Source organism: Cupressus sempervirens, chromosome 10 (assembly GCF_028749045.1).
Source record: "Cupressus sempervirens isolate cs-2001-9-10 chromosome 10, ASM2874904v1, whole genome shotgun sequence".
Classification (NCBI taxonomy): domain Eukaryota; kingdom Viridiplantae; phylum Streptophyta; class Pinopsida; order Cupressales; family Cupressaceae; genus Cupressus; species Cupressus sempervirens.
The window spans coordinates 369,715,605-369,859,783 of NC_143127.1; the positions used below are offsets into that span (position 1 = coordinate 369,715,605).

Below are 144,179 nucleotides of genomic sequence, written 5' to 3' on the forward strand. Positions count from 1 at the left end.
AAGATGGCTACTTCTTTTGCAGGAATTTGATATCACAATCATTGAAAAACCTGGAAAAGAAAATGTGGTAGCTGATTATCTATCTAGAATCCACCATGATGAAGATGATGCTACTTTGATAGATGATACATTTCCAGATGAGCATCTATTTCATATTGCTATCCAAACCCCACAGTATGTAGACATTGTTAAGTACATTGCAACTAATAAAATGCCAAGACATTTCTCTTACAAGGAAAAGAGGTTGCTTGTAGAGAAAAGCTTCCATTTCTCTTGGATTGATAACATTCTATTTTACACTGGACCTAATCAAGTTATGAGGATATGTGTGAGAGAAGATGAGCTTCCATTTCTCTTGGATTGATAGCATGCTATTTTACACTGGACCTAATCAAGTTATGAGGAGATGTGTGGGAGAAGATGAGACATATGACATTCTACATGCATGTCATAATGAACCATGTGGAGGGCACTTTGTAGCAAAAAGAATAGTGTTGAAGATTTTAACAATTAGTTATTATTGGCCTACTTTTCATAAGGATGCAACCAATTATACACGAAAGTGTGATAAATGTCAAATGATGGGCCGACCAACAAAAATAGATAAAATGCCTCTCAATCCACAAATAGTGTTAACACCATTTGACAAATGGGGCATGGACTTCATTGGTCCAATAGATACTCCATCTAATGGGAAATCATATATCCTTGTATGCACTGACTACCTGACAAAATGGGTCAAAGTCAAAGCCATCAAGCATGGTCATGACCATAAAGTTGTCAAATTTTTGTATGAAGAAATCTTTACTTGATGTGCCATACCCAGAGAACTTGTTGCTGACCAAGGTGCTCAATTCACTTTCAATATGACCATAGAGCTAATGAAGGAATATAATAACAGACATCGAAAATAAGCCCCTATCACCCTCAAACAAATGGACAAGTAGAAGTTACAAATTGGGAGATAGAAGCCATCTTGACAAAGACAGTTCATTTGCACTGCAAAGACTAGAGCAACAGACTACTAGAATCTATTTGGGCATACCGAACAACATGGAAGACTACCACAAGGTTCACACCATTTGAATTGTTAAATGAAAAAACAACAATGTTACCCATTGAGTTTGAACATAAAACTTTAAGAACAACACTAGAGTTAAACATTGATCTTCCTACAACATAGAGAGAGCGCTCATTTCATCTTAATTCTTTGGATGAAATGCGCAAGTCTTCCTTGGAATGCACAAAAATCACACAGAAGCAAATAAAACAATGACACAACTCTCATGTTAAGAGTAAGAAATTTTAAATTGGCAACTAGGAATTTCTTTATGATTCTAGATTTAAAGACATACTAGGCAAGCCGTAGACACGATGGCTAGGTCCCTATAAAATAAGCCATATATTTGAAAATGGAGCCGTCTAGTTAACCACGATTGATCCAATACACTTCAATTTATTAGTCAATGGAAATCGGCTAAAGTTGTATAAACAACTCCAAACAAAAGAAGACTTCTTGCAACAATTTCAACTGTTAGTTTCAAATCCACAATAGGTAAAACTCCGTATAGCAGAAGGTGCTGACCTTCTGCCTACAAATCTTCAATAAGAATTCCTTTGAGCATGCCCATAATAAAAACTTTAATTCCACATAAATTTCAAATTCTCCATTCACTTTCCAATTTCTTCTTTTTCAACTCGTCTCATTTCTTTCTCTACCACCCACCCATCTTCCACGTCATCATTTTACAATGTTTCCAATAAAATGATGAGTTCACTGACATATGTTATCGCTATTGACCTTCAACTCTCACCACCTTTATTTGGCACATGCAATGATCAATTGGTAGGTATAAGCTTTTCAAATTTTATTCATTTTTAGCACATAGATTTCATTGGTTATATCTATTACTGCATAAAATATATCATTGCAGTGTTATGCCAGTTTTGTACCTTTGGCCAAGTATGACAAGTGAGGACACTTGTCCATGTTTAGTAGTGGGAAGGGAAGGTTACTAATTCTCAATGACATTTCTATTTATTCATTAAAGATCCTCAAATATGTACTCTCTCTTTGTTTGATTAAAATCCAGCTGCCATAGTACACAAGTGTCAAGTGTCACACCCTTATTCCTAAATAATTCCTCATTGTCAAACTAAGATGTGACCCAAATTCAATTTTGAAGTGATTCTCACATATATATGATTTATTTCCATTAAAAACACATTATTATTACTCATGACGTATTGTTCATGATGAACATTAATAGAAAAGAATGTGAAAAGGGTCAGTGGTTTTCAGAAAAGAAGAAGAGAGTTTGAAATTCAAAAGGGAAGAAAGTAATTGTTACAAATAGAGCAGAGGTTGAAATTAGTAAGCACAAATGGGAGGACAGTTGCAGTGACATGAACTAGTGGAACATAGTGTTTTACTTTATGATGTAGAAGCAGTAAGAAGATTTAATGCATGTGGTTGGCTAGGATATTTCTTGAAACTAATAGAGTTTGATGAAGAAGAAGCTATTGAATTTATACATACATTTGAGGAAGCTGAAGCAATAGTATGGGGATTGACAGTTGCTACAATAGAGGAGCAGATAGTGGAAGTAATTGGGTTACCAACAGTAGGAGAACATTACCCTAATGCACATGATGCTAGATCAACTAGGGCCCAATTTTTCATACCAAGTGACCCTCCATTGGATATTACTAAGCAAGGATGAAAAATAATGTCTCTTCCGCCACCGTATGATGAGTTGTCAACAAAGGTTAACATGACAACTCTTATTCTTTCCCAGACTTCCCTTCTATGTTGTCATGCTTCTTTCTCAGTTATATGATAAACATGTGTTAACAACATTCGTATGGAAAGGAGAAAAAGGAAATGAAGAAGGTAATAATAGACCAAGGTAAGAAAATTGTAGACTTAAAAGAGCAATTGGAAAAACAGAAGCAAAAGATGGATCATGCCTTTAAATTAGTTGATCAAGTAATTACTTGTAGGCCACCACCTAGGATATATACCATTTGTTTAAAAGAACAATTCCTTTTATTCCAGCTCATGATGGCCCTCAGAGATATAAATACAAAATTCACGTTAGTTCACGAATTCTGTGGTTTGTACCAAACTCTTCCATCATGGTACCAAAATTTACTCTGTGAATTGTATGTGCACAATTTCATTATCCCTACAGAAACTCAATGGAATCCTTTAATTTACATAGGTTATATACACCTTAGGGCTATAATGTCCTAGATGCACAATGAGGCCAATTATGATAGACAACTAAATAATTACAAAGATGAGGGGAGAATGAAAACCCTGCCATTAAGAGTAGAGAGCAATAAACCAGAAGAAATTCTTAGGGATTGGTTCAAGCTGACCCATGCAAATGTTCACAAGGAGTTAAGAAAGCAAGTCTTTGAGGCCAGATAAAGGTATATTCAGAATATGATAACATGCCTTACTTTTTCTTTCGAAGAGCCATGGCTGGTGTTAAAAGCAAATGGGGTAGATTACCTGAGGGAGTCAGAAGATCAGACCCACATAGTCCTATCAACCTAGAGGTAGCCCTTCATCAAGCTCCTAAATACATATAGCTGGGAAGGCAAACTAGACTAGAACTTTGGTGTCCATTAACAATGTAGCTACTTATGCTCCTTTGGCCCCTATATGACATCAACTCTGGATGACTTGACAAGTTGCAAGAGGATCATAGAAGGGAAGTCTAGGAAAGAACAAGAGGATTCTACTACACCTTCAAAAGTAACAGGTGAGGGAGGACTAAAGTTGGAGACTTTCAATCAATGGCCAGAAGATGTAATGCTTGAGGACAAGCATTAAACTTACCAGGCCAATTATTGTCTCTATTTTATGTTAATTTTAATACTCTATTTTAATACTGCGAATACATTTGTGAAGTTATTCTTAGTTGAACTTATGATAAAGTCCAGATAGAACCATCAATCCATGGGTAGGTAGTTATGTCATATTTTGCCAATATTATAAATATAATGTAGTATTTCATATAATCACTGGAATGTGTGTTCTAATATTTGGATTTAATTTGATTATGCTTATTTGAAAATATTTTTGTATCATAACTAACTTATTAGGGAAAAAGTTGGAGGATGGTCAACAACATTCAAGGAGGAGCGTTAAAGCCCAGTCGTGGTGGAAGAATCATAATGGTACTAGGAGACACGACTACTACAAAGGAGGAGCTATTCTAGGAATGCAGGGATGAAGTGTTGCTATATTCCCTCTGCATTTACTATTTTGTTGCATTGGTTATCCAAACTTTATTGCTTGTACAATGAGTTGTTATATTTCTTTCTTCTTCTTTGGTGGATTTGTAGTTAGTTAGTTTTCTTTCCCATTTTAGAATAAGTGTCAATCCTCTATTTATAAGGATTGGATCAATAGTTTTGGTTCTAGAGAAAAGTTTATGGAAAAACATTGTTGACTCCTGTAGTGAGTTGTTTTACAATTTTATGTATTGTTCTTATGTAAGGAGTTTTGGAGTATAATGAAGTAATTCTTGGTTTACATTTTGTGTTAGTAGATTAGCAGAAGCCAACCAAGGGGGGCCACTTGGGAGGTGGATTAAATTAGAGTAGTGTAGATATACTTCTAGCATTTTTAGTATTTTAGGTAGAGGTTATAAGTTACTTCCTGTAGCATCATACTTTGTGAGTGTTCCTGTAACATTTGCAAGAGCAGTTATAGTGGATGGTCTGAGTTGAAATATAAGTTAGCATTTAGTTGTATTTCCAGCATTTATTTCAGTAAAGAGTTGAGTGTGTTACTTTCCTACGACAAGCATAATGACTCCTTAAGAAACCTAGTGCACATACCATACTGACCATTTCAAGTATACATCCCTAGGTTGACAAATTAAATGCACCTCATGGTGGGAGAAGTAATCCTTAGATTGAATAAACTATTCCTAAGTAAGGATTTGGGCATGATTATCATATACCTATTTTGAGGTGGACTAGGATGTCTGTTGCACTATACAAGTCTCCTGAAGATGAAGCACTAGATGATGATCTGGAATGCCGACAAGACATCAAATATTGGCCAACCTTGTCACTCAAAATAGATCTGACAACTCCAGTAATGTCTCCAACTGTCTAAATCACCCCTCACAACTAGGTACTATGCATGGACTCATCAGCTAACGAACCTAATATAAGGGAAATAGCAGGCACCCTCTCTTTGACAATCGACCTATGTGTTCATGGTAGATGACTTGGTTGCCTATCAACTAGTCTACCATGCCTCTGTCCTAAATGCGATGGTAAATTAGTGTAGTTCACCACTTTTCCTAAGCGAACCTCAGCATAAAGTTGCTGTGCAAAATGGAGTGGAATTTGATCGTTATTTGGATAACAACAATGAGCAACAAGGAAGCATGGGTATATAAGTACAGCCACCTATGGATATGTACACTTAAGGGGAGAATACCCATTCACATACTTTAGTGGAACATAATGTGGGAAAAAATCCCTCTTTAGTGTCTCTTTGGGTACTAAGTGTTGTACCTATTGTAGCAAAAGACCTAAAGAGACTTATTGTCTCTTACTATCAAGGACAATCTGCATAGTACGTGTAGAATATGCAGCAACACCATGAATCTCATCTCTAATATATGTGAGGCTTTGTAAGATGCTCTGACATGTACTAATGTACACACTAGAACATGTGCCACTAACCAAGGATTCATGAAGTCTCTGAATCTCTTGGTTAGTGCGATCATAGAGCATGTCAGGTTGGATAGGTCGCTGATCTATGGGAATAGGTTGCTATTGTTGGGGGGGGGGGGAGGGGGGGGGGGGGGACAAGCTGTTGCTTAGGGGGGATAGGAGGCTGTTGCTACTTGGGGGATAAGAGGTTGTTGATCTGCTATGTGGAGGTCAATGTATGTAGTATGCATGTGTATATAATGTGTAAACTTGAAATTTAAATTTAAATATGAAAATTTTAATAAAATTTAAATTTATTGTATAATGACATTTTAGAAACTCAAATTTAGTACACATGAAATTAAACATATATAATATGTGTAAACATTAAACAAACATAACATACATACTACATGTGCGTTTTACATCCTAAATTAAAATATGACATTTAATAAACTTGAAATTTATTGTACTTGATGACATTCAAGAAACTAGAATTTCATAAACATAAAATTAAATAATATGTGTAAACATGAAACAAACATATTTTATGTACATGTACATAGAATTTCATAAACATGAAACAAACATAACATACATGTGTACATTGTGTGTTTTACTTCCTTTAAGTTTCAAATTTGAATGTTGTACGTGTGCATATATATGTTCACCCTAATATTTAAGCTTAATAATTACTCAATAAAACACTGATAAAAGCCTAATCTGAACTCCATGAAAAGTGTAATCATAACCCTAACCTTAGAAGTCCAAATGTAATTCTAATCAGGTAACGTAAACACTCACTCTAGAAGCCTAACCATTATTTTGATTATTTGTCAATTTTTATATCATGTGTGTGTGCGAAAACTTCATAAAATTGTTTCAATTAAGTCTAGATAGAGTCTAGATCAAATGGGTGGACTACTTGACACATAACTAGGTTAAATATAGAACTAGATTCACTATATAATTTAATAGGTATATTGTCATGATCATGACTAAGGTTAGGGAAATAAGTAGGACTATAGTTAGAGTTTTATTTTTAGGTTTAGAGCTAATTTTAGGGTTAGGCTTAAAGTTAAAATATTAGGGTTAGGATAAGACTTATTATTAGGGTTATACAACTAGGTTTAGAGTTATAAAATTAGTAGTGCATATTATTCTTGTTACACATGCCTCATAGCATAAATTAATTTGGTTAGGGTTGGCATTCAAGGTTAATGTTACTATATCATGATTATGGTTTATATTATGGTTTTAGGGTTAGGGTTTAGTATTAAGATTGACTTTAGGGTCATTATTAGGATTTAATCATGGTAATTTCATTAAGTTAGGGTTAGGAAAATATTAAGGGCTAGGGTTAGGCTTGTGTGTATTCATATATAATGTTCTATGTTGAGTAAGCTATTATGGGTAGAGTTAGGGTTAGTATTATAATTGTGTTTATGTAGTCATATCATTAATGTTTAATATCAAGTTGAGACTTATGTTAGCATTACAAATAGAATTATGATTAGGTTTAGGATTTAGTGTTAAATGTTGAGTAAGTTAACATAATTAGGGTTAGGGTTTAGTTTTAGGATTAAGCTTTATGTTATGATTATAGTTATGGTTAGGCTTAGAGTTAGGATTGTGGTTAGGATTTAGAGCTATATCATTAGAATCATGATCAATGTTAGGATCAATATAATGTTTAGGGATATTTAGGATTAAATGTTTAGGGTTAGTGTAAATAGATTAAATATTTTAGTTAGGATTCATATTAGGGTTAAGAAGTGAGGATCACTGTAAAAATTTATATTTAGTCTTCACACCATGGTTAGGTTTAGCGATAACTTTTGGGTTAAAATGATATAACTTTAGGTTTGAAGGTTTATGTTTAGGATCATACTAAAGTTAGAGAAATAGTTATAACTATGGTTATGGTATAGCCTTCATGACTAAGATTAAACAAGTAGAATTATGGTTATGTTTTAGATTTTATGGTTATGGTTAGAATCAAGGTCAAGTCTAGGGTAAATATATAATGTTTAGAGTTAAGATTAGAATTCTATTTACATGAGGGTTAGCATTTTGTTACATGACATTTAGGGTTAGGATTGTGGTTATATTTATTTTTTAGATTACGTTTTAGTTAATATTTAACTAGACTTAATATTAGGGTGAGGACCAAGGTGAAGTTGATATTAGGGTTCTTATCATGACCTAGCTCGTTGGAACTAATGTTAGGGTTAGTTCATTGAAATTCTTATTAGGAATAAGGTGAATATTTAAACACACAAACACATGCACACACACACACACAAACTTAAATGTTAATATATTACAAGTTCATGTATGTACATTAAAAATTTAAATGTATGTGTATATTCACAATATGTATGTATACATACATGTATATATACACACACACATATACATGTACATATGTACGTGCATGCACACACACACACACACACAAACACACATATATGCATATATACATATACATGTACATGATATGTATATAACATATATATACGTATACACATGGTATATATATGTATATATACATACATGTACATAATATATACACACACACAGATACATGATATATACATGTATACATATACATGATACATATAAATACATACAAAAAAACATATATAAAATGAAACTAAAATCATTTAAAATGGGTTTAAAAAAATGGAAAACCATACCATTTTTCGAAGTCTGATAGTTTTAGATGCCTCTCTATGCGCTTCCGATTGAAACTGTAGTCCCACTGTCAAAAATGACATGTGGGGTTGCAATGATAGTATTTGAGTGAGTTCCATTTTTTACTAGTTTCGATCTAAACTTTAATAACTAGTTTCAAACAAAACTAGCAAGCTTGAGACCGAGGTTATCAAACCCTGATTGGGCTTGGTAGTTTTGATCAAAATTACGTGGCACAAAAGGTTTCAATAGAAACTTGTAGATTTGTTTGTTTCGATAGAAACTAAATTATTTCTATCAAAACTTTAAAAATACTTTCTATTGAAACTAAGAAAAGGAAAATTCGTTGTTGCACGAATTTGGAGGAATTTCTTCCTTCGAAAATGTGTAACTCACTATTGTGGGTTCACCCTGCATAAATAGTATGACATGGATTAGACAATTATGACTTCAGTTTTAAACATGTCTTTTAAAGTGAAAACAATTTAATAAAAGAAAATATTTAATTGTTATAATGTGAGAACATTAGATGTTGAAGCATCTTTTACTACAATAAGTAAAAATTATATTCAATAAATATTCTTATTGTGAAAGATATCACACATGGTTATAATTTTGCATTAATCTTAGTGAAATAAGAGTTCCATTTATATTAAGGATTTTTTATAGAACACACAAGGTTTATAACTAAAAATAAGTTGTAACCTTATATATGCAAACATTTTTAAAACTAATTATCCACATTTAATAGCCACATCCATTGAAGAGATCCTTTGTAGAAACAAAACATATTTCTATTTTTCATTAAAGTTACATAGAACAATGGAGTAATATAACTAGACTACTATAACTAATTAGACAAAGTAAAAGTTTGAAATAGAAGAGAGGGATGAACTCTATACAAAACATTATCCATAATGGTGTAAATGCATGGCATAATTTTCAACAATTATGATTGTATTGTGATCTTTATTTAAATAATGATTGCACTAGACTCCTTTCATCATTGATAGAAAAACACCCACCTTTGCAGACCCTATATATCATATAAAGATTTTATGACTTCTTCCATCTACATTATTTCCACTTCTTCAACATAGTCAATTGTCAATGTTGTATTCTCCACAACTTTAACTATTGATGTGCACAACTCTTTGATTATTTGTAGGAACTTGTCAAATTCAGTTTCAAAGTAATCATGTAATATCACCAAAGGAGCTGAGATAGTATCAATAATGTTTTACTCTTTGTTAGAAGTATCCATGATCAAATAAAAGTTACAAACCTATAAAAAATTTAGAATATATAAATAATTATGAAAAAATTATCGAATAATCAAGACAAGGAATGTTAATATATTACCAAGACAAGGAATGGTAATATATATATATTTAAACCACAAAGAATCTTTAATGGAGGACCCACAAATTAAATGATAATGTAGAGTGTTCTATTTAGATTTAAAAAAACTACATTAAATTTGCAACATTAAAAAAACATATTTAAAAAAAACCTATTTTAGACCAAAAACATGAATATACCTACATTAATCAAATTATTTAATACAAAACTGTAAATCTAAATTGAAAAGCTATCATACAAACACAAATCTAAGCACAAATCTAAAATCAAAATTAAAATAGAATATAATATATTAAATGTGAATACAAATAAAATTTTAAATTTTTTATATGATGACATTGCTCCCCATATTGTGCATGGGAAAAATATTTAAATCTAAAAAACTACATTAAAATACATATATTAAAAGAGACTATTTTAATGTTGAAAGATGAAAACACATACATTGAATCAATCCATTTAAATCAATAACTCTTAATCTAAATTAAAAAAATGAATGTACAAATCTAAATTTAAATCCAAAATCTAAATCTAAATCTAAATTTAAACCTAAACCTAAATCTAATCTAAAATGTAAATGTAAATGTAAATCAACTAAAAAATGTAACATACATCTAGATCTACATGTACTATAACTAGTGTGCAAATAAAAATAAAAATAGTATACCTAACATGCAAATCTGAATCCAAATATAAAAATATAATAAAATATCTTACTTTATTTTTTTGTTTGCCTGTTTTCTCACTTTCAAAAACTCCCTTCTTCTTCTTAAAAAAACTCCCTTCTTCCTCTCAAAATCTCTATTCTCTTTCTCTCCAATTTCACATTCCTATTTGCAAAACAAAAATAAAATGGGAGAAGAGTGCTTTAAATATTAAAAACAACTCTTTATCTCCTGAAAATGTCTATTGATTTTCCATTTTCTTCAACTATTCATATTTCTTAAATGTATCTTTCAATTCTTTTCATTAAAATTAAACAAAATAAATAGGAAACACCATCACACAAAGTAGTGAACATTTTTTACAATAAGTTTCTATAAAAAATGCAAAAGTTTAAAAATGAGTGATGAGGCCACTATCCCTCGTCACCTCCTTGGCCACTGATGTCGTGGGGGTTACATCCCATGTGGTTGCCAGTGTCATGAGAACTATCGTAGGGTGTAACCCCCACAACATAGATGTCAATGTCGCCACCAACAACTACATGTAGTGTAATCCCTACAAAAACAATTTTCGGTACTGCCACCAACAATTGCTGTGGTGTAACCCCCACAACAACAACTATTAGTACCATTGCCAACGATCGCATGGGGTGTAACCCTCACATATTCCAACGAGACATGAGAATCCCACCCAGTGCATAGGATTTCACACCATTCTTAATTTATTTTAAAAAATATTTCTTTTAATTTTCTTTAGTTTTATTTTTAAATTTTAAAAAAATGCCAAATGACTTAGTATTTTAATTTTAATTTTTAATGCCAAATAACATGTAATCTATCAAAATGCCAAATGATATGTAACATTTTTATTTTTTAAAATTTATCCCAAATGCCATTTAACATTTAGAATTTTAATTTTAATTTTTTATTCTTTCCCAAATGTCATTTGACATTTTCTCTTTTAATTTTAAATATAACTCATTTATTCTTGAACACCAAATGATCTTTGGTATTTTTTTTAGAATAGTAACTAATGGTAAATAACATTTTTAATTTTAAATTGATTAAAAAAATATCAATTGATAACTCCCACCAAATTTTTTTTCTTTATACACCATATGCATATACTAGAACTCGGATTTCTTGCATCCATTGTACATGCCTCTCAACATAACAAATTTGGTCACTTCATAGAATCCAGAGCTACAAAGAGGAGGATTTGAGGGAAGCCTTGAGCATCTCAATGGTTTTGACATCTATCTTGAATGACTTGACCAGAACATCAGTAGCTATAGCACTCATAAAAAGAGGCACTGAAACAGATTTATGGCTTTAGAAACAATGCATTTGAGAGCTAAGAATTTGATTCTATTGTAAAACTTCTTAATTTAAAAGATTAAGAGAGATTGACATATGAGTAAAAAAATATAAAAAAATCAAAAAACTTTGATTTGGCCGCAAGCAGAATTTATCATATTTTCTGATTTCCTTGGCTTTTCCTCCCCTAACATCTCTATCGTTTTGAATTCAAACACCATATACTAGATTTATTTGAAAAGCAATAAATGTTTTTTTATTAATTAATTTTAAATTATATTATTTCTATTTAAAATTATTGTTGTTTGAATATTAAGTATTATTTTGAAAACTAATATATTAAATTTTTATTGAAATAATTTTAGTTTATTGTATTTTTTTTGATAGGTGAAAGACTAAGTTATTTATTATTATTATTAAAATTAATTATTATAATGTGTTAATCGCGAGTAGATTCGAACACAAGATCCCGATAGAGGCTCGCAATTTACCGATGCGTTGTAGGCTCTTGCCTAAGTTTATTGTACTTAATTTTTATAAAGTATATAATTTTATAATTATTTCATCTTAAATAATAATAAAAAAGATATTTATAATAAAAATAAGTCTAGGCAAGAGCTTGAGCTTCGCTTGGGAGGTTGTGGGTTTCAATTTGTTTTAACACATAAAAATAAATTTTTTTTTTTTTATGAAGGGGTAAACGCTTTGACCTGGAGCTATGAACCAGTGAGGCCACAAACAGGGGACCTCATCCCCATAAGATTTGAACCTTGATGGCAAGGATAACAACTCAACAACTTAACGATCACAACATGCCACAATAAATAAAAATAATTAATCTAGGCTTCAACATGCCTAAAATTTAATAGAATAATATTTTGAATAAAAAATAAATATACAAAATATTTATGTAAGTAAAACAATTTTTTTTTGAAACGGCTGAAGTCTTGCCCGGACTGAAGTCCTATATTATATAGATATAAAAAGCCACTATGCTACATTTCAAGGAAAATAGAGTGATAGTGACTTAATTTAAAATAGGTAAACAAATTTAAATTATTTTTTCAAAAATAAATGAAACAAGTCAAATATTTTTGACTAAATAAAGACCCATTTCAAATTGTATAAGTTTTATTTTTTAGTAATTAAGAAATTGTGACATTATTTTTTTCTATTTTCATAGATTTTATTATGATTTTTAATTTTGTTCTATTTGTATATGGTATTTGAAAATCTTAAGTTTTTATAGAAGTGAATTTTCTTATAATTCTATTTTATATTTTTGACATTAATAAAAAAGTTAAAGGCATAATTTAAGTTTGTGTTTATAGAATCTATGAATTGAGAAGATTTATTAAAACATCTTGATTATTTGTTACAAAATAGACCAATCTTCATACCACTATGACTGAATGTCTGGCCATGTCCAAGATGACTTACTATAAATAGTAAGTATGCCCAAAGTTCCCCAGAACCCCTCAGAAAGACCCGCAACTGAAACTGTCTAGGCCAAATGGCCTCTAAGCCCCTTTAATGTCCTAGTTAGCCTACGGGACTGTGGGGAAATAGGCTAAAGACAACATCATGCTATGAATGCTAGAAAGGGGACATTACAGTCCGCCCTTCCCAAAATTGCTTGTCCTCAAGCAATTTCAGCTCTGGATGCTGCAATATCTGCTCATTTTCCCAAGTAGCATCCTCGACAAGTAGGTTCCTCCACTTCACTAGATACTCCCTGATAGTCCTCCTGCGAAGCACCCTCTCCCTGGAGTCAAGTATGGCCTCGAGAACCAAGATAAGCTTTCCCTCATCATCAAGAGGTGGCAATACTATTGAAGGCACCACATTGTGACCCAATGCCTTCTTAAGGCGTGACACATGGAACACATTATGCACTTTACTGTCTGCAGGCAACTCCAACTCATAAGCTACTTCGCCTACTCTCCTGATTACTTTGAACGGTCCATAGTAGCATGGTTTCAATTTCTCTGCTCCACTCTTCTTGAGAGAGGACAGTCTATACGGCTGTAACATGAGGTACACCATATCTCCCACCTCAAAAGACCTCTCAACCCTGTGCTGATCAGCATATTGTTTTTGCTGATTTTGTGCTTTTTGCAAATTTTTCTTCAAGGATCGCATAATGTCCTAGCACTCCTGCAAAGTATCCTTGGCCTTAGGCACCCTGCTGTCCCCAAATAACAAATCCAAAAAATTAGGAGCATCATACCCGTATAGTGCCATAAAAGGGGACATTTGAATAGACATATGGAAAGAGGTATTATAGCAGTACTCCCCTAGATGTAGCCACTTCACCCAAGCCTTCTGCTCTCCTGCAATGTAGTTTCGAAGGTACCCCTAAACCCATTTGTTCACTATCTCTGTCTGCCCATCAGTTTGGGGGTGGTAGCTGGTACTCGGAGTGAGCTCTATTCCACATAACCTGAACAACTCCTGCCAAAAGTGGCTCATAAATCTGTTGTCTCTATCACTGACTATGCTCCGTGGTATCCCATGTAGTCTGAATACCTCTCGAAAAAATAGTTCTACTATTTGTGCTGCTGAATATGTAGATGAAATTGCAAAGAAATGTGCAAATTTCGTCAATCTGTCTACCACAACAAAGATACAATCCCGACCCTGTGCCTTGGGGAGGCCTGTGATAAAATCCATGGAAATGTTATCCCACTTCTTCTCTGGTATGGGTAGGGGTTGTAGTAAACCACCCGGAAAAGAATGTTCCTGTTTGTTCTGCTGACACATAGGGCATTCCCTCACAAACTGAAGCACCTCTGATTTGAGTCCTTTCCAAGTGAAGCGCTCTCTCACCTGCCGATATGTCTTAAAGAATCCGGGATGTCCTGCCATTGGTGAATCATGAAATGCCCTCAAAATCTTTTGCTTCATAGCAAACCCGGGTACTAAATAAATCCTTTCCTTGTAGATGATCAGATCATTTACGACAGTGTATCGACTATCTTGAATAGCTCCCTCAATAATGCTAGATGCCCAACTATCCTTAGCATATTCTGCCAAGATCATCTCACTCCAATCATCCATGACTATCCCAACAACAAGCAAATGAGGCCTTCTAGATAAAGCATCTACAATAATATTATTCTTCCATTTGACATAGGCTATGTCGAAATCATAGGCCTGTAATTTACTCACCCATTTCTGTTGCCTATCATTAAGGTCCTTCTGTCCAAGGAAATGTTTCAAGCTATTATGATCTTTTTTTACTGTGAACCGGCTTCCCACTAAGTACTGCCTGAACTTAGCTAGCGCGTGCATGATTGCTAGCATCTCTTTGTCGTAGATGTTGTAGGTTCTCTCCACACCTCGTAATTTTCTACTCTCATATGCGATGGGATGTTTGTCTTGCATGAGAACAACTCCTATGCCCTCTTCTGAGGCATCACACTGCAGCTCAAAGGGCCTGGTGAAATCTGGAATGGCTAAAACGGGACATGTACTCATCAGCTCCTTAAACCTGTCAAAACAATCCTGAGCCCTCTCTGACCACTTGAAACTATCTTTCCATGTCAAATCTGTAAGTGGTGCTGCTATCTGTGAAAATCCCTTCACAAATATGCAATAGAACCCACAAAGCCTGAGAAATCCCTTGAGTTGTGAAGTGTTCCTCGGTGGTGGCCAATCCAGAATGGCCCTAATCTTGTATGGGTTAACCCGAACACTTCCTGCACTAATAATATGCCCTAGATAGAGCAACTTTGTCATCCCAAACTCACATTTACTCATCTTGGCATATAATGACTCCCTCTCTAGAATACTAAGCACTGTATCAATATGCTTCAAATGTTCCTCCCAGGAAATATAGGAATCATGGGCCTTGAACTCACTGTCCTAGCTCGCTGGGGTGCATGACCGAAATTGTTCCCAACTTGTTCATCTCCATTATGTGTCCCATCCTGATCATTTCCATTCTGATTGTTACCATTCTGATTATTTCCTGCACCCATGTTAGCATTCAACCCCATTTTACGAGCCATCATCTGCATCATAAGATCCAATCTCTGATTCTGTTCTTGTGCCCTTTGTTCTGCTACTCGCTGACCTTGTACCAAGGTCTCTAATAACTGTAAGAATCTTTCCTCTCCAGGCTCTGGACCGGCATTCCTGCCTCCACCTAATCTTGTATTCTTGTCATCTCGGTCACCCATATTGCTATCTTGATCAAAGAATACCTCTGCTGTGTCTGTATGACTGGATTCTATACCCCCCTGTACGGATGAACTAGACTGTTTTCTTTGCAAGTCTGAACTCCTACTTTGTCAATGCATAACAAATCTTATCAATGATAAATAAGTTTTTCTGTCAATTTTAAACAATTACCATCGACATACCATTGTCACTGAATGTCCGGCCATGTCTAAGATGACTTACTATAAATAGTAAGTATGCCCAAAGTTGCCCCAGAACCCCTTAGAAAGACCTGCAACTGAAACTATCTAGGCCAAATGGCCTCTAAGCCCCTTTAATGTCCTAGTTAGCCTATGGGACTGTGAGGAAATAGGCTAATGACAACATTATGCTATGAATAATAGAAAGGGAACATTACAGTCCGCCCTTCCCAAAATTGCTTGTCCTCAAGAAATTTCAGCTTTGGATGCTGCAATATCTGCTCATTTTCCCAAGTAGCATCCTCGACAGGTAGGTTCCTCCACTTCACTAGATACTCCCTGATAGTCCTCCTGCGAAGCACCCTCTCCCTGGAGTCAAGTATGGCCTCGGGAACCAAGATAAGCTTTCCCTCATCATCAAGAGGTGGCAATACTATTGAAGGCACCACATTGTGACCCAATGCCTTCTTAAGGTGTGACACATGGAACACATTATGCACTTTACTGTCTGCAGGCAACTCCAACTCATAAGCTACTTCGCCCACTCTCCTGATTACTTTGAACGGTCCATAGTAGCGTGGTTTCAATTTCTCTGCTCCACTCTTCTTGAGAGAGGACTGTCTATACGGCTGTAACATGAGGTACACCATATCTCCCACCTCAAAAGACCTCTCAACCCTGTGCTGATCAGCATATTGCTTCTGTTGATTTTGTGCTTTTTGCAAATTTTTCTTCAAGGATCGCATAATGTCCCGGTACTCCTGCAAAGTATCCTTGGCCTTAGGCACCCTTCTATCCCTAAATAACAAATCCAAAAAATTAGGAGCATCATACCTATACAGTGCCATAAAAGGGGACATTTGAATAGACATATGGAAAGAGGTATTATAGCAGTACTCCCCTCGATGTAGCCACTTCACCCAAGCCTTCTGCTCTCCTGCAATGTAGTTTCGAAGGTACCCCTCAACCCATTTGTTCACTATCTCTGTCTTCCCATCAGTTTGGCGGTGGTAGCTGGTACTCGGAGTGAGCTCTATTCCACATAACCTGAACAACTCTTGCCAAAAGTGGCTCATAAATCTGCTGTCTCTGTCACTGACTATGCTCCGTGGTATCCCATGTAGTCTGAATACCTCTCAAAAAAATAGCTTTGTTGTTTGTACTGCTGAATATGTAGACGAAATTGAAAAGAAATGTGCAAATTTCGTCAATCTGTCTACCACAACAAAGATACAATCCCGACCCCGTGCCTTGGGGAGGCCTGTGATAAAATCCATGGAAATGCTATCCCACTTCTTCTCTGGTATGGGTAGGGGCTGTAGTAAACCACCCGGAAAAGAATGTTCCTGTTTGTTCTGCTGACACATAGGGCATTCCCTCACAAACTAAAGCACCTCTAATTTGAGTCCTTTCCAAGTGAAGCGCTCTCTCACCTGCCGATATGTCTTAAATAATTCAGGATGTCCTGCCATTGGTGAATCATGAAATGCCCTCAAAATCTTCTGCTTCATAGCAGACCTTGGTACTAAATAAATCCTTTCCTTGTAGATGATCATATCATTTACGACAGTGTATCGACTATCTTGAATAGCTCCCTCAATAATGCTAGATGCCCAACTATCCTTAGCATATTCTGCCAAGATCATCTCTCTCCAATCGTCCATGACTATCCCAACAGCAAGCAAATGAGGCCTTCTAGATAAAGCATCTGCAACAATATTTTTCTTCCCTTTGACATAGGCTATGTCGAAATCATAGGCCTGTAATTTACTCACCCATTTCTGTTGCCTGTCATTAAGGTCCTTCTGTCCAAGGAAATGTTTCAAGCTATTATGATCTATTTTTATTGTGAACCGGCTTCCCACTAAGTACTGCCTGAACTTAGCTAGCGCGAGCATGATTTCTAGCATCTCTTTGTCGTAGATGTTGTAGGTTCTCTCCACACCTCGTAATTTTCTACTCTCATATGCGATGGGATGTTTGTCTTATATGAGAACAGCTCCTATGCCCTCTCTCGAGGCATCACACTATAGCTCAAAGGGCCTGGTGAAATCTGGAATTGCTAAAACAGTACATGTACTCATCAGCTCCTTAAACCTGTCAAAACAATCCTGAGCCCTCTCTGACCACTTGAAACTATCTTTCCGTGTCAAATCTATAAGTGGTGCTGCTATCTGTGAAAATCCCTTCACAAATCTGCGGTAGAACCCACAAAGCCCGAGAAATCCCTTGAGTTGTGAAGTGTTCCTCGGTGGTGGCCAATCCAAAATGGCCCTGATCTTGTCTGGGTCAACCCGAACACTTCCTGCACTAATAATATGCCCTAGATAGAGCAACTCTGTCATCCCAAACTCACATTTACTCATCTTGGCATATAATGACTCTCTCTCTAGAATACTGAGCACTTTATCAATATGCTTCAAATGTTCCTCCCAAGTACGGCTGTATATCAGTATATCATCAAAAAATATCAACACAAACTTCCTCAACTGATCTCTGAACACTCTATTCATACAGGACTGGAAAGTGGTAGGGGCATTTGTCAACCCAAAGGGCATGACTAAGAACTCAAAATGTCCATAGTGGCATCTAAAAGTTGTCTTCTCCACATCCACCTCTTTAACCCATATCTAATGGTAGCCGGATCTCAAATCAATCTTGGAGAAGTAGCATGCACCATGCAATTCATCAATAAGCTCATCGATGCGCGGGATAGGGTATCGGTTCTTGATTGTCTTCTTGTTTAGCTCCCTATAATCAATGCACATCCTCATTGTACCATCCTTGTTCTTCACCAATACTACTGAAGAAGCGAAAGGACTTTTTCTTGGCCGTATGTGCCCCATGTCAATCAACTCCTTAATTGCCTTTTCTATTTCATCCTTACATCTCTTCGGATGGCGGTAAGGTGTGATGATAACTGGCTTAGCCCCTTCCTCTAATTCAATAACATGTTCAATTCCCCTATCCGGGGGTCTCCCTGGAGGTATCTCACCAAACACCTTAGTATGTTTGGTTATTATTTTTTGTACATCAGGTGGATACTCTTGTTTATGATGCTCTTTCATCTCAGGCATTACTCTAAACTCTGCTGCCCACTGCACCTGATCATGTCTAAAGAAACTCTGCATCCGCTTGAGTGACACCACTCGAAGTCTCCCATCTAAAAAACCTTTGAGCACTATCTTCTTACCATTTTCCTCAAACCTCATTTCCATTTTCTCAAGGTTAAATGTAAACTCTACCAGAGACTTCATCCAGTTCATCCCAAGCACCATATCTTGATCACCAATGTTGACCACAAAGAAATCTCTTGTCATGTCATAATCTCCCAAATGAAGCTGCAAGTTGGAGATTTCTTTGGTACATTCAATTTTGAAGCCATCGACAACCATCACCTTAAATCCCCTATGCTCCTCTGTATGTAGCCCTCTGCGTGTCACAAACTTCTCATCAATGAAGTTATGTGTCGCCCCTGTATCAATGAGTGCCACAACTCTCTGTCCATCCAAGGTTCCCCTAACTCTGAAAGTGATGGCCTCCTGTATACTTGACAACTGAGCTATCGTGCTATCACCCCGTGCTTCCTCCTGTGAAGAACTATCATCATCTCCATCTAATTCGGATGACTTCTCTGAATCTCCATCTACTGACTCTTCGACTGAAAAGTACTCCATTTGCTTAGCTTTTGCTTTCAATGGACACTTATGTGACAAATCCCAAGGCTCCCTGCAATGAAAACAAAGCTTCTTCTTCCTGAGATCATTAAGTGTCTCATTGTCCAACCTCTTACTTTCCTCCTTAGCTAGCTTAACCTCTTTTTGAAAAGGTTTCCTGTCCTTATCTTTCCTTGAAGGGAAACTCTTTGCCTGGAATTTATTTTTTGAAGATGAAGAGGAATCCATGTCATGAGCTTTCTTAATGGCTTCCTGCAAAGTGGGAGGGTTGAGAGCTTTAATCCACCCTCTCAACGGATCAACTAACCCATCCATAAATAGAACTAGTATCCTCCGTTCAGATACATCTGTTACTAACACTGCAAGTTTCTGAAACTCCGAAATGTATGTTTCCAATGATCCCCACTATTTAAGCTGAGCTAACTCCTTGAAATGGAGTTTTGGATCCTTCCTATCAAAACGTTCAATCAGCCTCTCTGTAAACTCCACATATGAGGTAATGTGTGCATGTCCCATAGTGACCATACCATGATGCCACCACTCGCATGCTAACCCATCCAGATGAATTGTTGCATACTTAATAGCTTCTTCCTCGGGCATAGGGTTCAATTGAAAGTATGTGTCAAGATTTTGAACCCAAGCTCTTGCTGTAGACTTTCCTAAGCCATCATAATATGGTAACTCAAGTCTCCCTACTTTCTTCCGTAGCTCATAGCTCTGGTTCCTATCATGTCCACGTGGCATATGTTTCATCCGCACATCCATATACTCCCTAAAGGTAATTGCAGCAGTAAAATCTGGCCCTCCGGCATCCCAATCTCTCCTCAACTAGTCCTGTATATCAGTAATCTGGGGTTCTAGTACGAGCTGCTCTGGAGCTCTAGGAGGAAATGTAGGAATCATGGGCCTTGAACTCACTGTCCTAGCTCGCTGGGGTGCATGACCAAAATTGTTCCCAACTTGTTCATCTCCATTATGTGTCCCATCCTGATCATTTCCATTCTGATTGTTACCATTCTAATTATTTCCTCCACCGATGTTAGCATTCAACCCCATTTGACAAGCCATCATCTGCATCATAAGATCCAATCTCTGATTTTGTTCCTGTGCCCTTTGTTCTGCTACTCACTGACCCTGTACCAAGGTCTCTAATAACTGTAAGAATCTTTCCTCTCCAGGCTCTGGACCGGCATTCCCGCCTCCACCTAATCTGGTATTCTTGTCATCTCGGTCACCCATTTTGCTATCTTGATCAAAGAATACCTCTGTTGTGTCTGCATGATTGGATTCTATACCCCCCTGTACGAATGAACTGGATTGTTTGCTTTGCAGGTCTGAACTCCTACTTTGTCTTGCTCTGGTATTGCGGAAATTATAAGGCCCCTATCGCATGCTCAAACATAAATGCTCTGATTTTAGTGTTTTGACATTTCATCAAACACTTTCCCCTCTATCCACCAGTTCCAAATTTCCTATAAGACCTGCACAGGATGGTAGGACTTATAGCTCTGATACCACTGTAATATTCTCCCCTGATTTGAACTTTAACTTGTAGAAATTTAACTTAAGGAATATTGTCAAACACTTTGTATGCAAACTCATAAAGCTGATTTCCTCAATAAATTGCTTTCCAATGAGTAGATTTACGAACAACTATGAAGTGACATTAAAATGCATAATACACATCATAACATTTTCACAAACACTTGGCACACATTCAACAGTATATGAAAAATCTGGAAACTCTTTCAATCTACTGATAAAGGGTGATTTTTAAATTAGATGTGCACTTACAGCTACCTTAAAGGCTGCAACAACTATTCAGACTTGTATTCAACAATTATTATGCAAAGTATCAAAATTTGAATATCCTCCCCTGATTTGAACTTTGACTTGTAGAAATTTAACTTAAGGAATATTGTCAAACACTTTGTATGCAAACTCATAAAGTTGATTTCCTCAATAAATTGCTTTCCAATGAGTAGACTTACAAACAACTATGAAGTGACATTAAAATGCATAATACACATCATAACATATTCACAAACACTTGGCACACATTCAACAATATATGAAAAATCTGGAAACTCTTTCAATCTGCTGATAAAGGGTGATTTTTAAATGTAGATGTGCACTTACAGCTACCTTAAAGGCTGCAACAACTATTCAGACTTGTATTCAACAATTATTATGCAAAGTATCAAAATTTGACAGAAGAAACCTGGAATTAGTTGCCGTACTATTTTGCAGATGTAGTCAGCAACCTTCCAAACTTCTAATCAGCCGAAAAAACAAGTAAACTTGATACCAACACTGTTCACGCCGCACTGTAGCAAAATACTGTTCATGCCAACTGTAGCAAAATATTGTTCATGCGGCACTATAGCAATAACTAACTTCAGATCTGCACCTCAAACCCTTGTAAATTTCTTTATGCGAACACCCCAAATGAAACCCTGTGTGTTTCCTGAAGTGAAAACACCATTGATCCTCCTGACTGTGTCTTTCAACAGCGAAGAGAATGCTAGCAAAGAGGGATTCCGTCCTCCAAGCCCGATAATCAGATATCCAACAACATAACATTAATCTTCATCCAAGCATACAAAAAAAAAGCTCTTCCATTTCTTTTATAGTGTTCTCACAAGAGCTCAATCCTTCGTTTTCTCAATGTGGGATAAAACATAACTCCCTTTATGTACCTTATGTCTCCAATGTGTTATAAAAAATAAAGGGAACTCTTTTAATTTAAATATTTCCCACAAACTATAGTCTATGCATTAATTAAGTTAAATATTTAAATTTAACTTTATAAAATGGCTTTATCAATGCATAACAAATCTTATCAATGATAAATAAGTCTTCCTGTCGATTTTAAACAATTATCATCGACATACCACTGTGACTGAATGTCCGGCCATGTCCAAGATGACTTACTATAAATAGTAAGTATGCCCAAAGTTGCCTCAGAACCCCTCAGAAAGACCTGCAACTGAAACTGTCTAGGCCAAATGGCCTCCAAGCACCTTTAATGTCCTAGTTAGGCTACGAGACTGTGGGGAAATAGGCTAACGACAACATCATGCTATGAATGCTAGAAAGGGGACATTACAGTCCGCCCTTCCCAAAATTGCTTGTCCTCAAGCAATTTTAGCTCTGGATGCTGCAATATCTGCTCATTTTCCCAAGTAGCATCCTCGACAGGTAGGTTCCTCCACTTCACTAGATACTCCCTGATAGTCCTCCTGCGAAGCACCCTCTCCCTGGAGTCAAGTATGGCCTTGGGGACCAAGATAAGCTTTCCCTCATCATCAAGAGGTGGCAATACTACTGAAGGCACCACATTGTGACCCAATGCCTTCTTAAGGCGTGACACATGGAACACATTATGCACTTTACTGTCTGCAGGCAACTCCAACTCATAAGCTACTTCGCCCACTCTCCTGATTACTTTGAACGGTCCATAGTAGCGTGGTTTCAATTTCTCTGCTCCACTCTTCTTGAGAGAGGACTATCTATACGGCTGTAACATGAGGTACACCATATCTCCCACCTCAAAAGACCTCTCAACCTTGTGCTGATCAACATATTACTTCTGCTGATTTTGTGCCTTTTGCAAATTTTCCTTCAAGGATTGCATAATGTCCTGACACTCTTGCAAAGTATCCTTGGCCTTAGGCACCCTGCTGTCCCCAAATAACAAATCCAAAAAATTAGGAGCATCATACCCGTACAGTGCCATAAAAGGGGATATTTGAATAGACATATGGAAAGAGGTATTATAACAGTACTTCCCTAGATGTAGCCACTTCACCCAAGCCTTCTGCTCTCCTGCAATGTAGTTTTGAAGGTACCCCTCAACCCATTTGTTCACTATCTCTGTCTGCCCATCAGTTTGGGGGTGGTAGCTGGTACTCGGAGTGAGCTCTATTCCACATAACCTGAACAACTCTTGCCAAAAGTGGCTCATAAATCTGCTGTCTCTGTCACTAACTATGCTCCGTGGTATCCCATGTAGTCTGAATACCTCTCGAAAAAATAGTTCTGCTATTTGTGTTGTAGAATATGTAGACAAAATTGCAAAGAAATGTGCAAATTTCGTCAATCTGTCTACCACAACAAAAATACAATCCCGACCTTGTGCCTTGGGGAGGCCTGTGATAAAATCCATGGAAATGCTATCCCACTTCTTCTCTGGTATGGGTAGGGGTTGTAGTAAACCACCCGGAAAAGAATGTTCCTATTTGTTCTGCTGACACACAGGGCATTCCCTAACAAACTGAAGCACCTTTGATTTGAGTCCTTTCCAAGTGAAGCGCTCTCTCACCTGCTGATATGTCTTAAAGAATCCGGGATGTCCTGCCATTGGTGAATCATGAAATGCCCTCAAAATCTTCTGCTTCATAGCAGACCCAGGTACTAAATAAATCCTTTCCTTGTAGATGATTAGATCATTTACGACAGTGTATCGACTATCTTGAATAGCTCCCTCAATAATGCTAGATGCCCAACTATCCGTAGCATATTCTGCCAAGATGATCTCTCTCCAATCATCCATGACTATCCCAACAACAAGCAAATGATGCCTTCTAGATAAAGCATCTGCAACAATATTTTTCTTCCCTTTGACATAGGCTATGTCGAAATCATAGGCCTATAATTTACTCACCCATTTCTGTTGCCTGTCATTAAGGTCCTTCTGTCCAAGGAAATGTTTCAAGCTATTATGATATGTTTTTACTATGAATTGGCTTCCCACTAAGTACTGCCTGAACTTAGCTAGCGCGTGCATGATTGCTAGCATCTCTTTGTCGTAGATGTTGTAGGTTCTCTCCACACCTTGTAATTTTCTACTCTCATATGTGATGGGATGTTTGTCTTGCATGAGAACAACTCCTATGCCCTCTTCCGAGGCATCACACTGTAGCTCAAAAGGCCTGGTGAAATCTGGAATGGCTAAAATAGGACATGTACTCATCAACTCCTTAAACCTGTTAAAACAATCCTAAGCCCTCTCTGTACACTTGAAACTATCTTTTCATGTCAAATCTGTAAGTGGTGCTGCTATCTCTGAAAATCCCTTCACAAATCTGCGGTAGAACCCACAAAGCCCGAGAAATCCCTTGAGTTGTGAAGTGTTCCTCGGTGGTGGCCAATCTAGAATGGCCCTGATCTTGTCTGGGTCAACTCGAACACTTCCTGCACTAATAATATGCCCTAGATAGAGCAACTCTGTCATCCCAAACTCACATTTACTCATCTTGGCATATAATGACTCCCTCTCTAGAATACTGAGCACTTTATTAATATGCTTCAAATGTTCCTCCCAAGTACGGCTGTATATCAGTATATCATCAAAAAATATCAACACAAACTTCCTCAACTGATCTCTGAACACTCTATTCATACAGGACTGGAAAGTGGCAGGGGCATTTGTCAACCCAAAGGGCATGACTAAGAACTCAAAATGTCCATAGTGGCATCTAAAAGCTGTCTTCTCCACATCCACCTCTCTAACCCATATCTGATGGTAGCCGGATCTCAAATCAATCTTGGAGAAGTAGCATGCACCATGCAATTCATCAATAAGTTCATCGATGCGCGAAATAGGGTATCGGTTCTTGATTGTCTTCTTGTTTAGCTCCCTATAATCAATGCACATCCTCATTGTACCATCCTTCTTCTTCACCAATACTACTGAAGAAGTGAAAGGACTTTTGCTTGGCCGTATGTGCCCCATGTCAATCAACTCCTTAATTGTCTTTTCTATTTCATCCTTACATCTCTTCGGATGGTGGTAAGGTGTGATGATAATTGGCTTAGCCCTTCCTCTAATTCAATAACATGCTTGATTCCCCTATCTGGGGGTCTCCCTGGAGGTATCTCACCAAACACCTTAGTATGTTTGGTTATTATTTTTTGTACATCAGGTGGATACTCTTGTTTATGCTGCTCTGTCATCTCAGGCATTACTCTAAACTCTGCTGCCCACTGCACCTGATCATGTCTAAAGAAACTCTGCATCCGCTTGAGTGACACCACTCGAAGTCTCCCATCTGACAAACCTCTGAGCACTATCTTCTTACCATTTGCCTCAAACCTCATTTCCATTTTCTCAAGGTTAAATGTAAACTCTACAGAGACTTCATCTAGTTCATCCCAAGCACCATATCCTGATCACCAATGTTGACCACAAAGAAATCTCCTGTCATGTCATAATCTCCCAAACGAAACTGCAAGTTGGAGATTTTCTTGGTACATTCAATTTTGAAGCCATCGGCAACCATCACCTTAAATCCCCTATGCTCCTCTGTATGTAGCCCTCTGCGTGTCACAAACTTCTCATCAATGAAGTTATGTGTCGCCCCTGTATCAATGAGTGCCACAACTCTCTGTCCATCCAAGGTTCCCCTAACTCTAAAAGTGACGGCCTCCTGTATACTTGACAACTGAGCTATCATGCTATCACCGCGTGCTTCCTCCTGTGAAGAACTATCATCATCTCCATCTAATTCGGATGACTGCTCTAAATCTCCATCTACTGACTCTTCAGCTGAAAAGTACTCCATCTGCTTAGCTTTTGCTTTCAATGGACACTTATGTGACAAATCCCAAGGCTCCCTGCAATGAAAACAAAGCTTCTTCTTCCTGAGATCATTAAGTGTCTCATTGTCCAACCTCTTACTTTCCTCCTTAGCTGGCTGAACCTCTTTTTGAAAAGGTTTCATGTCCTTATCTTTCCTTGAAGGGAAACTCTTTGCCTGGAATTTATTTTTTGAAGATGAAGAGGAATCCATGTCACGAGCTTTCTTAATGGCTTCCTGCAAAGTGGGAGGGTTGAGAGCTTTAATCCACCCTCTCAACGGATCAGCTAACCCATCCATAAATAGAACTAGTATCCTCCGTTCAGATGCGTCTGTTACTAACACTGCAAGTTTCTGAAACTTTGAAATGTATGTTTCTAATGATCCCCACTGTTTAAGCTGAGCTAACTCCTTGAAATGGAGTTCTGGATCCCTCCTATCAAAACGTTCAATCAGCCTCTCTGTAAACTCCACATATGAGGTAATGTGTGCATGTCCCATAGTGAGCATACCATGATGCCACCACTCGTGTGGTAACCCATCCAGATGAATTGCTGCGTACTTAATAGCTTCTTCCTCGGGCATAGGGTTCAATTGAAAGTATGTGTCAAGCTTTTGAATCCAAGCTCTTGTTGTAGACTTTCCTGCGCCATCATAATATGGTAACTCAAGTCTCCCTACTTTCTTCCATAGCTCATAACTCTTGTTCCTGTCATGTCCACGTGGCATATGTTTCATCTACACATCCATATACTCCCTAAAGGTAATTGCAGCAGTAAAATTTGGCCCTCCGGCTTCCAAATCTCTCCTCAACTGGTCCTGTATATCAGTAATCTAGGGCTCTAGTATGAGCTTCTCTGGAGCTCTAAGAGGAAATGTAGGAATCATGGGCCTTGAACTCACTGTCCTAGCTCGCTGGGGTGCATGACCGAAATTGTTCCCAACTTGTTCATCTCCATTATGTGTCCCATCGTGATCATTTCCATTTTGATTGTTACCATTCTGATTATTTCCTCCACCCATGTTAGCATTCCACCCCATTTGACGAGCCATCATTTGCATCATAAGATCCAGTCTCTGATTCTGTTCCTGTGCCCTTTGTTCTGCTACTCGCTGTCCTTGTACCAAGGTCTCTAATAACTGTAAGAATCTTTCCTCTCCAGGCTCTGGACCGGCATTCCCGCCTCCACCTAATCTTGTATTCCTATCATCTCGGTCACCCATATTGCTGTCTTGATCAAAGAATACCTCCGTTGTGTCTGTATGACTGGATTCTATACCCCCTTGTATGGATGAACTAGACTGTTTGCTTTGCAGGTCTGAACTCCTATTTTGTCTTGCTCTAGTATTGCGGAAATTATAAGGCCCCTGTCGCATGCTCAAACATAAATGCTCTGATTTTAGTGTTTTGACATTTCATCAAACACTTTCCCCTCTATCCGCCAGTTCCAAATATCCTATAAGACCTCCACAGGATGGTAGGACTTATAGCTCTGATACCACTGTAATATCCTCCCCTGATTTGAACTTTGACTTGTAGAAATTTAACTTAAGGAATATTGTCAAACACTTTGTATGCAAACTCATAAAGCTGATTTCCTCAATAAATTGCTTTCCAATGAGAAGATTTACGAACAACTATGAAGTGACATTAAAATGCATAATAAACATCATAACATTTTCACAAACACTTGGCACACATTCAACAATATATGAAAAATCTGGAAACTCTTTCAATCTGCTGATAAAGGGTGATTTTTAAATGTAGATGTGCACTTACAGCTACCTTAAAGGCTGCAACAACTATTCAGACTTGTATTCAACAATTATTATGCAAAGTATCAAAATTTGACAGAAGAAACCTGGAATTAGTTGCCGTACTATTTTGCAGATGTAGTCGGTAGCCTTCCAAACTTCTAATCAACCGGAAAAACAAGTAAACTTGATACCAACACTGTTCACGCCGTACTGTAGCAAAATATTGTTCATGCCGACTGTAGCAAAATACTGTTCGTGCGACACTATAGCAATAACTAACTTCAGATCTGCACCTCAAACCCTTGTAAATTTCTTTATGCGAACGCCCCAAATGAAACCCTGTGTGTTTCCTGAAGTGAAAACACCATTGATCCTCCTGACTGTGTCTTCCAACAGCGAAGAGAATGCTAGCAAAGAGGGATTTCGTCCTCCAAGCTCGATAATCAGATATCCAGCAACATAACATTAATCTTCATCCAAACATACAAAAAAAAAGCTCTTCCATTTCTTTTATAGTGTTCTCACAAGAGCTCAATCCTTCGTTTTCTCAATGTGGGATAAAACATAACTCCCTTTATGTACCTTATGTCTCCAATGTGTTATAAAAAATAAAGGGAACTCTTTTAATTTAAATATTTCTCACAAACTATAGTCTATGTATTAATTAAGTTAAATATTTAAATTTAACTTTATAAAATGGCTTTATCAATGCATAAAAAATCTTATCAATGATAAATAAGTCTTCCTGTCGATTTTAAACAATTACCATCGACATACCACTGTGACTGAATATCCGGCCATGTCCAAGATGACTTACTATAAATAGTAAGTATGCCCAAAGTTGCCTCAGAACCCCTCAGAAAGACCTACAACTGAAACTGTCTAGGCCAAATGGCCTCTAAGCCCCTTTAATGTCCTAGTTAGCCTACAGGACTATGGGGAAATAGGCTAATGACAACATCATGCTATGAATGCTAGAAAGGGGACATTACTTCTCCGTTCAGATACATCTGTTACTAACACTGCAAGTTTCTGAAACTCTGAAATGTATGTTTCCAATGATCCCCACTGTTTAAGCTGAGCTAACTCCTTGAAATGGAGTTCTGGATCCTTCCTATCAAAACGTTCAATCAACCTCTCTGTAAACTCCACATATGAGGTAATGTGTGCATGTCCCATAGTGACCATACCATGATGCCACCACTCGTGTGCTAACCCATCCAGATGAATTGTTGCATACTTAATAGCTTCTTCCTCGGGCATAGGGTTCAATTGAAAGTATGTGTCAAGCTTTTGAACCCAAGCTCTTGCTGTAGACTTTCTTGAGCCATCATAATATGGTAACTTAAGTCTCCCTACTTTCTTCCGTAGCTCATAGCTCTGGTTCCTGTCATGTCCACGTGGCATATGTTTCATCCGCACATCCATATACTCCCTAAAGGTATTTGCAGCAGTAAAATCTGGCCCTCTAGCTTCCCAATCTCTCCTCAACTGGTCCTATATATCAGTAATCTGGGGCTCTGGTACAAGCTGCTCTGGAGCTTTAGGAGGAAATGTAGGAATCATGGGCCTTGAACTCACTGTCCTAGCTCACTGGGGTGCATGACCGAAATTGTTCCCAACTTGTTCATCTCCATTATGTGTCCCATCCTGATCATTTCCATTCTAATTGTTACCATTTTGATTATTTCCTCCACCCATGTTCACCACCACCTAGGAATCAGACTCACAGATACCACCACCACTGTAATATCCTCCCCTGATTTGAACTTTGACTTGTAGAAATTTAACTTAAGGAATATTGTCAAACACTTTGTATGCAAACTCATAAAGCTGATTTCCTCAATAAATTGCTTTCCAATGAGTAGATTTACGAACAACTATCAAGTGACATTAAAATGCATAATACACATCATAACATTTTCACAAACACTTGGCACACATTCAACAGTATATGAAAAATCTGGAAACTCTTTCAATCTGCTGATAAAGGGTGATTTTTAAATGTAGATGTGCACTTACAGTTGCCTTAAAGGCTGCAACAACTATTCAGACTTGTATTCAACAATTATTATGCAAAGTATCAAAATTTGAATATCCTCCCCTGATTTGAACTTTGACTTGTAGAAATTTAACTTAAGGAATATTGTCAAACACTTTGTATGCAAACTTGTAAAGTTGATTTCCTCAATAAATTGCTTTCCAATGAGTAGATTTATGAACAACTATGAAGTGACATTAAATGCATAATACACATCATAACATTTTCACAAACACTTGGCACACATTCAACAATATATGAAAAATCTGAAAACTCTTTCAATCTATTGATAAAGGGTGATTTTTAAATGTAGATGTGCACTTACAGCTACCTTAAAGACTGCAACAACTATTCAGACTTGTATTCAACAATTATTATGCAAAGTATCAAAATTTGACAGAAGAAACTTGGAATTAGTTGCTGTACTATTTTGCAGATGTAGTCGGCAGCCTTCCAAACTTCTAATCAGCCGAAAAAACAAGTAAACTTGATACCAACACTGTTCACGCCGTACTGTAGCAAAATATTGTTCATGCGGCACTATAGCAATAACTAACTTCAGATTTGCACCTCAAACCCTTGTAAATTTCTTCATGCGAACGCCCAAAATGAAACCCTGTGTGTTTCCTGAAGTGAAAACACCATTGATCCTCCTGACTGTGTCTTCCAATAGCGAAGAGAATGCTAGCAAAGAGGGATTCCATCCTCCAAGCCCGATAATCAGATATCCAACAACATAACATTAATCTTCATCCAAACATACAAAAAAAAGCTCTTCCATTTCTTTTATAGTGTTCTCACAAGAGCTCAATCCTTCGTTTTCTCAATGTGGGATAAAACATAACTCCCTTTATGTACCTTATGTCTCCAATGTGTTATAAAAATAAAGGGAACTCTTTTAATTTAAATATTTCCCACAAACTATAGTCTATGCATTAATAAAGTTAAATATTTAAATTTAACTTTATAAAATGGCTTTATCAATGCATAACAAATCTTATCAATGATAAATAAGTTTTCCTGTCGATTTTAAACAATTACCATCGACATACCACTGTGACTGAATGTCTGGCCATGTCCAAGATGACTTACTATAAATAGTAAGTATGCCCAAAGTTGCCTCAGAAACCCTCAGAAAGACCTGCAACTGAAACTATCTAGGCCAAATGGCCTCTAAGCCCCTTTAATGTCCTAGTTAGCCTACGAGATTGTGGGGAAATAGGCTAACGGCAACATCATGCTATGAATGCTAGAAAGGGGACATTACAGTCCGCCCTTCCCAAAATTGCTTGTCCTCAAGCAATTTCAGCTCTGGATGCTGCAATATCTGCTCATTTTCCCAAGTAGCATCCTCGATAGGTAGGTTCCTCCACTTCACTAGATACTCCCTGATAGTCCTCCTGCGAAGCACCCTCTCCCTGGAGTCAAGTATGGCCTCGGGAACCAAGATAAGCTTTCCCTCATCATCAAGAGGTGGCAATACTACTGAAGACACCACATTGTGACCCAATGCCTTCTTAAGGCGTGACACATGGAACACATTATGCACTTTACTGTCTGCAGGCAACTCCAACTCATAAGCTACTTCGCCCACTCTCTTGATTACTTTGAACGGTCCATAGTAGCATGGTTTCAATTTCTCTGCTCCACTCTTCTTGAGAGAGCACTGTCTATACGGCTGTAACATGAGGTACACCATATCTCCCACCTTAAAAGACCTCTCAACTCTGTGCTGATCAACATATTGCTTCTACTGCTTTTGTGCTTTTTGCAAATTTTCCTTCAAGGATCGCATAATGTCCTGACACTCCTGCAAAGTATCCTTGGCCTTAGGCACCCTGCTATCCCCAAATATCAAATCCAAAAAATTAGGAGCATCATACCCGTACAGTGCCATAAAAGGGGACATTTGAATAGACATATGGAAAGAGGTATTATAGCAGTACTCCCCTAGATGTAGCCACTTCACCCAAGCCTTCTGCTCTCCTGCAATGTAGTTTCGAAGGTACCCCTCAACCCATTTGTTCACTATCTCTGTCTGCCCATCAGTTTGGGGGTGGTAGCTAGTACTCGGAGTGAGCTCTGTTCCATATAACCTGAACAACTCCTGCCAAAAGCGGCTCATAAATCTGCTGTCTCTGTCACTGACTATGCTCCGTGGTATCCCATGTAGTCTGAATACCTCTCAAAAAAATAGTTCTGCTGTTTGTGCTGTAGAATATGTAAACGAAATTGCAAAGAAATGTGCAAATTTCGTCAATCTGTCTACCACAACAAAGATACAATCCCGACCCTGTGCCTTGGGGAGGCCTGTGATAAAATCCATGGAAATGCTATCCCACTTCTTCTCTGGTATGGGTAGGTGTTGTAGTAAACCACCCGGAAAAGAATGTTCCTATTTGTTCTGCTGACACATAGGGCATTCCCTCACAAACTGAAGCACCTCTGATTTGAGTCCTTTCCAAGTGAAGCGCTCTCTCACCTGTCGATATGTCTTATAGAATCCGGGATGTCCTGCCATTGGTGAATCATGAAATGCCCTCAAAATCTTCTGCTTCATAGCAGACCTGGGTAAATCCTTTCCTTGTAGATGATCAGATCATTTACGACAGTGTATCGACTATCTTGAATAGCTCCCTCAATAATGCTAGACGCCCAACTATCCTTAGCATATTCTGCCAAGATCATCTCTCTCCAATCATCCATGACTATCCCAATAGCAAGCAAATGAGGCCTTCTAGATAAAGCATCTGCAACAATATTTTTCTTCCCTTTGACATAGGCTATGTCGAAATCATAGGCCTGTAATTTACTCACCCATTTCTGTTGCCTGTCATTAAGGTCCTTCTGTCCAAGGAAATGTTTCAAGCTATTATGATATGTTTTTACTTTGAACCGGCTTCCCACTAAGTACTGCCTGAACTTAGCTAGCGCGTGCATGATTGCTAACATCTCTTTGTCGTAGATGCTGTAAGTTCTCTCCACACCTCGTAATTTTCTACTCTCATATGCGATGGGATGTTTGTCTTGCATGAGAACAGCTCCTATGCCCTCTCTCGAGGCATCACACTGCAGCTCAAAGGGCCTAGTGAAATCTGGAATGGCTAAAACAGGACATATACTCATCAGCTCCTTAAACCTGTCAAAACAATCCTGAGCCCTCTCTGACCACTTGAAACTATCTTTCCGTGTCAAATCTGTAAGTGGTGCTGCTATCTGTGAAAATCTCAGGTGGTGGTGAACATGCTTTCTTCGCAAGAGCTTGAGGATGTTAGTTGGCAGCTGGCCACTGTTATTAAGCAGATTCTTTTCTTCTCTTCCTCTTTTCAGTTCATTAGGTTCACGTATGTTCCTCGTGAATGGAATAGAACTGCTGATTGTTTAGCCAAATAGACATCTAGTCATGATCCGGGTTGGAATATTATAGATAGGAGGCAACTGTCCTTTGAGATGGTGCAAGAATTTGATGATCTTGTTGCTCAGGATCGAGCTCCTTGTTGAGCTCTCCTTGTTATATTTCTTTCTGTCTTAATAAATTTTTACCCATCTTTTCGCAAAAAAAACTATCAAGAGTCTTGAACTCTCTCCCAAGAAAATAAAAAATAAAGATTGAAAACTTCACGATCTCACCACAAACTAGTCCCAATGATCTTTTGTTTTTTGTTGAATAAATTGCAAGTAATAATTTTTGTGCTAGATTATTGATTGTTTAATTAAAAAAAAGAGTGTACAACTCTGTAGATATAACCATTGCACCTCCATATAATACACATACTATTAAATAAACATCAACTAACTAAAAGTTGGTGAACAAACATACCAACCAAATCAATGGTATTCATCTCTGGAAGTAACATTACTAGTCCTGTATCATAAATGCGTAATGAATTTTACGAAAGAAAGCCTGATCCCCACCGTTGTGCAGCTGGAAGCTCAGCAACCCGGGCTCCATTTATCCCCGCTCTTGATTTGACTTCAAGTTTTTCAAGTAAAACAAATAAAAAAAGGGAACAAAACTGGACAAACTTCTAATCCATACGTAACCCATTTGGGATTTTGTTTTGAGCAAAACGAACATATGAATGTTTGAGCCAGTGCTTCTTGCAATAGATAGCTAGCGAAAAATGGGTTCAGCGCTGTCCAACCCAAATTCAACTGCAATTGTGGGGGTAGACTCGAACTCAGCACCTGCGTTTGAGTGGCAATGGCAAACTGATGATTTGATGTGGCGTTCATATAGCAAGGAGTGTAGCGCTGCCATTGAGGCGGCACGCTTGGAAGGACGCTCCCTCCTTGAAATCAAGGCGTTCCCGGCTTCCACTCCCACGCACTTAGTTTTCTTTCAGCAACAACAGCTTCGCCAGGTCGGTTTAAAATTCTTTTTGTTTCTGGTTTTCTTCAAAGCTTCCCTTACACTGTTTTATATCTCCACTTTAGAGGTCTAGAACGCTAGTGAATTATTGTTAAAATTGCCAGCTCAATGAAATGAAAGCATTTAATAAGGATACAATCAATGTTACTTTGAGTGCAAGCACCTTACAGGGGCTCGCGTGGTTATGCCTAATTGGTATCTAGTTTTTTTATCGTTGATCTTTTGCTATGAATTTTCATCAAGCTGTCTGTTGTGTTTGTTAGTTTCTCATCTTCAAACCAAACAGTCAAGGATCTAGATATTCTTGTAAGCTAGACATTCCATTTAGTGTTACTCCTTTTCCACCAACTTTCGAATGCAAAAGCAGTATGTTTTATCTTCCTACGCTTCTTATGAATTATCCAGTTTCCTGTCTCACACCTAAGATGATATAAGCCAGTCATTAGTTGAACAGTTGACATTTTTCCTTTCCATTTTATTTACGCTCTCATATATTCTTTGTGCTTATGTTGTAAGCCAGCCACTAATTTTGCTTTTTAACATTTTTGCTGTTCATTTTATGTATGCTCTCATATATTCTTTGTGCTTGTCACATGGATTAAATTGTTTGACAGAGTGCTCTTTTTTGGGGCTCAATCTGGTTTGTCCATATGATCCTTTCGGAACGTCTCCTCATATATATTTTGATTTCTGCATGGAATTTCGACACACTTACATGCAAAGAGCTCATTTACTCATCCACTTAGTATTTTGTTTCATTAAGATGCTCATTCCTTGGATAACGCTTCCCCTCCTTTGCTTCTTGTGCCAATTATGTGATTCCATGCTTTGTTTTATCTTTAGGTAGCTTAACATATGGATCACAGCTGATGCCTCCAATGCAAAGCCAATTGTTAAGCTAATACGAGCTTATATGAAACTGGTGTTTTTGCTCTGAATCTTCTGTATTTGAGCATTTTTCAAAACAACTTTTTTTGCCATTTTAGTGCAGATGTGCTTCTGCCCTAAGCTTCACACCCTTAGAGTGCCATTTGCATAACAAGTGACCCAAATAGGATCCTCTTGGTGTTCCAATCCCATACTGTACTTTTAAACCTGTTATGTAGTAAGTATAGCATTCCCATTGTATCCATTTTCTTGTCTGGCACGTCTTCTAGCTGAGTTTGTTTTGAATATCAAGACCAAAATACATATGCTCATTGACCACCTAAAAAGGACTTCCTTCAAATACAATGTTTATTTCTTTTTTTTCTTCTCAATGTAATAATCCTGACTTCAATTTTGTCAGCACTTGCATTCCTACTTCTTGACAAAACAATTCTAGAGTGTTCTTTTAGGTTATGTGCTGTTTTTTCTATTAAGATAAAGCCATTTATATATAGGAGCAACTTTATTACATAGATGACCAAGTGGACACTTTCTCCTCCATTTTTATCTATTCACTTCTTTAGTTTGTGTATGTATAGACCGAACAAAGTAGGGGATAATAGACATTCTTGCTTGATCTTGCTGTCATTTCTAATGCATTTGGATAAATCTTTCCTTGTTATAATTGTGACTAAAACCTTATCATAAAGCCTATGAACAATTCCCTTGTGCATCTCTTGAATTCATAACTCTTTTGTTTTGCTCCAATGGTTCATTCCAAGGAAAATGTTGAATGCCTTATTAACTACATATCATTTTATTAATTGTTTTTTAAACTACCTCATTTCAAAATGCGGGCACCGAGGGAAAAAAGAATGAGGAAGAAAACTCCTAGTTGGTTCTTTATGGTTCTTAATGATGAATTACTTAACATAGTGTTGCATGGTTTCCTCAATCTTTCACTTGGATTAGATTTCTTTTCATGTTCAAGTAGCTAGTGGGATTAAAGTTGTTGTGGATGTTTACTTGCTGTACTCTAACAAATCTGGGCCACTAGCGTCTAGTTGATGGTAGGAGTACCTTGTACGGTTAGTTGATAATTGAATGCACTTCACTTCAATCGGTGTTGATTCTTTGGTTTGCATCCATTTAATGGGATTGAGGAGGAGATATCAATTTGAAAACCATTTGAGTGTTCCTTAGAAGCTTGCACTAGATGGGTGGAGTCCCAGGCAAGATTGTATCTAGTAGAGTCCAGTGCAAGTCATCCATGATTCCTTGCATGCATAGTTAGGGAAAAAAGTAACATAAGTTAAGTTGAAGTTGAACTAGGAAGACGAAAATCAAACTACATTTTAATTGCACATTATGAAGCTAAATTTTTAGAAGAGCAAAGAGTTGATTTCCATTGAATGAATGGCTTAAGTCCTCTAAGTGATTACCGACAAATCACATTATTTCATTGAGCAAGTGTCCACAATTGAAGGAACGTTGAAGTCATTTCATGATCTTGCTCTTTAAGCTTAGCATGATAGATGCCCTTATTCAAGAGAGAATTGAATGTTTGGTGTATCATCTCAAAATACTGAATTTTTGATTCAACATGTTGCAGTGGAACAAAACACACATCATCAAAAAACGACACTAGGAGGGGCTGAAGTGAAATTCATTCTTGGAACAACTTACAAATTTAGAGTGTTTCTGGTATACATACCCTCCATTATCACGCCAATAGAGCTTGGTGAGGGCGAACAAATTTCATTCACAGAATTGTCAACAATAACGAGTTTTCAAATTTATATTTGAGATAGGAGATCTCTCTTAAAGTGAAAAATCCCCCAAAAGTGAAAATTTCATAAAGCCCCCCAACATTGAAAAAAGCAGAAGAGGAATAGTAAAGGTTTCTCAGTGGATAGGAAGGTGGATGTTCTCCCTATTGGTTTATTTTGAAAAAATGATTGCATCCATGTGGGTTATTTCAACTTGCAACGTCAGGGCAATGTAGACTACATGACACTACAAATCATGAAGAAATGTAGTTGTTTGATATTTCTCTTGAGGGTGGACTTGACATTACAAGGAAAAATTTCATTTCAAAGGTGTATTGAGTCTGTGATGCTAGTCAGTTCAGAAATGGAGTTCCTCAAGTTTAAAAGGGATATCACTAGGAAACCATGGAGTGGATATGGAGGAAATACTTGGCGTAGTATGCATATCCTTTCACATCCGAAGTCTACTTGCCCATCATGTCAAGACATCATCAACTTAATCAAGTTCCAAGTGGGTTGGTATGAGGAAATATCAGTGTGGGGTAACAAAGATTTCTTTCAGCTCCCAAACTAGATATCAAATGAAGATGGCAATTGCCACTCGAGTTGGGAACCAAAGCATTAAAATGAGTTGCATTAGGGAAGCATGGTTATGTTTAATGATCAAGATAATTACAAGTTATCATAAGTGAATCCAAGTATGAAGAACAATTTGATAAGGCATTACAGGACACCATCTCTACCTTATTCTCTGGGGGAGTGCTGAATGATCTCAAGGAAAGAATGCAAAGGGAATTATTGCCAACTATATTCCAAGATAGATTAATTATTGCAAGTGACATGGTTCACCATCAACTCCAACCTCCAAAGATCTTGCCACTTGAGATTGAATTTGATGGACTTGTGAGGATGTTTTGTGATGGTCTTCCTTCCAATTTTGAAGATTCCAAGGTTGATGAGATTTTGCATGAAGAATCGTGAGATGTTTTGAAAGAAAATTCTACGTGCATCCCCATGGGAGAAAAAGATGAAGAGCAGCTTGGGATGATGTTACATTTGGATGTTGCATTTGATCATCTTGGGGAGATATTTGAAGGAGAGATTATTAGGGAATCCTTGATTTTTGAGGATGTACTTAGTGATTTTCATAAGGATGCATGGTTCATGGTTTATAAGGAGAAGCCACCCAAAGCAATATTTCACAGGATTGACTTCATGATTGAATCCTTGATTTTTGAGGATGTACTTAGTGATTTTCATAAGGATGCATGGTTCATGGTTTATAAGGAGAAGCCACCCAAAGCAATATTTCACAGGATTGACTTCATGATTGATCATGCTTTGATTGCCCATGAATTTGATATTGATGCTAGAGGGAGAATCCACCACCTTTTGACACCTAAATCTGATTACACAATTAAGTAATTCTATTTAGTTTTCTTCTAAGACATTATTAATTAAATATTTAACATTTAATTAATTTATGTCACCCCCTAGTTAATTAATCTAATTAATTAGCTATAGTCGAATTGATAAATCAATGTGACAACCCATAGTTTGATTATCATTTAAATTCCTCTTCATCTATTAAATTAAATAATTGCACAAAACCTATTTAATTTAATTCCTAAAATCCCTTTTAATTAATTAAGTCCCCTTTAATCAATTCTAACCCTAGCCAAATCCCTAACCCAATCCTAATACCCAGGCTCACACTCAACCCAACCCATTCACTCATTCTAAGTCCACTTAATTGACTAATTAAACCTAGTTAATTAAGTGACCCACTTGCATTTTCCTACAAAAATCCCAGTTGCAACCTAATCACTCCCTAAACCAAGCTTAATCAAACCCTAATCATTTGCACAACTTTAAACATGAGGATTAAGAAATCCTAACCCAAACCCATGTAAATTCTTGTCACAACCCAAATGCATTTATTGTTAGCCTTAAATACTCTTACACAAGCCTTGCACACTCCATCCATCTCTTACAACTTTGTCCCCTTCACATCCCCCAAAATGGTCACATTTCCTCCAAAACATCTAATCCCCTCTCAAGGTCTCTTCTTGCTATGCATTTGAGAAAGTACAGTCCATTTGCTCCCTTCTCCTTGCATCTTGGCCACTCTTATGAAATTCCCATGCTTGCATCTTGAGCATCCGTTTCCACCTTCCTTTGCCTATAAATTGAACCCTTCTCCCTTCACAATTCATTTAGAATCATAAGTAATATTATAATGCTAGTTTGAGAGCCTAAAAACTACCAAGCTACCATTGTAATGTGTAATGCAAAAATTCTTCCACACGTCCATTGTTGAATAATTTATCCTCTTCCATTGTTGATCATATCTCATCCTTTCAAGATTGAGTATATAATTTGAACACACATCTTTTATTGTACAAATTATCTACATATCGGAGGCTTCTTGGAGGACAAGGTTTGTATCCTATTTGGCTTTCATATATGTTGTTATTGTTTTAGTTTGTGAATGCTTAACTAGTTTAGTATTCCTTGCACACTAATTTCATAGCATACAGTGTACACCACCAACTACGACCTCTTGAAGTGCTGAATAATCAATGAGGATTTGAACAAGATTTTTCACTCGAATCACAATAGGTTGTTTCTTTCCTTGCTTCTAATGTTGAAAATTTTGAAAACTATTATTTTGATTATGGAGGTTTAGGAAAGAGAACTTTCTTTTGGATTGACCATGGACTATATGAAGCCACACTTGTTGGGCTTAAATGATAAATTCCTTGAGTTTGAATGTGAGGTGGCAATTGTTTTTGCGGAGTACAAGGATAAGTTTGCTAGAGGGCCCTTTTGGTGTAATCCCTTTTGGGATTCTTGTACATAGTTAGGGTAGGTTTGTCTTGAGCCACTTGGTTCAAGAGGGTTAGAGTAGGTTTCCTTTTGGTTGGTTAGTTTAGTTGTCTTGGGAGCAAGGAGAGTAATTTGCCTTGAGTCATTTGACTAGAGATCTGTTTAGTGACTCATTAATTGCTTCTCTTATCTTGCTTTAGAGAGTCGGTTGTAAGTTTTCCTTGGGTCATTTGATCCATGTAGTGGTCTGCTTTAGTTGTTTAGTTTTCTACTTTGGTTAGTTTAGTTAGAGGGATCCTATTTTGTGAGAAGGGCAAAGTGTTAGCTGACACACCCTGGTGTTCTCCCAACAGATTCGTTTGACTCATTTCCTGGGCATCTCTTTGTGAGGTTCTTCGAATTGGAGATTGGATTTCAAACAACCTTATCTTCCAAAAATGATTTGTCTTGAATTTGGATTGAATCATGGTTATGTTTTGAGTATCTAAGCCTTTTGATTGAAACATTTTTACTCACATTTTATTGCTTTGAGTTCTCCAGAAGTTCTCAAAGTGAATTTGGAATTAGCAAAAATCATACACCTTCTTTAATGCCACTACAATTTTCCAAACCCTCTATGGGCTTCAATGCCTGTAGGCGCAACAAAAGATTGGAAAAGAAAAGAACAGCAATATCAAAAGAAAATAAAAGAAAAGAAAGAAAAGTGCCAAAAAAAGAAGAAATTTAGAAGTGAATGAAAATTTATCTTTGGGTGTGTGAATATCACTACTAGTGCTGCTAAATCAAAACCATACAGGTAGAGCAATGCTCATGGTTGACCATAATGATAACCTTGTTAGTGCTATGGATGCCTAACTACCGGCGAGACTCTATAAGATGCTTTTGGAGTAAGCATATCAAAATAGCTAAGTCCAAGTGATCTACAAGGCTTTCTAAGTTCTCGTCAAACGGGGAATGGATTACTTGCACATACGTGGGTAATTGAGGACAAGGACTTGTGGCTCTATTTGTGGTTTCTTCCATTTTGATTACATTTCCTAGTTGTTTGATTGGTGAAAGAGGAGTTTATCAAAATTTCTTGGTTCGAAGCAAGTTTTATCCTTGAAATGTTCAAGAACATTTCTTTGGGCAGATGCTAGATGTTGTGAGGTTTTCACACCATTGCCCTATTGCAACTGGGGACCCCTTAATTTTGCTCTTGTGGTGGTAGTATTCATGGTCATAGGTGGTTTTAGTTGGCAACATTTTCAAGTCTCCAAGTGTTAGAATTAGTTTGAACAATTTTGGCCTACCAGAAAGTAATGTTTGCTTGGGGTATGAGCAAGAGTTGAGCTAAGTCTATCAGGAATATAGAATTGAAACCAATCGATTTGAGATGAAATAAGTTAAAACCTTTATAAAATCCTTGCTCTAGCTCTAATTCAATCATAGAAAGTCAAGATAGGTTGAGGGAGCTAACATTGCTAAAGGCATGTTGAATCTTGAAATTTGGTTAAGTTTGGATTTTTTTGAAAACCCGCAAAAACTAGATTCTTTATTATAACCCTTATGAAGTTGTAACCTATCTCAAACTTCTTGACAACATTTACACAAAGTTAACTTACACTTCAATGTTATATTTGTATAAATCCTCCAGCCCCCTAAGAGAGAAATGACTAAATGTTGAATTGCGGAGTAAAATTGCAAGTGGATTGCCTAAACTAGGTCAAAATGGAACCCTCTTTGGGCTTTATTTCCTAGCATGGGCAAAATTCTACCCCCTTCAATCAAGCCTCCAATGCATGACATGATGAAAACATTTTGATTTGGACCGAGAATAATGTGGAGTAAGTGCAGATTTAATGATTTTAACTCTTAGAAAATTTTGGGTTGGGGGCTGAGATTGCCCAAGTAGGGTGTGAATCTGACCCTTTTTGGGCATCTATGACCAAATTTGGCTAATTCCCCTCTTTCTTGGCAAAGCCTTTGATGCCTTCGAAATTTGTTTGCACACTTAATAAATTTGATGGAAAATGATTTGAGAGGGATGAAATTTGGGTGCTTTTTGGACTTAGAAATTTTATGTCGCTGGTTGGATATGCCCAAAACAGGTTGGAATCCAACCTTTCTTGGGAATTTTTGCCCGAAATTCTCAGATTTCTGACCCTCTATTTTGCCTTCAATCTTACATATCATGCATCAAATGGTGAAAACTAATGAATTCAATAAGGGGATGGCTTGAAAAAATGAAGGTTTGAAGATTTGTGGACTTAGGATTTTTCTGATATGAGACTACTAACTCCCAGATAAGGTCGGAATCTAACCTTTTTTGGGCATTAATGCCTAAAAACCCAGGACTTCCGACCTCCCTTTCTAGCCTAAAACATCAATATCTTTTGGAAACTGCCTTAATCTTGGCGAAGTTGGTGAGAAAATAACGTGGGGAATGAAAGTTTTGGGGGCTTGAGGACTTCAGATTTTTTGTGTTGGGCTAGAATTGCCTAAAACATGTTGGAGTCCACCCTTTTTTGGGCTTTTTTCTTTTGCCCAAAAGTCTGAGTTTTCCAACCCTTTCCTTTTGAACAATTCTTTGACTAAGGCCAAGAAACATTAAGTGATTAGCAAATCTGATTGAATTATTAGTGGGTTTGACTTAGATCTTTTCTGATTGTGGCTGTGATTACCTAAAACAAGTCAGAATCCGACCTTTTTGGGCGTTTTCGCCCAGAATGTTGCCATTTCCAATCAGCACTGAGAATAGGAATTACATTATTAATTTCATTGTTTAAGGGCCAGGTTGGCTCTCTTTGGGGGACATGCCTTCTGGCCTGAAAGTTGCCTATATAACAAGGTCGAACTAACACATTTCTCCACCGATTCAAACCATTTCTTGTCTGCTCTGGAAGGCAGTGAATTCCGCTGATTAGGCAGCAAAGTTCTTCCTCCTGTAAGATCAAATTTCTCAGGAATAAGGCAGCAAATTTCCCAGAAGTAAGGCAGCAATTTGTATCAAATGTTAGCAGCAATTTTTTCTTATCAGAATTGGCAGCGAAATTTATCCTTGAGAGGGCAGCAAATTACTACCTAGAGGTGGTGGATTGACATGAGAAGCAGCAGATCAACGTAAGGAGAGAATTAAAACCTCTTGAAAGGCAAGAATTCGTGGATTATTAAGGCATATTTCTTTAAAAATCTGAGAACAGTAGGTGGTATATTTTGTTGTAAAACCCATCTATCCTTCCAGATTTTCACATAATATGATTTCAAAGATTTGCAAGAGGAAAGAGTATCTTTTGTTCCAAACTAAAGAGAATCCATGATCAAGGGCCTTTTAGTTCAATTTGATGCAATTTTATTTTGTGAAAGCATTCAGATTTCTTTCACCTTTTCATGAACTATATTCTAATCCATGCACTCCCTTATTCCCTCGGCAAACTTTGTGATGAATGATTTTTTTCTTTAAGTTAGAAGAGATGTCTGGAGTGCTCCATGTTAGTCTAAAATTGGGTCCAAGTTTTGAAAATGTTTTTTTGTAGTTCTCACTGTTAGTGGATTCACAGAAAGCTTTTGAGGGATATATGCATGTTCGCACGTTAGAGACTCAGACATACCAAGGTTTGGATATATATGTTGTAACAGAATATAACTAAATTTATGCAGTTCCAATGGTGGATTTGACACTGCATCACTTACTGTAGTAGTGAGGTACAAGGCCTAAAATCATCACGCCTAAATTTTTTGATTTGTTGTTTTTTGTTTCTTCTTTTGTTAGGCTTCTCATTGCCTATTCTTCTTTTAAAGGTTCTTATTTGAATAATCCCTTTTTCTTTCTGATTCCCAAGTCTGGTTACTTTTCTCTTTTATTTCCTCTTTCTGATATTCACTTTCATTCAAATAGGATAATGTCTCCTTAGTTATCATACAAATAGAAATTTTATCAAATTCTTTCCTATCATTTCAATCCGTAATGTCAATTATTCGTTTACCTTGTTGAATTTTTTATTACATCTAAAATTTGATTTTTTAGTTTTCTCTAATGTTGCTTCATTTTTTGGGCATTCCAGTTCATATTTGTAACATAACATATTTTCTGTACTTTTGGGTACATATGTGCTTTTTTATTTTGTACTTCATAGATTTGGTGAAGTACCATGATTATTTCTTGCAATGCATTTGTAACCTTAATTTTTCAAGCACTTTTTTTTTTGCTTTGCTAGAGTTATAAATTATAGTTGCTTTGTTCTGGTTTGCAAGATCAGAATCTTTTTCAGTGATTATCTGTTCCGATATGACTCATAAATTTTAGCTTTTATATTTTGTCACCATTCTTTGTAAACTGGAATTGCTAAGGTACTGACCAATATTTTCTGGATTTTGATTTTTGAGGCAGGTCAATCTTAGGACTTATAGGGGGCGCCCGGTAAGGAGATGTATTGGAGAGCAAAGTTTAACTGCTGTTTGGGAATGGTGGAAAGAAGAGAAAGGCCAATGGCATGAATACAGAAGTGAACTGACTTTAAAGTTTGAAGCAGCATGGCTGAATTCCATTGCTAATCAGAAATTGGGAAGACAGGATTGTCCAGCTGGCGTATTTTTCAAGTTAAAAGGACGAACATATTCTATCTTGTTTGAAGCTGAAGCAGTGCAGTGCAATGCGAAAACTTCTTTTCACAGGAATGTTCGTAGATGTTCATGTTTACAAAAACGAACATCAACTAATTGTGATGCAAATTCACATTTAAACACGAACTTAGACTTAGCCAGCAATGATTCAACATTTGAAATTGGATGGCAGTGGCAGACTGATAATTTACAGTGGTGTCCTTACAACCATGCATGTAGTTTTGCAATTGAATCTGCCTATGCTAATGGCCAAGTGTCTGCACAGATTAGTCTATTGCAAAGCTCCAGTCCATCTCACTGTATCTACTTCAAGAATCAAGTGCTTGGCCAGGTAAACAGTTACTGATTTATATTCATTCTCTTCTATTAGAATATGAAGATTATGCACTGGTAATTAATTAATTCAGCACCTGCGAACTTTTGAAAAATATTAGCATGGACACTGGCCAGTCAAATAAAAAATTGAATTGTAGATTCTCTCAAATGGGTCTGTTATTCAAGTCACAAATGTGTTACTGTGTTTACCTCTTCCTATTCCCATGAAAAAGAATTAATTGGAGATTCCATCAACACAGTCAGAGCTCTTCTAATTTCTTCTCAGCACCATGTACATATACCCATGGTGAAAGGTCTTTGGTGAGCCTCATAGCAACTTACCATTTAAAATTAAACGAGGACAGAGGCAGATGGTGCATGTATATGTTTTGTGCCAGCTTAGTTATGTTCTCAATTGTCATCTTAGGTAGTGCATGTTACATTGTAGTTAAGGACAGTTGGGGCAACATTTATGCCTTGATGGGAACCATAGGTCCAAAAAACATCATTTTCTACTGTCAGTGTAATGGTATAGATCTCTTATGAAAGATCCTGTTATGCTGGCAGTCATTGTACTGGTAACTTGTTGCAGTATGGAAGAGTAACTGTATTCATATATTATACAAATAAAAAATACGCAGATAATATAGAAAGAATACAATGCTTTTATTGCATATGTAGAGCTCAAATCAATGCTTGCCAGAACAGAGGATATGTCATAAAATCAGTGTTCTTAGTCTTGTAGCGGAAATGGTATTTGTCAGACTAATAGTTGTTGGTTAAGAGTAGGACAAACCATTAGGTCAGCTGTTCATAACTAACATGTAACATCTACTACCTAAGCCAACAATTGAGAACATAGTAAAATTGGCACAAACCTTTATTTATGATATCACAGAACTGTCTACAGGCTTCAACGCATAACATTTCTGCAAAGATTCAACTGCAAAGTGTAAAGATAGATTTGGTGTAATCTTCAGAAATGCTTAAATGATGATCACATCAAATGAAAACAGGATGATATTCATGAAAATTATTATCAGTAGTGTTAGGAAGCCTGATGACAGGAAACAGATCATTTGAAGGATATGGAGCTAAAAGAGAAGTGCCTTTTCTTCTTTTTTTAGATTAATTCAAAAAAAACTCTCTTTTCTAGCTAAAACTACTGAGGTTGTGCATGGCATTTGACGCTTCCATCACAAGTATTTAATTCTATATGGCATTTGGAATCTGAATTATACATTTTTAGTATTCTCACAAGTATTTAATTTAATATGGCATTTGGAATCTGATTTATACATTTTTACTTTTCTCACGAGTATGTAATTCTATATGACATTTGGAATCTGAATTGTACATTTTAACTATTCCAAAGAAACCATTTACTGAATATTTGTACAGAGCATACTATTTCATTTTTTATTTAATCATCAAAGCTTCAGTTTGTTTAAATAAGTCTTTTGATTATGAAAATCACAAATCTACAGGTTGGCACTTATTGTTTTTGTTTTACTTCTTACACAGGTCAATCGCAGAACCCATCGATTTCGCCCAGTGCAGAGATTTTTGAATGAGAAAAGCTCTTTTGCCATTTGGCAGTGGTGGGAAGAAGAGAAGAGTCAATGGCACAAATACAATGATTATCTTACAAAAAAGTTAGAAGCAACATGGAACAAATACATGGCCAGCTGTACAAGTGACTGCATGAATTGTCCAGCTGGTGTTTTCTTTAAATTGAATGGTCGGAAGTATTCAATTCTATTTGAAGCAGATGCAATTCAATGTAATATTAAAAATTCAAATCGTAGGAATGTCCGAAGATGTACATATTTTTCAGATCAGTTGTCAAAAATCCAGCCTGCTAATATGGATCATTCTCAGGATTTAAATGGAACTTTACATGGACAGGTAATCAGAAATGATCAAGATCAGTCCAATGAGTGTTACCTGCATCCTGAGTATGATTCTGCCTCCAATTCTGATGACGAGGATGAGTGTTCTATTTGCCTTTGCAGCTTGCATGAAGGAAAAGTCATTGAGCTGGTGAAATGTCATCATTTCTTTCACAGAAAATGTATTGAGCAATGGTTCAAAACATGTCCCACTTGCCCGCAATGTTTGGCAGTTTATGATGTTATCTCAGGAAATCAGCCACCAGGGGACATGAGCATTCATTATATTTCTTTTAGTAGTAAAGAGGCCGAGAATGGAATGGAAGGATATCCAGGTGTTGACATCATTGAAATTACTTACAGATTTTCCAATGGAATTCAGGTAATGGTCATGTATTTTTTCCAGTATACATGCTTTGCATGGTAACGATCTTATTGATATCCTTCTGTTTTCTTTAACTATCACACATGTTTTGTGAAAGTGAAAAAGATGACACAACTCATATAATCTAAATTGACAAGTCTTTTAGAATAACATGCCTGTCTTGTTGTTATGCATAAATCATGCTATGAGGGTTCCTGTTAAAAATAGGATCGTTTTGTTCTTTCTGTAACTTGTAATAGCACTTGTGATTTTTCTGTGTGTTTCAAGTCAGCTTCTCAATGCATATGTGTATGATATGAGGAGGCATGTCGTTGTAGAGACATGTATCTTTAACTCTCATTGGTTATCAATAACATTTGCTTATTATCATGATTAAGAGTGTGATAATAACTTACACACACACACACACACACACACACACACACACACACACACACACACACACACACATATTAAATGAGTTAAATATATCTCATTATATAGAAGGTATATGTAAATATAGCTTTAGTGAGTTTTATCTGACTGAAACTACACTAACACTCCCTCTTAGTTAAGAAGGATAAACACAGGGATAGATATTACACCATTTGTAATATTCGGAATGGCAAAGGATATCTTTGATCAGAAGATTTTCACCATTTTGATATCATTTGTAGTGGCTTCCAGAATATCAACATATGATATTCACCAAATACTTTGAGTGTTGGCCTGCAACATATCAACATATGATATTTGCCAAGTACTTAATAAGGTAATGGCCTGTAGAATATCAACATATGATATTCACCAAATACCTTCAAACAACTCATAGACCGTCAAGTGAATGACATCTAATTCTTATTGTTGATTTTGCAAGATATAATGTATCATGATTTGTTTCATTATTTACATAAAATGTATATCATGACTCAAGTTTTGTATGATCGTCACCTTCCAATGACTTCTGCAAATACAAGTGATAATCATTTGGAAGTCATCACTTCCTCATGATGTACATAGGGGTAGGCCCATTAAAATCATATAGTCACACACATGGACTTTTGAACTCCCCCTGAATTAATAAAAGGTCTAATGAGATGAAATGAATTCTTTAATTGGAGACAATATAGGAGCACTATTAGAAAAAGGTGTTAACCTTGAGTTTTGAACAAATTGAGACAATATTTAATATTAATTTAAATTAATAAAGGAATACAAAAAGATCCAATTAGATAGAAAAGTAAAGACGACTCCTCCAAAGTTGCCTTTGAAAAAGTGTCAAAATACCTCTGAATCTGATATCAATCTCCCCTTTCTCGCAAGAACATACTGGGAGAAAAGATCAAGGCAAATAGCTCTCATAGTATGTATTGAAATAATAAGATATAATACTCAAAGATAGTATATAATTTTGCATAGAGTAATTTAACGACCTCTCTATTCCCTAATTCAACTGCATAACAATCATTCCATTTTTTTGCGATTGATAACATCTTTTCTTTATCGATCTTCACAAATAATTTTTGCTTCTTGTTCTCTATTTCAATATACATACTTTTTATATTTATTAGATCGACAAGGATATCGTGCAACTTCTCATTTACATATGGAACAAAGATTAATCCCCGATAAAAGTAGAGGGTATCACCAACGGTATTGTGAATAGAAATAGGAGTTTTGTGTATCATTATTCCAATGGAGTTGATTTATTCTCACAACCCTTCCGTCTTCAAAGAAACCAATATTTGCAATTTGTGTATAAGCAACATAATGTTTCTCGATAAAGGCCAGGCATGTCGACTCAGCAGCCCTACTATTCTAAAGCCCCCTACCATTCTATAGGGGAGATTGGTTTGCGGCATATCCGGCAATAACCTAGACAGATCCTCTTTGAACTTGGCAGTGGGATATTCACACGCACTTGGATTCGATCCAGTTCCATCTCTTCATCAAAACAAGATAAGGAATATTCTTATTTTGTTGAACTGCAATCATAATAAATCTTTCCTTGGTTAAAAGATCCATTTAAAGGCTATAAATAACTTTGGTCACTGTTCCAACAAAAGCACCTCCCAAGAACTCGATGACTCCACGAGCTCGGTGTAATAATAAGTGTAGATGATGGATTTTCAACTGAATGACTACAAAGGGTTAGATCTCTTCATAACCTTGTGAGATCCAACTTCCACATCCCAATTTGCCACTCAAGCAATGGTTCCTAATCCAATGTAATCTCTACGGGCCCCTCTTAGTCTTGCATGACTCCACAAGTAATGACTAAATATCGATTTGACTTGAGCTCCATCACACTGAGCACATATATTGTCCCAAAGGAGATAGGGTAGACCAATTTTTGTATTCAAGTAGAGGAGGCCAATGATCTGCATTTGGTTCACAAGTTGAGCCTGACATTGGATTGTTTCAGCACTGAGCTTGTTACTGGCAAGTGAGTAGCTCGCCGAACACACATCCATCTTGACACCACATTCATCATTTGTATTTTCATTACTACAACTTGAGCCAAGCTGCTAGGCCATCTCACCTCGCACCATCTGTTCAACTCCATCGCGTAGACGCTAAGCTACAAAGTTGCCTAGTATTACAAACTACCAGCAATGAGTTTACAAGGCATTGTGTCGAGTTGTATAAACATAGTTACATACAGGGTAATATGAGCAATAATAATTTCTAATCATAACCATCAAGGCTCGTTATTTTTGAAATTTTGATAAATATTTCATGCCACCCACACACTCAAGAAAGTTTGAGCACCTCATGTAGTTTCTAGAAGGATGTACACACCCTTCAAAGCTTTGAAAAGAATCGACCCACGTATCGTCACACCTGATAAATATCCAACCAAAATCTTTATAATATGATATCCATGCTGGACTTTAGAGAATCCGTTCCCATACGTTGAGCGGGACCCAAAAATCATCGGATCACATCATTAAAATGTCTGCACCGAAAACAAATAAATTGAAAAACTTCAATTTAATATTTTGATATCTGAAAGTCTTCTCCATTGCATTGTCAAAATTCATTGCAAATATATTCTCACAAAGTCGTTAGATAAAATCTTTCTCTTTAGGATATTAGTGATTTGTAAATATGAGGACTTGGAACAATCCTTATGGATTCATCTCTAACGAAGATGTAAAAATTTGACATAAATGTGAACTTTTGATACCTCATAGGCTAGTAGGTGAGCCTACTCTGATACCATGTTAAAAATAGGATTGTTGTCTTTTCCTGTAAATTCTAATAGCACTTGTGATTTTTTTCTGTGTTTCAAGTTAGCTTCTAAATGCATGTATATGATATTAAGAGGCATGTCTCCGTAGAGACATGTCGCTTTACCTCTCATTAGTTATCAATAGCATTTGCTTATTATCATGATTAAGAGTGTGATAATAACTTTTACATATATATTAAATGAGTTACATACATATCTCATATATACACAAGGTTAATGTATATATATCTTCAATGGGTTTCATCTGATTGAAACTACACTAACATTAATAGTTCCCACTGCAGATTGTTTACTATACTACTTAGTTACATTATTTTCTGAAAAAGAATCAAATATCATGAATTTGCACAAATATGATAGAGAGAATGATATCTTCATTCAACAAGGTAGTGTACACAATAATACAGTACTTTGGTATAGAGAGATCTATTGCCTTATCCCCGCTCACCCCGAATTTCCACTTACTATTTATTGGTTTTTTGTGTAAGTGGTTGTTTTTTAAAACCAAAATGTACATAACATGAAGCAATTAGTATAATACCTAAACATCAATACAATGATTGATGAGAAAAACAGGTTGGCAGCAAAAGGTTTATTTTGCTCATAACATGCATTACAATATGTCAATAACAACATAGCTAAGTGCAACCTTTTCTTATGTTTTGATGTTCATAGTTTTGCTTAGTTACCCCGAGTTTCTTTGATGGTGGGACATGGAAATGGGTTTTGTAGGATGGGAGAGGGCGAAAAAGGGGATGGCTGCATAAAAGATAGGGAAAATTTAAAATATACAGGGTAATTTCAAATATATTTTTATGAATAAATTGGCAAATCTAAAATCACTCATCATATACATTATACATGGCAATTGAGTTGACATGAATAAATGTATGTACATGATGTAACTTAATACTATAGTCAATTCAAATTGGTTTTAATTTCACACATTCATAAAGATAATTCATTGAACTTGGAATCATTGTTAGTATGCATGTAATTATATGAATATCAAAATGCTGAAAGGCTGCAACTTTCAACAAAATGGAAAGCATCATACATCATATAATGTCAAAAGTCTCAAAAGAGCCAAAAGTAAAACAAAGATAGTATGCTGCTGCCCCTAATCTTCATCAAAGTCAGTGTTATTGCCACTCTTAGCTTCAGCCTCAAAGGTTGCATCATCCAATGGAATCCCAATGAATCCCTCTTGTGCATTGTCCTCATTAACCATAGGTGGTGTTTTTAGGAAAAAATCCCACCATAAAGGCAAACTTTGTCAATACTTTGGAGTTTGAGGAACCTTGAGTCGTAGAGCACCATGCATGACCACTAACTTTATTTGCTTGTCTAGGGGTAAGCATATTCCTCTTGATGTAGTGGATAAAGCCATATGTAGACCAATTCCTCTTTGCAAAAAAGGAACTAGGAACTTATAGAAGGGGAATGACAAGTGTCATCGACTTTGGTGCATCAAACCCATGGCATTGTGACCATCCAATTGGAATTTTTGTGCCATTATTGCTCTATCTATCCTCACCTTTGGCATGCTAAAGTTTAGACCATTAATATTTGAGAAGGAAACCCTTTGTTTGCAAAGTATAGTAAATTGCTCAGGTGGATTCATTTTTTGAAGGGCCTTTATTAACCCACATCTCACCTTGTTGTTTTCACATCTCACCTTGTTGTTTTCACAAGGGACCTTCTAGGTTTGGGCTCATGCCATTTTCGATTTAGTGCAAAGGTTGCCAGGTGAAGTGGAGTGTTCATAGTGTCTAGCCTCCCCATGACAATGAGCTCGATATATTGCTCATAGAAGTCCAATTGATGAGTCTTCGCCAAAAGTACTTCCTTCATCTTTTGAATTATGTCATCAAAATTCTTAAACATCTATCCAAGATTGAGAGTTGTTAAGGACATATCTGATGACATCTACAATAGGTGAGATTATAGAGAAAACGTATCTATAAAGAGCAAAAAAAATTCAAATTCAAATTCAAATTAGATTAAAGCTTATCAATCTTAAAGTTTATTACAACTAGGAAGCGTAGAAATATAGAAAGATTCAATAGTAACATTAAATTATTCAAATCAAATGATTTTTAATTAAATTTGAAAGTCAACAATGTCTTACCTTATAATGGACCACAAATTGTCATCATGGATCTTTTGTTTGATGGATTTTCCTTCAGTAGTGTCTGCATTAGGTTATGTATTCCACTCTAAATTAACCACCATCAACTATAGGGCCACATACACCTAATTTATCCACCTAATAAAATGAACTGGCATATCTTGTCTCCACAGGTATGAGAAATTCCTTTGGAAAACTCCTAAAGTGAGCAAGTGAGATGTCGTGGTTGCAAATGAGCATTTGAATATCTTTAGCTTGTGCCATTACTACCTTGATCGAATCTAATTTCCCTATGCCCTTTAATGCATGAACACACTGTGCACAATCAAGCTAGCCAGTTTGCATACACTTGCTGAATTGGTGATCACTTGAACAACATTTGATTCCCCAACCTCCTCTATGGTGTAACAAGCTATTTTTTCCTAGCCTTTAACAATTATTAAATTATTGAATACGTTACTTTCCATATTCACATGCATGAAAGATAGTTATAACAACTATTTTACATATTCATATGAAAGAGATTAATGGTTATAACAAATTATCTTACATCCCAATTTTTGACCTAATTTAAAATATAGCGGTTGAGGTTCACATGAAGTCAGTTGATAGTTAAATTTGTTATAATCTTGTGAAATAGTAATATGGTTAGTCGTTATAATTTCATGTGAAGATAACATGCTAGTTGTTTATTTATCACAAATTCATGGAATTGAAAAGGCAGTTAGCCGTTATGATTATTTATGATTAAATAATTTGTTATGGTAATATGATTTAACTGCGGAGAATTTCTTTGTATGAAGCATGTCAAAGGAGTGGAAGCATTGTCAAAAAAGAATTGGGCATAGGAGCATCACCATCACTGGGCAAATGGGTATGAATCGTGAATCACCATGGTTGAGGACCTAGCAACCTGAATATCAGGATACAATCGATGGAACTGCATGAGCTATTAAATAAACAAATTTAAACATAAAATAATTTCATTAAAATATAATACGTACCTTAAAAGTTTTGATTGATCTTTCCATATTATTATAATATATACTTATGTACGTACATAGAGATAAATATAAAGTGACACCATAATATTATTTTCTTTATAATATAATGATGCCACCTCACAAATATATCTACGTGTACGTAGATAAATATAAACCATAATAATTTTGATTTTAAACTTTCAAATCTTCTACCATCCTTTTTATTCTTCTTCTTGTTTGAAACCGATTCAACGCTTGTCACATTTATTTGGCATCCAAGAGCCAAGACATTCTTTTATGTTACGGCTTCTTGGAAGCCAAAGAGTCCTTTTAATCCTTTTTATATCATGAGTCGGGTGAGACGAAGGACATAATATCATTTTTGAATTCCTTCCTTAATCTGCTCTTCCTTGCTCACTTTCCGGCTTCAACTTATCATTCGAATCTCTACAAATTATATTCGAAATCTCTGCAGTTTATAGCAGCACCTTTCTTGTTACAAGTCTGCCGTATATTGTTCTTCCTTGCTGAAGTTGAGGTTTCATTTACACACTGTGGTTATGCCTGGTAATCAATTTGAAGAAGAGCTGATACACAAGCGTCTCGCAAGACTTCAAACATTTCCAAAATTTATACTTGGTCACGTGGTCGATCATTTTCCAAATATTGCTGTAATTCCATTAACAACTATCATTGCATTTCGATTTCCATAGTAGTGAGCTGCAAAATATACTCATTCACACTTAATTAACTTTAGGGAGTTGTTTGCTATAAATTTTAGCAAGTATCCATGATATGGAACCATTAATTATTTTTGCCATTGGAAATTAGAACCGAATGACTTTTATTTCTGCAAGTCTTAAAGAATATAATCTCTCAAAATCACAGAATGTGAAATGCTGGAAGCATCTAATTTTCATGAATTAACAAATAGAGCCGATTGTTCTGAGATTCTGAACACCTAGGACTCACCGACTGTATAGCCATGAAAAACTGAAGAGGTGAGGTGAAATCTACAATGAAATGGAAGTGAAATCAGATATGATACAATTAAATCCGAATAATTTTATTTAATAGCTCATGCATGATCATGTTTATTGTATTCTCTTGTTGTCAAGTCGAGTGGTGTGATTAGATACCAGGATGCTCAGTGGTCAACAAGGTGTTCTATGTCTATTTTGGGTAGGGAGGGCTTTTCTCGTTAGAGATTGTGTGGGGATAAGTTATGGTCCGAGGTTGGGTGGTTAAGCCCTTGACAATGTTTCCCCTCCACAAGATGTCAGATTTGCATCAGTTAAAGATAAACTATGCATTCAAACTTTTGTCGGAAAACATGTATTTTTACTTTTATGATGTATATTCAAGTAGAAGGTAAGATTAATTGAGCTGTATCATTGTTATAGTTATTTCTTTAAATGAAATCAACTCTTATCGTCAATATAATTGACAACCAGTTAGATCGGTTGATTTTCTAACTGAACGTGGAATATATTTGTTTGCAAGAGACAGATTTATCTGATGGATTGTTATTTCAGTCTTTCATTTATAAGAATAATGATTATGAGCATATCTTCTAATCTTATGTTATTGCCACAGTTAAGCAATCGGAAGAAAAAGAAATGATATAGTGGTATTGACGCCCCAAATGATACAATAGTATCTGATGCCCTAAATGATACAATGATATCTGAAGCCCTAAATGATACAATGGTATCTGATTCCCTAAATGATCCAATGGTAATTGATGCCCTAATTGATACAATGGTATTGACGCTCCAAATGATATAATGGTATCTGATGCCCTAAATGATCCATTGGTAATTGAAGCCCTAAATGATACAGTGATATCTGAAGCCCTAGATGATACAGTAGTATCTGATGCCCTGAATGATCCAATGGTAATTGATGCCCTAATTGATACAGTGGTATGTGATGCCCTAAATGATATAGTGGTATTTGATGCTAATCGTCATTTGATATTGATATAGTGGTATTTGATGGTAATCGTCATTTGATTTTGATATAGTGGTATTTGATGCTAATCGTCAATTGATCCTAAGTGATATTTGTGGACTAATCTAGGTGATTGCAGAAGCATCCCTACATTGATTTTTGATTCAAATTCCATGGTATGCAGATTTTAATTTCCACGGTAAATTTATTGATGGTGTTTTCAATTGTTAATTATGAAATTTTCATTTAACTAAATTTAACAGTTAATCTCATTCACATGAACGTAACTGTTATAACCGTCTTCCTATGAAAATGAAGTAATAACTATATTCTTTGATATGTTAGTTGTTAGTTGTTAGTTAAGACCGAGAAAAGTGTTTGTTACAGATTAACTGAATTCTAGATAGTTGCTTTTACCAACAAAATGAAGGAAAGTTTAATTTAATTACTTAACAAATTGCTTGAAATCACTATAAAAGATTATAACATTAATAACTAACGAAGCATAAGTTCAACTGAACTTGAAGAATATACCAAAGTAAAATACTCGTTAAAATGAAGGAGACATGGATGCAATTCTGTTCTATGTTGAGAAAGTCTTGGCATCAGGTTGAGAGGAGAAGCATTGTCAGAGGCTTAACCTCCCAACCACGGACCCTAGTATCCCCACACAATCTCAACTGAGAAAGGCCCTTCCTGCACGGGATTAAGCATGAGAATACCCCTATCGTGCCATTGAGCATTCTAGTGTTAGAGTGTCAACTTCACAGCTGGCTAGGATGTGAACTCCTTTCATCAGCCTATCCGTTCAACTACAAGCTATCTTGACCTCAAGTGGTCATAACAACATCATAAGTTACTAAACCTACCCTGACCAGGGACTTACATGGATAGTATGTGCTTGAGCACTCAGCGCTCGACTTGACAACAAGACCCATACCATTTTGACCACCATGAGCTGACTCGGGCTAATATATTTGCTTATGTTCATTTACTGTTTAGTTTGTACTAATTTTCCACCTCTTGTCTTGTAGGTATATCCCACAATCAATTGTTATTAGCCTACTCCTTTCATCTCAACCTTGCTCGTCATTCTTTATGAATCAGGGGGTGGCTGTTCATGAATCTTGAATAAACACTGTTTACTACAAACAAGATCTCTCTACCCAAACTAGGCCTATAGTAGATATTGGAAAATTCCTTATGGCAATTCAAAAACAATATTGCCAACTCTCTGATGGCACCTCATGTTATTTTAGAGGTATGTTGTTTATATCCCTATATAAGAATGCATAGATCTGGTTTTCTTTCCAATTATTTAAGTTCTGAAATGAAAAACAAGATATTATACAGCAGGTAAGTCAATCTTGGAATTAGGCCGATTGTATGAACATAAGCAATCATATTGGAAAACCTATCTTTGCAAACATTCATTTAGTCATGGATCCTAGTCCGTCTGGCACTAGACATATTATTTTAAATTTAATTCATGCATCAAGTCTGATCTCAGAGCTTTAAATCACAATAAATAAGAAAGATAAGGTGTAGAAGGGCTCATGACTTGGCTTGTAATAATGGAGGTAGTCACCCTCAACTGCTGGTATAAGCTTACAAATGGCCTGTCATGGCTCCCTAACTATATAAATTCAGTCCCCCGTTGTGGCTATGATTGCCGATTATGAATGAGGTAAAAGTATTGCTTGAAATGACATGGTATTGCTAGAAGAAATAAATCACAGGTACGGTAGAGAATAATAGATAGATTGGGATGAATGGCTGTCGCTAAATGAAATGAATTGCAGCTGTGAAAGCTTATTGCAGAGAATAGAAATGGCTTCCTTCCTCAAGCACACTCGGTTTACAAGTTATAATCTCCTGAAAAGGAGTTACGTGCAAGATGATTAGAAAGGTGACAATCATGAGTTACTTTCTTGATTTGAAAATTAAAGAGTCACAAATAAAAACCCGATGGAAATAATAATAATTTTACTCATGTTTTTTATTATAATACTTATTGTATTTACATACATTTGTATGTGTAATGTACACATATACATACATACACATAATATTCCAAATATATGTATTTTTGTTTATACATACATGTACGTCATATTTGAATATATGCATACATACATATACATGTATGAATGTTATGTAAGTACCATGGGTACCAATATACTACAACACGTATGCCATTCCATTGGATACTTTTATTATTTTATTAAATGTGTTGATTTGGTTAGCTTGTAGTGATCACTTGGTATACTCTTGCTTGCCTAGTCCTTTTTCCCTTGGCCATGGTGGTTTAGGACTCATACCTGTTAGCTCAATGGAAAGTTGGTGCCCTCATGCCCAATTCCCTCTCTGACAATGCTCCCCCCCTTCATCGCTTTCCTACAATAAAAGAATTTACCTTGGTAATAAGATATTTCCAAATTATTTAATGAAATAAAAAATTATCATAAGAATAATCTTGTTAATAACCATTTCCAATTATAACGATTAACCAATATTTCTAGTTCCCATGAAATTGTAACAAATAATTCACACTTCATTTTCACATGAAAACATAATGAAAAATTTAACCAACCAACTCAAATTTGCCTGAAGTCTTAACGACTATATAGGATATTTATAAATAAGGAAAATAGTGGATGTAACATATGGCCTCTCCCAAAATGTTAAGCTGAAAGTTTGCATATTTGCATTTCCTTGAACAATCAATGGCTAAAAAAAATAAGAGCCAATTGTGCATGTGACTATGATGTGACAAGTAGACGATGTCTAATACCAGTCCACTTATCGATTGAAATAGAACAACTTACCCTCATCCAAGTTAGAATCATTAGAGAGTCCTTGATCTAGCTTCAATTTGACATTAGAGGGCTAGGCTAGGTTATAGGAAGTAAAACTGCTGAAGGCATACTAAATCTTGAAATTTTGTTAAGTTCAAATTTTTTTTGAAAACTCCCAAAGTCTAGATTCTTTATTATAACTCCTGTGAAGCTAAAACCTATCTCAAACATCTTGACAATATAACTTAAATTATAAGGTTAACTTATAATTTAATGTTATATTTGTATAAATCCTCTTTGCCTCCTAAATTGAAAATGGACTAATTTTGGGAAAAGGGTGCAAGAGGTGGTGGGGATCCCTTTGTTAGAAGAATTTTCCCTTCGAAAATTCCTCAAGATCTCAAAGATCCGCCCAAGCAAGAGGTCTACGATCTTGACAGAATTGAAGTGATAAGCAAAGAGAGCAAACATTGAGTGTTAAAATGTTGAATTGCGGAAGCTGGATGAGATGTTTTATTGAGGATGAAGTACACTACTATAGTGGTGGCAGCGATTCCTCTGTTAGAGGAATTTCCACCCATAGCATCCTCTCTTCCTAAAATTTATGCCCCCTTTTAGACCCAAGGTTGGATCAAATTTGAGGGTTGAGTTGTCATAAAGCAGCAAATTGAGCAAAATTTCGTTAAGTGATGAGTAGAAGGAGGTAAGGAACACCATTGTTTTGGCAAAACTAAGAGCTAAAAGTGCTTGGTGGAGATTCCTTTGCTAGAGAAATTTTTGCCCATAAAATCATCTTATGACAAAATCTTCTCCCCTCCATATTGAACCGAACTTTATCTCAAATATGGGTTGGGGGCTGCAAGATAACAATTTGAGGGCAATTTTGAAGGGAATAGTGGAAATCTGGCCATGGCGTATTGGAAGTCTGCTTAGTTTATCTATTTCTATATAATTTTATTTTGTTTTGGATAATAAGGAAAGGATCCTCAAATCTGGAGAAAGGTTTGATTGTGAATGGGCAGAATTCTATCTCATATTTCTTTGATGTTAATGCATTATGTCTTGAGCTTACAATTTCGCCTTGTTGTTGTACTCATTAGCTTTACGAAGTTTGCCTTTCTTTTTTTTGTCTTGCAAAATGATCATTCAATAAGGAGAAGCTAGGAGATGGAGACTTCAAGTGGATGCTTCAAATTCAAGTTCGAGGATTGCAAGTGAGAGGGGAAGTTTCAAATTAGATTTAGTGATCAAGTTGGAACCCAAGTTTTGCTTGAAAAAGATCCAACCTCATGAAGGCATCATTGAGAAGCAAAAGATAGATCAAGTTCAAATCAAGTTCACAAGTCCTACCATGAGAAAATCTCCAAAGGATGGAGAAGATCTCAAATGTTGAGAGTTTCTTTTCAAGCCAAGACTTCAAGCATAGGATAAGGATGAGGTGGCATTGAGTTGTCTATTCCAGTTAGAGAATTCAAATTCAAACACGGTCAACCACATCATGAAAAGTGTCCTATTTTCTCATTGGCTGTAAATTCATTGTAATTTTCTTATTGGCCCATGATTTGTCACTCTCATGTAATTGGTTGTAAATTTGGAAACCCTCATTAGGGTTTTTGGGATCTTGGCCCTTGATCTCCAATCAATCTTGTCTCTTCATTGTAATGTAATTATTATAAAAGGCCGAGGCCTTCTCATTTTTTAAAAGTTAGAAAGTTAGATTCATTTTATTAGAGAAGTATTACAGTAGACTAAGGGGGAGACTTGATCAAATTGTTGCTATGATAGTATCAAAGTGATTGACAATTCATTGTCGGTTTTCATGGTGGATTACTTAATATACCTTCGAAGTTTTTTTGGTTCTCTCAATCTTTCACATGGAGTAGATTTCTTTTTATATTAAGTATTTGGTTGAATGAAAGTGATTGTGGATGTTTACTTTCTTGACCCGAACAAATTTGGGCCACTTGCCTCTTGTCGGTAGTAGGAGTGCCTTGTGTGGTGAGTCAATCACTTAACTTCAATTGATATTCAATCTTTAGTTTGCATCTTTTGATGAGCTTGGAGAGGAGATATTGATGAAAACAATTTGATTGTTCTTGTAGAAGCTTGCACTAGGTGGTTGGAGTCATTGATAAGCTATAATTAGTAGAGACCAAGTCATCCATTATTCTTTGCATTTATAATTAGGAGTATAGGTAGTTGAAGTCAAGTTCAAGTTGGAAGATCAAACCTATATTTCTTTTACACATTGTGAAGCTAAATCTTTAGAAGTGCATGAGTTGAAATCCATTTGAATGAATAGTGTAAATCACATCATTTCACTGACCATCCACAATAAAAGGAACTTTGAAGTCATTGCATGATTTTACTTTGCATGCTTAGCATGAGAGATGACTTTATATCAAGAGAGGATTGAGCAATTGACGTTTCATCTCAAAACATTGGGTACTTGATTCTACATGTTATATTGGAACAAAACTCACACCAACAAGACTCTCAATGGATTACTTGAAATATTTATTTGTCACATCAATAGTGTGAGATCTTTGGGCTCAAACATTTCTTATTTGTTAATGTCAACACATGAACTTTTCTCTTATTTCATTAAGTCTTAAAATTCTTCCGATAGGAAATTTTGGGCACAAAGGGGATGATATGTTGAACAAGATGTGGGTATGCTCATGGTTGAAGGTGGCGATCATAAAGAGTTATCTATGTGATGGACAAGTGTTAAAATCTATGGGGGACAACATTTTGAAAAATGCTAAGCTAGCATAGAAGTTTGATAGCTGGAGTAGATGGAAAACTTTTGGTAAGGAAATTCTAAAAGTGATGCTGCTAGAAGTTCGAAGAGAGGAAAGCAATTGGCAGGATACATACAAGTACAGTCACAAGGATTGAAAGTTACATCAATTGGCACTCTTGAATGATTAGGACCAAACTTGAACTATTAAGACTCAACAAACTCCCAAAAATATGGCTTGGCAAAAAATTAAACAACTTAAAAAATTGCTTAAATCATTAGAAACGCATTTTTTTTTGCATAATTCAACGAGGAGATGCATCCATTGAGTCAATAAATGAGACAAGAGACAAGCTAAGTCTACTTATTATTACAAAAGTAATTGGTAAAATACTTGCTTGTTATTAATAGAGACCGCAAGGTCAATTTATACAAAAGAATAAAATGATGTTTCCTTAGGAAACGATCGTAAAGAATAGAAACATTCTATTCTAACAGAGAAAGCTAAAAAATGAAAGCAAACTAAAGCTAACTATATATTTACAATAGATAACCATTAATTAATAATAAACGACTATCTATTGTTGTAATACCCTCCCTTAATGGTTAATCTATCTAGAACACCAAGCTATCCTTTGAATTTGACAAACTTATTAGGACCAAGAGGCTTGGTGAGAATTTTTGCAGTCTGATCTATGGTAGGAACATACTGCAAATCTGTAGTCCCATCTTCAACCAGTTGTCATATGTAATGACAATGAACATCTACATGCTTGGTTCGTTCATGGAAGACTGGATTTCGTGCTAACTTGATAACGCCTTTGTTATCAACAAATAGAGTAGTTGGTCCTATTGGTGACATCTGCATATCCTCAAGCATCCAATGAAGCCAAACAGCTTCACATCCTACCTTTAAGTCCCTTTGTATTCAGCCTTTGTAGAGGAGAGAGAAACTGTCAGCCACTTCTTTCTGTTCCATGTGACTGCACCAGATCCCAAACTGAACACATATCTAGAAGTTTACTTTTTATCATCAACAGAGCCTGCCCAATTTGAATTTGTGAACCCACTGAGTTTAGGATTAGAACTTTGAGAGTACAAAAGTCCATAATCTGAAGTTCCCTTCACATAACGAAGCACACACTTTGCTGCCATCCAATGATCAACCTTAGGAGTTGTCATAAAGTGTGAAATATATTTGACTGTGAAGCTGATATCAGACCTAGTAGCAAAGAGGTAGATGAGGTTGCTTACTAGTTGCCTGTATGTAGTTTCATCAACAGAAGGAGAATCAGACTTTGTAGATAACTTGAGACCTTTCTCCATAGGTGTAGATGCAGGCTTGCAATCCTACATACAAAATTTGTCTAATAGGGCCCGGGCATATTTGGATTAAGAGATGAATATACCAGAAGACTGTTGCCAAACTTCAACACCTAGACAATAATGCATAAGCCCAAGGTCAGTCATATTAAAAGACTGGCATAAATTTTGTTTGATTCCCTGAATCAAAGATGTGAACTGCCAGTGATGGTTAGATCATCCACATAAATAACCAGAAGGATGATGTCATTATCAGTAGTCTTGATGTACAAATTTGAGTTTGAAGAACTCCTCTTGAAGCCTTGATCATTGAGTTACTTATCAATTTTTATGTGCCATGCCTGAGGAGCTCGCTTCAAGCCATAGGGGGCTTTTACCAATCTGAGAACCTGATGGTCTTTACTGGCAACCTTGAAACTAGGAGGCTGTGTCGTGTAGACCTCTTCATGGAGATCACCATTCAGTAAAGCACTCTTAACATCCATTTGATGGACGTTCCAGCCAAACTGTGTTGCCATGGCTAGGACTAATTTGATGGTGCTCATGTTCGTAGTAGGAGCAAAGGTCTCCTCATAATCAATGCAGTGACACTGAGAAAATCCCTTTGCCACTAAACGAGCTTTGTACTTATCCAAAGTACCATCCAATTTGTATTTGATTTTATAGACCCATTTGTAGCCAATGGGATTCTTCTCTAGTGGAAGATCAGAAAGGACCGAGGTGTTGTTCTTTAGCAAGCTCTGGTGTTCAAATGTCATGGCTTGTTCCCACTCTGCAATTCTTTTAGCCTCGGAATATGTTTGAGGTTCAAACACACTGTGAATGTTGGCTATGAGAGCAAAATTACCAGAATCTGTAGTTTTGCTCTTTTTCCAGGCAGTTCTCCCATCAATGAGCTCATCATCATGAAGATCAACAAGTGTCTTAGCCCACCACTTAGGCCGGATAAGAGAATGACCGACATTAGTACCAGGAGATTCTTGATCATCAGGTTCCTCATCAGAAGAATCTAGATCAAACTTAGCTAAAGCATCTACAAACTGAGGTGATCTTGCAAGAGAAGCCAGAGGTGTTTGTACAGATATCACTGGTATAACTGGAGCTGTAGGAGCTACTGGAGCCCTCCCATCAGGTGGACCTAATGGAAGCCGAACTCCCAAATCATGATCCTACATAGGTTGGTTTGCTGGATCAAGAACGGGAGAAACAAGCATGAAAGGTCTTCGCTGCTCATCAAAGATTACATCACGACTATAGATGAGACGAGATGTCTCAACATCGATTAGGTGGTACGCTTTGTGAAGACTGCTATATCCAGCAAGCATGAGTTTTTGACTCTTGGTATCCAACTTGGTGCTTGATGCATCAGGGATCCAAACAAATGCAAGGGAGCCAAAAACCTTCAGGTGATTGATTCTGGGCTTGCGACTTGACCAGGCCTCTTCTAGAGTTTTACCTTTGACCACCACTGTGGGTGACCAGTTCAATAGAAAAATTGCAGTGTTATATGCTTCTGCTCAAAATTGCTTCGGAACATGTCTGTGTTTGAGCATGGATCAAGCCATTTCAGTGATTGCCCTGTTCCGATGTTCAACTACACTATTCTGTTGTGGTGTGTGGGGTGTGGTTAACTATCGTTTGATGCCATGTGTATCCAAGAAGCTAGAGAAAACATTAGAACAAATTTCCCCCCCATTGTTTGATCTAAGAGTAATAATAGATTTCCCAAACTCTTTTTCAACTAAAGGTTTAAACTTTTGAAAAACAGGAAATGCACCCACATTTTTCTACTGAAATCATCAACAAATAACAAAAAATACCTAGACCCAAGAATAGGAGTGGCCATAGGGCAGAAGATATCGGCATGAACAAGCTAAAGTACTTGAGAAACTCACCATGAATCACCATTGGTGAAAGGTGTGCGATGTTGCTTCCCAGTGTAGCATGCATTACAAACTCCAAGTTGTTGAGTTTGAATCTTTGGCAATCCAAGAACAAGCTCATCTCGAGCAAGTTGTGAGAGATAATGCACATTTAAGTGCCCATATCACTGATGCCAAAGTGTGTTAACAAAAGACCGCCGAGTAGCCATAGCTAAGTCTTGAGAATCACCAGAATCAGTAAGTCTGAAAAGACCATGATCCTCAAGACCCATTGCAACAGTAGACTTAGTCGCTCGATCAGTAATGATGCACTGATGTGAATTGAAGGTGACTACCAAGTGTGGAGAATATTGCAGCAATTGACTAATTGAGAGTAGATTTAGTTCCATCCCTGGAACGTAGTACACATCAAGGAATATGAGATTCCTCCTAGCAGATTGAATCTGAATGTTGCCTTTGCCGACAACCGTGTACTTTCTCCGCCACCAAAATTAATGGAGTCTGAATAAGGTTTGTAGTTAGTAAACTAGTCTTTGCGGTGAGTGAAATGACAAGAGGCACTTGAATCAATGTACCAGGCAGAGGACTTCACATGATCTATAGGTCTTTTAGCCATGAAGGCGTAAAAGGCAAATTCTGCTTGTTCAGTGTGCTTTGCACTATTCGCTTTGGGCTGCGAACTTGATTGCTTAGATTGGTAGCTAAGTGTTTTTGACATTCAACCTTCATGTGTCCAAACTTGTGGTAGTAGTTGCATTGAATGTTCTTCTTTCGGGAACCATCTGATGCTAGAGCAGAAGACTTCTGTTGAGATGGCCGTTGAAACTTGCCTTAATCCTTCTGAAAGGATTTTGTAGCAAAGGCTTGCTCTGTGGAGGTGGAACTGGAGTTTCTATCGAACTATTGTTTCCACTGATCTTGCTGAAGCAGCAGTTTGCGGAGATCAGTGAACTTTAAATCAACACAAAAAATGTGATGTTGAGAGTCTCGATAAAATGCTCATAGGACTTTGGTAAACTCCGAAGAGTGATTACCACAATATCCTCTTCCTCCATCTTGCAACTAATGGCAAGTAACTGATCATGGATTTCCTGAATCCGATTTATGTGTCCTTGGAGCAAGGCATGCTCATCCATGACAATAGAAAACAGAGTGTTTTCCAGAAAGAAGGCTCTACTTTTGTCAAGTCTCATGAAGACCTTTAAGATGTGTCTAGATCTCGGCAATTGTCTTGCCGGATGGAATTTGAGAAAGCTGATCATCAACCACAGATAATTTGAGAAGCATCACTGCCTCCCGATTATTTAGATCCCATGTATCCTAATCAAAACTAGGAGCAGTTGGACGTTTCGTAACACATAGGAGAAGTTGATCGGTGTTCCGATATTCAAAAATTGCGATGATCTGCTGCTTTTAAGTGCCATAATTTCGACCATTGAATTTGGAGTTGTGCTTGAGTAGAATGTTTGTCAGAGATGACATGGCACATTTTTCAATGAAAAATTATGAAAATCTATGAAGGCACGTTCTTTGAGGAAAAAAAGGAAGACCCATAAAAAATGGAGAGTGACCCAGAAGAGAGCTCCAAAAACCTAGAACGAATATATTGTCATTTTTTGGATTTACTGGCTCAAAAATTGAGGCACCCATAAAAATCTAATGACAACCTAGTTGAGCTCTTTGAAAACCCACCAAAAATTTGAAATCGAAATATTTTTCGGGCTCAAAAAACTAGGGTTTCGAGCAAAAAACTAGGTCAGCAGCCATAGAGGTCAAAAACAATAGAAAAATGTGTTTATAGGTCAAAAAATGCCCTTTTTTCCAGAATTGAGGCTTTTTGTAGGGACAGTATAGATGAGGAAGAATGGACACTAAACGAGTAGATTCTTCACCCTTAAAATTGTGATTTGACAGATGCTTGAAAAAACGTGAATGGATGTCATGATTTGTCAAAAAACGGCCTTAGCAATAGCAGACGTGAACTTCCAAATAGTACTTTGGAAACTTGTGATGTCTAAGGACGAAAACCTGTGATTTCTGAGATTGAAGTTGCGATTTTGCAAAGGAGATAAAGAATCGCGAGTTGTAGGCATGTCTAGTTTCGAACTAGAAGAAAAGGTGCAATTTTGTAGACACTGTTTTCTTAAAAACCCTAGCCGATGTCAAATATTTTGAAGCTCGTAAAAGCCATGAAAGACTTAAGAAATAATTTCAAAATTTTTGGAGTAGATAATTTTGAAAGAAATTAAAAATTTCAAAAAATTTGAAGTCCAGGCTTTGATACCATTTTACGGAAGTAATTGGTAAAATACTTGCTTGTTATTAACAGAGACCAAAAGCTCAATTTACACAAAAGAATAAAACGATGTTTCCATAGGAAACGATCATAAAGAATAGAAACATTCTATTGTAATAGAGAAAGCTATAAAACGAAAGCAAACTAAAGCTAACTAGATATTTACAATAGATATCCATTAACTAATAATAGACGACTATCTATTATTGTAATAGTTATATATGCTTGATTTGAATGCAAATAGGGTACAACATGTCATCCTCATGTGGAATGTTGATGGTTGATAGTTTGAAATAAAAAGAAAAAAGAAAATTGTTTTTGTAAAACTAAAAATGAATGCTCCTTCAATTTTTTTTACATCTATCCAGCTCTAATGAAAATTAGGGGAAAGGCAAAACTAGAGTGTCTAGTCCAAGGACTTTGTTACGGCTCCTTCTCTATGCTCATCATGATAGGTTGTGGCTAGACCTCCATTTTGTTTGTAGATGTTGGTGGCAATGACTCCACAACCTCCTCGTCCTTAATGTCATCCAATGCTAATCCCAATCCATCGCTCCATTGCATGCCTCACCAAATCAAAAATCTCATCCTCGCTAAACAAAGGAGATTGCTCATCTTGCCTTGTCCAATCACTATAAGGATCTATATTTCAAAGAATATATTGGACAAAGCCAAGATCAATTAGACATTTGAGCTTATTTGTTTCCCTTCTTTGTGTTGGATGACCTTAAACAAGATCTAATTGCACTCACTGATGGATGTACTGCAAGGTTGGCATAAGATGCTAAGGGAAAATCTTTTGAGATCAGGGTGTTTCCAACCCAGTGTGTCCACCAACACTCCACAAACAAAATTTGAAGAATTAGAAAGCACAGTCACAACATATTTTGCCAAATTGTTAATAGTTATAAACTTATAAATATGAAATTCGTGACTTGTAAGATGCATCTGAAAGACTCCAAATTTTATACCTTGTGCGTTTCTTCTTCTTTTAGCCATCTTTGAAGAGAAGAGATCATCCTTTAATTATCTGTAAATTCGCAATTCATTGAATGAGGTCTCTCACCTTAGGCTAGGGTGTCATGCTCTTAATGCATGTACTAAGGCCCTCCATAATCTCTTCATTAGGAATTTGAGAAGAAAAAATGAGGGCCGAAGAAGTACCTTATTGAATAAAGAGTAAACAGAAATCAAAACATTATTACAAAGGAAAAACAAATTGATATGAAATTCATATTCAATTGGATGATATGATATAGCATAGCACTAGCTTTAAAAAGCCTTAGTTTCCCATGAAAGCTAACCTATGGGAATATAACTTCCCACATCTAACATATAAACGAATTTATTTAATTAGACTAGTAACTTAGAACTAAACTAATTAATGTGAAATTCCAACATTTTGATGAAGCATCTTCATGCTCATCCAAAAATTACCAAATTGTGTGCTCAGTGGATCTCCTAATTGTAGAACCCGAAACCATCTGCACAATATGAGAAAACATAAAAGTGTTCGCACCCCCCTTGCACAGTGAGACAAATTTCCTCTAAAGTTCCACATCTCCTTTGAGTGTGTCTTATGTGTCTACTAGTGCTGCACATGAGACATCTTTCCTTTGAGAGTCCACATCTCCTTTGGGTGTGTCTAATGTTTGTTGAAGTGCTGTGGGAACAATCCCCCTCTGTTGCACAAATCACCAATCAAATGTTTACACATGAGACATCTGTCCTTGAAATTCAACATCTCCTCCATGTGTGTCTAAGTTTTCCTTGAGGGGTAGAGAAATTTTCAAGCAAATATGAATAGAACAAAGTTCACACACAAGAATCTTGCACCCCTTCTCACTCTTTGAAGCGACACAAATATTACCAAGTCCCCCTCTTTCTTCAATGACACAAGTAGGGTGCTTCTCATGCAATGAATCATCCCTGAGTGAGGAGCTAGCTCAAGATGATAGTTATCTTCCTACCTATGTGTCCTCCAATCTCCGACTTTTTCTGGTTACACTCTATATACCAAATGTATCATTCAAAATATTTAAGATTTGCTTGATACTAGCAAAGATGGTAAAAACACAATTTGCATCCATGATCAATTGTAAAGAATAGTTAACCAAAAATACACCTTTTACAATACAACCAAATTATTCTTATAACACCTAAACCTCCACAGTAATTTCCATGATGAAAATGAAATGAAAAACTTAAATGCTTGATTTATTTCCCAATCTAAATCAGCGGTCCAAAGAAAAACTTATAAGATCCAAGGCACATGGTTTAACTTTGTAGTCTTTTTTTTGCTAGATATTGATGAGGATCTATAATTGCACTACAACCAATAATAATAAATCCACCAAAATGAAAAATCTGATAATGGTTCTGCAAGTAATAGATGAAACTGTTTTGTTTTGTATTGCAGAACACGAGACATACATATGTTAGATTGAATTATGTCACTTCCCATTTTTAATATTTTCTGATTCAAACTGCTCATTATGTATTGATAAAATGCATGAATAATTTTCGTGTTTTATTGTAATGCTCCCTATTGGAACTTTACTTGACTTACCCTAGAATTCCCATCCAGGTTTGGATTGTGCTTGGAAATCGCAATTTACTGATTCTTTGTAAGCTTCCCTACTAGGAAGCTGCTCATTTCCAATGATTAACATACATCACCATGCATTTAAATCAGATTAAAGATTTATAATACATTTGATGGTTAACATACTTAGCTCTAATTCCTTACTTTTCTCCTGAAGATCAACCCTAAGAAGGATGGGGATTTACTTCCCATAGGGCACTTAACATGAATCTAGAAGTAGGCTCCCTCAAGGTTTTAGGACCTATTAATGTGAGTTTTGTTCCAGTGCAAGATGCGAAGTCAAATGCTCAATGTTTTGGACCAAAACAACGATTATTCAATCCTCTGCTGATATAAGGTCATCTCTCATGCTAAGCTTGCAAAGTAAGATCATGAAACGACTTCAAAGTTTCATGAATTGTGGATACTCGCTCACTGAAATAATGTGGTTTGCTAATAATCACTTGGGGACTTACGCTGTTTCTCAAGTTTTGAGAACACACTTCTAAAGATTTGGCTTTACAATGTGCAGTGTAAGTATCATTTTTGGATTTTCAAGTCTTCAGCTTTCAACTAAAACTTAAGTTGGTTTCCATTTCAATTCCTAATCTTGAATGCAAGGACTTGTGAATGGCTCGGACTCTACTCAATGTAACTTAATCAGCGACTCTACTCACCTAGTGCTAATAATGTGGTTTGCTAATAATCACTTGGGGACTTACGCTGTTTCTCAAGCTTTTAGAACACACTTCTAAAGATTTGGCTTCACAATGTGCAATGTAAGTATCATTTTTGGATTTTCAAGTCTTCAATTTTCATATTCCTAATCTTGAATGCAAGGACTTGTGAATGGCTTGGACTCTACTCAATGTAGCTTAATCAGCGATTCCACTTACCTAGTGCAAGCTTTTGAGGTACACTTAAAGGGTTTTTAAATCAATATATCTTCCTTAATCCCATCAAATAGATGCAAACAAATGATTCAGTACCAATTGAAGTTAAGAACTATCATTCATCAGCCAACCATACAACGCGCACTTACAATCAGCAAGAGGCTAGTGGCCCAGATTTGTTGTCATGCAAGTAAACATACACAACTACTTTCATTCAACTACACTACTCTAAGCAAATTCTAACTTAACAACTTGGAATGAAATCTAGTCTAAGCGAGGTAGTGAAAGATCCATGCAATACTCTAAATTGATCACAATATTTCACCATGTAAGCACAACATTGAATAGTAGAGAAAAATTGATAGTATATTGGAAACAATTCTTCAACATAGCTCCCTCTTACAAATGATTTGAGCAAGCCTTCATATAGGGGCTGAATTACAATGAATGGTTGGTATTTATTTGAAATAAAGAGGTTGTAAATGGGCCAGAGTTTATATTTGAAATGATTGGGCTTCTTATTTTGAGTGCTTTGCTTCTTCACTTTATTTGTCTTCGATTCACAACAATTAGGGCTTGTGATTTTGAAGACTTCAATTTACTCGTTAGTATTTACTTATTTTCCTCCTTAGTCAAGTCTCCAAAAGTCATCTATAGAAGGCATCTTCTAAATAGACACAAAATATTTGGAACCTGATTTGGATAGTATAGAAAGAACAAGTTGATATTTTTTCTCTATACTATATGTTCTTTCAATTGCAACTTCAGTGATTTGAATTTGGTGAAGAATTGCTCTAGGGTCTCAAATGATTTGTGGTTCAAACTTATGAACTCATTTTCAAACTCACTAACTTTCCCATTTTCCCAAATATTTTCTTTATTCCAAGCTAAATGTCATTATGAAAGAAAAGTTTTGTGTTACATAAAACACAGGAATTCAAAGGCTTGAATGCATTTGTTAAACCATTTTAATTTGACTTCTTCACCACAAGTTCTTTCTTAGAGCCCTTTGTTACTCAATACAACCTTGATAGTTAAAGGGTGTTAAAGGTTTGATAATTTGACTCAAATTCATTTTAAGAAGAATTTATTGTAGAAAGGAAATACAAAAATATTTGGCGTTTATATCTTTAGTGCATAAATATGTTAAATGGAACTAAAAAGGGCATTCTATAAGTTATTGTGATCACATTCTCAATGGTTTTGGCATAAAAAAATATTCATTTAAAAAAATGGCACCCACTTTTGAATTGCCAATCGGAAGTTAAAATAAATTTTATATTTTCCTATGTTGCCTAATGTTTGCACCTCACAATTAAAACAAATCCACTTTCATAGTGAGAAATAGAGAGGGGGCTAAAGTTAAGCCCTTACTAGTTGGAATTGTGATGTTTTGGTATTACCTATCATGTGACCAAGGGGTAAAATTTTTGTGGGTCTCCCCTTTCCCCTTGGTGATGTAATGTGATTGAAACTGTCGATGTCACCGAAGTTCTATTTCATGTGAATGGTTATACAAATTTATGCTTTTAATTTTTATGACAGTCAGATGCAATTGAGGGTTGCATAAAAGCTAATGCCTCACATGACACCTGCAAGGCTACAACGAGAAAGCTCATGGTGTATGGTCCTTAATAGAAAATAATTGCACCCTTATGCTAATTGAGGCCTCTTTGAAGGTGTTTCCATGCTTTTTGATTTGCTTTGGATTTAATTTCATGACTTGTTTATCTAGTTTGTTCACCTATTTCACACCTTGCTAAATTGGTTGTGCAGCCTCTCAAGAGCCAGCTATAGCTTCCAACCCTTTGTGGGTTTGCATGGCCTTTAGCAGGTTAAATCAAGTTAAACCAAATAAGATTCGACCTTTCACACATAAAGACTTTAAGATGCATAGAATGCACATGTTGCTATACAGACAGAGATTATACATGGCATTTGTCACACATAGAGGTGAAATAGCACATGCATAGGGAAAATTGAGAAAAATACAAGTCACCTGTGCCCTCTACCCACCTCCAAAGATCAGCTCGGTACAATGCTTCCAACAATGCATAGAAAAAGTACACAAAATAACCTAAACACATGCACCAGTTTTTTTAATCTCAACATAAACTACTTAACTAGCAAACTAAACTTAGAGTGGCTCTTATGCCATTTAAGATTTGCCATGATCTCTTAGAAAAAATGATAGTTCAAAAATGCCAGCAATCACATGTTCCTACTTGTGAGATTAATAAAATACATGGAATAGGCAAAGGAATAACTGAATGCATAATGATTTAACCAACAAAATGGAGTGCATATTGATTAACAACTATCTAAAAATAGTATGTGTAAAACAGTAAAACTAGCCATTTACTAGCTGAAGAAAGCACATGGCTTGCTAAAGTAGCATGCGACTAAGAATAGACACATAGCTCCTTAGAAATTCTACAACGTTTGTGCTTGCTGTAATGTCCCCATTTTAGCTCACCTCAAGTTGCATTGAGGATTAGCCTATCAGTGACCTTCATAGGCTAATCAATTGAAAGGTCTCACCGGATGAGCCACAAACTATATTCCCTCTCCATTGGCCAGGGACTTTTAGGGTTGCTCTTCCTTGGAGCTAGATTGACAAACTTACTATATTAGTATATAAGGCAAGATACTATTACCGGAAAGTCAGGGTTACTATTTTGAACAGGAACTTGAACTCTTAGTTGCATACAGTTGTGGGGGCATTGACAGAGCTTACAGTTTAGTGACTTACTATTTATAGTAAGTCAGTTGCTAATTTAGGCATGTCATTTAGGTGTCAGGTTCTATCAGAAAACACTTGGATTTTACATTGATTATTAATGGGACTTATAAGCCATATATACTTGATCAATAATCATTAATTAAGTTTAACTTAATGATTAAATTTTAAGTTTATTATAGAAGTGTTGAAAGTGCATCAATTGTTGTTTAATATCGATGACTTGGACAAGTGAGGAGGGGAAATGTTATTAATTTATTGAAGTTCAAAAGTATGCCACAAAAAGCAAATATGCGAATTAAATTTATATGATGCGTAATGATGATGCTAGGTGATCGATTGGGCAAGAATGAATTATAAAGGCAAGATAATGGAATCGCACTTGGCCATCCTGCATGGATTTGTTTCTTGTGAAATTTGGATTCTTGAGCCAAGGGTTCGGAGATTTCTATTGACAGGAGAATTGTAAATATTCTCATGATCATTTGCACTTTGAGTTGGTTTCCCTTTGCCAATGAAATTGTGCCTGCTATAGCCTCAACTTGTGGTTATGATTGAGATTGAAGATTGAACTATGAAGGAGGTTGAGTAATTTGCAGTGTTACCCCGGCGTAGGGTGTGGCGGTGCGAGGGGACGTCGGGATGAGTTTCGGGTGTGGGAAAAAAATAGCCTCAATTTAGGGACGCCGGGGGTGCAGCGGCGAGGGAGCGGAGGGGGGGTTTGCGGGGGGGGAGGAGAGGGAGTGGGGGGAGGGGGTTGCATAGTAAATATATATAATATTATTAATATATATGATTGAAAATGCTAATTATGAAATGATACTTCAATATATTATATAACAATGTAACATTAACATACCAAATATAATTGACTACAATGAATAGAGAAAATTAAAATGTGATTCACAAACCATAAGTTCAAACTTGAAACTTGAAATTTCATAACCATTGCTATTACTAATGACCATTTGACAAATTAACTTAGTTCAAGATGCAAGATTCAAAATTCATTGTTCAAATATGATTTTATAAATATCATATATCATAAAAATGCTCATGATGACAATGAGCCGAATAGCATGAAACAGTGAAATAATAATAATGTATCATAGCCATATCAAAGTGAGTATAATCAACAAAATGACAAAATGCCAATAATGAGAATGGATGATTCTCAAGTGCTCTCTAATCATCCCCTATGCCGAAGTCCTCATCACTGGAACTACTAGACTCCTCTTGGGTAAGATCCTGATACTCTTAAGGAACACCAACTAGCCCTACATTGGCTTCTGCATCGGCATCCTCATCAATTTGAGCTGGATCCTCTAGCTCCACATCCCATCGTGCTGCAGGGCTCTCCTTGTACTCGCATGTCTTGCGATCTTTGAGCCACAAGTGACCATGTACAACAACTAGCTTCTCCGCTCTTTTAGAGGTGAGTCTGTTCCTCTTAACAGAGTGAATGAAGCTATAGGTGGACCAATTCCTCTCTGCAGCTGAGGAGCTAGACACCTGAGATAACAAAGTTGAAAGTTACAAGTTACAAACAAATGTTCATACAATTTGTAACAAATGATAAATGGTAAATCAATGATTAATAATTATTGAATCAATGAATCATAAATTAAAATCAGCAAGGTAAAACTCTTCAAGTTAAGATTGTAAAGGGTTGGAATTAGTTATTAGTATTACAAACCTGAGAAAGCAGTCGAATGGCTAGTGAGGTGATCTTTAACTTTTGTGACCCATGACATTTGCACCACAAAATGGGATTCTTTTGTGCCATGGTTTTGAGATCCACCTTTGCAATATCCGAGTATCCTACAAGTTACAAGTTTTAAAGTTTATAACATAATATTAAAATTATAAATAACTTAAATAAAGTTATAACTTATAAGTAAAGTAACAATTAATTATTAAAAGAACTTATAATTATAAAGAGTTTAGAGCATTGAATCAAGATTTAAGGATTACCTGAAAGACTAGCAAATTCGGACCACTCGGTGCGAATCTAACTAGTAGTCTCAATATCATACATTTTGGCAATGCATCATCTCGAAGTGGTGTGACTCTACCAGGCCTACGTATGTACCACTTCGGGTTCAATGCATAAGCAGTCATGTGTAAAGGAGTGTTCAACTTCTCCCACCTGCGGTGAATGATAGGCTCAATGTGCTCCGTATAGAATGCTAGAGTGGGGTCTCTCTCTTGCACAACAATCCTCATCTGCCCAAGCATGGAATCAATGCACTCATAAACCTCTCCAAGGCTAGGTGAATCTGCATCTCCATATTTGATCACCTAAAACACTGGAGTAATGATGGAGACTATGTATTTTGTATCACTCCAAAACTGATCACTCTTCACTGTCTCTTTTACCCTCTTCCCCTGCTCTGTTCTGGACTCAGGCCATCGATTCCATTCTTGTGTCATAACCATGAGTTGCAATGGCTCTTGCAACTCAATCATTCTCTCCAAGAGAATATAATATGATGCATACTTGGTCTCAATTGATTTCAGGAATTGCTTCTTTGCGAAGCTCCTGAAAAGTGCATGTGATGTATGGTGATTGCAAATAAACATCTGCACCTCTCTCCCATCATTAACCACCTTTCTAATCCACTCTATTTTCCCCATGTCTTTGAGTGCATTGTTCATGGCATGCACATGGCATGGAGTCCACCAAATATGCCTATAAGCTGCCTCAACAAGCCTCCCTGCAGCTTTGCACACATGTGCTGCATCTGTCACAACTTGGACCACATTTTGTGGTCCAACCTCCTCAATGGCTTCCGTAAGCACATGAAACTGGAAATCAGCATCTTTACGATGCTCTGAACAATCAACTGCCTTCAAAAAATATGGGCCCTCCGTGCATGTAACCATAATGTTGATGAGTGGACGATGACTAATGTCCGTCCACCCATCCATGATAATGCTGCAACTTGATTTCATCCAATATGCTTTCATTTGCTCCATCAAGATCCCAACCTTGTCATAGGCTCTATCCAACCTTGTAGTCCTCAACTTGTGGTCACCTGGTGGCACATGTGATGGCTCTCCCTCATTCACTGCAATGGTCATCATGCTCACAAAATAGGGAGATCGAGCCACATGTGTAGAGATGCCATTGGCAAAGAAGAAATCACCAACAACATCATCTAACTGGTCCCTTGCATGAATGTTAAATAAATGAGCAATGGGGTTACTATCGGTACGAGATCCTCATAAAATAGGGAGATCGAGCCACATGTGTAGAGATGCCATTGGCAAAGAAGAAATCACCAACAACATCATCTAATTGGTCCCTTGCATGAATGTTAAATAAATGAGCAATGGGGTTACTATCGGGACGACTTGTAGTTGCTTTCCGTTTCCCCCTACTGCTGTCCCCTGCCGAATTGTGTAGGTGAGGAGAATGATGGTGTAGGTGACATAGTCCTTGCTGTTTGATGCAAGATACGAGTAGATGTATCTCGCTGCCCCTGTAACTGTTGTATATGCTGTACCTGTTGCCTAGCAGACAAAGATCTAGGCACTGGAACAACACTATCATCAGGAATGCCCCATAGTTTATTCGCTTCAATTCTGTATTTGACATTCTCAGGATTTGACAAGAACATGCATGGGTTCACACCATAGCCACTCCAAAAAAGGTGTGAATTAACTCTTGTAATGCTGCCAAACCATTCTGCTCCACATATATTGCACTTCCATTTGCGTGTGCCACCTCTTGAAGGTGTAGGGCATGTAATTTTTTTAGCAAATTGTTTAAGAGGGGACTTTGGGTCATAAGGACCCTTAGCATACTTACTCAAAATCTCTGAAGGGCAACCAGTAGAAGGCACCCCTGGTGCAACATAAGGAGGCTCTTCTTTAGGCTCAGATTGACGACCTACATCAGCCCCATGATCACTTCCTTCAGGCTCATAATTAGATGGACTTGGCTCATGAATTTCCATGTCTTCTGCACTTTGGCTGGATCTAGAGGCCATTTATAAAACTGCATTTCACAAAATGAAAATAAAATTATAAAAATGATCATGATACATTTCAACCCAAGTAAAAATAATTTAAAACTTAAAACTTTACTATTTAATTTTAGTATTTACTATTTAAAAATTTGAAGTATTAAAAAATGAAGCTCAATACTAAAAGTAAATACTAAATAAAAATATGGCAATATGGCATATGCTGAAATGTTTTACTAAATTACTTTCAAGTTTCAAGTTTCATTCTTGAATCTTGTTGATAGTTCAATCTTCTTAGTTCTATGATTTTTTATTTTATTCTCTATATTAATTTTTAGTTTTTCCATTGTTCTTAAAATAAAAATATGGCAATATGGCATATGCTGAAACTAAAAATTAATGACATAAAAAATCTAAAAACAATATGGCAATATGGCATATGCCATATTTTTATTTTAAGAACAATAAAAAAACTAAAAATTAATATAGATAATAAAATAAAAAATCATAGAAATAAGAAGATTCAACTATCAACAAGATTCAAGAATGAAACTTGAAACTTGAAAGTAACTTAGTAAAACTAAATAGTAAATACTAAATACTAAATTTAAAAATTATAAATTGATTTAAAAAAAAAAAACTAAGTAAAATAAAAAAAACCCTACCTTGAAGGCTTGAACTTGAGGAGACACTTGCCAAATCAAACTTTCTTGCTCCTCTTGATTTTGCAATCCCTTGTAAAACCACCCACTAATCTCTCATAAGCTCCTCCAAACACTCTTTCTCACTTAGCTCCTTGCTGCTCCAAAATGGTGAAATGAAAATGAGATCTATTGGTCTTATTAAGTCTTCAAATAGACCACATGGGACCCACACCCAATTAGGGTTAGCATACTTAAAAAACAAAAACAAAAAAAAATGCAAAAAGTATTGTTTTTAAAAACTTTTTTGGGCCTCTTCTCGGCGCACTCCGTGAGCACCCCATGAGCACCCGCGCACTCGGGAAGCACCTGAGCACCACGTCCCACCTGGGTGCTCGACTGGTGCGGCGGCAGAAAAGCCGCTGGCGGGGGTGCTTAGGTGCGTGACGCACCCACATTGGGTGCTTACGCACACCGGGTGTGCCGGGGTTTTGACCTGGGTGCGGGCACCCGGGTTACACTGGTAATTTGCATTCAAGAGTTTACACAAGTCTAGTGGTAGTTGTTTTTGGTATAAATCACAGCTCTTTACTGAAGCTGCATATTGGTTTATAAGCTGCTGATTTGTCTGCAGGATGACATTCGGTGTCTTGGAGGTCACACTAATGGTTTAGAGAGTCCGCGATACTAGTAAAGGGGCTCGTTTTTTGTTATTCAAGTGTAGCCACTTCTTATCCAACGTCCACGGTAGAGGGAATGACATTTCTCATTGTTAGTGATATTATTTTAGTTGGGCTATGATTCCATTCAGAGGGTTTGCGTTTGCAAATAGAGCCTCGGTCTTGCTTGGAAAAGACCTACTTTTCACTCCTCAGCATCCACGTCAGATTCTAAGCCTATTCTGGCTGCTGCAATCAATATTGAAGACTATCGTCTTTTTTTCAAACTTTCTGGGTTTCCTGATTAATCTGAATTAAATACTGTTGCTTATGTATATTTCCAGCTTCTGTAATAATCTGCATATAAATAATCAGTGAATAAAGTTTGAAGTTCATAGTTCTGAAATTGCATTTCAATTCTCATGCTTTGTTATTATTTTTTTCTGTAAATTCAAAAAAAGCATATAACTGAAAAACACAAAAAAATTACAGAAAACACAAAATTCTCAAAGACATACAAAATTCATAGCCAAAAGTGAAGTTATAACCCATTGGGGTTATTACAGTGTTATTAGAGCAGTTTTCTTCCATCCTGCAGTGTTGGGTAATACATGAAGCCACAAAGATTTGATCTAGACATGTATTATAGTTGCAGGGGTAGAACAGTGCCATAGGTTGAACAGGTCCAAGAAACTCAATTAGGCTCAAGTGGTGATAGGTTAGGTGGAAGTCCACCTAGGAATGCTGGAAACAATGACGATGAGAGAGAAGTGTGGGAATTATTCAGGGGGTTGGCAGCAGGCCAACAACCAGTTACACATGTTTTACAGCAGCTCACTATCGCCATTCAACAGTTATCCATACCTAGAGATCATAACTATGATAGGGATGAGTGTGGTATTGTGGTTGGGACTCCTCGGGCTAGAGGAGCTCCTGCAATTACATATGACAGACCTGCTGGACCCATGTTCTGGAGGAACAAGTCTGAGGTAGAGATCGTAAGGGAGGAGGAATTTGGAGATTCTGTTGACAATATGACAACTATGCATGAGAGGCATTGTTTGACAGAGTTAGGAATCACTTTCCCTTTGATGGTATATGACTCAGAGGAGAGAGCATAGCAGAACCAGACAGGAGAGAAGGCACAAGAATCAAACTGAAGCATTCCACCAGTAAGCTCACTCTTCCCATGTTTGATGGTAGTGGGAAGGTTACTGCTCGAGCTTGGATCAGTAAGGTTAATATATTTCTAACACATAGGTCTATGACAGAGGTGGATGCTATATAATTTTCAGCACTGCATTTAGATGGGCAGCCCACGAGTGCTGGAATCATGAGATGGTCACCCTACATCTTAATTTGATTACATCATATCAAGAGTTTGATGACAGGTTGATAGAGCAATTTGATCTTAAGGACCCAAAATCATATTTTTGGGACCTTGCTCAACTCAGGCAGACAAAACATTTAGAGTCCTTCATTAGCGAGTTTCTGAGACCCTCTGTGGTTTCTTTTGTGACAGAGAAATGCCTGGTCATGTTATTTACAGAGGGTATTGCAGGAGCCACTAAGAAGTTGGCTCAAGGCATTTGATTAGCCTTTTCTGCACGGGGCCATAAAAAATGCCAGTAGCACGCAGCTTTCAGCTCCTAAGGGGCAAGCACAACCTAAATCCACCAGTTTACATTTAGAGGACGTACACCCACCAGTTGTTGAATAAAAATGGAAATCAGGTTTGAAACATGATGAGGCAACTCGTGAGGATTTGAGGAGACACCTTTGCTATTGGTGTAAAGAGCCTTTTGACAAAGATCAATCTTGCCCTTTCAGGCCTAGGGGTAAGGTGAACCATTCTATTTGTGTTTATTATGATGACGATGAGACTCAAACTTCACATCAGCTACATGATTCAAACAATTTTGAGGTTCCAAAGCTCTCTTTGGAGTTTGGTCCTGATGCTAGACTATAACCAATAGTGTTATCCACCCTAGTACCACTCCCTTCTTATTTCGGAATGAGAGGAGTGGTGGATGGACAACGTTGCATTGCCATTTTAGAGACTGGGCCCATGTATAATTTCATACATGGGGGATTTATTAGCAGGTGTGGTATACAGGTAGAATTGTTTGTTGGTTAATGAGCCCTGATTGTAAATGGCTACACCCTTACTTGTACCAGACACACACATCATCTCTTATTATCTTTTGATGACTACATGTTACATTCAAATTTTTATGTAGTCAACCTGGGGGAGATGGACGTTGTGCTGGGTGTGCAGTAGTTACAAGATATTGAGTGGATTTACTCTCAACTTGCGCTCGGTAGAGATGAGGTTTGAGTACAAAGGCTAGAGATATGTGTTGAGAGGTATCTCAGAGGGGAGTTTGTGCACCATGTGTCTTTGTTTAGAAGAGAGTAGAAAAATATGAAGGCGTGATACAATTCAAATGGAGCAGGTGTAATGTCCCCACTTAAGCAGTTGACCAAGTGTGTGTGCGTTAGCCTTGTTCTACATGGTCCCGAGGGCTAACGAAGGTTTTAATGGGATCCTGGAGTGTTTTGGCCTAGTCGTTTCCAGTTTGGGCCAAAATGAAGTTGATTTACTCAATTTCAGGCATACTTACTATTTTTAGTAAGTTGGTAGGACACAGTGCAGGTCAATTTTGGTGATTGGATTTGATACTCCTTGGTGAGAGCTTTCCGATGAGCTATCACTCGCATTATTCGGAGTCCGATTGTTAATACATTTTAATGCCTGAAGTTTTATTAAAGAAACGTCTAATTTAATTGTAAAATATTAAAGTGTTACTTTAATATTTATTTTATGGGGATGTGTACCCAAGGGAGACATAAGGGGTATTTTAATATATGTTTTATATATTACACATCTTTTATCTCACATTGCCCATATGAGTTGAGCGGACCCTTGGAAATAGAATAAAAGGAAGCATTTGTGGCTTCATTAGACAGGTTGAATATGAGAAGAAATTGGTGTGTGAGTTGCAGCTCCGTTCTTGGCATTTGAGGATGTTTATCCTCTCTTGTAACATTCTAGACGTCATTCCCTTGGGGTTTGGCCTTTGGAATTCTTTGTTATCGGCTTCATTATCAGGCCGTTTAGTTGCATTTCCGGCTACAGGCAAATTTGGTATTTTGCTCATATCTTCTTCACTACTTGTCCGACGCTTATGCCGTTTTGAGGGAATGATATTACGAAGGTAGTGGATTGATTGAAGGACAAAGTACTATAGCAGCAAGTTTGAAAGCATGGGCTGGAGTATTATGTCAATAATGCCGAAGTAATTAGTGAGTTGATAAATCTGCCATGTATTTGGTTTTATGAATTCTGAAAATAACATTTTATTGACTGTAGTTCATTTCCACTTTGCATATTATTGTAGTTTCTTTCTTGTTTATGTTGTATGATACCAATTCCATGCACAAAATACAACAAAGAAATAAACGTTTGATTTTTGGAGTTATAAGGGGTTTAAAACATTAAATGGAGAAATAAGAGGTTGAATGCAAATTGTTTGACATAATTCCTTTCAGCAATTTGGTTTAGTTTTTGGGACATTCAGGGGTGCCCATTATAGTGGTATCAGAGCTATAAGTCTTGCCATCCTGTGGAGGTCTTATAGGGAATTTGGAACAGCCGGATAGAGGGAAAAGTGTTTGACGAAATGTCAAAACACTAAAATCAGAAATAAATAAATAAAAACACAGGCTAAGCATTTATGTTTGAGCATGCGACAGAGGCCTTATAATTTCTGTAATACCAGAGCAAGGCAAAATAGGATTTCAGACTTGCAAAGCAAATAGTCTAGTACATCCGTGCAGGTGGACATTGAATCCAGCCATACAGACACAGAGGAAATATTCTTTGATCAGGACAACAATATGGGTGATCAAGATGACAGGAATACAGGATTAGGCGGAGGCAGGAATGCCGGTCCAGAGCAGGGGGAGGTAATGCTCAGACAGTTATTGGATACATTAGAGCAGGGGCAGCGTATGCAGTAGGAGCAGAATAGGCGAATGGACATGATGTTGCAGCTCATGGCTAGATAGATGGGTGTCAATATTAATCCAGGTGATGCCAACAACAGAAACAATAACAATGAGGGAAACAATAACAATGGGGGAAACAATAACCATGGAGGCCAAGGCAACAACAATGGTCCTGAGAATAACATTAATGGTAATAATGGACACGGCAACAATGGGAATGAGGCTGATAACTTTAGACACGTTGCACGCCCAGCGCGAACTGCGAGCTCGAGACCTCTTCTGCCCACTTTCCCACCCAGAGATCCGGTTCAACCAGTAAACGAACTGCAGATTATCGAGTTACAGGATCAGTTCAGGAGGGATTGGGAGGCTAGTGGACCGGAGTTTCAGGCGGATATTTCCCTCAGAGATTATATGGACTTGAGGATGAGACACATGCCTAGAGTAGGAGGGAGGAATCAAAACTTTGAGCTGAGAAAGAAAGTTGGAAAACTTTCTTTACCTTATTATGATGCTTCAAGGAAGATGACTGCACGAGCTTGGGTGCAGAAGGTAGATACATACTTGCAGCTAAATCCTATGCCTGAGGAGGAGGCTATCAAGTATGCGGCTATGCACTTGGATGGCATTGCACATGAATGGTGGCATCATGGCATGATGACTTTGGGGCATAATCAGATTACATCCTATGAGGAATTCACCGAAACACTGATTAAGAGATTTGACACTAGGGATCCTGAGTTACATTTTAAGGAGCTAGCATAGTTAAAACAGTCAGGTTCTGTGGATGCTTACATTGCCGAGTTTCAACGCTTGTCTATACTTGTTATCGATATCTCTCCTAGGAGATTGGTGGTGTTATTTTGTGATGGTCTTGCTGATCCATTACGAGGTTGGGTGAAGGGACATGATCCACTCACCTTAGCTGAAGCAACTAAAAAGACACGAGATTTAGCCCCTTCGGTATACAAAGAAAAAAATCATTCAACAGATTCTTCCTACCACAAGGACAAAGACAAAAAACCGTTTCAGAAAGAGTATAGCAAACCCAAAGAAGGATCAAAAGGACTAGACAATGAAACTTTGAATGAACTTCGAAAGAAGAAGCTGTGCTTCCATTGTAGAGAGCCTTGGGACTTATCTCATAAATGTTCTCTCAAGGCTAAGGCAAATCAAATGGAGTATTTTTCAGCAGAAGAGTCAGAGTCAAAGGGGGAGGATCAACACTCTGTTTCAGATGAGGGTAACACTATAGAGGAGAGCAGCATTCCTAAGGATGATAGATCGTTGGCACGCTTGGCAGGGGCCCAAAAGGCAATCACATTTAAGGTCAGGGGTACTATCTAGGGGCAGAAAGTGATATCTCTTATTGACACTGGGGCTACACATAACTTCATAGATGCACAGTTGGTAGCCAGGAGAGGGTTACAGACAGAGGAGCATGATGGGTTTAGAGTCATGGTGGCTAACGGTGATAAATTATTATGCACTCGGAAGATATCTAATCTTCGCATCAAGTTTGGAGATGGCTACGAGTTGGAGGATGAGTTCTATGTTGTGGACATGGGAGATTATGATGTCATCCTCGGCATGACATGGATGGCTTCACTAGTTGAGTTCACACTAAACCTAGCGAAATTGGAGATGAGATTCCAGCATGAGGGCAGAATTGTGGTACTTAAGAGGACTTTCAGATGGAGGTTGCAGAGTAGTGTCCTTGAGGAGAATGTAGAGACTTTTTCGTCATGATGACATAGAGTGGGCGGCAGAGTGCTACATTATGCCAACTTCACCAGAGCCACAAGAAAAGAGTCATCCACCAGATATCCAGAAGATACTTAATAGACATGCTAAAGTATTTAGCGATATTCCTCATGGGGTTCCTCCTGACAGAGGGATGGAACATGTTATTGAGCTCGAGGAGGGAGCCAAACCAGTTATGATTACTCCCTATTGTCATCCTAAGAAACACAAGGATGAGATAGAGAAGGCGATTAAGGATTTGTTGGAGATGGGGCATATCAGGCCCAGTAAGAGCCCCTTTGCTTCAGCAGTAGTATTGGTAAAGAAGAAGGATGGGATGATGCGCATGTGCATCGATTACAGGGCATTGAATAAGAAAACAATTAAAAATAGGTATCCCATTTCTAGAATTGATGAGCTGATTGATGAGTTGCATAGGGCATGCTTCTTCGATCAGATTAGGATGAGAGCAAAGGACATTGAGAAAACAGCCTTCCGATGTCACTATGGCCACTTTGAGTTCATGGTTATGCCATTTGGTCTAACTAATGCACCCGCTACATTTTAGATATTCAGGAAGCAGCTGAGGAGATTTGTCTTGATCTTCTTTGATGACATCTTGGTCTTCAGTAAGACCTGGGAGGAGCACTTACATCATCTGGAGGAGGTGTTATCTATTCTGGAGAGAGAGTCATTGTATGCCAAGGAATCTAAATGTGAGTTTGGCATGACTGAGCTCCTTTACCTTGGGCATATCATTAGTGCAGATGGCGTTCGGGTTGATCCCGAAAAGATTAGAGCTATTGTAGAGTGGCCTACTCCCACAAACCTTACACAGCTTAAGGGATTCTTTGGTTTATGTGGTTTTTATAGGAGGTTTGTTAAGGGATTCTCATAGATTGCTACACCCTTGACAGATCTTACCAGGAAAGGAGCCTTCGTGTGGACAGGGGCAGCATAGAGGTGTTTTGAGCATTTCAAGCAGGTAATGTCTTCATGTCCAGTTCTAGCTCTACCGGATTTCACGAAGCCTTTTGAGCTTCATTGTGATGCATCAGGTGATGGGATTGGAGCAATATTGATGCAGGAGAAGCATCCCATTGCATTCGAGAGTAGGAAGCTCCGGGGAGTTGAGAAGAGTTATTCTGTCTATGACCGGGAGATGTTGGCCATAATGCATGCATTGGCCAAATTTCGATCATATTTGGTAGGTGGACGTTTTGTGATCAAGACTGATCACAACAGTATTAAATACTTCATGAGCCAGCGTGATCTTAATGACCGGCAACAAAAATGGGTGACTAAATTGCAGGCTTATGACTTTGACATAGAGTTTGTCAAAGGTAAGAAAAATGTGGTGGCCGATGCCTTATCTTGGAGACCTCACTTATGTGCTCTGGTAGAGATTTCAGGAGATTGGAGAGATCGGATTATAGCAGAGTATGTCGGAGATGCTTGGGCTTCTGGATTGATTTCAGGGACCATACAGGATGATCGCTATGAGGTGATAGATGGATTGATTAGAGTTCAGGACAGGGTTTATTTGATTCCGTCATCACATTTGAGAGAGGCGATACTGAAGGCATTTCATGATGCACCCACAGCTGGACGTCCGGGAGCGGTTTTCATGGAAAGGGCTCAAGGATGATGTTCAGAGGTATGTCAAGGAGTGTGTGGTTTGTCAACAGAATAAGGGAGAGCACACATTTCTTGCAGGTTTATTACCGCCCTTGCCCATTCCTGATAGGAAATGGGAAAGTATTTCGATGGACTTCATCACTGGTTTACCACGAGTGCAGGGAAGGGATTGCGTCTATATGGTGGTGGACTGCTTGACGAAGTTTGCTCACTTCTTTGCTATTCCGTCCACTTACACAGCAGCACAAGTGGCAGATCTTTTCTTTAGAGAGATATTTAGGTTACATGGGCTGCCTAGATTCATTGTCAGCGACCGGGATAGTAAGTTTATGAGTGTTTTTTGGCAAGAGTTGTTTAGGTTGTGTGGTACAGATCTTACACTTAGCACTAGTTATCATCCGCAAACAGATGGGCAAACAGAGATTGTGAATAAATGGGTGGAAGGATATTTGAGGAACTATGTAACTGCACAACAAAAGGCTTGGATCAGATGGTTGCATATGGGAGAGTATTGTTATAACACCACTTATCATATGTCCATCAAGATGACTCCTTTCATGGCACTCTATGGTTATGAAGCACCTAGCTTCATAGATTTAGTTTTGGGGGACAATAGAGTGCCCAAAGCCAAAAACTTATTGCAGGATAGTCAGGACATCCTGAAAGTGCTCAAAGAGAATATACAACAGGCCCAGAATCAACAAAAATTGTATGCTGATCAGCACCGAATAGAGCATAGCTTCGAGGTAGGGGATATGGTTTACTTGAGGCTACAACCATATAGACAGTCATCGCTCAAGAAGAGCGGAGCTGAAAAGTTGAAACCTAGATTTTATGGTCCCTACAGGGTGATTCGCAAAGTGGGCAAAGTCGCCTATGAGCTTGAGCTTCCAGAGGGCAATGGAGTGCACAATGTGTTTCATGTGTCTAGGCTTAAGAAAGCCATTGGTCAGAGTGTAGTGCCTTCTACAGATTTACCCCCTTTGGATGAGGAGGGGAAGCTTGTGTTAGTACCCAAGGCTATTTTGGACATCAGAGAGAGGAAGCTTAGAAACAGGATAGTGAAGGAGTATTTGGTCAGATGGAAAGACCTACCGGAGGAAGATTCTACATGGGAGAGTGAGTAGGTTATTCAGCAGGCTGGACTGAGATTGCTTGAGGACAAGCAATTTCAAAGGGGGCGAACTGTAATGTCCCCATTTTAGCAGTTGACCAAGTGTGTTTGTGTTAGCCTTGTTCTACATGGTCCCGAGGGCTAACGAAGGGTTTAATGGGATCCTGGAGTGTTTTGGCCTAGTCATTTCCAGTTTGGGCCAAAACGAAGTTGATTTACTCAGTTTCAGGCATACTTACTATTTTTAGTAAGTTGGCAGGACACAGTGCAGGTCAATTTTGGTGATTGGATTTGATACTCCTCGGTGAGAGCTTTCCGATCAGCTATTTCTCGCATTATTCGGAGTCCGATTGCTAATACATTTTAATGCTTGAAGTTTTATTAAAGTAACGTGTAATTTAATTGTAAAATATTAAAGTGTTATTTTAATATTTATTTTATGGGGATGTGTACCCAAGAGAGACATAAGGGGTATTTTAATATATGTTTTATATATTACACATCTTTTATCCCACATTGCCCATATGAGTTGAGCGGACCCTTGGAAATAGAATAAAAGGAAGCATTTGTGGCTTCATTAGACAGGTTGAATATGAGAAGAAATTGGTGTATGAGTTGCAGCTCCGTTCTTGGCATTTGAGGACGTTTATCCTCTCTTGTAACATTCTAGACGTCATTCCCTTGGGGTTTGGCCTTTGGAATTCTTTGTTATCGGCTTCATTATCAGGCCGTTTAGTTGCATTTCCGGCTACAGACAGATTTGGTATTTTGCTCATATCTTCTTCACTACTTGTCCGACGCTTATGCCATTTTGAGGGAATGATATTACGAAGGTAGTGGACTGATTGAAGGACAAAGTACTGTAGCAGCAAGTTCGAAAGCATGGGCTGGAGTATTATGTCAATAATGCCGAAGTAATTAGTGAGTTGATAAATCTGCCATGTATTTGGTTTTATGAATTCTGAAAATAACATTTTATTGGCTGTAGTTCATTTGCACTTTGCATATTATTGTAGTTTCTTTCTTGTTTATGTTGTATGATACCAATTCCATGCACAAAACACAACAAACAAATAAACGTTTGATTTTTGGAGTTATAAGGGGTTTAAAACATTAAACGGAGAAATAAGAGGTTGAATGTAAACTGTTTGACATAATTCCTTTCAGCAATTTGGTTTAGTTTTGGGACATTCAGGGGTGCCCATTACAGCAAGTCACACGTCATGTCTCTTGTGGTTCAAGATTACATAGTTCTGATCAACATACAGGTGCGGTTCACTTTCTGAACAATCCCTTGTTTTAAATGGATATTGTATATTCATACGACAATCTGTTATTTGAGTTTGATATTGTTCCCCCTTTGGTGATGAGTGATGATGATGTTTGGGATCCCATTAATGCACCATGATTTTAGATAGGCCTTATGGAGGAGTTCTCAGAGGTGTACATGTTGAGGAATGCATACAACTTTACATTTGATCCTCTTGTAAATGATATCTACCCGCTGCAGAGTTTGTTAGTGCATGAGTTTGATGATTGGTTTGATAGTCTAGTTTGTGCAAAGAAAGGGGGCAACTCTAGTCTACATGTAGAGTTGCTTTTATATGATGTTCCTGCTTCAGTGTCACTTGTTCTGGCATTGAGTTTAGTTTGGCAGACTATGTTGATCATACAAATGGTGTTGTCTTTACAAGAATTAGTTGGTGAAAATAGGGACATTACTCATATTTATCCGTGGGATCTTGGTGGAGGTGTAACTCCCTATTTGTTGGAGTTTGGTGGGTTGTTGGATGCGAGATTGCTTGGGGACAAGCAATTTCAGGGAGGGCATAGTGTAATGTTCCCATTTTAGCTCACCTGGAATTGTAGTCAAGATTAGCCTATCAGTCTCCTTCATAGGTTAATCAGTTGGCTTCATTGGACGAGCCAAAGACTATATTCCCACTGTAATGATCAAGGAGGTCCAGGGTTGCTATTTGTTGGAGCCAGATTGGCAAACTTACTATTTATGGGAAGATACTTTCATGGGAATGTCAGGGTTACTATTCTTAGCAGGGCACCTGAACACTTGGTAGTTACATAGAGTTGGGGGGGCATTGATAAAGCTTTCCAGTTTAGGGACTTACTCTATATAGTAAGGCAGTTGTGAGCCAATTGCTGATTTAGGCATGTTATTTATGTCAGGTTCTGTCAGAGAGCACTTTGATTTTGCATGGATTATTAATGGGATTTATAAGCCATATATTTAATTAGTAATCATTAATTGAGTTTTTTTAATTGATGATTAAATTTAAAGTTTATTATCTAAGTGTTAAAAGTGAAATTGTTGTTGTTTAATACAGATGACTTGGATGCCTAGATAAGGAGGGGAAATGTTATTAATTTATTAAAGTTCGAAAGTTTGCAACAAAAAGAAAATATATGAATTCAAAACCATATGATGGGCAACGATGAAGCCAGGTGATTGATTCAGCAAGAATGAATTATATAGGCAAGAGAATGGAATTGCACTTCGCCATCCTGCATGCATTCTGTCTCTTGTGAAATTTGTGCTCTTGAGCAAAGTTTTGGAGTTTTATATTGACAAGAGAATTGTAAATTGTCAGAATCAATTAGACTTTGAGTTGGTTTCCTTTTGCCAATGAAATTGTACCTGCAATAGCTTCAGCTTGAAGTTATGATTGAGTTTGAAGATTGAACTAAGGTTCAGCAATTTGTATATAGGAGTTACCACAAGTCCAGTGGTGGTTGGTTTTGGTATAAATCACAGCTCTTTACTGAAGCTGCATATTGGTTTATAAGCTGCCGTAGTTCTCTGTGCGATGACATTCAACGTCGTACCAGTAAAGAGGCTCGTTTTTGTTATTTAAGTACAGACACTGTTTATCCAGTGTCTGCGATAGAGGGAATGACATTTCCAGTTGGTGGCAATATTATTTTTGTAGGTCTGTGATTCCATTCAGAGGGTCTGCATTTGCAAATAGAGTCTTGGTCTTGCTCAGAAAAGATCCATGTTTCACTCCTCAGCATCCACATCGGATTCTAAGCCTATTTTGGCTGCTGCAATAAACATTGAAGATTATCAACGGCATTTTTTGAAACCTTCCAGGTTCTGTAATTAATCTGAATTAAATACTGTTGCTTATATATACTTCTAGGTTTTGTAGTTATTTGCATATAAATCTTAAATGATCATTGAATAAAGTTTGGAGTGCATAGTTCTGAAATTGCATTTCAATTCTCAAGCTTAGTACTTATTTTATTTTGAAAATTCAAACAAAGCATCTAACTGAAAACCACAAAATAAAGTCAACAAACACAAAACGCTCTAAGACATACAGAAGTCAGAGCCAGAAGTGAAGTTATAGTAGAATGAATGCCATTTTGAAGTGTTACATATCATTTGAAGTGTTTCCTTTTTTTTTTCCTACTTGATCGTTGTGGCTGAATTTCTAGATAAAACTTCGTGAGTTTGGCCTACTTCATAAGTGTTTGGTTCTTGTTTTGACTAGTTTACCTGGGGAATTGCTGATTCTGATTGAATCTTGTAACTATAACATAAACACAAGAAGCCTAAAAATGAACACAGTGTAGAACACCAGGTTTCTTAGGAATGGGCAAAGCTTCTTTAGTTGTTATTGGGTCAATGGTAGAACAAAATCTTTGCCTTCTCTATCTTCTTATTCTATATATTTATAACTGTATAAATGGGCCTTTACATTCAATAACCTTTAATTCATAATAACCTTTTTATCTATCAACCCCAAATTACTCTTAGTATAATCTCACAGGCATATAACCTTGAGCACTTGAGTCTCTTTACAAATATTAGTGATGTATCTATTATGTACATCAGAGTGACATCATCTCCTTGCATGAAATTAAATTGAATGGTAGAGCTGGTTACATATAATTTGAGAATTTAGCGGGAGCTCAATTTTTAAGAAGATGATTGACATTTGACCAAGGAGATCTTTCAGATGATTGACATTTGATCTTGGTCTTTTACTACGATTTTGATTCCATGGGTGTTTAACAAGGATCTTCCATGGGACATTAAAACCTATGTATGGCTATGCTTAATAATGCAAGAAAACGAATATTATTGTTGGTGTTCGATTATTTTTCTCATAATTTGAAGGATGTATGCTGTGTATATGGATGCCACATGCTACCTAAATCATATTAAATTAATAATTTTTGGTCAAACATTAACAAATTCTGTCAAAGAAAATTGATATATTTTTTGATTGTTTTTCTTATGGAAAGTATTCACTTGGTTAGTCTGCAGAGCATCCAGCTCCTGGAACAGCATATGCTGGTGATACGTATGTTGCTCATCTACCAAAAAACAAAGAAGGGGAAGAAATTCTAGAACTTTTGGAGATAGCTTGGAGTCGACGCCTCCTTTTTACAGTGGGATCGTCTTTGGCAGATGGACAGAAAAGCTCGGTCATGTAAGTGGTTACACTTAAATATTTTTTACAACCTGCTATTTTAAACCACATTGATAGTGGCCACAAAGAAAATTGCAATACATATATTAAACAAATGTTAAAACCATTACATAATATTTCTAGTCCTATAAATGCTTCTCCATGACTTTGTTACAAACCGAAGCTTCTAAAAAATATCTTAGATTTCAATTGAAGGACCTTCAATTTCTGAAGATCAATCCTCATAATTTTAATTTTTTATTGTCTTTTAAACTATCATTTTTATGATCAGTCAGTTCGATCGGGGGTATCCTGAATGTTGCAGACCACCCACTTCTCGATACCAGCAAATAATATAAATATGCTAAGACACTGACTAAAATGTTATAGAAGAAACCACAGATATTTAGTGGGAAGCAGGACACCACCAAATCGCGTCCACAGATGTGTCCCGTTGACATTCTTAAGGCTCAGTTAGTTAGGATTCCCAATTAACTCATCTCTAAAATTGTTCCATTGACATTCTTAAGGCTCAGTTAGTTAGGATTCCCAAATAATTCATCTCTAAAACTATCTTCAAGAAATAAAGTGGTTTCAATTATCAAATGAAAAGGTTTGTTCCATTAACAAGGCTCAATATGAAATGTTTCACCAATAAATCTTGGTCTAATAAGTGGACATCAATTCAGTATGGTCTGGTAATAAGGCTTTAGCTAGGAACATATCTTACTATGGTAAAAAGACTTATCTTCAATGTAACCCATTGATACCGCTCAGTTCATAAAAAGTGCTTTGTTCAATAAAAGGACCTAAATATAATATAACTCAAAAACAGAGCTTGGCAAAATAATTGGCTTTCCTGAATATTAAAACTCATTGGATCTGTCTATTAATATCCTTGACTCTAAAAAGGTTGCAACTTCAAAAAATTTAACAATAATCAAAACAATCAATAACAAAATGAAAACATTGGGTATCGATAAATCTACCGTTTCTAAAAATCAGTTGCTTTTAATACGGTTAAAATATATTCATTATAGTTGGATATCATACTCAAATTCAAACAATATATATTATGAGATAACAGAGCTTTTATTAAGGTTTGTAGAAGTCAGAAGTTAGTTATTACTGTCAAACTATTCCTAGTACAGCAAATCATCCTTGCATATAGTATTGGAAAAAGAGAATTGTACACTTATTGCAAGAATGGGAGGAAAGTTAAATTGTTAGAAAGGTAACAAGGAATATGCAATTTTAAAGAAATGCCATTGTGTTTTGAGTCTGTATATGAAAGTTATGGCTCTGGGAAGGTTGCTATCGAAGTGCTCTTGACATGTCTGTAAGTCAAATAAATATTGCATTGGTTATTTTGGAAGCTTATTAAGGGTCATTAACCCTCCTTTGTGAAAAATAAACATCGTACAAGAATCCAAATCAAAACATCATTACCATAAATGATGGAAAAAAGGCATGATTAATTAAAAATCGTCCAAAGAGTGAGCTTTGTCATTTGAAATTTGTGATGCTTTGGTTTTGGTGCTCAAACTTTTGTACTGTCTTTTGGAAAGCTGAGATAGTGTCTTAGATTCTTTTTCCTTGTTTAGAATTATCATGGGCAATCTTCTCGGTGGTTGTGAGCCATCCTTTTAACAGGCAGATAGTGGCTGTAGTTCATTTTCCCATATGTTCTGATCGTTGTTGTCCACACTATTGCTTTAATACTGGTTGTTGTATATGTAGGGAGCTAGTAGTTACCTTGAATACTCTTGTATTAGTCCACGAGACATGTAGTCACTTATAGCAGTCATATGGTGGCACAAGTGGTTTTACTTACTCTTCCTGGAATTCTGTCCATGTGGGGGTTTCTCTAGCAGTATGTTTTGTGTTGTAATGGTGAGCTGCAATATGTTTATTCCATAATGATAAGCTCTCTAATATGTGTGGCATTTTATTTTGCATGTCGAAAATCCCTCTAAATGGATGTAAAGGGTTTGCAAAGAAATCTGAGCATTGTTTTATCTGTTTGGTAATGGCTGAAGTGTGGCATAGCTGCCTCAGTTTATGGATCAAAGGTTCCGCTCAAAATAAACAAAAAAATTAAGGTGTATTATAGTAGCAATTTGAAAAACAGATCCAATAAGAGATATGGTATAATTGTTAGTGGCATATAATTTAGTTTGATTTTAGTCATAATTTTAAAATGGAGTAGTGCAAGAAGTTACAGAATCCATACATCTAACATTTCAGTTGTCCATTATCTGAATTACAATGTAAGAATCTTAATTGAAAAGAAGATCAATATTAATGACATAGATCAACGTTCTGACATGTGATTAAACACAAACTTTTTGCACACGCACATGCACACACACATGTTGGCCACCTTGGCACACAAAATATCTGGTTGACAATTGCCAACAATCCAAGTCAAATTGCTTGGTGAAGATCTATTGTTTTTCTTTTGAACAAGTGTGATATGCAAGTGTATCTGTTGTTTGACTTTGAATGCATGTGTAGATCATCTAACCCACGTGGGATAATAAATTGGCTCTCATGATAAGTGGAATTTGAAGCATCTAAGACCCTTTTGTTCTCTTATTTGCATTATTAGATGTTATTCTCCTTGCTAAACTCAATATAGAAGATCAATGCCCAGAGATTTAGCTCTGTCATATGAGACTATGAGGAAAAGTTGTGTATTTTAGATAATTTATGGGGACATGTGAAAGCTGGTTGGGGAAGAGAAAGTTTCTCTGCCGTTAGTATCCCAACAATGATTGGTTGATTGGCTTTTGAGGCAATTCGAGATCATCTCAAACTTGTATCAATTTGTAGAGCAATTTCGGGCCATGTGTATGTGAATTAATTGTTTGCCAAGGTGATGAAGCCCTTTAGGTCCAAGGCCAAACCTGTAGTTTTGTCTCTACATGTGCATAAAGCGTATCACTCTTAGTGGTTTGTCTGGTTATTGAATTTTTCTGGTCTTGGCCCACCAATTCACCCCTTGTAGGGCTGAAACTTTGTTAGGGCGATGGACGAGAATAGATACTGGAATCAAACAATTTTATGCAAGTTGCTAATATATTTGGAGATACCATGTTGTTGTATTTAAGAAGTTGTTGAGAGATCTGTTTTTAGGCACCACAAGGAATTCTAGTTTTTCAAGTTAGTCTTAAAAAATGTTAAGGTTATTTGACTTTGTGTATGCTGGGGTTGTGTTCTAAAGTTCTATTAGAGCCTCCTTGGTGGTGATTTGGAGGAAATGAATTGGAGTGGTAAGAGGTCAAGGAATTTGATTTTAACTTCATTAATTAGATATAGACATGCCATCGTGTTATGTTTGGTAAGCTGATATCCACAAGCTTTGTTAGTTATAATTTCAGTCTGAAGTGAGAATTAGGTATTCTTAGAGAAAAGGGGAAAGTCTAGGACAATCTATAGAGAAATGATGAACATACCAAGGGAATTTCTTGCTATCGGAAGTGGGCCTCCTTCAAGTTTGTTTAGGAGGATATTGCTATCAAATGTGAGCCACCAACAAGGAAAGATAAGAAAAAGCTTGCGACCATGATATTAGACAATCAATGATAGAGGAGGGGCTTGCTAAAAATCCTCACAAGAAGATTCAGTGGTTCTTCCACTGGGGGTGGGGGTAGTAGTAAGGGGTTGGTGAATGACTCAGAGACATATATTTGGAGAGTAATTGATGAATACAAAAGTGGACTTGTGAGTCCAATTCTATTATTTGACATAAACACAATTATTCTCAACTTATTAATATTCATTCATGAGATTGGATAATTAGTTTCGGGGCACAAGAGAAAGAGATATTGCAGTTATACCATCTAAACATGAGACATTTAAAAAATGTTATTGCCATCATTTTGAAGTCTTGTTTTTACATATTGGTCTTGGAATTGGTATTTCATTGTCATAAAAAGCTATTCCCACATTCTTTTTCTAAGGTATGTCAACCTTCTAATGATCTTTTCTAGAGCTTTGCTTGATCTACGAGGGAAGCATTGGAAGCTAAAGATTTGTAGTGGTTGGATTTTGGAAGGGAATGATCAAGTCTCCTGTAAATCAAATGCAATTGGACATTGAGTGATTCTTCTCATTTTGAGAATCCAACCTTTTCTTATTATAACTTCAATCTTGAGTGAACGCTTTGCATTTGAGTAGTGGGCAACTTTAGGCTGAAGATATCAAAAGCCAAGGATACATAAATAGCTTCTAGAGTAGCCTCCACAAAATGTCAAGAAAACTATTTTTATTGACTATGAGAAAAGACTAAAGAAAGATACCCTACAATGCCTACAATATAGATTGAGTATTAGGGGCTAAACATGTGAATGTTATAGACTAGAATTTCAACTTCAGAAGATGACAAGATCTGACATTTTGGATTCATCATGGCAATTAATGTCATGTCCCCCATTTAAAACCCTAATCATGATGTCCTCTATTATAAGAAAGGCTAATAATAAGTAATAAAAATAAAATATAAAAATAAATAAATAAACAATATAATTTCAATACAAATCAGTAAATAATATCTTAATAAATACATAAATATAATAATTATTTTTATACATTAATAACAATATTTTAATATACAAATAATAATATTATAAAATTTAAATTAAACTATAAATCTTCGTTTAACTACCAGTTTAAATAATATTTTAAAAATATCTATCAATACTCAATAAATTTGCCATTTGTTAAACATTGAGATATTAAATATCAAATATGTAAATCTGTATATGTGAAATAATATTATAGATTAAATGGAAGGATAACATAAGAATTATGGAAGAGATGAAAGCTATGAAGGAACCAACTGATGTGTCTAGACTCTAAAGGTCACAAATGTTTGATATGGAATATATATATGGACCTAAGGAGGGGGATATTCAAGAAGGAATAGGATGACACGTCAGGAGATATGAAGATTTAAGTAAACCAAGTGTTAGCGAACTAGCATGCAATATACTCATCAATTGAGCAGTCATATTAGGCAATACATTTATTAACTGAGCCGTCATATATGGAAATACACTCCTCAATCGAGCATTCATATAACAAAGAATATGAAATATTAAGAGGGGAATCATCAGCTGAAGAGGGGATCAACAAATACCATTTCCTTGTAATCTTAGACTTTGCAAGAGCTTTATAAATACACTATTATTCATTCACAATTTTGAAATCATTCCCTCTTTGTCAAACAATATCAAGGACATCAAATTTAGTGTGAAATTGGTGCATCCTACTTGTTGTGGATGCAAAGTACTTGGCAACTGTTGGAAGCAGTTGTTCTTTGCTCAACTATAACATGCTAAATTTTCAAACTAATTTAATGAATTAAAAATACCAAAAGATCATTTCTTTTGAAGGTTACTTAAAGACATTTATAATAATACACAACCTCATGGTCCCATCCTTCCTGACAAACAACATTGGAGCTCCCCAAGGTGAGACACTAGGTAGAATAAGTTTCTTATCTAATAAATCTTGCAGCTACATGTGTAACTCCATTAACTCGATAGTGGTCATTTGGTAAGGTGCTCTTGATATAGGCTCTACCCCAGGTATCAAATCTATGGTGAAACCAAATACTCTAGACGGAGGTAATTGAGGGAGTTCTTCTGGAAACACGTCCTAAAACCTCTTAAGATATGGATATCTCTTCTCAAAGGATTCCCTCAGTTTTTCTCTAATTTCTTCTTTTTTGAAGATGCAGTCATCTCCATAAGTAGTATCTATAGGTTCTTTAAGTCTTCAATTTTTACCACGCAAATTTCACACCCCGTCCTTCTGCATCTTTTAAGCTGCATGGCCAATATTTGGTGTGATTGATCTCATGCATAATCCCTTTGATGGTCACAGGATTGCCTTGTTCATCTAAACATTCTACTGACTTGGCAAGGCAATTGACCTTAGCCTTATGTTCACTAAGCCAATTTATACCCAGGATGATGTCATATGACCCAAGAGGTGCTACATATAGCTCTGTAGAAAAATTTGGAAAGTCAACCTGGGCCTCAAACATGCACTGCTCTACCCTAGCCCTTGACTGGTTTGCATACTCAACTGTCCATGGGTTTGCCATAAAAGTAGTTCTTCTAGGGAATCTACTCAATAACTTTGGGGATATAAAACATTATGTTGCCCTTGTATCAATTAATATAGAAATAGGGTTTTCATAGATCTTACCTAGAGTTTCTATTGGACTCGATTGCTGTTCTACTTGTCGATTGTCTAGTGCTGCACGAATCCTTTGTTGGTAGACAGTCTGTTGCAGCAGTAATGGGGGTCGAGGTGGCTGATTAGTATTTGGCTTGTTAGGGCACTTGCTGGCAAAATGATCCTAACCGCAAGTGAAACATCCTGGCGGTGGTCCCTTCTTTTCATTTCCTTTACTGCTCTTGTTTAAGTTGGAGTTACCCTTGAATTCTTTACCACCATTTCCTCTAGGCTCTAGTTTATTGGCCTTGAAATTTTTAAAATACTTTTTGTGGGATCTTGAATCCGATTCTTCTGTGGTCTAGCTAGTTTTCCTCTTGTTATCTTGAATAGTCACCCCTTCTTACGTTGTGTTCTTGACAGACAACTCTCTCTCGAGCTTCATCCATAGTTTGGGGAGCAAAAACATCCACTGCTCCTCAGATTCTATTGTTCAATCCCATAATGAACTTCCTAACTTTTAGGTTCTTGTCTTGCTAATATGGGGGTACATACTTCAGCAACCAAGTGAACTTCTCCTAGTACTTGTGTACAGACATATTGTTAAAGTAACCAAGATCGTTTGTGCAAATGTATAATCATGGCCATTATTATTAATGATTTCCAAATGTAGAATTGGATCTCATATAAATATGAGAAGAGGAGACACGTCTCTTCAAGAGACATGCCCCTATAGTTAATCATCTTTAGTTAACTATATGAGAAGAGGAGACATGTCTCTTCAAGTGAACTTCTCCCAATATTTGTGTACAGACATATCCCCTTGTTTAAGGTTCTAAAAGTCTAACAATTTTTGATCGTAGAAAGTCTAGGGTAACCATCAGTTCTTAAAGATGGATATGAATTTGTCCCATGTAACCTCAGTTGTCTTAATGTTGAGTTCTATCTTGGTGTTTCCCCACCAAGTACTTGCTTCACTTGAAAGGTGGTATATTCCCCACATTGCCTTGGAAGTTTTAGAAAAACTCTTGATTTCAAAGTATTGTTCCATTTTAGTTAGTCAGGCCTTTGCATCCTCTCCAGATTTGAAGCCTGAGAACCTAGGTGATTTGATTTTTTTAATATTTGAGGACGAGTTGCAGACTATTTCTAGTTTCTTTGTTTCTTAGTTTGTGTGGGTGAGACTTGAGCACCCTTTTTGTTGTGGCTAGAGTTTTCAGGTTTAGTTCTAGGTGGAAGCCAAGATTGTCTCCTCTTGACCTTGCCCTATCCGGTCTGCCAGTTCGTTCATTTTCTTTTCCATGTTTTCTAGCTTTGTTTGGGTGTCTTGCAAAACTTGAAGCAATAGATTTGAGGGAATGTGTGGGTTGACTTCATTGGTCACTTCATTATCTAAGGTGTTCCCGTTGCTGTTCATGTTTCCTATTTTAAAAGTCCTTGAATTGTAATAAAGTTCTTAAATCAACATCATGTTCACATTTAGACGTATACATTCTTGTTCAAGAAAAAGTACAAAGGACAATAAAGATATTTATTAATTGCTCATTTTATTGGATTCATCAAATTTCTAGGTACATTCATAACAAATTATATTTACAAAAATCTCCTCTTCAGAGGATACTACAAAAAAGAATATTAATTTGAATTTTCAGATACCTATTCTCTGGTATTTTGTTCAGCTCCAATCTTGTGCCTATCCCGCACTATCCAAGTTTTACTAAAGATCATGAGGGGATCAGTTTGTCGGGCATTCCATGCCTTGATAAGTTTGTCCCTTAATATTGCCTTCTTGGCAGGAGTCCATCTAACCCTTCTTCAATCGTTACATGGCTTGTGCTAGGGTTTCATCATCCTGGGATATGGAGCAATAGAAATAATCATGCTTCGGTATGCTCTTTATCAGATAAAAGAATATGGGATGTCGGGTTTTCTTCCAGGGAGTCTTCCAGATATACATCCTGCTACATTTAAATCTATATTTTTAGTTGTCCTAATTTTGTTAAGTGATGAGCCCAAGTTTTAGAGCGGAACCTAGTGCCCTAAGACCATATGTAATATACCATTTTTCATATACTGGAAAAAGAAATTAATTCTAAAGATAAATCTATCTTTCATAACTAAATGACATAAGGCAGTTGTATTTGTTACAACTGATTTCAATGTACAAGGAAACTAATTAGCAGTTAAGAAATGATCCTTTTCTAGTTACATGAAAAGAAACTAATATAACTTCCATAACTACTTCTAGCATAATCATTTGATACTACATCGATCATAATTAAATACACTTCAAGGATTATCATGGAAGTAAGATAACAAAACATACACAAATGTTGGTATCTGATAGTGTGTTGTGCAAGCCTCGACATCTGGTAAAGAGGAGAAGCATTAGCATAGGCTTAACCTCCCAACTACAGACCTTAACTTATCCCCACACAATCTCTAACGAGAAAGACCCTCCCTACCTTGGGGTTAGGCTTGGGGCACCATGGTCCTGCCATTTGAGCATCTCGGTGTTGAGTGTTGGCTAAGCAGTAGACAAGGCAGTGGATATCCTCCATTGACCTCCCCTTAGTTAGCTAGCACCTAGACCTTTGGTGATCAAATACGACAAGCATGCCTCTAACCTACCTTGGCCAAGGATTTAGATGGGCAGTGTATAAGCCTGATCATCCACCGCTCGACTTGACAACCAAAACATACATCCTTTTGGACAATCACGAGCTGACCCAACATGTACACAAGCTGACCTAACATGTACAGTTATGGTTTGTTAATTGTTCTTGATCTGACAATTAAGTTGTTATTGCAGGGGTAACTCTCCTCCTCGCCCATTCGTACTTGACCATCTAGGTCAGGGGTGTATCCTAGGAGGTTTCAATATAAACATTTGCATCTCTGTTATTTTAACCAGGAATTCTCTTCTCGAGATTGTTTCTTATCTCAATGGTACATGGATTGTACCATCATATAAGGCAGACCTCCTGAGTAATATCAGGACAAGCTCTATGTACATATATATTTATTACACACCATAAACACTTGGCGGTGATTGTTAAACAAAATAAAAATAAAGGACAGTTGATCGGGTCTGTATGACATCCATCACCCGATATTTAAAACAAAGCATGAAAAGAAATAACATAGCTCACTCAATCTCATTAATCATGCCTTCGAAAATACTAGTGTTCTAAATTCATGGGTCGTGAATCCATGATATCAGTATGAGCATTCATAACATTGATATGTCTGAGAAGGAAAGATGGACAAAATGCATATAAAAATGGAGCATTAGTAGAGGCTAGCATGACTTGAAATTTGATTCTCATGTGGTAATCACAACTATGTCACCTAAGGCTCAGTCTTAAGCTTGCTTGCTTACGGAACTTGAGCAAACATTGAATTTCTTGCAGTTTGACATTGCAAAAATGCAGAAGAATGATGACTTATTAGTGTCGCATAAGAAAGAAGAAGAATAGTAAAAATAAATGCAGTGTATGTACATCTGCCCAAATTCAGAGTTACTAAGATTATGAAAAGACAGGTGCGAATATATGAAAACATTGGTAATGGAATGCTTCCATATAAACTGTACGCTCCCTCCATTACAAGAAAGGGAAGTCGTGAGGCATGATCGAGCAAAAGTAACTCCACATGCATCTTTAAAATAAATTATAAAGGAAAATCGTGATCGACAAGGTGGTGGCAATATCTCTACATTATGAACTCAATGAGAGACAAGTAATTGTGATAACTCAAGGTTGATGCATATACAAGACATATTTACATATTGGCATCATGTTATTTGATGTCACCTATCATTGTACGTACACCTATGCCTATGTATATATACATATGTGTGTGTAATTTAAATCATGTGGTTCATTATATATTATTTATACACACTCATATGTACATACATATAGCCATACATGTAGGTGCAATTATATGTGTTAAAATACCATGGTGTCAACATATAGATTCACATACTGTCAAAAACTTAATGTTACAACAAAATCAAAAGAAGGTAACATCTCTCGCCCCCATAGTTATTTAAATGTTTACTTGTTTTAAAAACTGTCTGGGTAGCTCATGATTGTCCAAGGTACATTCCATGTTGTCTAGTCGTTAAATCTTTCATCAAGGTGGTTAGAGCTCATATGTGACAATCTGTTTATGGACCTTTTTGTTTTGGTGCCCCATTCTTTGAATCCTATTTAGCGATGCTTCACCACCTTCGTCTGCTCTTGCAACCAAAATGCATATTTCCACAATAATATGTTCCTCCATTTTAAATCAAAATATCAAGAAAACAACAATAATTGATAAATGTCACAACAACTAACCACCGCTAACATTTATCCTAAAATATGAGCATTCATTTTCAGTTGAAATAACAATGAACAACTAACAAGTCATTTTCACATGAATAAAAAACGGTTAACTATAACTTCCATTTCACAAGATCATGACATTCGAGAGTTTTAACTAACCATTGCAACGGCTATAAGATTATTTAAAAGAAAATATTTTTCTTTGGATGTAATAGATAGATTGGGCTCAACTCATAAGTGATAACCTTAATGAACAATTGATGAATCTTGAGCACACAAGAATGTTTTACATGAGCTCTTACATAATCTATATGCTAGCACGAAGGATGAATTATAATGGACAGAGATGCAAAGGACTGATTGGAAGTGGAACCTAACACTTGAATGTTCATGAATGCTACCCATAGTTGCATTTATATTCCATGGATTATTATGTAAGGTTAATGATGCCTTTGTCATGTGCATAGTGATGACTGTACTAAAAAAGTTGCATATGAGATTATCAATTGGCACAATGAAGTTGGTGAAGGACTATGGTGCTTGGTTCATCCAATTTCCCACCTTTGCATACATCCAAGTTGAAGGATTCTCCATGGAGCTGTATAGACTTTTGAGACACCCAACAGATAAGATGGTCTTGTTGGAACTCACTTGGCAACCACAGTCTATGACAAGATTCAAAAAGGGAAGAGGAAGTTGGGGTTGCAGTGCCCAATTTCCATTGGAGAAGGAAAAATTGTGATGTGTAGGCAGTAGAGAGATCATTAGATGAGCTCCACTTCTTTTGTCTTCCACTTTATCAAAAAAGGTCCGATTTTGATCCCTACAACAAGATGACATTAGTAGCAGGATCAAAGTACCAACATAAAGCTCACCTTGAGGATATTTTCGGTCAAATACTGTAGATGAGAGAAAGATTAGAAAGAAGATGCATTCAAGATTGGTATTCAACATTATTAGAGCATGCAACATATTCCAGGTTCCCGATCAGATGGAGGAGGATCCAAATGTGATGCAAAAAAGATTCAACCCAGAAATGATAATTCATTCATATCTTAGCTTTATCAAGTGAACTAAACACTACCAAGAATACTTGGATAATTGATAGTGGTGCATCTCGACATATAATTGGATTCAAAGAGCAGTTTGAAACTTTTGAAGTACACTCAATTAAAGAAGTTACAATAAGGGATAATTCCACCTATTTTGTAATGTCCCCATTTTAGCAGTTGACCAAGTGTGTGCGTTAGCCTTGTTCTCCATGGTCTCGAGGGCTAACGAAAGGTTTAATGGGATCCTGGAGTGTTTTGGCCTAGTCATTTCCAGTTTGGGCCAAAACGAAGTTGATTTACTCAGTTTCAGGCATACTTACTATTTTTAGTAAAACGGCAGGACACAGTGCAGGTCAATTTTGGTGATTGGATTTGATACTCCTCGGTGAGAGCTTTCCGATGAGCTATCACTCGCATTATTCGGAGTCCGATTGCTAATACATTTTAATGCCTGAAGTTTTATTAAAGTAACGTGTAATTTAATTGTAAAATATTAAAGTGTTATTTTAATATTTATTTTATGGGGATGTGTACCCAAGAGAGACATAAGGGGTATTTTAATATATGTTTTATATATTACACATCTTTTATCCCACATTGCCCATATGAGTTGAGCGGACCCTTGGAAATAGAATAAAAGGAAGCATTTGTGGCTTCATTAGACAAGTTGAATATGAGAAGAAATCGGTGTGTGAGTTGCAGCTCCGTTCTTGGCATTTGAGGACGTCTATCCTCTCTTGTAACATTCTAGATGTTATTCCCTTGGGGTTTGGCCTTTGGAATTCTTTGTTATTGGCTTCATTATCAGGCAATTTAGTTGCATTACCAGCTACAGGCAGATTTGGTATTTTGCTCATATCTTCTTCACTACTTTTCCGACGCTTATGCCACTTTGAGGAAATGATATTACGAAGGTAGTGGACTGATTGAAGGACAAAGCATTGTAGGAGCAAGTTCAAAAGCATGGGCTGGAGTATTATGTCAATACTGTTGAAGTAATTAGTGAGTTGATAAATCTGCCATGTATTTGGTTTTATGAATTCTGAAAATAACATTTTATTAGCAGCAGTTCATTTCCACTTTGCATATTATTGTAGTTTCTTTCTTGTTTATGTTGTATGATACCAATTCCATGCACGAAACACAACAAACAAATAAACGTTTGATTTTCGGAGTTATAAGGGGTTTAAAACATTAAACGGAGAAATAAGAGGTTGAATGCAAACTGTTTGACATAATTCCTTTCAGCAATTTGGTTTAGTTTTTTGGGACATGCAGGGGTGCCCATTACATATTTAGTAAAAGGAATCGGGTCCTACTCAATATAATAAAAAACTAGAGTTACCTTACACCTAATAGATGTATTATTTGTACCAGGCGTTAAAAGAAATTTGGTCTCCATTTCTACCCTAGTAGGCCAAGGATCGTCACTCTTTTAGAAGAAAAAGTTCTATCTTAGCCTAAGAATTCTAACATTAAGAATGCAATTACTATAGGATTTAGAGATGGAAGTTTAAACAAACTTTGTAATACTCAAAACCAAGCATTAAATTATGAAGTTTCCAGATATAGTGAAATTTGACACAGAAGATTAGGACATCTCCATTTTCATGCACTACCCTTTATAGGGAAGATTGTGACAAACTTACCTAAATTAAAATCTGAACTTGTTGGAACTTGCAAGGGATGTGTTTTAGGAAAGAACTCTAAAGAATCCTTCCCATGTAATGAACATAAAACAAAGGGTACTTGAACTTATTTACACTGATTTATGGGGTCCAATGTCAGTACTCTCATTAGGGGGATTCTTGTATTACATGATTATTTTTTATGATTACTCTATAAAAATCTGGATTTTTTTTTTTTAAAGCTTAAATAATCAAATGAAGTATTATTGAAAATTATAGAGTTTAAAGCACTAGTTCAAAATCAAATTGAAAAGAAAATTAAGACTTTGAGATTTTACGAAAATTTTAAAGAACTTTGCACTTTTGTTGGGATTAAGAGGGAGTATATAGTGCCTTATAATCTGCAACAAATTGGAGTAGCAGAAAGGAAAAACATGACCATTATTGAAGCTTCTAAAGCCATGATGCACGATCAAAACCTTCACATAGTGTTCTAGGTTGAAGCCTTAGATATGATAGTATACATTCAAAATAGATGCCCTCATTCAATTCTAGAGAATATAACACTTGAAGAAGCCTTCACAGGAAACAAACCAGACTTAAGTCACTTAAGAATTTTTGTTGCTCAGTATATATTCATGTTCCTAAAGAGAAGAGGTCCAAACTAAAACTAAAATTCTCAGGAAAGAAAGGTATATTTGTTGGCTATAGTGAGTTTTCTAAAGCCTATTGAGTATATATTCCGAGACAAAGAACAATTGAAATTAGCAGAGATGTTAAATTTGATCAAAGAAGGTATGGCATATAAAACTTCTAAAAATATTGAAGAACCTAATGATGAAACAACCACAAAATTGAATGAAAACCATATTATTGAGATTCAGAGGGAGACTTGTACAGAAGATTGAGAACCCATACAAACTAATTTTGAAACTGCTGAAATTCCATCCATTGGAAGAAAAAAAAAAACCACTATGGGCAAGGAAGATGATCGAAGAAAATAATGTAGCCTTTGAAGAAATTTTCAAAAAAAGCAAGAGAACAAGAAGTCACTCATGCTATGTCACAATTATAAGTGAGCTCATCAAATTTGAATCCTCAAATGTTGAAGAAGGTTTAACATGACAATCTTGGAAAGATGCTATGATTGAGGAATACCAATCTATCTTGAAAAATGATGTCTAGAACATTGTACCTAGACCTAAGAACAAATCAATTGTCTCCTCTAAATGACTATACAAAATTAAACATGTACTAGATGAAAGTATTGAAAAACACAAGGCTAAATTTGTCGCCAGATGGAAGTATTGAAAAACACAAGACCATGAAGATACAACTAAAGAATGGAAGATACATCAAAACGATGTGAAGACAACATTCTTATTGCTACATCTAAAAGATGGAAGATACACCAAATGAATGGGAAGACAACATTTTAAAATGGTGTTATTGATGAAGTGTATCTAGAGCAACTAGAAGGCTTTTTCATCCATAAAAAGAACTCCCATATGTGTAAAGAAAAGAAAGCTCTCCATGGCCTTAAACAAGTCCCCTAGGCATGGTATGAAAGGATAGACATTTACCTTAGCAAACTAGGATACTTCAAAAATGAAGCTGACGTAAATATATACTTAAAAATATCAGATCGTGACATGTTAATACTTGTTCTGTATGTTGATGATTTACCAATGATAGGGAAAGATCATCTCATTACAAAATGTAAAGAAGACCTTGTGTTTGAGTTTGATATAAAGACCCCTACACTATTTTATGGGACTAGAAGTATGCCAAAAAGAGAACTATATTTTCCTAAATTGAGGCAAATATACTATTGAATTTTGAGCAAATTTGGAATGATGAACTATAAACCCATATCTACACCAATGGAGACAAACCTTCACAAGCTTAGAAGTGATGCATCTGAGCATGAATCTATAGACCCACACACTACAGACATATAATTGGTTCATTAATGTATTTGGTGAGTACTTGTCCTGACATCTGTTATGCAACAAATGCATTGAGTCAATTCATGTGTGAACCCAAGAAAATTCATCTTGCGGCAGCTAAGCACATTCTGAGATCCTTGTGTGGAACCATTGGATTCAGTCTAAAGTATGACAATGTTGAAATACAACTTCGATGGTATTCAGATTTAGACTGGACCGGCAGCTCTGATAATCGTAAAAGCACTACTAGATATTGTTTCAGCCTAGGATCCACAATGATATCTTGGTTCAGCAAGAAGCAATCCTCAATTGCACAAAGTTCTAGTGAAGCATAATACATTGCAGCCTCAAGAGGAGCTCTAAAGGCAGTTTCGTTAAAGAAGTTACTGGTTGGATTATTTGGAAAACCCTGGAACCCTACAGTCATACACTGTGACAATCAAAGTTGCATATAACTATTACTAAATCTAGTCTTTCACAATAGATCAAAGCACTTCGAGATTCCCTATCATTACAGTAGGGACATGGTGGATAGAAATGTCATAAAGTTGGTATACATTAGTAGTGATGAGCAAACTGTCGACATTCTTACCAAACCTCTCTCAAAACTAAAAGTGGAGCACTTTGGAGGGAAACTTGGTATGTTCAAAATGTAATTATAATTGCTGAGATTGAGTCTCAGTTATGTTTAAATTTAATATTCAATTATATTGTTTAAATATTGAGTGAGTTACTATTTTGCATGTGGAAAATGTTAGGAAAGGTGATGATTTTTCATTGATGTATTTTATTGAGGTCGCCATTGTAAGGTGATGATCGTAACAATGGCTTGACCTGTTATTATGATGGACTACATTAAGTTGCTGTCTTAGAGATCATGACAACGTAAGATTTAGTTGTTGTCCTGGAGATCGTGATAATCTATTGTTAATGTGATGGACTACATCCAGTTGCTGTCTTGGAGATCAGTTATCACCTATCCTACTCTAGGATATGATATAGAGAAAATATTTTCCTAGTAGGCATCATGGACTTGATGCCAGTGCAGATACCAAGAAAATATATGAGAAATAATTGGACGGCGTCTCGTGATGCATTAATTAAACTAATTAATGTATGATAACATCCAAATTATGTCATTCCTGTCACCATTTATGAGATGATTGTGATGTTTCAATCCTCCCTAGCTAAGAGGGAGTGTTAATGATGTAGCTTCAGTTGGATTGATTTTTATTGTAAATCATAATTCAGATTATATATATATAGCAATGAAAATAATACAGTTACAGAATTCTATAAACAGTAAGGATTAATATCAAGTATTTCAAGTTTATTAATTGATATCAGAATTATCATTTAGTCAGTTTGAATTGAAATAAAATTTATTATTACACTTTATCTCTGATCTGCATTCCTTAACATCCAAGAGATGTCTAAAATCCAACCTCTCCTTAAAGCTCCAAGCCCAGCAATATGCCAATTTCTGGACAACACTTGGGGCAAATTATAAAATGCAAAATGATATTTGATCAGCATTAAGTTGGGAATTCAGACTTTTAAGTGAGGTCTTCCATCAAGAGAAGCTAAATGAATTGGAAAATGAATTAAATTCAATCCAAGTCATCCATTTAGAAGGATCAGCAAGTTGTAAATAAATGAAGTCCAAGCCAAGTCAGCTGGCATTTTGTAGAATTTCAAATTGCAAAGGGGAGTCAACCTAGTGACTTTGAAATCATACAAGGACAGCCTCCTTGAAAAGGAGACATTTAAATAAATTTAAAGCATGAATCAAGTTGGCCTAGCATGACAAAAGGGTGTGTCCTTTAGGGTCTCACCTAAGAAGGCGATATCTAATACTCTCTTTTAAATGTCAATGCAATTTAAAATGATATTACTTCAAAAAGCAGAGAAGACTTGAAGGATTGAAAATCAGAGTGAAGCAGGAAATTAATCATTTGTTGGCATCGAAGGAGATCGACCATGCCGAAAGGTATAAGGTGAAGTCATCATTGAACTAAAGATTAGCTGGGAGTGGTCAAGGGGAGGTCAAGTGTTTCAAACTCGGGAAATCAGAATATAGATTAAAATTCAGAAAGTGATTTTGTAAGAAGCACAAAGTTGAAAGTTTGTGAATCATGCAAAAGATGTCTTCATAAATTGATTTCCCTCAAATTCTGATTGAAAGTGGTAATGATTATCTTCTTTACTTCTGATACTAATTTTCCTCTTGTTTTGAAAGGGTCCATTCATAGAGTGAGGATTGATTACAAGGTGATGATCAAGCACATGTACGAAGGGAGAGCCATTGCAACATCATGGGTAACATGAGAAAGGAAGGACATCATGACATCAAGACTTCAAGCAAGATGAAAAACAGGGATTTTCAAGATGGAGATGATTGCAACAGCAAGGTCAATATGAAAGCATCAACAAAGTAGTTGCAGTTCATCATCATGCTAACAAAGAGGACACGTCAATAAGATGATCAATGTTGTATATCCAAATTTGTTGGAAAATTCAACCAAAGGTGATGATCGAATTGCAAATATACATAGCACATGGAATAAGGAAAGTCAAGATGCAAGCCAAGTTTGAAGTCAAAGTGATTGCATGGAGGATGATGGTGAACAAATAATGCAAGTCATCAAGAGGGATCAAGCCCAAGATATCAATACAAAGACAATTTCAAGAACATGTTAATGAGAAGATTTCCAAGGCAAGGAGGATGAAGAAAGGGGTTGAAATGAAATTACAAAATAGACATGTCGAGGTGGCACCCACTCGTCTTCAACCAATCAAAGGTTTTGAACTTGACATATCCAAGTTGATTCAATCAAGTTATCCCAAGTCTGTACGTTGAATGCGTTTAATGTATTACCCCATTGAATTTTCTCATTGGTCCGTCCTCGAGAGTATGTATTCAATGCATTGTAATTTTCTCATTGGTCAGCATTTAATGCTTGCAAGTGGTAGTTAAGGCAAAACCCCTATTAGGTTTATTTGAAATAATTTGGGCTGTTGATCTGGAATCAATCGGTGTCATTCACTGTACTTGAAGCCTTCGTTCAAATCATTTGTAAAAAGATATTTGGTGAAATTATTGCTAAAATGCTGCCAACGTAATTGCAGATTCATTGTTGATTTCATGGTGAATTACTTCTATTATTTCAGAGTGTTGTATAGTTTCTATTTTCTTACTTAGGGTTTATTTATGTTAAGTAGAAGTTGTTTATGTAGCAGACAAATGGAAGAAGTCATTACTGATTCATGGGTAAACCTCAATTTCAAGTAATAGTGCAAGGTTTGCCAAACTCATTGCACACATTTAGCTTCTATTGGGAATGTTTATTTGGATTGCACCAAACATGGGTATTTGAATAATTGTTAACAATATGAAAATCATCCACATACCCTTACAAGATAGCACCTTCCTATGCATAGTTATTTCCATTACTGAAGCAAGAAATTGTTTTGCTTCACCACATCATCAAGGGTTGCATTGATAGAATTGGAATTAGCTTAGTTTCCTAAACCCAATTACTTTTGCACTTTGTTTAGTTAGAAGTAGTGGAACAGCTTGCATTGCCAAATCATTCACAATTACAAAGTTGTCATATCAAACAAATAGTGCAAGTCCCTGCACAGTTACTAGCATATCACATAATATTCATTGAGTTATATCCAACACAAAGTTGCTAGGTCACAGGGTAAACCTTGGGGTTGCCTTATTTGATCACACAGTCACCGTATTGTTTAGTATATGAGGCTTTCTTGTTGAAAAAAGGATAAGGTAGTAGTTTATTCTGCATGTTGGAGTGGTCAGAAAACTCACATCAATAGGCTCATTACAGTTCCGAACACTAGGGATAACCTAGACTCTCTTTCACAAATAGTCGACCAATATATCATGGAAAATCAGAATTGTGGGGTGACTAGTTGTCTTGAAGCACCAATGATAATGTGTAATAATTGAACCCACTTTTTTACCTTTCTCATATCTGGGCAGCAGGCTTGTGAAACTTGCGCCACCCTGCAAAGTCATTCAACACATCTTTTACAGGCCTGTCATTTGCAGGACTTGTCCAGCTGATTCCCAGATTCTCATTCCATTGTTATTACTGGTGGATGTCCCTTTTCTCTCCACTTTTTAACTAAAAATTTAAATAGATAGGTTGACTGATTTTGGAGCTTTTCACATCTGAAGGGAATTCATATAGTAAGGTTGAATTTGGTAATTTGTTTCTGAGAATTTTATTAATTTATGTAACACAGTAAAATATTAAACTCTTTTAAGCCGTCTGGTTTTGTGATGACAGCATCTCTTGAATTTGGATTGGTGGGATTTTTTCAATTCATTATTTTTGAAGTTCCATTTTTTTTTTGGGTAACATTAAACTTAGTTGCAGTGAGTGAAAAGGTTGATTGTAAGTCCTTAAAATAAATATTTTCAACAGATAATGGAACATGTTAAATATCGATGGAACATACTGTCCAGATGTAATATTTATGCCTGTCTGGGATTCTGTCTCAATATCCGCCTTTTCTTCTTTGTGAAACCAGCTTTGATTATATCAAACCATTTTTTATCCTCAGACAATTGATACTTCTGTTATGCTGCTATGACACTATCTGTTACATTGAGTTTCCTATTAAATCACAAAACCTGAAACCAAAATAATGTTTTCAATACAAATACATCTGTTGAAAATCTTAATTGCATCCCGCTGATATTAGTTATGAATTATGTACCTACTCAACTGTTGAAGACCATGAAGATGTTTGCCTCATGGTTGATCCCTTTTGTTGGTCCTAAAAGAGGAATTCAGACAGTATTTTTGAGATATTGACAGTAATTGATGTTAACAAAATTTATGCAGTTGAATCCAAAAGCACTCAAATTGATCTTCTTGGACTGGAAAAATCATGCTTCCTCTTAAGAGGATGTCTTTATGGAACTTGCAGATCAATGTGGTTAATTGAATCCGGGGTTGAGGAGTACAATTTATATCTTTCCTATTCAGACTTAAACTGTCGAATAGGAAATTCCAATGAATCTAGATAAAAGTATAAATAATTTAAAATTAGCATTGCCTGTCTGCCTATTTAGCTTGGTTTTACACATTTTCTTCCCTTGCTTTGAGTTTTATTGTATGTTGGAAAGATTCCACATTGACCCAACTTCTGTCTTTTAGATTAGTTTAGAGGAGTTTTTTTTTCCATAGTTAATGGGCTGAAGCCTTGATTAATTATTATTATTTGTTGTGATTGATTATTATAATGTGTCTAAGCTTGAGTAGACTCGAACCCAAGAACTTCCAGATGAGAGGCTCACAAGTTACCATTGTGTTGTAGGCTCTTGCCTAGATTAGTTTAGAGTTTTGCTCTCACAAGTCCAAGTGATTTTTTTCACACTTTGGAGCAAAATAAAGTTTCAAAGATGGTCTATTTGCTAATTACCTTAGTTTCTGAGATTATGAATGCATTATTGCCTTCTATTAATAACAATGTGTATCTCATATAATCCATTTTTTCAAAGCATTGTGTTGCTTTCTGATTTTTATTGTATTTTCCCCTTTTGTTCTCTTTGAGAAATGGGTGTTTTCTGAATTGTTTCTGAATATATATATATATTTTTAGCTGGGCTGGAATTCACCACAAGACCCAAAAGAATGGAGGGGAGAGTAATAATGGTTATGTAAGTAATTTTCTTCTCATAGCAAATCAACATTATATTATTTGATAAATGGAAGGTTTCTGATTATGTGTTTCGCTTGAATGGTATTCGAGTAGTTACTATTTGGATTTAGGTCTGAGCATACATATAGTCTACTCATAAGTTGAATTTCTCATTTTGACAGCCTGATCAGACTTATTTTGCTAGAGTCAAGAAACAGCTAGCAGATTTAAATATTATTTAACTGTGAACAATATGTTATTTTACTTGCAAAACGGGAATTGCTAGCAGAGCTTATATCAGTCAGCTTATCCACTTTGTAGACAATTGGTTGTGTTTGTGATTTCAGAAGCATCTCTATAACCACATATGAGCTAATGGTGTTGGATTGCTCTTATGTTTCATCTTACCGTTTTCAAATTCAGACCGTGTTGAACTTCAATGGTTCCAACATCATTGAATTTTAGTGGTTACAATAATGTTGAAAGGATAATTGACATTTTATTTCCATTGAAGTTAAGATCTATTAAAAAATAGATTATTATGTTCTATTTGTTCATCATATAAACTCAACTTACAGTGAACTTAAGAGTTGTTGATATTAAAAGATTTATTTGTAAGATATAACTGTTTATATTTTTAATAAAACAAAAATTCTTTAAACGAGCTTCATAACATTATATGCATTCTTGTCATATAACCTGACTTGATGGCATTTGAATTAAAGATTAAACATAACTAGCACTTGCATCTTTGAAGGGTGCAAGGGTTACACCAATAGTTTTATATATTGTAAATAATGGCAATGTAGTTTGACACAAAAAGTTTGCTCATAATAGATTTTTGTACATAGTAAAACATTGGAAAGATAATTTTTAAATCTTTATTATTTTGTCTTCCTTGCTACCCATGGAATACACCCTATTAAACTTTTCTTTCATTGAGGTTCATCCAGTGTTTTCAATAATTTATCTTCTATAAAACTTTTGTCAATATGTTTGTACCCTTTTTCATTTATAATGAACTTTACATGCTCTTTGTCATTATGGCTTGTGCTTTGATTATCCTCCTCCAACAACATGAGAGCTACAGGAGCATTGACATTGTTATTAGTGAAGTACACATTATTGTAGTGGTTTCCCTCATGATGAGACATGAAGTGTGGGTGTTTATGAGCTATCAAAAATGTAGATTTGGGATACTTGGCTTTACAAATGGTGCACATGAATGTTAGTTCAAGTCACTATGGAGGTTGCATAAATCTCACAATGGTCTACCCAAGTTCCATCTTCTGCCATTTTTTCACAGTATTTTTTAGAATTCGAGTCATCTTTTTGAGAAAAGAAAGGCTCGAATTTTGAACAATTCTCCATAATGTACTCCACTACCATACTACAATAGTTTGAGTGTCGCTCTTGGTCACCTTCAAGTTGATTTACTAGGGCTCTAGAAAAACAATTTCCATCTAGTAGCATTTGCACCATTCTTATTCGCAATCCATTATGTTGAGCATTTATTTCTTCTGGACTCTCCTCACTTGATGCTTCATCCAACATGACACTTAATTGAGATTGTTTGTCTTATTTGATGGGCATGTTCGATCGAGGAAGAGGTAGTTTTGGTTAAAGTGTTATATAACATATAATTTAGATAGATAACTTACATATAAACCATAAGCATTTTATTTGAAAAGAGCATGATGCTATGTTCAACTATTCTATAGTGGTCTCAACCTTTGCTTAAATTATTAAATTTATTCATGCGTGATCCTAAAAAATATGATGACAACCAATTGCAAAATTCATTTAAATGCAACCCTACATAATACAAATTAGATGAATTCAAGTTTATGAACATCTATACAAGAACTCTTAAGGTGTAGAAGACAAATAGGTACAGTTGGAAGTGATGGGAGAGCCAAAGCTGAGGTTAATACATCTTTGGTAGCTTGTGAGAATCAAGTACTAATATGTCTTCTATATATAGAAACCACTTATATGTCCTTGACATAGTGTGAGGAGAATGCAATTGAATGTCTATGATATATTGACATGATTATACTTGAGGTAGTTATGTTCACACATATGTTCGGTTAAATTGAGACATTGATAATCCATGTCCTTGTCACGAGATTTTACCATATACAATGCCTATACTTGCATTTTAGAATTCCGCTTCAATGATGATTTTTTGAATCCTTAGTATGAAATATGCTAAGAAGGGCACCACTAACTCTAAGATTGGCCTTTAAAGTGGTTGATTTTCCATTTTTTTGTTTTCAAAAAAGATTATATTAGCCCTCCAAATTGAAAGCATCTCTGGCTTGTAGATATTGAGTCGATCCTCATAGGTTCAATCATGCCTTTCTAGTATTATTGCAAGATAGTGTGGATGTTTGTTGTTCTTTCCATTGAGCTTTATAGCTACATATTAACTTTTACCCTTTTTAGATAGGCATGTTCGTTTGCTACATTTTGTATGTCTTTGGACTCGATTGATCAACTCCTCATAATCATGAGCGAGGTCTATCATAAAAATCTCATGTGTATCTAGTAAGCAAGGATCATTTAATGGCGACCGATACACCATATTAGCTCTATGAGATGCATCTCAAGGATTCCATGCACTGACATATTTATCAAAATATTGTTATGAATTCTCTACTTGTGTGTTGTTATGCCAATTAATTATGTCCATGTTTGATGCATTTGGGAGTCAAATAAATCCATGTACATGCCCAGTTCCTCGATGTTACCATTCAATTTTGTACCATCAATTTGTTGTGCCAAGGAGCTTCTCAACTACATCTTTATGGAATATTGTGAACCGTTGATGAAGATATAATCATTTCATATGAGGATTATTAACCACATTGTCCAAACGATTTGTTTGTTTGCATTTCAATTGGAATATAATCTGTCAATAATCTTTGTAGATCTGGCCATTTCATATACGAAATACTCAATGTAAAGAAGAGAGTAGGTGTCCTGAGTTGGTTGATCATATCCATCAATTTATTGCAACACTTATTCTAGTATGGCCTCTTGCCTCACATCCTAGAGCCAAAGTGCTTGAGTTCTTCAGCTAGTTATGTGTCTGGGAGTTGGGCGAAGTGCATGCAAAGGTTTTCAGTGGTTGTTGATTTGTTCTCAACAACAATTTTATGAACAAATACTTTTGCAATTCTATGACTATGATGGTGCATCGCCATATCATTAATAAAATAACAAAACCTAGGATGTCCTCCAAATTTATGATCATGTTATCATATTAGGTGCAGAGCATATTTGTGTATATGCACCTTTCACATCCATGCTTTCATTGGTAGTGCAAGTCCCTCAGGAAATAAAGCATATTTGTGTATATGCACCTCTCACATCCATGCTTTCATTGGTAGTGCAATTCCCTCAAGAAATAAAGCTGGAAATGTTATGTCAAATAATCCTTTTGTATTATACTCATTTACAAGGGATGGCTCTATTGTAGGCCAATCCAAAATGTCCTCTATAGCATCATTGATGTCTAAACATCAATTGTGCTTCTTAGGTTTTATTTTCTATTCTACTATAAGAAAGTTTTTAAATATGATTGTGATTGTATTTTTTAAAATTTTATTGATTTTTTTGAATTACTATAAAGAAAGAAAGATTATAATAGATTTTTGTTTAAATAAATCATGTACATGATTTTGAAAAAATGATATTAAAAAGTTTTATATACTATAATGTTTTTAAAGAAAATTATATTTGAAAACAAAAGTCATATGTTCTTCACCTAAATCAAATTTTAATCCTTTTAGTCATAATTTAAAAAAAAAATAAAAAAAATTTTAATAGTTCTGTAATTAATTATTAATTGTGTAAAAGTTTAATGATTTTAGGCAAAAGTACATTACAAAATTACATCATAAAAGCTTTTTCTATAAGAAATATAATTTTAAGATTTCTTAGTTTCATTTTACATTAAAAGTATATTTATTGGTCAACTGAATATTTTAGTCGATAGGCTATTTGTGGGAATTTTGTTCTTAGAAATTAATTTTTTGACGAAAAAGATGTCAGTTGGCTGGAGAAGTCGTCAGTTTGGCCAAAAAATTGTAAGTCCTTCCCATTATTTAGTTACCGGTCAATTTTTATGTCACTCCACTTCTAACTTTTGCTTTGATATTTATTAGTTGTTATGTCCACTTTTATCTATTGTTTTTCTTTTTACGTTTATTTTAAAAAGAAATTACTTATGATCACCAAATTAGCGCATGTCGTGATCTCTATTTATTTAACTTTTGATTTTTAAAATTGTTTTAGATTTTAGTTTTTAAATTATTTTAAATTATTTTTTATATTAGTTTAGTTTTTTTTTAAATATATATTTTTAGTTTTGGCAATTTATTTAGTCAATAGAATATTTGTTAGAGATGTTGCTATTTTTTCATATTATTTTTTGGTATTTTTTCTGATTAATTTTTCATAATAGATTTTTTGATGAGATTTTTTAAATGATTATTTTTTTCATATTTGACAAATTGAATTCAAATAAATAATATTTATTAATCCATTTAAAAGATTTTAGTAAATATTATGTTATTTAAATTGAAAATTATTGATAATCTAATTTGTTCACATAAGATTATATTTTAAATCTTCACTTTTAACATATGTGTTTTTCCCTATTTATTTTAAAAATAATTATTTGTGATCTCCACATTAGCTCATGTTATGATCTTTATTATTTAACTTTTGGTTTTTAAAATTGATTTATTGTTATATTAGTTTAGTTTTTTCTTTAAATATTGTTTTTTATTTTCTACGTTAATTTTTTCATATTATTTTTTTGTGTTTCTCTTATTAATTTTTCATAATAGATTTTTTATGGTGTGTTTTAAAATAATTTTTTTCATATATGATAAATTGAATTTAAATAAATAATATTTATTAATCTATTTAAAAGATTAAGTAGTACATATTATGTTATTTAAATTAAAAAATATTATTAATCTACTTCGTTCACATAAGATTATTTAAAAAAAATTAATTTTATTATCGAACACCTATTAGCTTATCGTTACAAGCACAAAAGCATGCAACTTCTAGAGTTCTTATATTACTTGATATAATTGCTAAATATGACAAATGCCACGACACCTTCACATTAAACTCTTAGACAACTTTTTATCTCCAAAATGATTATTACATCTAAAATAAACATATCAAGGCCAACTAACATATACACATAAAATAAACATATCAAGCCTTTAATTTTCCAGTCTGTGAATGTTGTTTTGGAGCTCCTTGAATAAAATTAACAAATAGTATTTAGGGCCTTAGCTTTTCAATAGATAAACTCTTTTCCTTCCCTGCATCCTGCGCTTCCTCTGTTGTTAAAACCCACTTTCTACACTCATGAAGCTTATTCAGTTGTTATCCTTTTTCATGTCATTGGTAGAAAATGTTATTAATATGAGAAATGGGATCTTCTTAGCATCGCTTATGTAGAAATACAAATTAAAAAACTCTTCAATCTAGGTTCTCTAGGGTTTTTATTATTATTAATTCTAACGAGGATTACGTATTGTATTTTTTCAAAAAAAAAAAAAAAAAGTTTTAAATTATCAATAAAGCATGGATCTTACATGAAATAGGTAAAAACAAGTTATGGAATTGATAATATAAATTTGGAATTGAATATAAAAGTATTAATTGTGTCCTAATAGTGATTTGTTTTTGCAATCAAAGTGCAAAGGAGTATTTTTAATGTGCTTATTTATGTATGTGAAGATTGTATGATAAAGTAAGAGATTGGTTGTGTGTAGAAAACTAATTTAGTATTTTAAATTGAAAATACAATATTTTTATTTATTCAATTTAATTATTTTGTTTCTTGAAGAGTCATAATCCTTAATAATTGATTCTGGATTGTTTGTGGCTTCCAGTGCCATTGCAAAATGTAAATAGAATCTCTCTAAAAATATTTGGGAATAGGTGTATAATGGTGCCAAAGAAGTCCATTGCATGAAAGATAGCCTACGCAAGTAAACAAAACATTAATGAGACCCTGCAAGTGTGTTTTTAATTCAATCTCCTAACATGAACAGTCTGTGTGAAATAAAATATGGACAAATTTGCACAAACCTTTATAAAAAAGACCATCACTCATATATCATAATATGTCAATTTGTCAATTCAACCAATTCAACCAACTTAATGTAGTTTGGGTATCTTACAAGCCCGAGAACTATAAAGCATAGAATGCAATAAAAAATCGTTGGAATGTCAACAGAAACTTACTATATAGATGTAGAAATTTTAAAATTTTAGGAGACAAAAATTCCTGACCAGACCTTTTTAAGGACTTAATAGTTCTTTTATGTTTTTAAAAGCTCCTGCATATTTCTCAAATTCGGTATATTTTTTGAAATAACTAGTTAATAATAAAAAATGATGTATAAAAGTACATAATCCACAAAATTGTTCAAATTTCTTTCTCCATCAAAGTTCTCAATAAGTTCAACATCAGGTTGATGGATTCCACTACTGCTTTCGCCATTACGTGTGAAATTGGTACACATTATGTAAGAACCATGTTCTAAACAAAAATTCCACGTCAGAGAAGAACACAAAATGCGGAAAAGAAACCAATCAACTTTGAAAAGTAAAAAAGAACTCATTCGTTATCCATTAACTAATAAAATGAATACAATTAGATTACCAATGAATTTAGCATAACACTAAGGTGCTAATTTACATTGCATATACATCATATGCCATTACATACATGAACAATAGTACATCTCTGACTTTAAGGATTACAATATCCGAAAATCAAAGATTACATCAATTGAATGATAATGTACATCATCGCCAAGATGAAGATACAAGACCATAAGATAAATTTTGAAACTTGATAGGTGTTCTGAAAGTGTATTCGGTCTCCAAAGCCATCAGATGTCGTCCATTTGCTATCTAAGACGAGAGTGTGGCCTAGGCACTTTTACCTCGCCAACAAAAAAGTGTTTATTCCCCCAGGATTCTTGCTAACATGAAGAATGCCTCAACCTTGGCACGAGAAGCCTAGCTTCCCATAAGAAGATGGATTAGATGGATCCGGTGCAATTGTGAAACATACTACATACAACCATGTGCCTAGTAGTCTAATCACAAAATGTGGCAGGGAAAAGAAAATAACACTACACATCTACCCGTATGTAGTGAAAGAAAAACTATAACATATCTACCCACATGCACATTTCTTTTAAACTAATGCATATCTACACATATGCAAACTTGAAAGAAAGCATAGTCACACAGCTGTGCTACATGTCAAAAACAACATATTTAAATGCATATATTAAATGGCTTGGCCGAGCACTGAAATTTGTCAACAATACTGAGATAGAGATAAAAATAAATGAATCCTATTCTTAGAATTTTGGCAGGTTGAGAGAAGCAAAACATAATGCGTCAATGCCCACCCTCCATATTGCCACATTACACCCTTCCATAAGGATTTAAACATCAACGATCTGTCCGTCTACAAGTATCAATAATCTATCTTTGAATCTATTGTTTCAAGTAACTTATGGACTAAGATTGCATTAAGAGTAGTATTAGCGTTACTAAAAGAATGTCAAACAACAATTAGAAAAGTGTGCAGATTCAACCTATGATGTTTCAAGAATTACTGAACAAACAAATTAAGGAAGCAATATTACGCAACCAATAAGTACATAGACCAATAAACATTATTTAAATATTAGAGTATTGGATCCTTTTTACAACAGTAAGGAACCCAATAGCCACCTATAGTAACGTTTTCTTTTTTTACCACAACAATATAGTAGAAAAAGAGATAAACATTTAACACTCAGGCAATCATAAAAAAAGGTTTTCCAAATTACAACTAGATTGAACTAAAATCAACATAATCTAGTATTACTATGTTAGAAGAATACCAATTTACATTCACCATTCTCAACTTGAATTAAACAACAACCTAACTTATTCTTAACATCAAACAATTTCTCTTAGATTTAACATACCAAGCATTAATCTTTGAGGGTACTAATTTCCTAATCTGGAATTCAACACCAACAAGGCTTAAAGATCCAAAGATAGCCACATAGTAGTCTTTTTATAGTTCTCTTCCCAATGGCCTATTAGTGTATAGGGAACATATTGGATTCAACATTTTCTACTTAAGGGTCACTAGAACCTTTGCCTTATTGCTTTAAGGAAAGAAACACAATTCGGGTATAATTTTATGTAAGAACCAAGTACTTTAGCAAAATCTAGACAGAATGATGGTAACATGAAAACAACTGAAATAACTCACACAACCATTATATTGCTTGGAATTTAGTTGGCAAGGTTGGCTAGATTATGCATAAATATAGACTGACATTAATCCCTCTCATTCTGTTCTAATTGTGTTGGATTCACTAAGGAGTAAAAAGAATCCCACTGAAAAAGTACTCTATTCTGACATTAACATTGTAAGGTAGTAAAGAACCTTGACAAACAATTTAAACCCTTATTTAATTGATTTAATATAACACGACAATGCTATAGAATGAAATGGTGAACATGAGGGTTATAGTTATTTTATCTCAGTTGAACTTTTAAAGTACAACAATTAAGGTCCATGGGAAATGAGCAAGAGGTTTTATGTATTCATACATGCTCAAAAGTGGAATATCACGTTTTCCTTCGCTGTCAACAATGTCACACAACTTATAGCATGCGAAGAAAACATCTAAATAAAAACTTGCCACTACTAATCACAAGTTACTTCATGGTTTAATAGATAGATAACATAAATGTTCTCATAAAATCAAATTGATTCAACTCCCCTTTTAGGGAATTTACATGGATAAGGTGTCAAAGATATTCATAAAATGTGGTTGCAAGAAGCACATAAGCTAAACACCCACCCCAATATTTAGCTTGAAAATAGAAATAATGCACTCCAGATTTGAGTTTGAAAGTAAATACAAATGTCAATAAATAAATAAATAAATAAATAAATAAATAAATAAATAAATATATATATATATATATATATATATATATATATATATATATATATATATATATATATATATATATATATCGGTGTGCTCAAATTAATCCCTCCCCCATTACACTGATTCTAACTCCTTTCAACTATCAATGCTTCCCTTTCCATGGTCCAATGCCCTCCTTTCAACGATGACCTTCCAAGAATACCCAGCTGCCAATGGCCTTTTCCACCACCGCATTTTCTTTTGTATTGCTATTTTGCATAATTGATCCAATTTTGGGTTATTTCTTTCTTTTTAAAACCTACCCATTTTTTATTGTCTTCCATGGGTGATAAGTTAAAATATCTTCAACATCTAGAGTTAATTTCCAGTGCACATTTTTCTAACAAGAATAATATTATATGCATGCTCGTTTCTCTACCAATTAAATGGTGATCTACAATGTAAGAGGATTATTACTTAACATTATAAGAGCATCACATGAAGATATTCACAATACCAACATAAATATCAAGTTACCATTTTCAAAGATAAGAACAAATACTACGCAATATTTATATAAATCACATTATTCTACATGGTGTGTAGGCTACAAAGGCCATCCAATACATTCCCTTCCAGAAGGCCAACCTTCCCTACCTCACTTACACCCTCGTCTCGACAAACCTGTAATAACTCAAACACTCGCAACCAAACTGAAGTTAGTATTCATCATAATAACTAAATCAACATCATGAACATCATAACATAAATGTGATAACATAAGCATCAATACCCATAATTACATTATCATCATTATGTAACATATTTCATTACATCATTATCTTAAAATGAAATCGATTACATCATCATAAAGTAACCTAATTATGTTTAATCATTAAAATGACCTAACCAAGACTTTCAAATACCTTAATTATCCATTTAATTACACTAATCAACTCATCATAATGCAGTTGTTAACTTTAACCAATTGATTAATCCATGTTCAATTTAAGGTTGACCTATTTGAAATCGATAAGGTTTCCAAATAATTGCCACATAAAGAAAGGCAAGGAAAGTCGTAAGATGGGTCATGACATTCCTCCCCTCTAGGAAGAGGGATCGTCCCAATGTCAAATCACAACAAAATAAGTACACACACCCAAAATTATGATATAAGTGAAACAAAGCAAGCTATACAAAGAGATGGGGAAAGGATTTTTATAAATCCTCTACATCCTCCCAAGTAACACTATCCACACCAAATTGTTCCCATTGGACCTTGTACTAGAGGACGTCCCTATCTCATACCTGATGGTACATTGCTCAATGAGTTAGGTGGGTTAAACAACCATCATCCTTGGATCATGCACCTGCAACACACGCCAGTCAAGTACATGAGATATATCAAGATGATATAGTTTAAGCAAAGAAACATGGAAGACTTTATGATGTGAGCTAAAGCAAGTGATAGAGAAAGCCGATAAGTAACTGTGTTGATAACTTCTAAAATCTTGAAAGGGCCAACAAATCTTGACACAAGCTTTGAGCTTTTGCCGAATGAGATTGAACTCTTATGCGGTCTAACCCTTAGAAATACCTTCTCCGTAGTTTGGAACTATCAAAAAGTGTGTTTCTTGTCAGCGTAACTCTTCTATCGATCAACTGCCTCTTTTAACTGACTGTGGATTAGGATCACCTGTTGTTCCATCTCTTTTAGCATCTTAGAACCTACAATAATCCTATACTCAACCCTATCCCAACTGATAGGAGTTTGGCACTTCTGTTTGTAAAGAGCCTCAAATGGAGCCATACCCAAAGAAGAATGATAGAGTTGTTATAGGAAAACTCCACTAATGGAAGATACTCCTCCCATCTATACTATTGATCCATGCAGTACATGCACAACAAATCTTCGAGCACCCGGTTCACTCTCTTAGTCTTCTCGTCAGTCTGAGTGTGGTAAGTTGTGCTGAAGTTTAGGCGTGTACCTAAAGTGGAGTTCAAGGTTGTCAAAAACCTTGAAGTCATTCGAGTATCCTTGTCAGAGATGATGGTTTCCAGAATACCATGTAGTCAAAATATCTCTTGGACAAATTTCCCTGCCAAAATTGGAGATCTATCCTTTAGACTAACAGGAATGAAGTGGGCAACTTTTTTTAATTTGTGGACTATGACCAAGATGACATCGATCTTGCATCGAGTCATGGGTAAACCATGTACAAAATTCATGCTAATAATCTGCCATTTATATTGTGGATTCTCATGTGGGTATAGAAGTCCTGCCGGATGGACATACTCAGCCTTAACACACTAACATTCCAAATATTGGGCCACATACAATGTCACATCCCGTTTGAGTCCCAACCAAAAGTATAAAGGTCTCAAATCAGCCACCATCTTATTTATCCTTGGGTGCCCTAAAAAATGGAGTGCAATGTATCTCCTCAGGAAAAAATTTTCGCAACCCTTCATAGTCGGGAACATATATCATGTTTTAGTATTTAAGCACACCATCATTGTCAAAAGAGTAATCATCAAAATGTGAATCAGAGGCATCAGTGTGTTGGTAAACATATTGTTCACTATTATTAATTCTTTGAATGCCCAAAACTTCTGAGCAATGGTTGATTACAACAGTTGGGAAATCGTAGCTAAACGACTAATTTCTTAATTTTATAGGTACAACTCCCTTAAGGCTATGATTTGCAACGAATCTGTTTGTTCCTAATCCTAAAGGGGGTATGTTCTTAACCTAAGAACAAAAGAGGTAAACCAAGTTAGGCCTAAACAAGAACTAACTTAGGCAAAGGTTTAGGTGTTGATGCTAATCAAATCTGTGAACTTATGCATCTTATGAACCCACAAAACTTGATGATGCAGTAATGAATTCCCTCTATGAATTACCTACTTAATAGAATGCTTCTGAATCTAACATGCAATGGACTAACTTAAAGAATTATGCAAAACATAATCTCTTTTAACCTTCAATAACACCACTATTGTCTTCGACTTGTTGTATTGAATAGGGGAACAAAACTCTATTTATTCCTTAAGTCAATTCAACTAAAAGAGATATCCTAAGCTATCATAAATAATGGAATAGTAAATAATTGATATAAAACAAATTCAACTTGTCTCTGCAACATGAAGTATTTCACACCCAAAATTTAGCCGACCATCTATTAATCTTTCAATTAGGTACATATAGGATTCCAAGATAACCGTTACAAAATGAGACTCAAATCGGTTCATCTCTTCAAAATTGACAAATGGTAAGGAGCCAATTGTCAATTACAATCATTACATCAAAATATGAAAGGGTGGGATAAGAATCACTTCCCCTTCTTTCCTTTCTATAACTTCACCTTATAGGCTTTGGCAGCAACAATGATTGGGATCAACTCCTCATGTCTATGAACATAAACATTAGTGTATCTTAAGAGCCACTTGGAATGCTCTCTGGCTAGATCTTTGATGACATTCAATCGCTCTTGTATTTCCTCCATAGCTATGTGTACACACCCACCAAGATTTTGGAGCTCTAACACTTTGTTTTGATGATCAGAAGATTTCTCTATTAAGCTATCCAAATAATTAGAGAAACTCTTTTGCATGACAACTCCAACTATCCCTTTCCCTTGTCCAATAGCTTGGGAGTTTGTATGTAGACCTCTTAGTAATTCATAGTCTTTGTCTTGATCCTTTTTAACTTTAGCCATTGTTTCCTTTAATCCTTCTTCTACCACTATAATCATTTCAGATTTGAAATGCATACTCTGTAGCCATTCAAATAAGGGCTCATCTCCCTTAGGCAAAATCTTTGCCTCTACTGCTTCCTTAGCCTTCATGTGGATGATCATTTTCAATAAGGAAATGCAATCCTCGCTCTTGGCATTTTCTACTAATAGGGTAGCCCGGTTAGCCGAGATATTATCTTTCTTCGTTTCAAGCTTTAGTACTACATTATCAAGTTGCTCTATGATTGCAAGTCCCTCAGACTTCAGTTTTCCATACCAATCCCTACCAATTTTCCCAAAGTGTTTGTCTTCTTGTAGCTGGGAGATGATAGCTTGAATTCCTGTGGCTGTAGGGTTGTTGGTGGTTAACACTCTTGATATGCTTTCTAGCGGGGTGACTAGTTGCCTGATGAAGCAATAAAGCTCATGAATCTCCGCCTTCATTATGACTTTAGCTAGTTTGAGACATTCGAGTTGTCCTTCCATCACATTATTTTTTGATTTCCATAGGCCCACCTCAGTGTCATGTCTAACTTCTCCGAGGTCTATAGAATGTAATGCAAATTCCTCTATAGACATGTCTTCAATTCTCCCTTCCTTGGTGGGTTTAGCAATCTCCATAGTTAAGTGCCCTATATTAGGATCTTGTTCGAGGATTGACAGGGTCTTATGCTTCTTAACTTTACTCTATATTGATCTAGAATGGATAGCTAGAGATAAAGTTTCTTTGTTGGGAGCTCCCTATTCTTTCCTCTTCCTCTTTTGGTCCAAGGTATGCTCAAGTGATGACTTAGTGCCAATCACCTTAGATACAGTCCCAAGCGTATCTACACTGAACATTTGCTTCTTGACTGGAGTTAATGTCTTTGTAGTTGAAGAAAACAATTCTTTGAAGCTTGGGAAATAAGTTTTGAAGTTTTGAGACCCTTTTATGTTTCTGTAGTCTTCTTTGTAGCTTCGTCGAACTCAATAGATTCGCTATCGCTACTTCCACCATCTCCAAGGTCCACCACTTGTACTTGGGGGCTACTTGGTAAGAGTAATGCAACATTTATAGATGGGATCAAACTACTGTGGGGTGAGAGAGCCACCATGATTGCACTATCCTTCAACTCCTCCACCTTCTTCTTCTCGGCCTCCGTTTCAGTTCTGATCGCTGGTACTGAACCATCTTGACAAGTTTTATCAAGAGGGATATTCTTGTCCCGAGGTTGGTTACCTCCATTGATCGGTTGAGCAGGCCCTTATGTGATGGGAAAGATTGTTCCTGGAGCACCACTTTGAGAGGATGAGGCTACTGCTGCATTTGGGGATGATTGGGTAGGCATGCCTTTGCTCCTACTTCGCTGCGTCGTGGTCCACTCGACCCATTGTCCAGTTCTCTTGTAAACTCTTTCCATCATCAAATCTAGGTCTTCCACAACATCTTCATAAGGTTCCAAACTTATAGGAATACTACTTAGCTTGGTCAAGTAAGTATTGCTATACATATGCTAACCATCATCTTCAACTCCTTCTACATCAATGTTAATCTTATACATCTTCACTTGGTTGACTATCAATCTAGCAAAGGCTTGATCACATTTCTCAAACTCATCTTTGCAATAGGCCCAATAGTGATCAATGGTAGTGATGTGCTTTATCACACTCCCTATCTGCATGACATCTCTAGCATACCCATTCGGGTCGAACATGGGCCTCAAGACTTCATACATGTCCAAATTATATTTCTTCTCAAACACCTTCATCATGTTTTTGGTGTTGAACTGAGTGTCACAATTGAAGGCTCCAACTTTCATGGGGAATTCATATCCTTTCTTCTTTAGGCTCCCACTTAGTATATTCACTTGTAGGGTTTTCCATATGATCTCTATGAACACAATCATGTTGCTTGGATACCTTTGTAGCTTTAAGGAAAATCCGTCAAATGTTGCAAGACGCAAATAATAAAATGATGAGAAATGAATGAAGTGACATCCAAATTGAGTAATGACAACCATGGCTTCTAGGTTGATTCTCCTTTTCGGGCATCCCTGTAGCTCCTTGCAAATCCTCATGGTAAACACATCATTCACCTTAACATAATCCACATAATTATTTTGTAATTGTAGACATGGATAAAACTCATAAGATTTAACATCATCAAGGAAATTCTCTAATCTTGGGAGGTAAGGCCATAATTGCAATGAGGCCAACATGCAAATCAAGAAGGAAGACATGCATAATGTACTATAGAACTTGGTTACCTGGAGAGCATTGGACAAAATATTTCTTACCTCTTGTGCCCAATCAATGTATTGGGTATTTGAGAAAATTACTTGAACTAAAAAGAAATATCACTCGATAAATTTTAAAGCTTCTACCTCACCTTTCAACCTATGTAGGAGAACCAAAATATCAATGATTTCTAGCTTAAGGTTGGTCCTAAACAAGGTTTTGGGAACTTTATTCTTATCACTCCAAGGTTTTTGGAACCATATCCTCATGATTTCTTTCCTCTTGATCATCTTCTTTGCTGAGAATTCTAAGACGACTCCACCAAACTCTAAATTAGAGAACTCATCCCGTTTTGGCACATGAAGGTAGTTCACCACTATTTTCTTATCAATTGAGATTAGCACCGTATCATCAGGTAGCACAGTTTTCTTGGTTTCTAGGTTGTAATGATGAATGCATTCATAAATCAACTTAGGGGCTTGGACTGCAACTAGGAAACCAAAAGCTTTGACTAAACCACACCCTCAAAGCTTCTTAGTAATGGGATGAATTCATTTAAATCTCAACCTTTTCAGGAAGTCTGCCATATAAAAAAAGTGAAGAGAAGTATCTGCAAAGTTTTGCAATTAGGACTTGATACCAGTTAACCCATCAAAACTCGCGAACTTGGTTGCCATGAGTTTGTGAACAAGATTTTGAATCGAGAAAGTGAATGAGATACAAATGCAACAATCACATGTTTTTCAAAAGTTGTTTATTGATAGAATGAAAAGTCAAAGAAAAAGCGGTAACTTATTCAACTGCTTGTGCATCTTTATATGAGAGCTTCAATTCATCTATTGATCTTCAGAACTTGTGCCACATGGTTAAAAATTGAAGGAAATACCTGTTGGATAGTAAATGCAAGATTTCAATAGACATTTAGGGGTCTTTTCACTATTCTGTTGAACTCAACAATAACTTTTTGCATGCCCATCACTTACTTTTCTATTTTCCTTTATGTTTCAGAAAGTTACCCTTAGGGTACCCCATTGAGGAAAATTTGCTAAATGAGATTCTTGCTATATTTCTTCTTCCTTAATGATTCGATCCATTCCAATATCATTTGACATACTATGAATCCAGTACAGGGGTTGAGCTTAACCATTAACTTGGTTTTCTTGAAAAATCAGAAAATTGTCTTCATGGGTTGGAAACCTACTGAGGGGAAGACATTTTCCATTTTTTAGTCATTGCTTCCTTCTAGATCAAATCTTCAAAAACTACATTTTTGGAAGCTAGAGATGCTTGGTTAAGGTGTGAGGACTTTTTTGAGAGTCATTAAATACCTTGTTTTTCACCTTAAGCCGTTTTGCAGAGAATTGTCTTCATGGGTTAGAAATTCATCGAGGAGAGGAGAACTTTAGGTTTTATGCTAGGGCTTAAATATTTGAGTAACCATGAATCTAAAAAATTCTTGGAGATCCAAACTTAGATTCAAACATTACTTTATCATAGTATCCTTCACCTTTTGCATGTTTTTAATCCATATGCATATTCAAGTAGTTATTATGGGAAATTACCTTCATAGGTTAAAAACTTGCTGAGGAGAAGATGATTTCCAAATTTCCACCAATGCCTGCTTATCAAGGAGTGGTATGCCATGAGTAAATATGGAGCATGATTGATCATCAAATGAAAAAATTCAATCTCTATCAGACTAGGTACTAACTTATCTGACTAGTCACAAGGTGAAACAAACACCCACACGGCAAGAGGGAAAAAGAAGGTGAAATGGGAAAATTCGATAGAGATCACCTAAACTTAGGGACTTATACCTAAATTCAAACCCATTTGAGGACTACAATCACTTCTCCTATCATAATACTCACTTTTCCCAACTGGTTAGAAAACAAAAAGTGGGGCAATAGTTGGCTTTGTCTGGGGACTTGGGCAATCCATGTCCAAGCAAGGAATCCAAGATCTTTGGTTTCACAAAAATGAAAAGCTGGCTACATAACAAAATTAAAGTAAGAAAAAGTGAGGTAAACTAAACTAGGAAAAACAAAAACAAGAACTAAATGTAACTATGATACAATATCGGGGTTACATATTTTTAATTTGGAACTTGATAGAACTTTAAGTCCTGGCAATTGTAGGTTAGGAAAAACACTTCACCATCTAGATATGCCGATTTGAATGAGTTGTTTTCAAAAACTTGATGAATGGTGAATGGTCCCTTCCATAGAGTATCAAACTCTCCATGCATTACCTTTGGTGCTCTTTGTTTATCCCATAGCAGTACAATATTTCCTATCATTAATTTCTGCGGTCTCGTCTTCTTATCGAACATTTTTTTCACACACATCTAATGTTGTGTAATGTGATCCACAATTTCTTCTCTTTCTTCTTTGGGCTTGCTCAGATATAGGATCCTCTTCTCCAATCCATCTTTATAGATGTCATCTTTAGTAACTATCCTTAATTTTCTCGTACCCAATTCTAGAGGTACGGGAAGACTAGCTTCCACTCCATAGACTACTTCAAAAGGGGAAATTTCGATTGCCCTCCTTGGTGTCACTCTATCTATCCAAAGTGCCTCATGAATCTTCTTGTGCCAGGACTTACTAGATATTTTATAATATTCACCAAGTTCTTGTTGCTGGACTTGGCTTGACCATTCCCTTGTAGAAAATAGTCAGATGAGTGACTAACTGTAATGCCACATTCAAAACAAAATTTAGCTATTTCAGCTAAAGAGAAATATGCTGCATTATTCATTACCAGTTTAATGGGTACACCAAACCTAACTAGTATATTTTCATTTACAAATTCATAGACTACTTTAGAAGTGGTCCTCTTCATTTCTTTCGCTTCCACCCATTATGTGAAGTAGTTAGTTGAAGTGATATGTAGGTGTGATCGGTGCTAGATGTTGGATTAATAGGACCAATGAAATTGAGGCCCCATTACTAGAAAGGACCTTCAATTACCACAGGTCTAAGAGGTAGTGCAGCTAACTGGGGCCTACCTATGAAAATTTTACATTTGGACACCCAGTAGTAGGCATCTTGAAACATTTCGTGCCAATAATTACACTGTCACAATATTTTAAAAGTAGTAACTAAGGCTGATAAATGCCCACCACATACTTCATCGTGAAACATTTTCAACAATCTTTCTTGTTGTTGTTTATCTACGCACCTAAGGAAAGTTCCATCTAAGGATCATATGAAAAGTTTATCATCCCAAATCACATACTTAGTGACCTTTAATTTAAGGTCTCTTCTTTTCTTTGCTATCAATCCTTTAGAACATTCAACATATGTTAGGATGTATGTAATATTTTTGAACCAAGGGTCTTGTAGACTCACTGCCAATACCAATTGTTTCTCATCATCTTCTTCAACGTTTCCATTCTTTGCTATAGCCTTGCATAATGTGTTACCTCCCACTAACTTTGTAGGCTTAATTTCAATGTCATATTCTTGTGTTTTAGCCACCCATGTCCCTCTAGTATTGCACCCTACATCTTGTTGAGTCAACACACTCTTTACTACTATGTCAAGTATATGAACCACAGAATGAGAGTATAGGATATAAAATCTGAAAATTTTCAATGCATTGACCACGAGGAAAGCATGTTTTTCAATTTGAGAATATTTCAACTCATGACTCTTCAGGGGTATACTCATGAAGGAAATAGGAGCTTGTATTCCTTCTTTATTATCCTGCATGAAGATAGCTGACAAGGTGTGTTCAAAACCATAATAATAGATCATGAATTCTAGTTTGTAGTTAGGATAACATAATACTAGAGAATTAACAATGATAGTCTTTATATTTTGGAAAGCTTGAATTTCCTTTCATCATATCGACAATACACTTAGTGGTTTTGATAAAATTAGGCATGAACCTTTTGAGGAAATTCACTTGTTTGGAAAATAAAAAATTCACTTGTCCAAAAAATGACTTAACTCCCATCTTGCTCACAGGAAGACTTAATCTTTAGATGGCCTTAATTTGTTTAGGACCAATTATAATACCTTCCTATGATACTATATGACTAAGTAAATTTCCTTCTGTTAGATAGAAAACATATTTCTTAGGATTCAGAGAGATTCCATGCTCTTGACATCTTTGCAACACTTTCCTCAAATCTTCTATATGATTTTTTCTCTTCTTCGAGAATACAGTAAGGTCATCTAGGTATATAACGATGATTTTATCCTTCAAGTCAACAAAATATTTATCCATACACCTTTGAAAAGTGTTGTCAACATTGATAAGACTGAATGACATGTTATGGTATGCGAATGTACCGTAAGGAGTGGTAAAAACTATCTTGTGTTGATCTTTCTCTTCCACTTCTATTTGGTTGTATCCTGAGAAATCATCAAGCATGGACACCATTTCAGCTTCAACTACTATTTGTAGTAGATAATCCATATTAGGAATGGTGTAATTATCTTTCAAAGATGCCCGATTTAGATTTCTAAAATCCACGTAGATCCTTATCTCTCCATTCTTCTTTCTAAATGGTACTATATTTTCTATCCATGTAGAGTGATGAATAGGGTAAATGATTCTAGCCTTCAACATCTTGTCGACCTCCTAAAATATGGCATTAGCTACCTTTGGATAAGAGTTTCTCTTTTTTTTTTGAAAAGGAGCTAGATCAGGTTTCAAGGGGATATGATGCTTCATTTTCCCGCCTCTATAGCTTTTCAAATCCTCATAGCCCAGGCGAATACATCTTGATATTCTATGAAAAGTTGTTTGGAAACTTCCTTTTCCTTGGTGAGTAACATTTTTTGATGTTGATCATTTTGGGACATTTTAGGTCTCCAATATTTACCTCCTCATATTCACCAGTAGTAGGCCCCTTTTCTATCCTCTTTTCTCTAATGTAAGTATCATGCCTATTAAAGTACCTTTCCAATGACACAAAGTATGGGGGAATGATTTTACCTTGTAGTTGTATTACATCAGCCCCTCTCCTTTTTGCTTCTTCCGAGGATATTCTTGGTTGGCTTCATTATGATGATTTTCTTGGATAGTTCTGGCATCTTCTAAAAGTAACTACAGACTTTTTTCATCTTCAAACACTTGCCAGGCTTCTAAATTGTGAGGGATGGAAGGTCTGTACATAATTTCTACTTGATACTTTTTGTTCTTGAATTCTAGATGAGAAAGTAGTAAGGAGATAGAAACGACCAATGAGTCTGCTTTAGAGTTCATCTCCCTCAGTACTAATTCAATTGAGAACCTTTCGAGCCCTTCTATCTCATTGCAGACCATGCTTTTGTAATTTTTCAATTTATGATTCTTTACAGAGTATTGCCCCTTGATTTGTTGCACAACAAGCTCTGCATCACCTCAAGCTTTCAGAATCTTATCCCTTTTTCTTTTGCAGTTGTTATCCTAAGTAATAGGGCCTCATATTATGCCATGTTGTTCATGTTTCCAAATTAACTTGAACACCATGGGTTTAGGTTCTCCCTTGGGTGATATCAATACCACCCCTATGCCAGAACTACATGAGGAACAACTTCCATCAAATTCTAGTGTCCATACCAATGATGATTCTTCTTCAATACGAATTTTATCTTCTTGCTCTTCAACCTTTTGGTCGCTTGAGACATTTTTAGTGAACAACATATAGTTACCAAATTCTAATTCCTAGTAGAGAATTTGAGCTTTGGGGTAATCGTTCAGAACTGTAAACTTGGCTTTCTCCTTAATTTCTAACTTTACTTTCTTGCTTCCTATGGGTATGACCACCTGAGACCAATCCAGTTTTATTTCTCCTCCTAGGTCTCTATAGAAACTTCTACTTAGAAGCAATTCATAGCTGTCTAGAATGTCTATGACCAACAATTTATTTTTTGGGTAGGAGGCCAGTGCTACTTGAGCATCCTTGATTTGCACAAGTAGAGGGACTTATTTGGCATCCATAAAATAACATCTACCATGAACCTTCATAAGATTATATCTTTGGCTACATGATAAGGCATCACATTGTTTGAGGCACCCAAATCAATTATACAATTGCTCATCTTGCACCCATTAATATATAATGAAATGCAGAATGGATTGGGTTTCTGTCCAAGGAAAGTCGCTAGGACTGTGGACTCTTCTTGATAAAAAAAGTTATATGTTAATGGGTCATCTTCCTTTTCAGTTATAACATTGTGATTCAAGGTCAAAATATCTTCTTTGTAATGATCTACCAATCTTTTTAACTTTGAAGGATGAGATTTCAAATAGTCTATTAGAAAAATTTGAATCCTAGAGTCTTTATAAAATTGGATGAAATCAAAAGGATTTTTGTCCTTACCTAATTGAGAGATTGTGGCTCCTTGGTCAATTGGTACTTGAAGCAGAGGCACCATCATTTCCTGGGCTATGACTGGAAGACTAATTTTTGTGCTTTTGGCTCCTAGTTAGTATTGTGTATGAGGTTCCATCAATTGTTGTGTAACATTTGCCTTGTCTTTTTGAGTTTGACTCATACTCTAAAAATAAATTTCTAGAGTCGCCATTTGAGTACAAATTTGACTCAGAACTAGAAGTTGCGACATTCAACTTGTTAGTAGATAATAACTACATCATACGAGCCATTTCAGGACAACTTTCATTATCATGATCTATTGTTAAGTGGAAAACACACATGTTTCCTTTCTTAGGTGTAGCTTCTATAGCCAACCTCTTTGGTAGACTAGTAAGCTATACAAATTTTCCATCGATATTCCTTCCTTACTGATTTTGGGAATTTTGTTGGTAAGAATTTTTGAATCCAAGAAGTTGCCTCTTCATAGAAACTAGCTCATTTAACAATTTTTCAACATCTCATGTGATGAAGTAGTATTACTGGAACTCCCTTTAGTTTGGAGCTCTCATTTCCATTTTTTGGCAAAGATCAAGTCATCCTCTAGTTCAAGTACCTTCTTTTGGGCATCCGCCAAGTTCATGGGATGGGATCTCCTTAGGTCATAGTTGATATTTGGTGGCATTGAGCTTATGAAGAATATTTCAAATTACTCGTAGTGGGTCTATCACCAATAGGGATTCTACTAGTGATCTTATTGAAATTAGCAACAAAATCTCTCATACTTAGAGAAGGTTGCTTCTTTATAGATGTCAATTGTGTTAGTAGGATGTGCTCATCTTCTATAGTTTTGAATCTTGTTTTGAATGCCATCCTCATCGTATCCCATTCTATGATTGAGGCATTAACCATATGATAAAACCAATCTGCTACATTCTCTATTAGAGTCTCTACAAAAAATCTTACGACTACGTCTTCGTGTGCCACTCCTAGGATATGAGTTGCTATGAAAAAAGCTTTGATATGTTCATTAGTGGTGACCCTTCCATCACCTAAGAATTTGGGAAAGTTCTTTCTTGAACTAGATAGGAGTGGATGCTATGCTGTAAGCACTAGTGGACCAGTTGCTGTGGCCCAAGGGGTGGCCATAATTATCCTGGCAAGGTATGGTAGAAAATTGATAACTGGAGGAGCATCTACTCCATGTAAGGCTACTACCTGGAAAGTGGTGTGTGATGAATTTTGGTTTTTAGATGGTGAAGGCGGTCTGCTCCTACTCTTCTTATCACCCTTTTGTCAAGGTGCTTCTAGGATGGGGAAACCAAGTTCTGTAAGCTTTTCAAAAATAAGGTCTTTCCCCCCTTGATATTTGGCACTTTTGAGAAATCTTGTTTGTTCCAGGGTGTTGAGTTAATTTTTCCTCTAAGCTTCATGATCTAGTTGTCTTTTTTCTCTTCAAAGTTCTCTTCTTTGAACAACTATTTCTAGTGCTTCGGCTCTAGCTTCTTCTTCTTCTAACACTTGGCTAGCATTTCTATAGTGCTCTATGTTCTTTCTATTCCTCCAAACGAATGTATTCAGGGACAAGATTATATCTTCGCGATCGTCTTGGAATCCAAGATTAGGTTGGAGTACTAGGACTATGTTCTCATGAGGTAACACCATCTTCCTTCATGTTATAGGTCTATTGGTCTAGCAGTTGTTCATCTCCCCAATAGAGTCGCCAAAAATGTGTTGGTAAATAGATTGTTCACTTTTATTAATTCTTTGAATGCCCAAAACTTCTAAACAATGGATGATCACAACAGTTGGGAAATCATAGCTAAATGACTGATTTCCCTCTAAATTTTATAGGTACAACTCCCTTATGGTTATGATTTGCAACAAATTTATTTATTCCTAATCCTAAAAGGGGGTATGTTCTTAACTTGAGAATAGAAGAGGTAAACTAAGTTAGTTCATGTTTAGGCCTAATTTGGTTTACCTCTTTTGTTCTTGGGTTAAGAACATACCCCCTTTTAGGATTAGGAACAAACAAATTCATTGCAAATCATAACCATAAGGGAGCTATACCTATAAAATTCAGAGGGAAATCAATCATTTAGCTACGATTTCCCAACTATTGTAATCTTCCATTGTTCAAAAGTTTTGGGCATTTAAAGAATTAATAAAAGTGAACAATCTATTTACCAACACAGTGTCCAAAACTGACTTCACCCATTCATAATGGGTATCTCTAGGAAGGTACTAAAGAATATACTCTCTCATACAAGTTCAAGATGTAGAGATGCCAGTAATATGTCTTCTGTGACTGAGTGCATCTACTACCCTATTCTCTTTGCCTTTAATATACTCAATGCCAAAATTGTATTCACTAAGGAATTCAAGGCGCCACCTCTATCTAGCATTCAGATTAGGTTGAGTAAAAACATATCTCAACCCCATATGATTAGTTTTAAGCTCAAATGGCTTCCCTAATAAGTAATGTCACCACATTTGCAAAGCATGTACCATCGCAACCAGTTCTAAATTATGAGGAGAGTAATTCAACTCATCAAATTTGAGCTTCCTAGACTCAAAGGCAACAACCTTGTCATCTTGCATTAATATGCCTCCTAGCCCATCTCTTGAAGCATTTGTTGTGACAACAAAGTATCCATTAGGATCCAGTATAATCAAGATAGGAGTAGTAGTAAGCCTTTTCTTAATAAACTAAAAAGATTTCTTACATGCTTTTGTCCACTCAAATCTTTTTCCCTTTTGCTAAAGAGATGTGATCGGTGCTACTATCCTGGAAAATCCCTCAATGAATTTCCTATAATACCCAACAAGACCCATAAAACTCCTAGCTTCACTCATGTTCTGTGAAGTTGGCCATTCAAAGATGGCTTTTATCTTTTCCGAATCTATGGCTATGCCATCTACTAATAAAATATGCCCCAAGTAGTGGATCTCTTTCTAATAAAATGAGCACTTGGAGAGTTTCTCGTACAACTTCCTCTCTCTCAAATGTTGCAGAACTATGTGCAAGTGCTCTTAATGGCCTTCTAAATTCTTGGAGTATATTAATATGTCATCTATAAATATCTCCATGAATTTATCAAGACGGTCTCTGAATACATTGTTCATCAGGTTCATGGAAGTAATAGGTGCATTTGTCAGTCCAAAAGGTAAGACTACAGACTCATAATGTACATACCTCATTTTGAATGTTGTCTTAGGTTTGTCTTCATCTCGAATCCAGAGTTGGTGATATCTAGATCTCAAATCAATTTTAGAGAATAAGGTTGCTCCCTTCATCTAATAATTTTTTTTATCAATTCTTGGAAGAGGATATCGATTATTAATTGTCACCTTATTTAGCATGCGGTAATCAATGCACAACCTCAAGGTACCATCCTTCTTGAAAAAGATTACAAGAGCTCCCCATGGTGATACGCTACGTCAAATAAAACCTTTATCCAAGAGTTTCTATAGCTGAGTGTTCAACTCTTACATTTCTATGGAAGTCACGTGGTAGGGAATCCTTGACTGAGGTTTTGCTCTTGGGACAAGATCTATGGAGAAATCAAACTCCCTCTTAGGGGGCAGTTTGGGCAAATCATTTGGAAACACATCTCTAAATTCCTAAAAAATAGGGTGATCATCTAATTGAGGTGGAATCTTTTCTAGATTCTTAACATGGGTAGCATATAACTAAAATCCCTTCCTCTTGGCTTTCTTCAATTGTATTGCTGAAATTTATCTTAATTCCAAGGGTCATTTGACACCATTTAGTATCAATGAGTAACCTGTGTCATTAAGGTATTTAATCACTTTATCTTGGCAGTTATCTAAGGCTATGTGTTCACTTAACCAGTTGATGCCTGGGATGACATCGTATGAGCCCAAAGACACTACATATAGGTTGACCTCTATTTGAAAGCTAGGAAGTCCCAACTCACTGCAAAATAAGCATTTCTTTGCCCTACATTCGTCCTTATTACCATATTCTATAGTCCAAGGTTCAACCATAAAACCAACCCTAACAAGTATCTTAGCTACTATCTTAGGATCTACAAAGCATTTAATAGCACCAATATCTATAAGAATAGAAACATGGTAACCAAAAAGTGTACCAATCATTTGTATAGGAGTGGCTTGATAATCTATCTATCTATGATCAATGACACCATGAATGTGGTGGTGCATTGGAAAGTCCCTCTTGTCAGATCATTGTAGACACTTAGTAACAAAGTGGTTACCACCACATATGGAACATCCTATCCTAGAACCTCTCCTTTCATCATTCCTATTCTGATCACTTCTATTGTTTGCATTCCTTCCATTTCCATTTTTGTTATTTCTTTTGTTTTGGTTCTTATTGCTATTCAAGTTTTCCTTGTTCCTGTTCCTAACAAAATTTTCCCGTCCCTTATCCTTCATGTTTCTTATTTTTTGTTTCTTTCCATTTCCCTTTTTCCTATCATCCTGATAACCTTGCTATCCTGATAAGACCTGTTATCCTGGAACTTTATTTTATACTTTTGGTTGGAAGATTTAGATGAGGAAGAATCCTCCAGTCTTTGTTCCTACTTTAGGTCCTTACATAGTGCAAAATCCATGGTCTTAGACTCCTACATTTCAACTTTATTGTAAATATTAGGTCACAAACCCATGACAAATTTTTGCATCCTAAATAGCTCATCATGCTGATACTTGAGAAACATACTTTACCAAATGGCAGAAATATTCATGATACTATGTAACGTTCATGTTCCCTTGAACTAGGTTGTAGAAATTTGATGATTTCTTGTTATAGAATAGTTGAGGTAACCATCATTTTTAGAAAAGCTGCGAAAATTCTTCCCAAGTTACCTCTCCATCCTAAAATTTATTTTTAGCCATAATTTTTTCCCACTAAGTAGCTACTTCACCCATTAGCTGAAATGTGGCCCAAAATGCTCTAGATTTCCATGTATAGTTTCCTACTAGGAAATACTTCTCTATGCTAGTATTCCAAGCCTCAACATCTTCCCCAAATGCTCTACCATGAAATGTGGGTGGATTCACTTTCTTGAGATCTTTGATTAAGTCAATTTTTATCTGTATCCTATTAGTATTAATGAGAGTAATTCGACAGTCAACTTCCACCTTCTGCTCTACCTCAGATCTCCTAAGATCCTCAACCAATTAGTCATCCTCATGTTTCTTCCTTAGTTCCTCCTCCTTCTTATCTAGGGCTTCAGAGCATTGATTTTCATCAAAGATATTCATAAAATGTGGTTGCAAGAAGCACATAAGCTAAACACCCCCAATATTCAGCTTGAAAATAGAAATAATACACTCCAAATTCAAGTTGGAAAGAAAATAAAAATGCAAATAGGTAACTCATGTAAATAAAAAATATTAAAAAAAACTTGGAGAAGTTAGTATGCTTAGATTAATCCATCCCCCTTGTACACTGATTCCAACTCCACTTTTCTATTATTAATGCTTCCCTTTCCATGGCCCAATGCCCTCCTTTCAATCACGACCTTCCAAAAATCCCTAGCCGCCAATGCCCTTTTCTACCACCACATTTTTTTTTTTGTATTATTGTTTTTCATAATTGACCCAATTTTGGGTTTTTCCTTTCTTTTTAAAATCTACCCATTTTTTATTGTCTTCCATGGGTGATAAGATAAGTTAAAATATCTTCAACATCTAGAGTTAATTTCCACACATTTTTCAAAAAAAAATATTATTATATGCATGCTCATTTCTCTACCAATTAAATGGCAGTCTACAATGTAAGAGGATTATTACTTAACATTATAAGAGCATCATGTGAAAATATTTGCAATACCAACATAAATATCAAGTTTCTATTTTTAAAGATAAGAAGAACAAATACTAAGCAATATCTATATAAATCACATTATTCTACGTAGTGTGCGGACTACAAAAACTATTTGATACATCCCCTTCCAGAAGGCTAAGCTTCCCTACCTCAATCACACCCTCATCTTGACAAACCTGCAATCACTCAAACACTCACAACCAAAAAAAAGTTAGTATTCATCATAATAACTAAACCAACATCATGAACATCATAACATAAATGAGATAACACATGCGTCGATATCCATAATTACATTATCATCATTATGTAACATAATTCATTACATCATTATCTTAAAATAAAATCTATTATGTCATCATAAAGTAACCTAATTATGTTTAATCATTAAAATGATGTAACCAAGACTATTTGATGCCTTAATTATCCATTTAATCATACTAACAAACTCATCATAATGCAGTTGTTAACTTTAACAAATTTATTAATCCATGTTCAATTTAAGGTTGACCTAGTCGAAATTGACAAGGTCAACACATAATCACCACATAAGAAAAGACAATTCAAGTCTTAAGATGGGTTGTGACGATTAGAATTTCTTGATGTTATTGTTAGAGTTTTCATAAGAATCATCTTTGGCCATATGAGCACTAAGATTGTTAGATAGATCTTTTATTATATGTATGATTACAATGGAGAGCGCCATGTTTTTCCTCCACGCATTTTCTCTCATAACAATACATAGACACCCACATGTACCCTAAAATTGTAAGGTGAATTAAACCAAGCATGAGTTCCATAGGAAATAATCACGGTAGTAGGTGATGGAGGCTTTTTATTTGTGCAATTGAGAGATTATCAAAATAATCTCTAGGGATGTGCATTCTTATATGCTATGATTGTGATGATATACATAGGCAAGCTGTTGAGTCAACATTGTCATCTAAGAAAAACACAGTGCTCTAGGTTTATCATCCCTTATGGTGTCGGAGCCTTGCACTCAACAAGACTTGATCCCTAGTGGGCTCGTTGTGAGCCATTCAACTTCACTAGTAGACCAAGGGCCCTTTGACATGATTTTAATCTTAGAATTAGTGTTTTGATTTTTCAATAAAGCTTGAACATATGTAAAAGTGAAGTTAGTTTAATTTTTAATTTTTAATTTTATATTTTTTTTGCAAATAATATAAATAAGTTATTTTTAATGTTTTATTAGAGAAAGCCATGAATGATAATTCTCATGTTTGTATATGATTAGAATTGGTATTTAAAATATTTGTCCATTTGAAATTTGTTAATTTTTTATATATTTTAGTAAGCATATATTTCTTTTGATTAATGTTGAATGATTTGTGATCTAGATCAAAAGAGAATAAATTGCTTTCATTAAATTCATAAGCATTTTTATTCTAGATATACTATTTGAGATTTGAAATCTTCACTTTATATCAAGTCCTATTAGTTTACCTAAACTTGTGTTATTATTCGATCTATGTGTTCTTGAATTGGTCATGCTTTATTTATAATTGAACAAAATAAACATTTAATTACATAATTTCTTTTTAATTAAGAACATAAAAGTTTAATTTCCTATTTTTGAAAGATGATCTTAGCCTTACATTCTATACTAAAACTCTAAGATTTTTGTATCTACCTTAAATAGGCAACGCCTTAAAATTAATGTAAAAGTTCTAAATTGTAAGTATATACAATGCAATTTTAGATTGTTTTTTATTTTATAGGGAGCTTTTCCTTTCTAATTTGCAAATTGCACATCTTTTCCATTTTGTTGCACTAAAGTTGTAAATCAAAACAATAAATTTTGTTGACTCGTTTGATCTATACATCATTTGAATGTGAATATAGACAAAGAAAAATTGATGAGAGCTTGTTGCATGCTTGTTTTTATTGCACATATTTATTAGCCAAGTTCTTTTCATTCATATCAAAAGTATTATAGGACAAATTTAAGCAATAGAATGAATAATGATAATCCAAGTGTAACATATAATGACATGACACTTTAAAAAAAACTTTTGAAAGCCATTCATGAAGTTGAAGAGCCATCAATTATTGGAGGGAAAAGATAATAAAACCTATTGGGCTTTTAACACCAACAATTTTGCACTTGAAGACTAATTACTAATGTATCAAATACGTTCCCCTACTCTAATCCTATTGTCACAAATTTGAAATTGTTGAGAGAAGCTCCACAAAACTCACACTTCTCTTGTGTAGTAATATTTGTTAGATCATTAGTTGGATTTTCCTTGACCTCAATCTTCTCCGCATGATGCTTGTCTTCTTCAACCACATCCATTGTAGTGATAATATAAGACAACAAATTTAGAATAGTGTTGAGAAGTATGATGTTTAGTCATAAACATTGGACTACTACCATAAAACATAGAAAACATTGATTTCTTCAAGCATAGTTCTCTAAACAAAATTTGCATCCATACCATCTTTCTCTCTCCCTTGGAGAGATCCATATACATAATCTCTATGAAATATTAAGCAACTGTATGTTGCAATTGATAGATGTCCCACCAAATGTGAAGATATAATTTGAAGTAGACCTTCATTTGTTTGAGTCCCCACCGAGGTGAAAATCTAGAGATCCTTGAAAGTGTGCTTTATCCTTTCCAAAATATAAACCAAAATTATAAGTATCTTAGGATCCATTTAAAAACCTCCCAATGAGGTATAACAATGATGGGAAAGCAATAGATAGTTTAGTTTGTTTCCTCCATCAAAATGAACAAAACCAAACAAAATTAATGAGATGAACAAAATTGGGATCTCACACACTCCAAGAGCCCTTTGATAGACTCCAAGACTCCTATATGCCCAACCCCTTTGGAGAATTGTAGCATGTTGTGTTGGATATTGTTAGCCCCAACTAATAATGTTGTAAATGTATGTGAAAGAGTCATATTAGTTTTTATGTTGTCATTAATGTCAAGCCTTAGTAGTCATACTCATTTATATGTTTTCATTAATGTCAAGCCTTAGTTGGTAAGACATTATGCTAATTCAGTAAAGTATCATATCATTTAATTGACAAAGAGGATTCAATAGTATGTTGGTATGAGTATGCTATTCTTGATGGACACCTAAATGAATTGTCCACTATGATAGTAAAATGTTGATTTGATTGTTATACATGAAGTGATTGAGATCATGAATGATAAAGACAATTTGCTAGGTGAATGAAGGATTAAAATTATAATTGAGCTACTATAGTTGTCATTGAGAAATTACACTTATTATCGAGCGCAAGGAAATAAATGAAGGAAATACAATTATTATCAAGAAAAGTTAATGTTAACCAAGCAAAGTATTACCTAAGAAAAGATCTAGTTTAACCAAGCACGAAAATAAGAACTAAATAAATAAGTGGATCCAAGGCCGAAGTTTGATGAAAATAAGAGAAGTTTGAGAAGCATGAAGGATAATGATGAAGTTAGTTATGAGATCAATGAATGGAGAAATTCAAAGATGATTGTATGGAAAATATTTTCTATTTTTAGATCGAGCACAAACTTTAAGGTAGCACAATATTTGTTGAGTGACTAGACACAATGGATCTAAGAAAAATGAAGATCCAACATATGTGTTTAAGAGGAAAAATGAATGGATTAGATTAAGAGTTAGAGAAGGAAGATTACTATTTAAGGGATGAGCATGAAGTTCATTATTGTTGATGCCAAAAGAAGAAGAAGAAGAAGAAAGCGGAAGACAAGTATAGCCAAGTGAGTTGCATTGTGAAGATCAAGCAAAAGGAAGTGCTAAGATGAGTTGTGAAGAGTGTGGATCAGCTTGAATGAGATTAGAGGGAAGTATGTGAGTAGAACAAAGATATAAGAAAGAAAGATAGTTCTAAACCTAATAGATTAATTCACTGTTACTTTCTTACCATTGTATCAAATAAAATATCTTAACAAAGTGCCCCTCACAATCTATGAAATCCTATATGGTAGCATTCAATAGTAATGTTTTTAGGTCCTTTAGAGCATGCCACTCTTTAGAAATATCAAGGAGTGATAAGGTCTAGATGATCTTTGGTGTAAATCCTCTAACAAGGTCACATGTAATAATGTGTATGTAAACATTTAACAAGATTGGCTTCTAACAGAGCTCACTTCAAAAGAGTGAAAATTTTGGGTTGCTAGTTCCCAGGCAATTTTTCCCTTTATAGGGTTTCCACATTAAATAATTGCGTGAATGATTTTAATGTTTCATGTTTGTTTCATGTTGAAAGCCAATATACACTGAAATTTAATTTTTTTATTTAGTAGAAACTAGTAAATATCTTTGATATGTGATATATACTAAGACAATTAGTTAACAAGTTGAAAGTAATGATTGATTTAGTTTATCTTATGAAGTTGCATATGGTCATTGAGTGAATGATTTGAAGGTTTAAAGTGCTAAGATTGTGAAAAAGTGTTTCAAAGGGCTCAAAGATAATTGTTTCACCCCTCCCCTCTTAGTTATCTAAATCTAAAAATTGGTATTAGAGCCCAATGCTTGGAAAATAAAGTTTAAATGGACTTAAGCTAAAAAATTGAAGATGTATAAGAGAGAGGTACCTAAGTTGGACACATGTTTTTTCCCTCATGAGAGAACAAGATAAGGCTACATTTATCTAGAGTTAGAGACAATGCTCTACATTGGCTAGATAATGAATATGTTGCTCCTGTAGGGTTTATTACTATGGATGAAATGAATCATAACAGAGAACACAACAATTTTATGATTCATATTGCATTTTCTCTAGATGATTTAGAATTTGATGATATCAAGAATTGTATAATGTTAAAGAGATGTAGGAAAAATTGGCACTTGTACATGGTGGATATGACAACGTATTGAGAGATAAATCAGAAAGCCTAAGAGACATATATGATGACATGAGAATGAAGGAAAGTGAGAATGGTGTTCAATATGTGAATCAAATCAAAGAAGTTGTGAGTGCAATCAAATTTGCTGGAGGAGTTATCAGTAACACAAAAGTTGTAATTAATGTTTTTAGAACTCTCATATATATCTATTCTATCAAAGTATCTACAATTGAGGAAGTTAGAGCTATGCCTAGTAATGATCTTACTCTTGATGGGTGAGTTGGTTATTTAACTAGATTCAAATTAAGTAATTATGATAATATTGTGCCTACACCTGAAAATGCTTTCAAGGGTTCACTAATCATTGATAGTTCAAAAAAAGAAAAGAAATGTAAGGATGAAAGTGAGTTAGAATCAAATCATGATATGGATGATATTGAAGCATTTCTTACAAGGAGGTTACTAAG

General features: G+C 35.9%; 1 protein-coding gene across 1 annotated transcript; it reads left to right on the forward strand.

The window, feature by feature from the left end:
* Positions 1 to 33,889: 33,889 nt before the first annotated feature.
* Positions 33,890 to 112,331, forward strand: LOC149534203 (uncharacterized). Its single transcript, XM_089804098.1, has 6 exons — positions 33,890 to 34,514; positions 44,357 to 44,920; positions 46,429 to 47,178; positions 90,805 to 90,977; positions 111,746 to 111,803; positions 111,967 to 112,331. Exons 1-6 carry the CDS (start codon positions 34,275 to 34,277, stop codon positions 112,024 to 112,026), a joined length of 1,845 nt encoding a protein of 614 aa, XP_089660224.1. The 5' UTR covers positions 33,890 to 34,274; the 3' UTR covers positions 112,027 to 112,331.
* Positions 112,332 to 144,179: the final 31,848 nt, after the last annotated feature.

Coding starts and splice junctions, on each gene's coding strand:
- LOC149534203 (XM_089804098.1), top strand. CDS start 34,275: ATGGGTTCAGCGCTGTCCAACCCAAATTCAACTGCAATTGTGGGGGTA. Junction 34,515..44,356: donor AGCAACAACAGCTTCGCCAG/GTCGGTTTAAAA, acceptor TTTTTGAGGCAG/GTCAATCTTAGGACTTATAG. Junction 111,804..111,966: donor GGGAGAGTAATAATGGTTAT/GTAAGTAATTTT, acceptor TCATTTTGACAG/CCTGATCAGACTTATTTTGC.